Source organism: Camelus ferus, chromosome 34, assembly GCF_009834535.1.
Source record: "Camelus ferus isolate YT-003-E chromosome 34, BCGSAC_Cfer_1.0, whole genome shotgun sequence".
In the NCBI taxonomy this organism is placed as follows: Eukaryota; Metazoa; Chordata; class Mammalia; order Artiodactyla; family Camelidae; genus Camelus; species Camelus ferus.
In genome coordinates, this window is record NC_045729.1 from 2,010,632 (window position 1) to 2,141,473 (window position 130,842).

Below are 130,842 nucleotides of genomic sequence, written 5' to 3' on the forward strand. Positions count from 1 at the left end.
GACTTCCAATGACTCTGAAAATACGTGAACATGCAATATTTTAAAACAACTTTATTATGTGAACTGTTCCCTAGGCATCTTTATCTTTTTTAGCTTTCTAGATATTTTAGGGGTCCTTTATTCTTGTGTGTGTGTGTGTGTGTGTGTCTGCATGTGTGCGTGTGCGCAACACTGCACAAAGCCTTATAGAACCACTGAGAAGCAGTTTTTGATTACCCATAACAAAATATCCAAGAGAACTTTTTAGATCTCTACTCATATGCTACCAGCTTCCTATCCTTTGGTGAATTATCTTTCTTATTTCAACAAATGAAGCTGCGTAAACTGACTACAGCATAACCATCCCTGCAGGAAGCATGCATTTGCCTGGTAATGCATATTTAAATACTTTCATATTTTTCAAAGAATGTAGAGTTCTGCTATTTTTACAGAAATCAAATGATCCATTATAAGTCTCCAGTATTTTTCTTTTGAGTTGGTTGTTTTTGCTGTTTATTCCTGCACCTTGTACTGAATTCACACTCAGCTCCAGGAGCGCAGGGGCTGTATTTGTGTCACTCACACTGTGTCCCTGTCACCCAACACATATCTGGTGCCTGAGAAATATGTCTCCTCCCAGCTCTGCTGAGGTGTAACTGACACACCAGTGCGTATTTGCTGAATGAATGAATGTATTCTTCCCCCATTGATTAGAAACAACTTTTCATCAAAGTTTGAATACAGTAATACATACACAAGTTGCTAAGCTTAGAGGTGGCCCTTCACAAATACTACCTCACTGTCAGCAAGGTTAAAAAGGTGCCAAACATCGGGAGTAGGGGAGGGGAAAACAAAACCTCTGACAAATAAAAAATTGACGGGGGGTGTGCTTTCAAAATAATTTGGATTCATTGGCTTTAAAGATGTTTTCTAGCAGGAAAGCTCTTTTTTCTGAATCACCTTTTTCATTTTTTTCGGAAGACATCACTGCAAACATTATCTATAAGGCACAATCTCCTACAAATGTTATGCTGTATTTATGCAAGCTGTACCTTACCGGACTTGAAATTTAATAATTTTTGCTTTTGCATTCTTGATTCATTTTTTTTTGAATCCACGTTGGGAAATAAAACCATATGGATTTATTCAGAATTATTCCATTTATTGGAATATTCAGGATCTATGGTCAGATCTATCTGACCCAAGAGATAGTTCATCCTTGAAAGGTTAAAAAGGCAAACATTTCATGATTAATGTGACTGAAATACAATTCTTAGGTTCAGTATTAGTTCAGGCTACAGATATAACCCGTGTTGTAACTTTGTGCCTATTTAATGATCCAAAACTTGCGTCCTTCACACTTTCTTTTCTTTATTTTTACTAAGTCCACTGTTTTTTTGCTTCCTCAACTGGAAATCATAGGCTTCCTCCCCTCATGTTCAGCAGTTTCTGTTTTTCCTCTGGTTATAAACAATGAAACGAATGAACAATCTAATATTTGACCCTCAAGGTCACATATGGGATTCAGAGATTCAAAGCTAAAATGCAACATAAGCTGCATTAGGTTACCAAGGACTGAAAAGAACACAATTAATAACTGGCAAAATACTGTATCAAGAAGTGTTAAAAATCATGATAATTTTTGTGTGGGGTCCGCCAACACTTTTTAAATTGGACTTTTGTTTCCTTGATTATACTTCTGATTTCCCCCCGTTCTTCTCCCGCTAGACTAAATAATTTTTATCAGAGCCCCAGGGACAGGGACCTAAAACAATTCTATTTGGTGTAATACCCGGACACATGTTGGAGGTGAGGTATTCCTGTCCCCCCCCCCCCCTTTATTTCCTCTTATTCTTTTGGTATGAGAAACACCATCCTTTCCTTCAGGAACACTGACGTATTTCCAGCCTTTTCAGCTTAATTTGATGCATCTTTATCAAGATTCTCACCAGTTTTTTGTTTTTTGTTTTTCTGAGTGCCAACGAACTAATCTGTTTCAAAGCAACAAATGACAGCCTAATTAAAGAAAATCATATTATTGAAGGTTGCGGAGTCACCCACTCCGTTTTCATGGCAATGCTGGTTTGGAGCTGAGTCTTTTCTGAGGAAACGGTGATTTTCCCAGTCCTACCGTGAGGGATGGAATCTAGGGGGCAAAGGCACCCCTGCATTTTAAGAGTGCCCACCTAAACCACCGGAGGCTCAAGCTCAGTTTAATTGGCAAGGCCACAAAAGGGCGCGCTGCGCTTTTCTACTGATGCAAATCACCTGTTCAAGGTCGCACGCCCGATCCTTACTGGATGCAATCAGCGCGGTCGGGCAGGACTGCGGGGTCTGCGGTCGGCCGCCTCCCCGCGCCTCGGGCGGCCCACCTGGCGTCCCGCAATCTGCGCAACCGCGGGGGGAACGCGCCCTCTGGCGACCGATCCACCGCCGCAGCTGGGCTGGGCGCACACGCGGCCCGGGCGGAGGCCGGCTGCAGCCCGGCCCGGACACCGGAAGGAGGCGGCGGCGGCGGCGGCGGCGGCGGAGGCAGCGGCCGAGGCTGCGCGCGCGGGGGGAGGCGGGGGGAGGCGGGGCGCGCATATATAAGCCCCGCGCGGCGCGGAGGGCGGGCCTGGGCGAGAGCGGCTGAGTCGGCGGAGCGCCCGGCGCCGCAGACGCCGCCCGCGGGGACAGGGAGGGGAGCGGGAGGAGGCGGCGGGGGGAGGAGACGCGAGTGCGGGGTGGCGCCGGTCCACCTCCGCAGCACTCCTGGCTCCCGCCGGCTTTCGAAGGCGGGCCCGGGCTGCGGCAGCGGCAGCGGCCTCGGCGGCCTCGGCGGCCTGCGGAGGTGAAGCCGGGCTGCGGCGGCCTGGGTCGGCGCGGCGGGGGTCGGCGGGGGTGGGCGGCTCGGCCTCTCGGGGCGGCGCCCTGGGGGGGCAGGCGGCCCGTGCGTTTTCCTGCGGGTCAGCCTCCCAGAGGCACCTGCAGAAGTGGCCCCGGCCCTGTGCACGGGCGTCCGGAGGGCTGCGGGGAGGCCGGGGGTCGCTGCCCTCGGGGCGCAGGGCAGAGACGCCTCCGGCGCGGGCCCTGCGGGGACTCGGGGTCGGCGCCGGCCGCGTGGGGCCTGTGGTGCCCTTGCTTTGCGGATGCTCCTCAAGGGGAGAGGGAGGGTACCTCCTCTGTGATGCGCGGGGGTGATGCGGTGCCGAGGGCCGCTGGCCGGGGCCTGTAAGGCCTGCCGGGATGAGCCCTTAAACCGGTTGGGTGTGAGTGGTTACAGGTTAGTCTAAACAGAACGGAACACCAACTCGGGGCGCTCGCAGCCCGAGCGGGTACCTGGATGCAAATGTCCCGTAGTGACGGACTTGCCTGGTAGGCCGCAGGGCAGTCACGGGGCAGTCAGATTTCTTGTTCAAGAAGTTACTCTTGACTTAGTGAACGAGAGCTCTACACGAGTTGTGTGTGTGCGGAATTTTCTTTTAAATGTCTGCTAGTGACTGGGGTTAGGGCTGGTGGTGGGGGATGATGTGAAGAGGTTCGAATGGCTGCCTTAAGGTCCCGGCGTGGAAAGCTGCTTTTTCTGTGTGTCATCACTTGACCGTAGAAATTATCCAGCATCTCTCATGGGAAGAGAGGAGCGCAGAAGCCATTGCCTAATTAGCAGTTCTTCCTCCCTGTGTGGGAAATTGAATTTCTGGAAACATCCCCCATGTTGTAGGTTTTGCCTGCGTGAAGGCGCCAGTGCTTGGCACTAATTGCCTTCAAGGGAGTGAAATGGAAGCGCGGTGCTCCGTTGGGCTTTGAGCTCACTTCAGTGGAACAGAATTTTGAGGACGTGGTTTTAGACGTTTCAGTGAATTTAGTGCCTCTGGGCCTAGTTTACTTGTATACTGAACTTTTTTTGTTTGTTTGTTTCTTTTTCCCCTCTCTCCTTCAGCCTCATCTGTTTCAATGGTGCAACTCTCTCCATCTCCTTTTGGTTACCAGTCACCTTCAGGCCGTTCAGAGGAGGGAAAAGAGGGGACTATGAAGTCGGCCAGGCCCCAGGTGAACCACAGCCACCATGGGGAAAGCCAGAGGGCCTTGAGCCCCTTGCAGCCTGCTCTCAGTTCCGCCACCTCTCCTTCCCAAGCATATGAGACGTACATTGATAATGGACTCATATGCCTTAAACACAAAATTAGAAACATCGAGAAAAAGAAGGTAACTTTTTTTTTATTCCCTCCCAGCCGTGTATTTGCACCATCTTCAGTAAGGGTCAAGGAACTGACATTTTGCTTCCATTAGGGCTCAGGTATTCCTTCCTAAAGATTTAAGTAACCTTGAGATTTAGCTGGCTGGAAACAAGACACGTAGGTTAAATCTTGAATGTATTAAACACTTCCTGTTTGATTTGCCAGAATAACGGAATAATATTCTTCCTAGTAAAATTGTTATGCATGCTGCTGTTGAAATAGTGGAAGAGCTAGCTCCTTATCTCGGATTAACTCCTTGAGTGTAGTATTCACGTTTCTTTCCGTAGATGAGCAGCAGCCTGATTTTTAGAGCGTTTTCCTTGTGACTTTCTGCAGCGCTCGATGTTGCAGTCGGGCTGCTGCAGTGCTGAGAAGCTTTAGCAACGAAGAGCCAGCAAATGTTTCAGCTCCCGTTTTTGTGTTGCTAAGTGATCACTGAAGACTGATAGGTGAAAGCATCGTAGAAAGCCTTGTAAAGAAACTCAGGGTTATAATCAGCCTAACGTTACGGTCAATGCTGATGTAAAGATCCACATCACTCCTCATTTCCTGAGTCATGGAGCCTGTGAAAAAGTACGGCACGTTGTTTTGTTGTGTCATTCTCTTTTGCTTGTAGTATTGTGGTGAGTTACTCCCCATCTGGACCTAGGAACTCTTACCTACTGTTATGCCAAAACCTAGTTAAAGCTTAGAAAAGTTGCTTTTAATTATGGAGGAAGGTCAAGAGACTTTTAAGAGTCTGGTTGACTCTGTTTCTTTTCCTTCATGCGTTCCCCACCCCACCCCCCACCTCCCCCGAACACACACTAGGAAGGTGGTGAATCAGGGCCAGCTGCTAGTAGCTTCTCTGTAACCCTAGCTTTCACCAGTTAGCTGTCTTTTGAATGCATGCCGTTGATCACAAGTGTGATAAGGTGAGTGTGCCTGGGTCAGCACGAATTCCCTGCCACTGTGGGAAACTAGTCAAAGCAGGATGTATTCAAAGCAGCATCTATTGAGGGAGACTCATGAGTGGCTTCCCCCAGGTGGAGGAACTACACGTATGTGTATTACTCTTTAGCTTCACTGTAGTATTTCTTTAATTTTGAATACCAGTCTGGTCAGTCCTCATACTTTTGTTGCAAGCTTCTGGGAAAGCATTTTAAAGCTGTAAAGCCAATATGGAAGGAGCCTTAGCATGGCTTTTAGAATACCCATAGAGGGTCATGTCATTATTATGGGGACAGTAAATGCAGTTTATTTGTCATTTGTTTACTTAAATATAAAATTTTATATGAAAAATAGTTTTAAGTTGAGACTACTGTAATTCTAGAGAAGAAGTCTTGTATGTTTCTGTACTTCAGTTGGGAAGTCTCCTATGGGACAAATGCCTACATATTTCAACAGGTAACGGGAGGTTTAAGTTTAAGTGGGAGGTTAGAGCAGGACATCTCAGCCTCAATGCTATTGACATTTAGGGCTGGATAACTCGGGAAGCTGTGGGAAGCTGTCCTCTGCACTGTGGGATGATCAGCATCCCTGGCCTCCACCCACAAGATGCCAGTCTACTCTGTCCCTCCCCCCCACCCCCCAAGTTGTGATAACCAAAAATATCTCCAGACATCGCCATGTATCCTTGGGGGACAAAATTGCCCCTGATTGAGCACCACTGGGTTAAGGGCATATGATTGATTAGTTAAATCCCTGTGTGTTAAATAGTCTAATTATAAATAGAGGCCATTAAGAGAAAAGGGTTTTATTACTGCCTAGCTTTTATCATTCCAGACCAGTGTTGATTATGTGTAATATTTTTTTACCTGGCTGGAATGCATGTCCCGTTGCTGCCTGCCTTTAGCAAAATGGTATTCTTACAGATTGATACTTTGCTTCAAGAACTTTGTTTTCTTAAGAAATGGCCTGGTATTGAGTTTATTTTTTCAGAATTTTGTATCAGACTTACTAGATACCAGTTTGTCTTCTGTAGCTCAAACTGGAAGATTACAAGGATCGCCTGAAAAATGGAGAGCATCTGAATCCAGACCAGCTGGTAAGTGGTTTCTGATCCTTGGTCAGACCTGCTGGTTTTCTTCTCTTACTAAAACTCTAGATGAATTAGGTGAGACCAAAGTTTTGATAGGCTGAAAAAGAAGAGTGAAAAGCACCTAGATTTTTCCAAAGACTTCGTCTTCACTGATTAGCTCGTATAGCTTTGACTGCTTCTTTTGCTCTGGTGGATGGTACGGATGGGGCTGTGTTTTGTTAAATAAGAGTGAAAATGTAGACTATCACTGAGAGTCAAGATGGGTGTAAGTTAAACTTCGGCTAGAATGGACTGAAGAAGAAGAGCAGTGAATACGCTAGCGTTCTTCTGCTTGCTGGTGCATTCTAAACCCAACACCTCTCCGCTCTAAAACGTGAAAGATTATTTATTACAGCTTGCCTTGGTTTGCTCTAGTTGCTTCCTCTTAATAATGCCTTTGATGACTCCCTGCTTTTCTCTCCAGGATTGCCATGTTCCTTCTCAGGAAGCATGTTTATCTGATAGACATCTGGCCTTTAAAAAAAAAAAAATTTCACTATGAATATTTTACTGTTTATGACATTTACAAATACTGTTTACCTTGCTTGCCCTTGCCAAAACCTGCAAATTTTATCTAATGTGGTGGAGAGTTTTTGCCACATGGAAATTAAAAAAAAAAAAGGTTGTGTTGATATTTGCCTTTTTGACCTGATCAGATCTCCTGTCTAAGAGGGGACAAAATTAATCTAAAAGTTATTTGTTCTAGCTGTAGGTCTGTTGTCTTTTATCTTTTTGAACGAAGAGTTTTGGTTGTGTATCATAGCTACTGGCGTTCAAGGACTTTTCCCTTGCCATATTAGCTCTTCACTGACCTAGAATTTTTGTGATGCAGTAAATTACAGTTCTGCTGAGGCACAGATTTGAATTGTCTGAGCTCCCAGAATGATGTGCTCAGAGAGCTGGGTGAGAGGACTTGGCTGGACATCCAGCATTTCAACATGGCTTTGTTTTTATGTAGTCATGATATGTTAAATAACTTTTTTTTTTTTTGAGGGGGGAGGTAATTAGGTTAATTTAATTTTATTTATTTATTAGAGGTACTGGGCATTGAACCCAGGATCTTGTGCGTACTAAGCATGTGCTCTACCAGTTGAGCTATACCCTCCTCCCATGTTAAATAACTTCTAAAGTGATGAAACTTCTGTTTGTGTAAGTATCCTTGGAGGAAGTGTTCTGTTGTAGTAGTGTTTATGATTTTGGGGAAATAGAGCGGATGGGAGTGGGAAGGTGGGTGGTTCTCATGGCAGCTCTCTAAGACGTGTCAGGGGCATGCTGTATTTCAGAGCTCCAGTCAATCTCAATATTTCATTCCTGCCTTTGTAACTGCATGTTGCTTCTGTGGTACCGTAATGTTGTCTCTGTGGTATTAACTTCAATTTCTTGAGTAATATCCTGATGACTGCCAAATTTATCTTGCCAATAGATCAATTGTCTGAACTCTAGATCCTTAGGTCCAGTTGCCTTTGACATCTTCTGATTTCACCCTGCCCCCCAAAACCTGTTCTTCCTTTAATCTTCATTGTGTTAGTTAACAGCTTGATGAACTAGAAGGTGGAGTTGCCCAAAACCTTGGAGAATTATTTTACCCTTATACCTCGTATCTAGCCCGTCATCAAGTCTGGTTCTACCTTCGAAGTAAATTCAGAAACTGAGCACTTCCCATAAATTCTGCTTCTGTCTTCCTGGTCCAAGCCACACCATCTTTCACCTGCGTTATTGCAATGGCTTCTTCACAGGTTTTTCTATTTCCGCTTTTGTCTCCGAATCTGTTCTCAACATAGTAGCCTCAGTAACCCTATTCAGATACAAGTCAGATAATCAATCCTCCGCTCAAAAGTCCGCATTGGTTCCCATCATGGTGGCAGAATGTCCTTACTGTGGCCTATAAGGCCCTGCAAAATATGCTCCCAGTTCCTTTTGCATCTTTATTGCGTTCCATCTGCTTGTCCCACTCGCTAGCTTCATTCCAGCAACACTGGCCCTCTTGCTGGTCCTCAGACATCTCAGGCTCATTTCTACCTCTGGGCTTTTGCACGTGCTGTTCCTTCTGCCTGGGGTGCTTTTTTCCCAGATGTCTATTCTCGGTTCCCAACCTCCTTCAGCTTTTTATTTGAAGCTCATCTCAGTAAGATGTGTCCTGACAGTACCATCCCTCTATTTCCCCATGCACTCTCCTTAGCTCCTTTCCTTGCTTTAATTCCATTAATAGAAGCACTTCTCTGACATACAGTAAGGGTTGGTTTGTCTTTCCTTCCCTTACAATGTAAGTTCCATTAAAGTAGAGATTATGACTGTTCACTGCTGCTTTCCTAGTCATTAGAGTAGCTTATAGTGTATGGCAAGCATTTAAATATTTATCACATATAAATTTACTGAAAGTAAAATGATTGAAGATTAGGTTTTTGGTTGTGATTAATTATATGGTTAGTGGTACTTTTGGGAAATAACATCTCCTCATACAAAGCAATGTATGCTTAAGCTAGAAATTCAGAAAATGCAGATAAGTCAGAAGGAAAAAAAAAAAAGCAAACCTGTAATCTGACCCCACAGAGAAATGTTGTTAGTATAGTGTTTAATTGAAAAGCTCTAAGTTGAGTTTTTTAAATTAGAAATAATTCACATAGTTTAGAAATTAGGAAATATTAAAAATAGGGTTTTTTTCACTTTTTTTCCTCTGTTTAGTTCTCATCTTACAGAGGAATCTAGTAGAATCATCATTTTGTATCTATCTATATAAGACAGTTTGTCTTTATAAGCAAATAAGTTTGTCTATATAAGCAAATGCTTTTCTCCCTGCCTCCTCTGTCTCCATTTCTGTACAACTTAGTTTAATATGGATACTTTTGGGGCCTTTATTTTTGCTCCTTCCTTTTTTTTTTAAGTACTTTTTTAGGGGCCGTTTTAGGTTCACAGTAAAATTGAGCAGAAAATAGAATTCCTATATCCTCCCCGGCCCCACACATGCTCAGCCTTCTCTGTCACCATTCCTTACCAGACTGGTACGTTTGTTGCAATTGAACCCACATTGACACATCATCATCACTGAAAGGCCATGGTTTACTTTAGGCTTCAGCTCTGTGGCTTTTGACAAGTATATGCTGGCATGTATCCACTATTATGGTAACATACAGAATAGTTTCACTGCCCTAAAAATCCTCTGTGCTCCACCTGTCCATCCTTTTTTAAATATGGTGTTGGTGTTTCCATAATACTCGAAAGTTTGGTTGAAATGTTCTCTGAAACTGTCTGAGCCTGGTTCTTTTTTTGGGTGGGAGAACATTTTGGAAATGTTCTCTTATTTTTTTCTTTGGAAATTGACTTGTTTAGATTTTTTTCTTCTCTTTTTGGAGTCAACTTTTCAAAACTTTTCCTTGAAAATCACTTACATTTCTCCAGTTTTAAAAAATGGTTTGCAAAGTTTGGAGCAAAGTAATGATAAAAGTCTGTTTCTGTTTATTTCTAATTTTGTGTGGTTTTATCTCCTCAGTTTACTCTGAAGTTAGCTATGGTTTTTGTTTTTTTCTTTAAGCCAGCTTTTGGATTTAATTTTTTCTCTTATTCCTTTTATCCTTCTGCTTTCCTTCTGTTTATTTGCTTCATTTTCTGACTTTAAATTGAGTGCTTATTTCATTTGTTTCTTCCCCCCGCCCCCACCAATTTGTATTTAAGGCTGTAAATGTTCCTTCAAGCACTGCTTTAGCTGTATGCTAGAGGTTCGAGTTGATACTGTTTTCAGTATTGTTGGCTGGAAATTTTGTAATTTAGTTTGTATTTCTTTTTTAACTAAACAGATACTTGTAATACTATAAACGAAACTGTCTATGATCTGCATAGCTACTGTAACCTCTTACTGGTAACTCTTCTGTAACCCGTCAAGACTAAGCTACAGACTTCTAAGATTTCACTAAGCTTGCTAACATAAACCTAGGTTTCTCCTTTAAAATAGTAAGAAAAATGTCTTAATGAAGCCCATTTGTAACTTTAGTATCTGTTTTGATTCAGATCTGGATTTGAAATGGAGAAGCGAGATGCGAGTGCTTGAGCAGAAGGCAAGGGTACTTGATGCTTTCAGCTCCACTGAAATTTTTATTGTTAAAGAATTAGGATTTGGTACTTAATCCCTTGTTGCTAAACTCCAACACTGTGCTCTATTTAATGTATAACCGTAAATGCATTAAATGATATGAAATCTTTCCTCCTTTGTCATTGCACTGCAATTGGCCTAGTCAAGGCCAGCCACCTAAATGTTACATCAGCTTCCTAATTAATTAATCTCCTTGTCTTGTGACCTTCCTTTCCAGTTTATCAGTCTTACTCCCTCTAGTGTCATGTTCTTGAAGCAGAATTCTCAGTGTATGATTCTATCAGAAAGTTTTAAATACTGTTCAGGATCTTTAGCATAGTTGAGGCTGAGATCATGTTCTGAACTCACTCAACAGAAATATATATTAAGTACCTGCTCTGGGAGATGCTCAATGCTAGGGTTGAAATACCTAAGGGATAGGTGTGATCTTTGCCCTCATGAATCCTTCCTTGAGAAAGAAGTGCTTTACTTAAGGCCTGAAAAATGAGAAGGACTTGACCCGTAAGAGTGGGAAGGAGGAAGAAGAGTAGGCTAGGCAGATGCTAGCGTGTGTAAAGAGAGAGGAAAAAAAAGAATATTTTTACAAAGAGCGTTCCTAAGAAACTGGAAGGAAAGCCAGCGTGGGAGGAGTCATTGAAGCTGGAAGGAGAAAGGCACATTATGCAGACCTTTGTATGCCTTCTAAAGGCTTTGTGCTTTTCTCCTTAGGGCAAAGGAAGCAGTTGTTTTAAGCAGAGAATAACTACAGATTCTAATTTTAAAACCTCAACCTTCCACTGTGAGGAATGGTTTGGAGATGGTAAGCGTGGCTGTCGTCTAGGTCAGAGCTTATGGAAACTGGTACCAAGGTAGTGGTGTTGGGTTTGAGTAAAGTAGCTGGATTTGAGAGGTAAAATCAACATAGCTTGGTAGCTGTGTCGGAGTAGAGAGAAGAGCCAAGAGTGGTTTTCCAGGTTTCTGGCTTGAACAGTTGGATGGATGGTGGGACCATTTATTGGGCTCGGAAGCACTGGGAGAAAAGAATGTTTTGGGAGGATGGGATAAAGAGCTCAGTTTTGGACCATTGATTTTAATGTGCTTGTGAAACATTAAGGGGCGATGTCTAATAAGTGTTTAAGGTAAGAAAGAGTCTGGAGCATAGAGAAGTTTAGTCTACAGATAATTCACCTGTATGGTTGCTAATTGAAGCTATGAGAAAAAATGAGAGTATCTTGGGTGAGAGTATAGAAAGAATGAAGAGTTAGGATTTGGTGCTTATGTATAGTGAATTACTGTGTCTGTGATATGTGTGGTTAATTACTGTGTCTGTGATATGTATAGTGACTTTAAAGCCAGGCATCATTCTGAGTGATTTATAAATATGAAATTATTTAAATTGTACAACATCTCTGTGATGTAGGTCCTATTTTTCATAAGTGCATAAAACTGAGGTGAGGAAAGTTAGTGGAAAACTGCTGATAAATAAGCAGCTGGAAAAAAAGGAGAAAGATGAAAGTTTATTGTTATTAAAAAACAAAACAAAACAAAACAAAACAAGAGATGTTTGTAGAGCAGGAGGATGCCTTTATGTTGAGGTCTTCTGATAAGTTAACCAGAAAGAGAGCTTTAAAAGATCCGTAGGCTTAAAGGATGGAATTCACAGCACTGACCTTCCCCAGGACGGTTCTGGTGGAATGGTGGAAACAGTCCAGGCTGATGAGGGCTGAAAAGGAAATGGAGACTGTAGGGACATTTTTGAAATTTGTCTGAGACTGGAAGGAGGTGGTTGCCAGAAAGGCACTTTTTTATTTTTCTTATTTAGATTGAGGGAAGACTTGAACTCATTAAGTGCTGACTTAAGCATCAGCAGAGGGAGAAGCTCAAGACTTTAAGGAGGGAATCATAGATAAAGATTTCCTGTGAAGGCAGAATTGAATAGGGCCCAGGCACAGGTGGAAGGGTATCTACTGTGTAAGGAAATGGAGACAGAAAGGATGGATCCACATTTGGTGATGGGAAGTTGAGGTAGTTCCCATTTGATGTTGCTCTTCTGGAGGCAAAGTTAAAACCATTTGGGAGAAGATGTGAAGGGGTATTCCTTTCTAGTTTTACATCCCTCTGAGGACTGGATACTATGGTTATGTTATCTGTGCATTCTTGGTTCTGTAGTTGGAAAGCCTCTCTTACCTTTTTTATTACAAAATACATAGTGCAAATAAAATGCTGCATGTAAGTTACAATGTGTAATAAACCAAGAATCAGAATCCACTACTCGGATAGTATGTACCAACACCATTGAAGCTGCTTGCCAAAACTTTCTGTCCTGTAACCTGACCCTAAACTTTTTTTCCCTCATGCCCTTCCATTTGTTTTAATAGAACTTATTTGTTGTCCTTAATCGGTTAGGGTTGCTTTTTTGAACCTTATAATAAATGTTATCACACTGTATATTTAACAGTTCACCTTTTTCACTCATTATGCTTAGGAGTTTTACGTTGATGCAAGTAGCTGTAATTCATTTGCTTTTCTCTACTCAGTAGTAGTCTGTAAATAGATGGATGTTGGCGTTGCTTGCTATCTTTTGGTATTCTGCTTTGATCAGTCTTACGTGTTACCAAGATGCAGGTGCAAGATTTTTTCAGGGTATATCCCTATCATCAGGCTGTAGGGTGTACCCATAGTTAACTTCATAGGTAAAAATGCCAAACTGTTTTCCAAAATTACTGTACAAATTTATGCAAATACAGATAGTACACAGGAGCTCCTATTGCTCTATATCTTTATAAAGACTTAGTATTATCAGACTATTTAAAAAACAGCTTTATTGAGGTATCATAAACATACCATAATATTAACCAATTTTAAGTGTGCAATTCAATAATTATAGAAAATTTGTAGAGTTATGCAATTATCACAACAATACAGTTTTAGAACATTTTCACAACCCCTTCGAGTGCCCTTCTGTGCCCTTATTTGCTTCCTATCTCTAGAAATTTGTCTTTTCTGGATACTTCGTATGAAGTGAAGTCTTGTTTCTTTGACTTAACCATTATGTTTTTGAGGTTCATCCATGTTATAGCATGTATCAGTAATTCATTTCTTTTTTTTGCTAACTGGAATTCCTTTGTATGGTTATAACAACACATTTTGTTTATCCATTACCAGTTGCTGGATATTTGTATTGTGTTTATTTTGGGCTATAGAATGCATAATGCTGCTGTATAAATTTGCCTGCAAGTCTTTATGTGGGTGTATGTTTTCATTTCTTTCGGATAGATACCAAGAAGTGGAATATTGTACTATTTTAATTATGGAGGCTTTATAATATGTCTTTATCTGGTTGGACAAGTACCCCACATTTCTGTTTCGTATTGTCCCTTTGTTCTTCCGTATAGATTTGACTTAAGGTCCCATAAAATTCCTACCCCTTCTCTAATTACCAACTTGGTTCATGTGTAAAATATCAAAAATTTTTTTTACCCCTTTACATTTACAATATTCCTGTTAAAATACTTAGTTCATTTGTCTGTTATGGATAATTGTTTACAAGTCTTTTCTACCATAGTAAAAATTTCGAGTTTGCTTTGATCGAGTGGTCCTCACTGTGTGACTTGTGTAATGTATTTGTGTGTTTTGTGCATGAATATTGACAGAGGAGTCCTGCTGGTTCAGTGTTCTTAAAACCCACAGGCGTCTCTGACCTTAGACTACACAGATGGGGACTCAGCTTTATTATTATTGTTCAAATTTCTAGTATTAAATTGAATTTTTAAATTTAACTTTGTATAACTTCTACTAAATATCTTTCTTCTTACTTTTTTGAGTTTGTATAGTAAATGGCTAGTTCCTAAAGTCTTAAATGTCTTCTGATTTTGAGGAACTTACTTTGGCATATTTGTACTTAGAAGGTCCCAGAATTGGTGTTTTCTTGCCCTGTTTGGTAGGAAGCAGTTGAGAAATATGAAGAAGTGCTGCATAACTTAGAATTCGCCAAGGAGCTTCAGAAAACCTTTTCTGGACTGAGCCAAGATGTGAGTATGTGTTCTTTGCTTTTCCTAAAACCAATTTAACCACTTACATTGAAGAAAACATCGGTGTCTGACAATGGTGTTGGGTTATCATTCGTCTAATTCCTGCTGACACTTACTGGGGGAGATGGGGGTGAGGACAGCTGCTGAAGAACTAGGATGTCCAGGTTCCTAGAGTCTAAGCACAAATGTTACGTGAACATGAGACATTGTGAATCAAGTGTGAGTTAGCCAATTGTATTATTTCCCTGTGGAATTACAGAAATCATTGAGAAAGGGGATAAGAACTATTTTGACAGATACACTTATTAAAGATACTTCAGAATATAGGCTTGAAAATTTATATAATACAGGCTTGTGAGTTTAGCATCATTTAACATATTAAGAAACATAGACTTGGTCGACTCTTCTTAAGAGCATGGCAATTATTATTACCAGGAAAATTTATGACTCATGTTAAATTTAAATAGAGTCACGTCTGTTCTCACTGCTTGTTAGGTTTCTGTGTTGGCAGTTCGAACTTTTCTCTCCCATACATTTAATCAGTAATTAATATAAAGTCATAAGGCTTCATTAATGAAGCATTCTTCATTGTGTCAGAATCTTAGACAGATAGTCCTTTAAAGATCATATGTTAAGAACTGAGGAAATTTTTTGGTCAGCTCATTTCCAGGGTGGGGAGCATAACTCATGAGACACTTTCTTCTTGTAGAGTGAATTAAATTCTCTTCTCCATTTCTCTGGCGAAGGAAGGAAGGGAGGGAGGGAGGGAGGAAGGAAGGAAGGAAGGAGGAAGGAAGGAAGGAACCCCCCCCCCCAAACATCATTCTTTGGCTGAAAACATCTTCCGTCTTGATCCTTGTAACATAGTTCTGAGTTGCTCTCTTCTGAATGTCTGACTTAACTAACTTTTAAAAGACAGTGTGAAATCTGAAGTAGCCTGGTGTAGAGACACTACCTAATGTTTTCTGAATAACTTCTATTAATGCAAGTCTGAGATGATCCTAGCATTTTTTGTTATCCATGGCACACTGTAACTCATGTTCACTTATTCATCACTTAATTTTAATACTTTCTGTTAATTCCACAGTTATTAAATATTTCTAGGCTATTTTAGATATAATAATTCTAAGTCATTTTTTTTCTTACGTGCTTGATCTATTCCCTCCTTCCCCCCTATTGTATTAAGTTTATTTAGTTTTGGTCCATTGGTCCATTAAGCTGCTTTCATATCCTGTAGAAAGAAATTAATAATACCACAGTGAATCTTTGTCCTGAGGTTTCCCTGCATCTTAGTTGATCATGGTTTACGAACATCTTTTTTGTAGAGTTTTAAATATTTTTGCTATATCAGAGTACTTTACCTCATCTATAGGATGAGGAAAAGTCTTCTTTTAGTGTTTTTTTTTTTTTTTTTTTTTTTGTGGTTGTTGTTCTCTTAATCTTCATACCTTGGAAAATATCCAATACGATGGAAACATTATAAACAGAAAGACACCTATGAGGATTGAAGACCTTTTAGGTTACTTAGTGGAAATAGGTGGTACTTTTTACTACTGAAGCTTTATAAATAAGAAGCCACTTGTGGGGTCCGTGCGTTGCATCAGACTTTAAGGTGTTACGGTTGTGAGCTTTAGAGTAGACTCAGGGCTGCTCAGTCTGCACACATACATTTATTTGAGGGAAAACTTACATTCCACTAATTTTCCATATGCATTTTGTCGCTAACTATTGGAAGATACAGCTCCAAACTCCTATGAATTTTAATTTTGCTTTTAAAAAAAAAATGTTGTAGCTGTTTTCTTGGCATTGCATTTGTATGGCTTTTTATTTCTGTTTGGTTTTAAATTTCTTATGCTTTAGCCAGTCTGGTTGGTTGAAAATTAACCATTTTAGTTTAAATATTTTTCCCCTAGAACATGAGATTAAAAAAAACAAAACCCAAAAACTAAACTTAAGCATTTTCTTAAAATATTTAGCCTCAAAAGGCTTGATACACCTAATATGGGAAAGTAAAACGTTGGGGTTAAATGGGCATTAATGATAGGTCCTTTGCTTCTCATCATGGTGGCAGTAGAGGTCCTAGATTCAGCCTGGAGCTCAGGGTCAGATATTTGGACTGGGACAAAGCAGCTCATCGCTCAGTGACTTTAGCTGAAAAAGCCAGCGAGAGTTAAATGACATTGTCAGCTTCATGGTCAGTGGTAAATATTTGAGATTTGTCATCTAATCTCAGCTCTTTGGGATTAGACTTTTGTAGATGGTGGATTGCTAACCTGGGGTTGTGGAGCGTTGTCAGCCTTAATTAACATTTGTTTTAACAGCTACTTAAAGCGCAGAAGAAGGCCCAGAGAAGGGAGCACATGCTGAAACTCGAGGCTGAGAAGAAAAAGCTTCGCACTGTGCTTCAAGTTCAGTACGTGTTACAGAACTTGACACAGGAGCACGTGCAGAAAGACTTCAGAGGGGGCTTGAATGGTGCAGTGTATTTGCCTTTAAAAGAACTTGACTACCTCATTAAATTTTCAAAACTGACCTGTCCTGAGAGAAATGAAAGTCTGAGGTAAGTTAACAATGTATTTATTTTAGTCATTTAAGAAAATATTAATTTAATTCAACACTGGAAACGTTGGCCCGCCCAGACTCTGACAAGGTTGATAGACTCTCTGGAAGAAAAATGAATTTGAATGCCCTCATTAACCTTCTTTATTGTAACGCTGATTTTAAAAAATAATGTCTGACCATCAAGTTTTTAACCTTATATAGCTATTACCCCTAATACTAGTTATGTGTATTCTTGAAAAAATTTTCCTGTAACTATCTCAGGCCATCGCATTACCTGAGTCTTTGCCTCTCTACTACTGCTGTGCTTAAGCGGAGGTAAATAAAATTCAGCTTGGCTCGTATCATTAAACTAAAGTGAGAATTACTTGGTGTTCTTATGCTGTGAATAAATCCTGAGAAGCAAATCTGATAATTCAGAATATAAAACCAGCAAATTGAGGCAACCGAATCTTTTCTCCTATAGCTACTCCTGTGCTTTTTCCCCGTAGATGGAGCAAGTCAGCTAACGAGCAGGTCTCTGTGCTTCTGGATTGTTAGGTACACAGGCTGTTTCAGTATTGAGTCTGTTAGCCAAGCAGAGTTAGACTTCCCCCGGTACTAGAAATCAGCCTGTACCTGGAAGAAGCCTGGTACAACCCCTAGTTACCTGCATACAGCCACGTGTATGTATGTTCCCATTCTGATGGTCCATCATCATTCCCTATGTGGTTGCTTCCTTTTCCTGCTTCACTTTGGTGGATCCAGGGAGTGTAGCTTACTTAAATATGTGAAATGTAAGTGAAACGTAATTTGAAACATGAGCTGCTCTCTTGAAAGTCAAAGGCAGCTCTTAATATTTCCATCCCACTGTTCTTCCATCTAGGATAAGGAATGATACCACACTGGCAGCTTTAAACTCTCTGTGGTCTATTCCTTAATAGCTGTATTTGGTAACAAAACAAAACAAAACAAAACAGAACTTTATTTTAGTTGTTTTAAGGAAAAATGCTTACATCTGAAATCCACAAATGGGCATTGAGTCGTATTTTATAAAACTTCAATTTTTCATTTCCAAAGAGTAGAAACACAGAATGAACGTTGACTGTCTTAACTGTTGATGGATTGTATTGTGTAAGTTGTGCTGCTCCATATAAATACATATATGTGCCTCTAAAGCCGCTTTGTTCTGCTGCTGCTTTTCCTTGTCAGTGTTGAAGACCAGATGGAGCAGTCATCCTTGTACTTTTGGGACCTTTTGGAAGGTAGTGAGAAAGCAGTGGTAGGAACGACATGTGAGTCTCCTCTACTCTGGACTTATGCAGTAAATACTAAACTTTATGTCTAGGAGTTTAGTATGGTGTCAAGGGCGGAAACTGTGTCGGTCCATCAGAACTTACATGTCTGACAGTACTGTTTCCATCGGGAGAATGATGTCTTTGTTTAGTTCTGTTAAAAGCAGCTACTCTATAATTACGCTCACTAAAATGGAACCTAGGGAGAGTTTTCAAGTGGCAAGTCACTCTGATTTGGGAACAAGGGACTAGGACTTGACCGTTTTGGGGTTCAGTTCTTTATTCTGCTTGGTAGCACCTGTTCTGTTTAAGCATCTGAAATCCGCACATTGTTAATCTCAAGACTTATCTGCCAGATCTGCTTGAGAAAATAAGAACGGTTTGGCTACACAGCGTATCAAAACATTGCTGTCTATTGGTCTGGAAATGATCTGGAGAGAAAGAGTCCTTTTGGCTTCCTGAATAGGCTTTGGCCAAATGACCAAGTACAAATGGCTGGACTCGAAGTACATAGCTTTGTCTACTAGTTCAGGATAATGAAAGCTCACTGGAAGCTGGTAAACGTTTTTGTTACTACTGGTTGCTTCCTTTTTAAAAATATTTAAGTATGTATAACTATCTCAAAATTTCTAAGTCCTTTCAAGTTTAAATCACAGAAATGTATTTCTTGGCTAGAATACAAAGTGATACAAATACTTTGGAAACTAGTTTGTCAGTTTCTTATAAAATTAAGTGCACGCTTACCGTACAACCAAGCAGTTACCCATCTAGTACCTGAGAGAATTGAAAACGTATGTTCACAGAAGTACTTGTACGTGAATATTCAGATCTGCTTATTCGTAATAGGCCCAGATTAAACACAGCCCAGGTGTCCATCAGCTGATAATTGATAAACAAAATGTGATATATCCATAGAGTGGAATCTACTCAGCAATAAAAAAGGAATGAACCATCGATACTGCCGCAGCATAGGTGAACCTCAAAATAATTGTACTGAGCGAAGGAAGCCAGACAAAAAATGAGTACATATTGTATGATTCCATTTCTGTGAAATTCTAGGAAAGACATAAGTAGAATGATACAGCAGGTCAGTGGTTGCCAGGGAGTGGGTTGGGGGAGGAGATTGATTACAAAAGGGGCACAGGGGAACTTTTTTGAGTTGATGGAAACGTTCTATCTCATGGCTATGGTGGAAGTAACATGACTATACTTATGCTAAAACTGTACACTTTAAATAGGAATTTTATTGTTTGTAAGTTATACTTTAAAGTTGATTAAAAAAAAAAGATAATCTATGTCATAGTATTCCTATGAAGTAAATAATAGACCCAAATCAAGCATGAGAACTCTGCTTAATTTGGGAATTACGTTTCTAGTGGCTATTAAAAAATGAAATAGACTTTAGACTTGTTTATGGTGCAGCAACTTTAACATCATTTTAAGATTTTTCTTGATCATCAACTGGTGATGTGCTGGGAGTGAGAGTAAAATCTTAAACATGGAATTTTGTATTTTAAAAATTCTTTAGAGCTTGTCCAAGATAGAGTTTTCTAAAGATTACGTTTGAGGAACTGAGCTGTTTTACTTCTCTAAAGCCTTAATTCCTTGGGGAAGATAGAGTAGAAGTAGGAAGTAGGAAGTAGGAAGATAGAGTTGTTAGTTGTCGTGTCTTAGGGGCAGGTGGGAGAAGTGACTTCTCCCAGCTTAGGGAACAGATGCGTGTTCTTTGTAACATACTAGAGTCTTTGATTGGAGTCTCTGATTTTTAGTCACTTTTCAAGTGGTGGAAATGGAGGCCCAGAGAAACTTAAGTGACTTGCTGAGTTTTGGGATTCTGATCTTTAAAATTTATATTGATTCAGTATGACACAAAGATGGACTGCATATTTACTTTTCATGGTACGATCAGTTCTTTGAATCCTCCCAATGTAGAATATTGTAATGACATACCACAACTAGGATACAATTATGTTAGGATTTCTATTCCAAATGATTTTTTATGAACTGTGAGTTAATGTGATAACTAAGTCTTAATCACTCTTTCTTAGACAAACACATGAAAGATCTGCTGTCTAAATTGCTGAACTCAGGCTATTTTGAAAGTATCCCAGTTCCAAAAAATGCTAAGGAAAAAGAGGTATCATTGGAGGAAGAAATGCTAATAAAATCAGAGAAGAAAAAACAACTGTTGAAGACTGAATCTGTTAAAGAGTCAGGTTTGTTGTGATCTCTGAAATTCTTTATATGATTGTATCTTTAACACTTAACCATAATGAGTCAAATCACTGTAAGATGATTGCTTTATTTTAAGTTTATTTTTTACATGCATGGAAGTCTTTACTCGCCTCAGGATAAGCCTTAAGTTTTGGAAACATCTCTAGGGTTTATTACTGTGATTTGCAGAGTGAACCTTCATAGAAACATTAGGTTATACTTTGTCACAACAGAGTATGCTGTTAAAATGAGGCATTTACGGAATTTGAATGATTTTGCTAAACTCTTAGGATAAATTCCATTTAAAGCTGTTGTTTAAAATACAAGTTATGGTAGAGTCCAATGTTGTAGTAGAACAAGAATGTAAATAAGCTAAGGTTAACATCGATTTAGGAAAAAATTGCCAAAAATCAATAGAGGAAATATATTTTTCAAAATTCCACTTTTCTTGGGGAAGAAATACTTTGCATAAATGGCACTTTTGCTGTTGATGGTTGAGACTGGATTTATTTAAGAAATACCACTTCTGAGGAGGTAGTCCAGGCAGTGTTCTGGTGGCTACCAGCAAGATTTCACTGTTTCTCATGTTCATTTTGTCTCAGTTCTTAATGCCAAGTCCACTCCCCTACCTCCCTCCCAGCCTTCTGGGCGGCCTTTAAGGGCTCTATTTCAAGCTGATTTTTTTTGTTTTTTTGTTTTTTTTTTTAACCCTGTGGCACCAGAGCTGTAACTCCCACCTGAAAGAAGCTGTGTTTGTGGGTAACAGGAGATAATCCTGTTTTCAGCCAGGAATCAGTTTTTACTGGAACTTGACTTTAGAAAATTCTTACGTAAGGAGAGCCTCAGAGCACATGCTTTTGACCACCATGCAGCAGTGAGAATTACCCTTGATGTGAATGTACCTAATTGCACTGTGCTTTTTCCATTACTCTTCTGAAGTGTGTTGCTAGAATGAATTAGTGTCATCTGTCTCAAAGCTTATAGTTTACCTACTAGTATTTATTTAATATTCTTTGATCTTCCCAGAGTCCCTTATGGAACTTGCACAGCCAGAGATACAACCACAAGAGGTAAGGCACCAAAAGGGAATTTTCAGTTGATTTGGTTTTTGAGACTTCTGGATAATGTGGTTCAGAGCCGAGGCTGGGCTCCTCAAGCTGGGATCCTGGCTCTGCAGCCTGTTAGCCTAGTGACTTTGGGCAGGATGTTTAGCCCAGCTGTGCCTGTTATCCTCATCCATAAAATGGGGATAATAATAATGCCTTTTGAGGATTAAAGGAGTTAACTTAGATTCCAAATTACTTACAGTTTGGCCTGGCGCGCCACAGCTATTCAAGCGTTAGCTGCTGCTGCCGCCCTTGGCCCGTGGGTTGCAATTTAAAGATGGGTGAGATTCAGCTCTTTCCAGAATTTACCCACTTTGGTAATAGTAGAGGGTATTTGTGCGCTCTCTGAGGTGATGTTGGAATTCATGGAGGCTGAAAAGAATGGAAGAAGCTAAATCACAGTGTGGTTGGTATATAGTGGAGATAAAGAAAAGGCTGGTAATTCAGGAAACATTAAGGCCTAAGGTTAAAGAGTGTAAGTTTGTGTAGTTAAACTGTCCTCTGCCTTAGCATCTAAGGGAGTCCGGTGGGTAGAGGGGTCCTAAGGCTGGCAGAGGAGGAATAACCTTGGTAAAAGAGCCTGAATCAAGCAAAGGCGGTGCCATGATGGGCATTTCTCACCAGTCTCTGGGGAGTCAGATATAGATCGCTGCTTTTGAATTATCAAAGTTTGTATTTCTGTTAATTGAGGAAAAAGGGATAGATGCAAAAGTAGGCCACTCTTTCCGAGTAGGATAAGGGCAGACGTTTCCTGTTGGCGTGGTGGCTCAGGCCAGTGGACGCAGGAATTCTGACAGAATTCAGGATTCCCCTCAAGGTCTTCTACAAACTTTGTGACTTGAGCACATCCCCCCCCCCCCCCCCCCCCTTTGGTCTAGTTTCTTAACAGACGCTACATGACAGAAGTAGATTATTCAAGCAAACAAGATGAAGAGCAACCTTGGGAAGCAGATTATGCTAGAAAACCAAATCTCCCCAAATGCTGGGATATGCTTACTGAACCAGATGGTCAGGAGAAGAAGCAGGAATCCTTCAAGTCCTGGGAGGCTTCTGTTAAGCACCCTGAGGTATCAAAGCCTGCAGGCTCCTTAGAACAGAGGAAACAGGAGATCCCAAAACTCAGGTCCGCTCTGCAGGAAGAGCAGAGGAAGCAGGACGTCTCGAAAGCCAAGCCGACCCCTAGCCAGTGGAAGCAAGAAGCGCCTAAACCCAAGGCTGGATATAGTCAGGAGGAATCAAAGAAGCAGGAGACACCAAAGCCCTGGCCCGTTCAGCTGCAGAAAGATCAGGATCCAAAGAAGCAAACTCCGAAGTCTTGGGCGCCTTCTGTGCAGAGTGAACAGAATGTCACCAAGTCATGGACCACTCCCGTGTGTGAAGACCAGGATGCAAGACAGCCAGAGACTCCAAAATCCTGGGAAAACAATGCTGAGAGTCAGAAACACCCTTTACCACCACAGTCACAGATTTCTCCAAAGTCCTGGGGGGTAGCTACCGCAAGCCTCATACCAAATGACCAGCTGCTGCCTGGGAAGTTTAATACAGAACCCAAAGATGTGAGTTGATTTCTATCAGTCTGTTACTGTTGAATGTGCATTAGTTGTGGTAATGATACCTTTTTAGTTCTCTTTAAAAAAAAAAAAATCAATAAAACCCATGTTAATTAACGTATAAAGTATTTCACTTAACTCTTTAATGCATAATTTGTTTTCTCTAGAAAATTGGAAGCAGACCCAGTCTGCCTTTTGAGCCTAACCTGAGATGAAATTTCCGCAGTTAGAAAATACTATTTCACTGCCAAAGTTTTAATGACATAATAATGGCATCAAAATAATGGATAGTTCAGACAAGACCGTAACGTGAACAAGTGGGAAATGTAAATGCATGTGACAAGATGGGAGACTTGTTACGCCATTATATTTCACATGGGTGACTTTTTCTGACAGAAGTTACATTTTTCTGTATTTTCTTCCTTCTCTTTTACTCATCCGTGGTCACTCAAGTTAGCCTGTCCTCTTAGAAGAAGGTACAAATGGTCAGGAGAAAAAACAGGAATTTTTTTTTTTGAGTTATAGTCAGTTTACAATGTTGTGTCAATTTCCTGTGTAGAGCACAATTTTTCAGTCATAAATGAACGTATGTATATTCATTTTCGCATCCTTTTTCACCAGGAGCAACCATAAGATCTTGTATACATTTCCCTGTGCTATACAGTATAATCTTGTTTATCTATTGGAATCTTTTAAGTCCTGTTTCAGAAGAAGCAGTAGTTGGGAAGGATCTGAATTAGTTCTCTGCTTCTATTTCAAAAGAAGAATTTTCTGGGGAAGAAAACTATAGTTATTAAATGCTCTGTGATTAGATTTTGGAGTATGAGATTTAGTTTGAATATAAGGCCTCACTCTGTTGATGATAAATAACCTATGTCAGGAAGATAAGAAGGCTTATAATGAAGACTCCTTGGATACAATGCTAATGTTGTCCTTTATTCAAGTGTAAGTTATTTAGCACTATTTCAGCACAAACTTGTTACCACCTTGTTTCCTAAGAAATGTGAACTTGCCTCCCAGTGTTCTCCATTTCTATCTTCATCTAAATGTTTATTTAAACATTAAAAAATACCAGCAAACAATGATCTTTGTTTCTACACATTATTTACATAAATATTATTTAAGTAGATAGCTATTTAAGGTTATCACATAAACAAAAAATCTCCTTTTATTCTCCTTTTTTTCCTCTTTTCTTCAAGTGATAATATAATTTTAGCTTGTTCCTAACCCTGCAGAAGACTGATAGCCTCATTTCATCAACCAGATATCACATGACAGTAATTGTAATATGACAACTATTTTCAGAAACTTATATTCAAAAGCCCAATTGAATCCTTCAATAAAGCTATTTAAAAAACCCCCAATTTAAAATTCCACTAGGTAGAGCAATGCCAAGCCATTACTTTACCAGAATATTGGTACCATGCTATTTGTTGAATAGTGTTTCAAATCAAGGGTGTTCATTTGCAAAGATCAAAACTCATTTAATTTGCTTTATGGCACAGACATCAGTATGTTGAAGTTGCAGGGTCTCTCAGTGGCTGAGAGGACCCTTCTCTGTGTAAGGCAGTCTTTGTGTATCTGCATTGCAATCTCCGCTGTCTAGAACATGACTAAGTACAGTCAAGGGCAAAATGGACTTCAAAGCCAAAAGACAGATAACGTGAAATGAATCACCGAAGCTTGTACTTTTCCCCTACAAGAGCCTTTCATATCGTCACTTAGGGCCTTTGATGACACTGTGGACCAGGTTAGCTGTGTGACTTGCAGTGAATTAAGTGGAGAAGAGGAGCTTGTAGGGCCAGGCTTGCTGATATCTGTAAGAAATAACTATAAACTCGGTGGGGAGGGTATAGCTCTGGTGGTGGAGCGTGTGCTTAGCATGCAGGAGGTCCTGGGTTCAATCCCCAGTACCTCCATTAAAATAAATGAATAAATAAATAAATAAATCCAATTACCTCCCCCCTCAGGAAAAAAAAAGAACTTCGAACTCTAGGTCTAATTGAGGATGTGCAGCAGGCTCAAGAAACTTAGCAAGAGGGCTCACTCACCACCTTATAAACCTCAGTAGCTCCCCCCAAAGTATACTTTACAACAAAATATGATGGCATAGTTCCTCAATTGTAGGACATATATGTGTATATTTTTACATCTTAATGTTTCTGAAAGCAGATGCATCTTAAAAATGGGATGTATGTTTGATTGGCAGTAGTGATTTTTTTCCCTGGAAGAAAATAAATCACTGATGTGTCTTACAGTCAGTGGCATCTTAGAGAGGACATGTGGTAACTGATGCCATCATGAGAGAACTTCCCATCAAGGAAGTTCTGCTGTTCTGGGTCTTCCCTTTAAAAAAGATGTTTTAGAAAGATTTCCCGTTAGAGTTGGTCTGAAAGGGGGGAAAGTGTTTAAAGTTTGCTTAAATTACTTAGAAAACACATTTATCTGGAAATTCTTTACCTGAGATAAATCTACAAATGACCATTGTTGTGTGCTTTGATTTATTACGATGCAGTGATGAGCTAAGTTTCCTGAATCAGGCTGTTGGATTTGAATTTTCACGCTTGCACATTATGGGTTTATCTTGTAGGTGCCTAAGCCCATGCATCAGCCTGTAGGTTCTTCCTCTGCCCTTCCCAAGGATCCAGTACTGAGGAAAGAAAAACTGCAGGATCTGATGACCCAGATTCAAGGAACTTGTAACTTTATGCAAGTATGAGTCATTCTTAAATGATCTTAAATGATGTTCACGGGGCTGCTAGCTTCTGATCTGAAGCACTGTGCTGAAGTCGTTGATAAGAGCATAAAATCTGGTGTCCAGAATGAGTGTGAATCCTGGCGCTGCCACTTCCCAGCTCTGAGAATTTAGGCCAGTTACTTAGCTCTCTACCTCAGTTATTTTTTTTTTTTTTGAACAGTGAGGATAATAGTTCCTATTCCTATTTGTTGTGAGTAATAAAATGAATTAAACGTGTAAGAAGCCGAAAGTGCACAAATGGTATTACTGCTGTATGTAGATAATCAGTAGTTTCCACTCCGATTGTCAGACCCTACCCTGTGCTTGGCGTTAGTGTTCTGGTCGGTGCCCTTGTGTCTAGACAATCATAGGACATTCATGGCCTTTAAGGAGTTTATGTTTCAATTGTGTAAGATTGTAAACTTGTGTTAAGTCAGTAGTTAAATGCAAAATTGTCACACAGACTCTTACAGAATTTCAGAGTAGTATCATATTACTGAGGGATGACGTAGGGAAATTAAAGATTTTTGTGTAGTGAAAAGATCCTGAATTGTAGACTTAGACCTGTGTCTAAATCCTCCTCTACTATTTACCAGTTGTATCATCTGTGGCAAGTCAATTAGTCTCCAACCTTCTACGTACTTTGTAAAATGAGGGAGTTGCTTGCTGCTTCAGATTATTTGAAGATAAATAAAAGACCTAAATAAAGTGATCACCACAGGTGTGTAGACTGAGTACTCAAAATGTCAGGAACATTTCTGGGAGGATCAAGGTAGGCAGGTGGGAGGAGAGAATGGCTTCTTGTCGTGAAAGTGTTAAACAGTATGAGCTCAGTGGTTGAGATAAAATTATTAGACCCTCTCTTTGTTTGGGAATAATAAAAATGAGGGTTCAGTCTACACTAGGATTAATGTTTGTGTTTAAGACCTCAGTCTGGAGTTTTCTTTTCCCAACTTGGCCTGAGAATTACTATTACAGTTTAAACACTTGACAGAGTCTTAAGGTTTGACGGTTGCTTTAGATTTTATTTTTAACTCTTAATTTCTTCTCCCTTAAAGACTAAGTTATTAACATCTTGAGATAGTTGTTAGCTAGATTCCTATTGCCGGTAAGCAAGGGGCAACATCATGAATAATTTAATAGTAATAGCTTTGCCAGCACACAGTAATCTTTGTTTCTATTCCTTATTTAAAATCTTGTCTTTAGGAATCTATTCTGGATTTTGACAAACCTTCAAGTGCAATTCCATCGTCACAGCCGCCTTCAGCTACCCCAGGTAGCCCAGTAGGTATGTCGTCCTTCTTAAGACTTGGAACAAACAGCTGTAGGTCTAACAATTATTTCTTTTACAAGCAATTTTACTCTAAGTATCTTAAGGGTTAAATTATGTCTGTGTTTTAATTCTAAACGTGTCCATATGTTATCAGCATTATGTATGGGTAAATTACCATTATTAGGATGTTAGCATACTTAACTGACCTGTTTGCATTTTAGAGAAAATCTCCAGATTGGTGAATGGAAAAGCACAGTAGCTACTTTTTTTTTTTTTCCTTCTTCTTGGAGTGAATTCTGTCTAGAACTTGTCTGACTCCTTTTGACTCTGTAAATCTAGTGCTGAGGTTTTTGGATCCTATGTATGAGTAAAATGACCTCAGTGGTATTTAGTGCACTGATTAACACAGTAACTAATGATGGAGATTTGAATCTAGTCTGATCCTTCAAACTTTAAGCTTTTTGCTCTATGCTGCTTTATCTCAGGGGAGGAAAGATGTAATCAAAGCCATAGTTGAGCTGTAGTGAACAGTATACACCAACTGGAAGACTGGTACAGTAATTCCTGGGTGAGGTAAGGAGAAGGAAGAGAGAGCAGTTAACAAAAGTGATAGATGCTAATAAGAAGAGACCAAACTGAAACTGTGTAATTGAAAAGTCTGTTAATATACATGATCAAAGAGGAAAAAAAAAAAAAACTGAAGAGATGCATGACCTCTGCTAAGGTTTATTTTGAAACTTGTAACTTAAAGTGTATCAGCTAATTATTACTCATGATAGCTCAGATTTTGTCTTCCAGATTACCCGATCACCAGTTATTTTTTTAAAGCCATAGTTCTCTACTTCTGGAAGCCTTGAAATGCTGCTTTCGCCCATTTAACCTTAAACGTCATTGTGTGTCACGGATGAAACTAGTACCCTGTCCTTCTGTAATCTGTCTTCTTAGAGTTCTAGTGGAAAGTTCATGATGGACTTGAGACCTAGTCTTCCCAGGTTGTGCTATGTTTTATAAAGTATAAACTTTAGTTTCTGCCCAGTTGATATGCATAAACTTTTCTCCCTCAGTAGTTCACTTGTTGACTTCACTCTCTGCAGCATCTACAGAACAAAATCTATCCAATCAAAGTGATTTTCTTCAAGAGCCATTACAGGTAACTTCCCCAGACTAATCTTTCGTTTACTCTTTTTGCTATTCAGGGAAGAAACGCTTTGTCAAGAATGATCAGACTCGCTGGTGCTAACACACCTAACTAAACTACTGAAAATGGTCTAGGGGTATCTGATTGTTTAAAATTAAGTACAACTGGTCATCAAAAGAGTCCCAAATGACCACGGGGAATTTAGAGAAGTTAACGGATTTTGATAAGGAAAGAGCAAATCTGAAGAATTCAGGCTTTGTCTGGGAATCTTACTTGCTATTGTGCTAAGTCACTCCGTATATTGGCATAGTAAAGGGTCTAAAGAAAGAAACTAATTTTGCTTAACTCATGGTTAGCTGGTCCTAGATGCACACATACAATTAGCTAACATTCTGATGAACTAATTTTCACAGAACACACTTAAGAGGTATAAAGGTCATTGATACAAAGATCATCTCTAAATGCCACATTGCATCTCCATCAACAGGAGGTTCAGGGTTTGCTAGTTTTCTGGTCATTACCTTAAAAGAAAAAATTTCTCAGGATTCCCCTGAAAACCTTATGGCAGTTTTCTAGATGTCAGCTGCTTTGACAGGATGTTAAATATTTTGACCAGGTGTTTCAACAGTTGTTGCCTTCCCTTCCAAAACTTCTGAGTAAATACCATTTGTTTACAGTGGTTTATATTTAGTTTGATAAGCATGTGGCTCAGTTTTCAAAACGTGTTCGTTGAACAGGGTCCCTCACCTTCCTCGCTGCTTTGACTGAGGAGTTCCATTTTGTGTGTTCCAGCTGTGAGGTTCCACATGAGGCTTTCAGTTGACAAGTTAAAATTTTTTTGATAAACCACTAATCTAGTTTGGTAGTTCTCGGGGGCAGGCCTATGGAATGGCTGCATCAGAATCACTTGGGCACTTGAATAAAAGTACCTACAACTGACCCTTGAACAACACAGGCTGGAACTGCTCTGGTCCACTTACATGTGGATTTTTTCCCACTAAATATAGCCAGTACTACACGATCTGAGGTCGGTTTAATCTGAAGTTGTGGAGCTGTGGGTACGGAGGGCCGACTGAGGGACCTGAGCATCTGTGCATTTTGGTGTCCATGCCGGGTCCTGGGCCAGTCCCCTGCGGATACTGAGGACAACTCTGTTGTTAGGTATCACCTGAGACCTGCTGGATCAGAATTTCCAGGGGTGTTGTTTAGTCCTCTGCACTTTTAATCTGCTCCCCGGGTGGATCTGCACATCCATTTTTCAGAACCCCTGGCCTCCAACATGTTTACTCACCAACACTTAGAACAAACTCTAGCTGATTTACTTAAAGAGCAAAAATTTGGAAGCAAGAACTGCCATAATTAATGGAAAGAATGCTTATTTTTTTATGATGACCTTTTAACTAAAATTCAAGTCTCTTAAGGCTTAACTGTCAAGTGGCCTAGGTTGCCTTAACTTCATGTCTGTGAGTCTTTCTGTGGTGACAGAGTTAGTCACGTCCCCACAGCAGCTGGTCCACTTATGTGGGGCAGTTGTCTCGTTGTAATGAGAAGGCCAGAGGAAAGGCCTACTTTTAGAAACACTCCAGTTTTATAATAGTTCTAATAATTTGGTCAGATCTAAATTTTACCTTTTTTTTTTTTTTTTAGGTGTATAAAATATTCTAAAGGATCTCAAATTTTTTTTCATGAGACCTTTTAAAAGTTTGTCCCCATCTCCTTCCCAAGAAGTGGCATATCATGATGGACACTTCTGGAAGGTCCCTGAAACATAACTGCTCTGCTGTTTGGTCACCATTAATTAGTTTCCAGTTTATCCATTTTATTACTTGGGCTTCTGAGAACCGCAGTGCAGCATTTAGATAAAAGGAGTGGATTCATTGACACTTCAGACCTTGCGACTGCTCGCATTTTATGGCTCTCTTACTGAATCCCTGTTGTACCATAGAGTTCCTTCCTGGCTACTCTGAGTTTTTTTTATTGGTTACAGTTGTTACAGCTTTAGTTCCTACTGTGCTTTCTCCCAGTTTTTATTTTATACATACTATTAGCTTTAATTTTTTTCAGAGGTTCTCTTTTTGGCAGGGGAGGTAATTAGGTTATTCATTCATTTATTTAATGGCGGTACTGGGATTGAACCCAGAACCTCGTGCATGCTAAGCACATGCTCTGCCACTGAGCTACATCCTCCCCGCCTAGCTCTAAGTTTTTGTTAGAATGTTGGTGCCGTTGTGATTGATGTAGAGCTTAGCTTTTCTGCTTCTGCCTACATCTTTAAGACACTGAGGGCACTTAGAGTAAAAGCATAGCTGTCATGGTCCCTGGCAGACCTGTGCCTAGAGCGTTCATGTGCCCTGGGCTCCTCTCCCATTGAACTGCTGACGAGAGCCTGATGGAAAGTCTAGCCCCAGGTTTCCAGGGCCAAGCATCTTGGTAAGTGAGAATGAGATTAGATGTGTAGCTCTGGAGATCAGACCTGGAAAGGCGAAGTCGCTGACTGCTTGGGTTTGAATCTCAGCTCTACCACTAAATTTTAGTGTCATTGTGGGTAAATTACTTAATTTTCTTTGCCTCTGCCTGGTTATCAATGAAATGGGAATAGTTGTACCTACTGCACAGGGTCATTGTTAGGATTAAACATATGAATATGTGTGAAGTGTTTAGCATAGCGTTTGATACTAGTGGTCAGGAGTAACATACTAGGAAGCCCAGGGCCCAAGAGATACAAAGTGAACCAGATGTGCCTTTTACAATGTTTTATATCTTCCTGTGTCTAGGCTGCTTCTTCTCCAGTTACTTGTAGCTCAAATGCTTGCTTGGTTACTACCGATCAGGCTTCTTCGGGATCTGAAACAGAGTTTATGACCTCAGAGGCTCCTGAGGTAATAAGAGACCAATTGTCCTAATTTCTTTTCTGCTTGATGAATGGCAGCTTCGGCGTTTCTTGTGAATTACAGGCATGATCGGTTTACTGATTTAATGCTGATACTTGACTAATGTGTTGCTTTCTATAGCTCTTGTAGTCCTGGAACTTACACAGGTAACTCCATTGTGACTTTGCCATGTAAATAAGACTCAGTAGTGAATGGCTTTTTCAGATACACTCAATATGTCTAAATTGCTAATGGCAAAAAAGATGAAAACTTCTAGGTAGGATTAAGTATCTCACTATATTTATACCAAAGGACTCCTTAGGAGAAAAGTCTTTTCATCTTATAACTGAAGATTCGATAACTTGATAGTGTTTATATTAGCACTGACTCAGTTGGAATGAGTTATGTTCTCTTTTGGCTAATTCTGCCAAAAGAATTTTGACAGTATTATGTTTCTATTTCTGGTTCTAAAGTGGTAGTTATTGCTGAGTTTGAGCAAATCCTTGAGATAGATATAGCATGATGGGGTGCTTTTTTTGGATTAATTTAGCAACTCTTATTTTTTATTACTATTTTTTGGGATAACTATGATACAAGAATATGTATCCATTGTACAGTATAAGAAAATAAAGATAAGCATTTCGCTTTTCTGATGTTGACTTGGTCCAAATGGAAATTACTTGGCTCCATATTTTCTGAGAGGAGGTGTTTGCTACCAAGTAAACCACAGCTGTCTGCTTTGTAATCTCATTTGGATTGTTGTTGTTTTTTTTTTTTTTCCATATCTTTTTAAGGATCTGGCTTTATAATCTGTCATATTAAGGACTTGCTTATTATCTTAGATAAGCATTATTTCAATTAGCTCAGGTTTGGTTTTCTTTTTTTTTTTTAGGTAACTGGCTTAGGAATCCATTAGCAAGACTTTAAAATAGAGAAAAATTAACACTGACTAAGTAACTAACCCAAGGTTTTCCTTAAACCTAATTCTTCTGTATAAATTTGGAAGGATATTAGATCCGGAACCGGCAAATGCCACCACAGGGTTTGAAAAGGGCTAGATGCTGAAAAAGCTCAGCTCCTCGTCCGTGAGACTGATTAATGGCGAGGCTCACTTAGTCAGCAGGCTGTGCAAAGCGCATGCTGGTGTGCACCCTCAGCAGCTGAGATTTGAAATTGTAAGCAAAAGCTGTTCTTTTGCATTCCTGTGTCCAAATGTCATCCTATGGAACTTGCTGACTGGCGCCGGTCGGGGGTTTAGTGTAAGGGAACTGCTTGTTTCGTGGCAGCTGATTGGCTGATACTGCATTTCTCCTCCCCAGGCAGCGGTTCCCCCAAGCAAGCAGCCGCCTTCTCTAGCTTCTCCAAATCCTCCCATGTCAAAGGGCTCTGAACAGGGCTTCCAGTCACCTCCAGCAAGTAGTAGTTCAGTAACCATTAACACAGCGCCCTTTCAAGCCATGCAGACAGTGAGTATGGAATGTCGACGATCACCGTTCATTATTCCTGTTAAAAAGCCATTGTTTCTCTTACATCTAATACTGGGTACTATGTGAAAAAATTCGCCTTTCCTGTTACTCTTATTTGGGCTGGTAGAATTTGCATTTGTCCAGTGGAAATACTGTTGGTGATGGAAAAATACTAAATCCAAAGCCTCAAGACTTTTGAATGGGTATTTTATCAGAGCTTTTTCTCCTCTGAAAATTAGTAGTAAACAAAGCTGAGAATCCATGTTAAAGAAAGGAAAATGTGGGTGAAAAACATAATTTTTTATAAATCGCTTAATAATACTAACCACTACTAATCTCACAGTAGTAGCGATGGTCCGTGGCAGCAATAATGTGAAGTGCAGGACACACACCTGGGTGTTCTGTCACTGTTGAAGCTTTCATTTGGTTTCTTCATGGTCTCATGCTGGCTTTTAGAGAATTGTTCAGATGTGTGTGGTATTTTGAATCACATATTCCTCTACAAATTGTATTTTAAAACTTTTTAAAAACATAACATACAAACCTAGTTGTGACATTTATTCTCTAAACCCAGAATACTGTAAAAAAACAGTTCTTTAGAAAAAAGCAAAAAAGTTTTAGCCAGTAAGCACTTTTCCTGTTGGTGCCTAACGTCCCACTGCAGGGACTTTGGGGCGATGGGGGTGGGGAGGGGCCAGTGGAGAGGCCGTGGAGAGCAGGCATGGTGCAGGGAGATGGGCTGGTGGATATAGACCCCTGAATTCGCTAATCTTGTCACTTCCTGCCTGGCCACCTGGAACAGCGTAGTGTCCTTGTTCCCTGTCTCTCCCCGTCAATCCTTCCTACCCAGTGTTGCCGCATTGGTTTTACTAACTTTTTCTTATTCCTAATTAAAAGCAAACAGTGTCCTATTACAGAAGGAAATAGAAAGCCCTTTGCCTGACACTCGGTAGCTTTCTGAAGTCTGGTATGACTTGCCAGACTGGTCCTCTGGGTCTGCGTTGGGCATTCTTGTCGCAGTACGTGTTTTGCTCACGCCAGTCTGTCTTCTCTGCCTGTTTGAATCCCGTCAAGTGCAGATTGGTTCTCATTTGTTTGCTCACTCATTTATTCAAGAAACAGGGATTTATGAAGCCAGGCACTGTTCTCAGGGGTTGTAGCAACGGAGAATAAACAAGTCTTTGTGCTTAAGAAGCTGACATTTTGTTATGGGGGTGGGACGGCTAGAGAGAAGATTATTCCTGTATATATTAAATCAGGTGCTGCGTGTTGTGTGGAAAAATGGAGCAAGGTAAGCGGTCTAGAGAGTAATGGAAGTGCTGTTTTATAGCTGATGACCAGTCTGGACAGATCATTGCCTGCCACGTGGTTGAAATTCAGAAATGGCAGAGTTTTTCATTCATCTTTTCTGAAAAAGTACCCCCTTCCTCTGTATCGCTCTCATTCTCAGGAATGATATAATGGTAATGTAAGAGCTGGAGGGTTTACCTTTTGTACGCGTTACATTCCATTGTATGTATGTACCACATTCTGTTGATCCGTTCACCTGCTGATGGACGCTTGGGCTGTTTCCACCTTTTGGCCGTTATGAATAATGCTGTGAACACTGGTGTACAGATATCTCTGTGAGTGTCTGTGTACTCAGTGGTCTCTGCTCTCAGTTCCTTTGGGTGTATGCCTAGAAGTGGGGTTGCTGATGGTCATTCTATTATTTAACTTTTTGAAGAACGACCATACTATTTTCTTCAATGGCTGCACCATTTTACATTCCCATCAGCAGTGCGCAAGGGTTGCAATTTCACCACAACCTCACCGACACTCAGATTTTCTGTTTGTTTTTTTTTTTAATACAGCCGTCCTAATGGGTATGAAGTGGTATCTCATTGTGGTTTTGATTTATATTTCTCTAATGCCTCATGATGTGAAGCATCTTTTTGTGTGCTCATTGGCCGTTTATCTTCTTTGGAGAAATGGCTGTTCCAGTTGACTCTTTGCCGATCAAATAGAAGTTTTTGAATGTTTCAGATTTCTACTGAATGTCACTCTTGATCCTTGTCTGTGAAACCTCCCGGATGACTCGGTGTGTCCTGTTGTTTAAGGTATTTAATGTTAACGCTCCTCTGCCTCCACGGAAAGAACAAGAAATCAAAGAACCCCCGTATTCATCTGGCTACAATCAGAGCTTTACTACAGCCAGTACACAGACACCACCCCAGTGCCAACTGCCAGCTATACACGTAGAGCAAACTGTCCTTTCTCAAGAGACTGGTAAGATCTTTGCACGTGCTGCTTTGAAGACCTAGATGGCGGCTAACTGAATGGGAAGCAAGTCTGTAGTGACGCTTGAAAGGCTCTTTCCTGACTAGCCAGCGTTACCGCTTCACACGTTACAAGTGTTGAGAAGCACTTAACGCCTTTTCCTCTGTTGGGTTAAGTTCACCTATCACTTCTAGCTGTTGTAGAGGTAGACCTTCGATGGTGGTTTAACCTCGAAGTAGACTCTTATTTTTAAGTCTAGTTGCTTTGATTACCTTTGACGGTGACAGAGGCACCCAGGGCACTGTCCAGATGCTTTTATGAAGGGTTTGGAACCATTCTGTTCACTGTGTTAGCACCGACGGCTGGCTGCCTGGCCTCTTCTCTTTTCTTCCCTCATTTGATAAAGCACTGATTAATGGGAAGATGTAGCTCAGTTTCCTTAGAGATGGGGGACCCTTTTGATCTTACGTGCTAGTCTAATACGTACGTGGAACAATAGGCAACTTTGTAATTATCTCCCAATTTAAGAAGCACCTGGAAATTTTTAGTGTTGGGATTTCAGGCCCCTGTTGAGTTTTCTAAAACCTAAGTCTGAGCAAATAAATTGAACATTCTGGGTACTTGGTTAATCACAAGAGGTAGTAAGTGTAAATGCCTGGACCCAGTCACAGATGGCCCCATTCTGTTCTTACCTGTCCTGTGGAAACATGCGGCAGGTGATTTACATAAAGGGTATTTTTGTCATATGCCTTTTCAGTGACAGTATTAATAAAAATTCATTTTCTTTTGCTCCTTGATCTGGAATATTTAGCCTGTTTTTTCTTTAATTTTGGTGAAATATGCATAACATAAAATTCACCATCTTAACCATTTTTAAGTGAGCAGGTTTATGGCATTAAGTATACCCAGACTGTTGTGCAGCCATCAGCACCGTCCATCTCTGGGCCTGTTTCCTGTTCCCCGTTTAACGCTGACTCCCCACCCCCGCCCCCAAGCCCTGGCACCCCCTCTGCTCCATGAATTTGACTGCTCTAGATAACAACCTTGTAGTAAGTGGAGTCATACAGTGCTTGCCCTTTTGTAACTGACCTGGTCCGTTCCGCATACTGTTCGCAAGGTTCATCCGTGTTGTGTTGTAGCATGTGTCAGAATTTTCTTCCTTTTTAAGGCTGAGTAACATTTTATTACTTAAGTAGCTAGAGATGTATCTATCTCTGTATACACATACGTATATACAACACCTGTTTTTTAAAAAGGGAGAAAATTGTATTAAAGGTTTTGATGACTTTTAAATATAAAGAATATTCAGTTTTTATGACCATTTAACTCTTGGACTCTAAAACTGTTTCCTTAAGCAGCAAGTTATCCTGATGGAACTATTCAAGTAAGCAATGGTAGCCTTGCCTTTTACCCAGCACAGACGAATGTGTTACCCAGACCCTCTCAACCATTTGTCAGTAGCCGGGGATCTGTTAGAGGATGTTCTCGTGGTGGGAGATTACTAACCAATTCGTATCGGTCCCCTGGTGGTTATAAAGGTATGCTCTGAATAACATTTAATTATACTCAATTATTTTGTCTATTTATTTACGTGACTCAAACTATTTTTACTTCACCTTGTTCCTTTCTGTATTTGCCGTTTGTAATGTCTAGTAGAGAATTTCCTCTTTCTGTAAAATACAGTATTTCTAATACATCCAGTGTCTGTAACCGAGGAACTTTTTGTGTGAAAAGCAGATTGATCGTGTGACTGCAGTGAAAGGTTGAGCATTTTATAATTTTTTGTTCCGGGGTGAATTTTTGGTTTCTTATTTGAATAATTTCTTTTGTTAATTGACTTGACGGGCTTAAAACCTGTCATAGTTAGACAGTGCCCGCTTCACCTCTGTTTCTCAGAGTGTACCGCAGATAAAAACACGGACTTGGAGACTATGATAGTGATAGTCCCCAGTTAGACGTGGTTCCAAGCATCCTGGTCGCTGCTTGCTTGGTATTAGCAGAAGTGCTCTGGACGGAGGCCTTGCCCATCCTTTCCCAGCCGCACCTGCACCCCAGCAATAGTAAATTTCTACAGTTGGCTTATTTGAAGCCTGTGATACTTTCTAAATGAGTATTTTACTGTGGAAACAATATTATAGCGTTCGCTTAGAGAAGGCATGAATCTAATGATGGCATTATAGGATCAGCTTAACTTTTAAAGTGGCGTAGAACAGGTTATGTAAACGTTTAGAGTAATTTTGCCCATAATTTTATGTAAGTTGTTTATTTATTAGGTTTTGATACTTATAGAGGACCTCCTTCGATTTCCAACGGAAACTATAGCCAGCTGCAGTTCCAGGCTAGAGAGTATCCCGGAACACCGTATACCCAAAGGGTAAGAGTAAGTGTGATAATTGAGCAGCGGCACAGCTGTTGATGTTAAGCCGATGATTAAATTACAGCAGAGTCGTAATTTGCTTTGTAAAGACACTCTTAGTTTTAGAACCACTTGTAAGTACCCTGAAGAGTGGAGTTGGAAGCTTGCCTGATAACCCAAGGAGGATGAATGACAACTGCCTGTCACAGGGAACTTGGGAGCTCTGAAGGACTTTGTTAAGTTTGCGTTAACTCGTTTACTCCTAGGGGTTCAGAAACAAGCTAAATAACTTGTCCAAGGTCCCTCAGCAGACAGATGGTAGAGCGAAGAGTCAATTGCATGTTTCTTATCTCCAGAGCCCGTGGTCTCCGCTTATAGTGCCTTCCGTTGAACTTTCCTAGATGTCACATATAGGAAAATCCTTTCTGATAAGTTCAGTTTTGGGGGTTTATTCTTGACTTGAATAGCTCAGCAGGTTTTCTTTACTATCTGCGGTTAAAGACTGACAGGAGGATGTCAGACTTCCCACCTACACTTTGGGAACGTCCTGTCAGTGATGGTATCAATATATACTATCAGCATGTTCAGTTGTGAAGCTTTACCAGTCTTTAAGTATATATATATATATATGAATATGTATGAATATGTGTATGGTGTTTTACTGAGTTCTGTTGGTAATGTGTAAATCACCTACACTCGAAGAGCTTCCCGTCCCGTGAGGTGGGGCAGCTGTCCGTGCGGGGGCAGTATTGCAGAACACAGCCTGGAGAACACAGCAGGCCCCCTCAGTGCCCTGGGTCTGACCCCCGGCCTCACCACTCCCTGCCCGTGCTGCGTGCCCCTCCCTGGGCGTGTTACTGACACTTTCCAAACTCGAGTTCCTTATCCGTTAGAGGAAGACTTACCTGTGTGAACCACTCATCTTACCCTAAGGTGTTGAGGATTACTCTGTGGGATACTCTGCGGATTAAATGGACCGAAGTACCTACGTGCTTAGCTCCGCAGTGCCAGGCATGCAGCGCTGTTAGCGCCCGATCGTCGGGCGTGGTGTGCGGAGGGAGCGCGCTGATCAATACAGACTTCAGTAGTGGAACTGTCCGTTCATATTACCAGTATTCTAGTACTTTTGTGTGCTGCTTTAAATTTCTTTCTGAGAAAACATAAGCTATTAGTGACAGTGGAGCTGTTGGGAGGAGGACTAGGAGCCTGCGGTGGGAGACTTTTTATTATTATTTTTATTGTATGCTTTCTTGTTTTGTTTAAATTTTTATTACATGTATTAATCTAATTACACCATGAATTATTCTTTTCATGAGTTGTGCGGAGGCTGACTTTCACCATACTTGGGAGTCAAATTGAAATGTTGCCTCTTAAACATTTTTTTCTTAAAGATTCCAGGCAGTAAGACATTCATATGTTATAATTCGTACCAATTTCCCTGTCAAAACAGAACAGAACCCTAGCATAATTTGTAATTATCTTCACAGTTTGGTTTATAAATAGAGCAAGATTGAAATAGTCTGTGTTCTGGCTTTATTTTCTCCTTTTATATTGAGATGAGGGGCAGAGGGCACGGCCATATTTCTGAATTTCCCTCATTACCTAGCATTGTATCTTTTACATAGTGTTCTTTAAGTGCTGTATTATTTTTGCAAATATTAACATATCTAATTTGTCAGCTTAATTAACAAATGAAGCAAGTATTGGCCATTGTGGGCCTTGCTTTATTTGTTTATCTTGGTGTTGAGAGACATCTGAGCCCCTTCTGGCTGCTGGAGAAGGCCAGATAAAGGGCTAAGAGGACCTTAATCTCACAAAGTTATCTGCCAGTGATCCACCGTAATAACTAATTATCATCTTGCATTTTTGGTGCTCAGGTAAATATTCTGTATTCATTTTAGGATAATTTCCAGCAGTGTTACAAGCGAGGAGGGACATCTGGTGGTCCTCGGGCAAATTCAAGAGGTAAGGATAATTAACTGAGGAGTTCTTCAGCCTCTTTCAAGTTCTCTGCAAAGTACATCGTTTTTAGCATTTATCTTTTGAGGTTTTCAGCTTAAGTGTAGTACTGAACACCTAAGGGAGATATTAGCAAGGCTGTGGAGATCAGTGGTCAGTTTAATCAAAAGTGCGTGTGTGTGCATGTTTTAAATTTGCTTGACACCACAGCACAACTTAACCTTAGACGTGCACTCCCTGTGCTGACCTGAAAGAGTTTTGTGTGATGCTTCAGGGTGTGGATCTGCAATGATGGGCACTTGTAGATACTCCAGTGTTACTACGTTGATAGATAGGAATAAACAACAGTTAAGACACAGTGCCTTGAAATAAAAACAGGATACTTTTAATACTTCTTAAAATGTGAAGGTACTATTAAAAGATTCACTGTAACTGAGAAAGTCAAGAATGACTGAGGATTAACTTTGTCACAAGCAAAGAGCATCTTTTCCTTATAAGGAAAGTAGTCATGTTACTTCTGCCTTCTATCTGAGCAGTGTTTTTGAACAATACCGAAAACGTTAAAATTTTGTGACATCACATTAACTTAGAAATAAAGAACAAGCATTTAGCATGGGGCTTGGTGCCGTAACAAAACGTTTGAGCAGCTAGTGGCTAGTAGTTCTAAAAGTTCGTTCTTTTATATAATCTGTTTTCTCGAGTCCTTCTGCATTAGATGCTGGGAGTAGATTTGTCACCGAGGAATTAAGAATTCAGAATTACGGGAGAAAGATAAAGCAGTAAAAAAGAGTGTTCACACCTGGGTTTTAGACTTTGCTGACTGTAATTCATGTTAAGTTATCCAACCTTCTGGGAGCCTCATTTTCTTAATATTAAAAAAAAATGAGGCTACTGGACAAAATCATCTCATTCCCTCCTGGCTTTAGAGTAATAGTATGAAAGCCAGTTGCCAGAGAAACCTAGGAAAGTATACTGTAGCTATACTTTATTGCTTTTAAAAAAAAATTTACTATGAAATGTATTTTTATCTTGTTTCAGTAGCCGACTAATGTTAAATATTGTGTTCAAAGCTAACTGCTTCATTATGAGAAACTCACTGTTGCTAATAAAACAGCAGGGTGGAGTGATTCTTCTCAGGTGAGCAGCCCCGAAAGAGACAACGAAACCTTTAACAGTGGTGACTCTGGACAAGGAGACTCCCGCAGCATGACGCCTGTGGACGTGCCGGCGACAAACCCCGCAGCCACCATACTGCCGGTGCACGTGTATCCGCTGCCTCAGCAGATGCGGGTGGCCTTCTCGGCGGCCAGAACCTCTAACCTCGCCCCTGGAACTTTAGACCAACCCATCGTGTTCGATCTTCTTCTGAACAACTTGGGAGAAACTTTTGACCTTCAGCTCGGTAGATTTAATTGCCCGGTGAATGGCACTTACGTTTTCATCTTTCACATGCTAAAGCTGGCCGTGAATGTGCCCCTGTACGTCAACCTCATGAAGAACGAAGAGGTCTTGGTATCTGCCTATGCCAACGATGGTGCTCCAGACCACGAAACTGCTAGCAATCACGCCATTCTCCAGCTCTTCCAGGGAGACCAGATATGGTTGCGTTTGCACAGGGGAGCGATTTACGGAAGTAGCTGGAAATACTCTACGTTTTCAGGCTATCTTCTTTACCAAGATTGAGAGTCAGTACAGAGTCGACACTAAAAGGGTCTGGTGTTCTAATTAGTGGGAAGCAAGGAAGAGTGGCCCTCGCCCTTGTGACTGGCTGGCTTAGGAGGATGGTTTCATTCCTAGAGGAAGGAGGAGGTCCTTACGTCTTTGTTTTCCTCCCCAAGGTGAAAAATTTCAAGCTGAATGACAATTAGCACTAATCTGGCACTTTATAAGTTGTGATGTAGCCTCGCTAGTCAAGCTGTGAATGTATATTGTTTGCACTTAACCCTTAACTGTATTAACGTTCAGCTTACTAACCTAACTGCCTCAAGTTCAGGCGAGTTACAATGCCTTGTTGTGCCTCAATAAAAAAGTTACCTGCACCTTCAGTGTTCTTATTTGATTAAACATGCGGTTGAGAGGTAAAATGCTTAATTTTTAGTATTCATCACTGATAACTCTTGAATGGGAATTTATTCTTGGGTTCATACTATTATCTTAAAATAAGCCTTTTGTATATAGCAGCTCCTTTTGAGAGTGACTTTTCTCTGTCATGTATCATTCATCAAAAGGTTTGATCTGTTTGCCGCTGGCCAAATACTCTCCTTGAAGCTGTTCTGCAGCAGGGCGTGTTACCCTGTAGTTAGCTCTCTTCAGGTACCGACCATGTGAATAATAATACGAGGTACAGTGGGAGGGACACGGATCGTACTGCCGGTTCACCATCAGTTAGTTTGAGTAGCAAAATACATGGTCGTCAAAAAGCTTAGGTCCGTGGTCAGGCCACGCTGTGTTTGCTAATTTTGCTGCTTCTAGTAACTGATCTTGGGCAAGAAGTTACTATACTGCTCAGATTTTTTTCTTTAATAAAAGACCATTTCCTCAGATGTAAAATGGGCAACTTCATAGGGCAATTGTGAAATTTAACTAAGAAATTATCTAAAAGACTTAACACAGTGCCTGGCACATTAGCATTTACTAAACGGTAAATGCACTAATTGTTTTTTTCTCATTCCGAAAATGTCAGGGTTCTGTGTGTGTGTGTATATTGTCTTACATGCAGTGAAGCGGGCGCTACCAGAGTTTAGTTTCTATTCTAGACATACATCCTCACACGCCTCAATTTAAGCTTGTTTAGGTTTCTCACTAATAAGAATTTAATAAATATTTTGTTTCTCAAATACTTAATAGCTTTTAAAAGTGAACATTTTGGTTGCCATATCGGCAGTCATTTTAAGGGTTGGAGAAGGGCATTCTTACGCTGCAACCAACGAAGTCACCTGCTGAGGAAGAAAGTTCTTGTTTTGGTCCTCCACACACTCTGAGGTGTTAAATAATCTCAGGAAGATGGTATAAGAGCATTAAATTATTATGGTTAACATTTTTAAGCTAGGTGTGGGCTCAGCAGGTAAACCTTGAAGCCGTGTGTGACTCTGTAGTGTTAGATGTTAGTATAATGTTATCTGGATAGAGGATATAATGTGATTCACTATTTCACAGAAATTTTTCAACTCATGGTAGTTATTTTGAGGGTTAGGGATGTTAGTATTCCAGTTAAGTAAATTAGTTCATGGCTTTTATGTCCAGAACACAAGCTAAAAAGTATACAGACAAGCAGAAATGTGACTAAACAATTGAGGGGAAAACTTGATGTTTGAGAACAGTTGTTGAGAAATTCCACAAGGCCTGGCCCTTTTTTTAGCCACAATGTTTTCTGCTGCATTAGGGTCTTCAGTTTAGTCTTATCCTGCACCCAATCAACACTTATTTAAAATATTGTGAGCAACTCTTTGTATTTTTTAAGGTAAGTGTCCAACAAGACGAGACTCATTAACCAAGGTATTGCCTCTTGATAATACTCGCGTTTTAGGAGAGTAGTTTAAATGAAATGCTGTTTTCCTAAGTGTAAAGACAATGAACTAGAAGTTAACTGTTCTCAGACTTACGAGAAAAAATGGACAAGAGCTTTCATCCTGAAGCAATGTAACTTTTGAACACACAGTTCTTCTGGAAGCTTTTAGTGCAAGTCCAGATGTCTTTACAGAAAGGTGTACGTATGCACAGATTTGATACCTTTGCAAGAGATGCAGGGGGATCCACCGATGTGTCAGGCTCTTTAGAGGATCTTGTCAGTGACAGGGCCCTCCGTAAATTACTGTGCATCTCCGGATATACAGCTGCTTGGTTGTGTCACTGGAGGTGGAGATGGGGGAGAGAAAGTTTTCCTGTCTACTAAATAATCCTAGTCTTCTTTCACTCTGAATCTTTTAGTCTTTTGTTAAATGAATTCTCCCTTAGGAATTGGGATCTGCTGACTGCTACCTCCTCTAAAATTATTTAGTGAGTAAAAAAGCATGTAGTTAAAACAGGAGATGTTTTTTAAGAGGTTCGCTCGCTTACCTCCTGTACCAAGTATCCGTCAGTCATCCCATTTTTAAATTTAAACTTTCTAAACTCCATAATAGCTATACCTTTACGGTGCTATGACATCACCCACTGTGTTTTTATACTTTAATCTTTCCTGTTTGCAAAGTTTAATTCCTTATCTTTAACGACATGTTCTGTTGTGATCCTTGTGGTAACCAGGATGAAATGATGGTTGGCATAAGGACATTAAAGTTTTTCCATACGAGTTCTACTCTGTTCCCCTGCCAAACACTTTATTTTGATGGAAAAAAAAGTGATTTGTTCTCCACTTGCTGCTGGATCTCAGGAGTATTTTTAATCGCCACCTTAATGGTTAGCCCAATATCTCGCCTTCATTTTTCAGCCTCTGGGCAAGTGTTGACAGCTGACACAGCCCACCCGCTACCAGTGCAAGATGCTGAATACCAGATGATAAAACATATTATTGCCCATTATGAGTATTAAGAGGCCTTAGGCTCACTAATTCTAGGTTTCTCAAGCATTATTCCTTTATTCATTTTATTTCAAGGGGCCTTATACGTTGAAATAAATGATTAGGCTTTCATGTGGGTTATCTGGTTTGCGCCTGGGTCAAGGGCTACAAGATGAATACTCAGACACGACAGGTATTACGAATTTTATCCATTTCATCTGCTGAGAGCAAAAATTGAGTTCTTTCTCTGATTTCTATAACACCTCTTTTTTTTTCCTGCTCTTTATCTGGAACTCTTACTATTCAGAAGCTAAACCCCTTCGGACTAGTTATTTGATCTGAAGCTTTCTCTTGTTTCTAAGTTTCACTTTCTGGAAGATCTCCTTAATTTGATCTTCCTAGCATTTTTACAGAATTTCAAATTTCTGCTACATTTAAAATTTATACGTACACTTCTCTTGAGTGTTCCTTACATATGTATTCTGTTCATGTTTCGTGAGTGCATTATTGTCTAATTCTAAGAGTTGCCTTTTAAAAGTCTTCTTCCCTCTGTAGTCCATTTCTTACATTTTGTTCTAGTCTCTTATCTGTGTTGATATATTTGCTCAGAATCTTGTGATTTGGGGTTGACTGTTCATATTTAAGAATGAAGAATGTGGCATCTAAAAATGGCTGGGCACTTTGAAAGCAGATGTGGCACTTGCTGACTTCGGGCTCTGTAGCAGCATGAGTTTTGTGGGGAGAACACCTGGAAGAGCTCTTTCCAAGTGGGACACAAAGCCCAGAAGCCATAAAGGATGGATACACTTGATGCATAGAAATTATCCCCCTAAAACTCCTGTCAGGGGAAATAATGTCAAAAGAAAAACGACTGCCTGCAGTGGGAGGAAACCAAGAAAAGGATGGCCAAAAAAAAAAAAAAAGACAGCTGTGAAGGGGCAGTTCATACATACATACAAAAAACTGATCAGTAAGCATATGTGAAGGTTTACAGTGCAGATTTTGGCAAGCATGTGGGAAGACGGGCACTCATACTGTAGACGGGAGTAAAATTGGTCCTTTTTGGAGACAGAATGTAGACGCTTTTGACACAGAAATTTCACTGCCAGGAATTTAGACATTTCTGGAATTATGCCAAGATACCTGCACGGAGATACTGTGTGTAGCATTAATTGCAACAGCAAAAACTGGGGAAATAACCTAGATGCTGATCAGTAGGAAATTGGTAATATAAGTGAGAAGAGAAGATAGAGCAGAGTGTGTAGTATCATTTGTGTAAAAATTTCTAAAAGCATGTACATGTGATTACCTGAACCATTTTTCCCCCTGGTAGCATGTACAAGAGATTTAGTAGTATTGGCTTTAAGGAAAGAGGGTTGCAGTAGGTAATTTTTATCCTGTATATGATCGTAGAATTTGAAATGTACATATCACTTTTTTGTTAAAAAATTTAAAGTAAAGGAGAAAATGGTAAGTTGCGCTGGTACTTACCTGGCCATATCTTGGATAGAGCTTGAGGGTCTGTTTTAATTATCATTAAGCCTTTCAGTAACATTTGCATTTCATCTCGTAACTCACAGAGCACTCTCATCTATGGAATCCGACTTGATCTTCACGATGGTCCTGGTGAGGTAGATACGGTTTTAGGGGATCAGAAAATTGAGACTCTTGGAGACTGACTTCCTAAAGCCACTAACAGAAGTGCCCAAGCCAGGCTTGGCTCTTCTGAGTCCAATTACAGTGTAGCATTCTCCACCATGACTTCTGCCCTCTAGTTTTCAGGTGTGGTCACCTTCACCATATTTTCCGTCTCTGTTTTGTTCACACAGGTGTTTTGCAGGTGCCACTCAGCTTTTCTAGGGCAAACTCAACACTCAGAGCAGGACAAACTGGATTCAGCTGAGGCTGTCCTAAGTTACAATTTCTCGTACGCCCTGAATTTGAACGGGGTGACTCCTTTTCCAATGTGAAACGTGGAAAGCCCGAGGAAATGAAGAAACAGAACATTCTGAGGAAAAGCTGATTTGAAAATGAATGTTTCATCTTTACTCCTAGTTAATACCACAGCCTTTCATTTCTATGCCTCTCCACCACCACCACTATTTTAGTCTCTTGAGATGGAAGTTTCTGGCTTCTGTTTAGAAATCCCCCAACCCCCTATTTAGCTTATATATACTGATTTTTTTTTTAAAGAAAAATTCCTCTTTAACTGAGAGATCTGCCACATTTCTTTTCGAAAAGTCTACTCAGGGCTTTTGATTACATGTGATAGTTGAGAGGAGATTACCACTGACGTTATTATAGCCACAAAATACTGAAGATTTTATGCTTACAAGATGTATGTATATACTTCTGCATGTATTTCAAGTGCTATGGAGAAGAGACACTTCTGAAGCAGAGGCAGTTCATCTACACACTTCACAGTGTTCACTTACAGATTGTTCAGGATGGTTGAAGAGCTATGTTATTAAACTTAGAGATAGGGATTTTCCTTCACTGGGTTTTAACTCCCGCTTTGCCTTCATCGTATGGACTAGATTCAAGCTGGCTATCGTGGAGCAGCAGATGAGCTGCTGCCAGCAGATGGGGAAGACAGCTGTGTGCCGTTCCATTTAGACGACTAAAGTGTGAAATCTCAAAAAAGGCCACTTGGAGTAAAAATGACTTTCTGTCATTTGAGCGGTAACCACGCCAGTTACTCTCTCTGCTGTATTTCTAGGGTAATGTCACCCACTTCTGCGGTGCCAACTAGCCTACATGCACCGCTGACTCAGAGTCCTCCAAGCCCCGGCCAGGGCTTCCTCCTCCTCACCCAGCTCTCCTGTGAGAACCAGATGTGAATTTCCGATGGTCACTCTAGCTCTGTTACCCATGAGCACCTCTAGTTCAACATGCCCCAAAGCGAACTCATCTTCCCCCCAAAGTCTTATACTCCTTCCGTGTCCCATAGGTCGTCAAAGCTACATACTCTAGAATCATTTTTTTTTACATATAAACGTTTTTTATTGAGGTATAGTCTTTTTACAATGCTGTGTCAAATTCCAATGTAGAGCACAATTTTTCAGTTATACATGAACATACATACATTCATTGTCACAATCTCTTTTGCTGTGAGCCACCACAAGATCCTGTATATATTTCCCTGTGCTACACAGTACAATCTTGTTTATCTATTCTACATTTTGAAATCCCAGTTCCTTCCCACCCCCCATCCCCCTGGTAACCACAAGTTTGTATTCTATGTCTATGAGTCTGTTTCTGTTTTGTATTTTTGTTTTTTGTTTTTGTTTTAGATTCCACATGTAAGCGATCTCATATGGTATTTTTCTTTCTCTTTCTGGTTACTTCACTTAGAATGACATTCTCCAGGAGCATCCATGTTGCTGCAAATGGCGTTATGTTGTCGGTTTTTTATGGCTGAGTAGTATTCCATTGTATAAATGTACCACATTTTCTTTATCCAGTCATCTGTTGATGGACATTTAGGCTGTTTCCATGTCTTGGCTATTGTAAATAATGTTGCTATGAACATTGGGTGTAGGTGTCATTTTGAAGTAGGGTCCCTTCTGGATACATGCCCAGGAGCTGAATTCGTGGGTCATATGGTGAGTCTATTCCTAGTCTTTTGAGGAATCTCCATACTGTTTTCCACAGTGGCTGCACCAAACTGCATTCCCACCAGCAGTGTAGGAGGGTTCCCTTTTCTCCACAGCCTCTCCAGCATTTGTCATTTGTGGACTTTTGAACGATGGCCATTCTGACTGGTGTGAGGTGATACCTCATTGTACTTTTGATTTGCATTTCTCTGATAATTAGTGATACTGAGCATTTTTTTCATGTACCTATTGATCATTTGTATGTCTTCCTTGGAGAACTGCTTGTTTAGGTCTTCTGCCCATTTTTGGATTGGGTTGTTCTCTAGAATCATTTTTGACGTCTCTTTGTGACCTTGTATATCTGATCAGTGACAAATTTCTGTTAAGTCAACCTGTGGAATGTCTCATATCTGTCCTACCTTCTGTATTCCTATTGTGGTTATCCTGTTTCAGACCCCTTATCTCTCACATGCTTTCACGTAATCATTCAACCAATACTTATGGATTGCTTATGATGTACCAGGCATAGTGTGAGACTGGGTCTCACTGTGTCTCATTTATCAAAGTTTGGATAAGGTCCCTTCTTTCTCCTAAGTAGAATACAGTGATGACAGTTAATATTGAGCATATGCCATGGGCACTGTGCTGATCTCATTTAATCTTCACAATAGCTTTTGGAAGCAGAGGAGGAAATGGACAGATAGGTGAGGCATATGCAAACCATGATAATACAAGACAATATAACTCACTCAAATTCTCCCTCATACAAGGTGAAGGTGTTAATATAGATGCCCTCTCGTATTGTACACAGTAATAAAAAAAAGGGGGGACTCAAACAATGAGCCATATATAAGTTAAAGATACAGTTAAGGGAGAGCTACTTTAAAACACTTGCAAAGAAATCTGAGAGCAGAATTAGAGATGCCCATGTTTTTTCCTGTTGTCTCAGACAACACTAATTTGACATCACTATCTTTTAGTGACTTGTGTTCACCGAGTCTTTTCAAAACATACAAATTTTTCATGCAAACATCATCCCTTTTTAAATTATGTATTTTGTTAGTTAATTTTTTTTAATTTTAAGATAGTTGTAGATTCTCACGTAGTGGTACGAAATAATACAGATGGATCCCATGTACCCTTTATCCAATTTACTTCAATGGTTAACATCTTGCAAAACTAGGGTACAATACCACAACCAGGATATTGAGATGCCATCAAGATAGAGAATATTTCCACCGTATAAGAGTCCCTCATGTGCCCTTTCATAGTAATACCCATTTTCCTCTTGTCCCCATCCCCACTTTAACTCCTGGCAACCACCTCTCTGTTCTTTTTATAATTTATTATTTTAAGAATGTTACATTTTAAAAATTATATAAATGGTATCAGACAGTAAGTGACATTTGGGGACTGGCTTTTTTTTTTTTTCACTTGGCATAATTCTCATCCAGGATTTATCCAGGTTGTTTCATGTATTTCCTTCTATTGCTCAGTAGCGTTCCACGGCATAGATGTGCCTGTTTGTTTAACCACTGTTTCCCAGGGAGGCTGCACCATTTTAAACTCCCGCCAACAACATATGAGTGATCCAGGTTCTCTGCATCCTCACCAGCATTTGGTGATGTTGCTATTTTAAAATTTTCTTCTCTCATTTTACATTACTGGAATGACTGCGTCAGGTCTGTCCCTGCTCTAAACCATCTTTAGTGCTACCAGGGTTCAGTTTAGACATGTGTCTTGAAGGATTTGGGTGCATCCAGGTAGAAACATCTAGTTGAAGAAAAGAGATCTTGGTTAGAAGCAGTGGTGTAAGTTGTCCCACTTGAGTGGATGGTTAAAGTTACATAAGGGATTGAAATGACTAAAGCAGAATGGGTGGAAGGGAAAGAGAAGAGTTCTGAGAAGTGCCACTATTTAAGAGTTGAGTGATCAAAGCGTTAGAAATACGTTCTTTTAAGAGGAAACAAGGAAAGGTTATATATGTAAACAGTGTCAGATACCAGAGAGGTTTTAAGATGAGAATTAAAGCTGTCTCGTGCAGATACCAAGTGCATATGTTTTAGATATCAACTGAGGTATCAGTATTCATTTTTGTTGGCAGTTTCGGGGGGGGGGAATTAAGGCAGACGCCTGTGAATAGCTGACTGAAGCATGAATAGGAGGTCAGAAAGTAGAGACAAGGAAGGAGTGAAAAAAATGAACAATAGTCAGAGAGCATTACTGAACAGAGATTGTTTTTAACTGGAGGAAATGTTTTTAAGCTGAGGTTGAAACAGTAGAGAGAAAGAGGTTGAAAATGTATGAAAAAGTTTTACAAATTGTCAACAATGTGTGTAATAACACTCAAAATTTATTTTAATGAAAAATATGTGGAATAGAGAGAGATTAATGGAGCTAGGTCCCAGAGGGGATGGAAGAAGATTGGGTTCAGACTGGAAGCAAGGAGATGAAGAGGGGTGAACAGAGATTAATTTGTGTTTGCATGAGTCAAGGCTAATGGTTTTGTTCATCTTTGCAGGACTCTGTGAAAAGGGAGGGAGTTTGAGAAGGGTCTTGAGGGTTGGAACAGTTGCTGAGGGAATGGAAGATGGTGCTGATCAAAGGAAAGGAATAGGATGGTTGAGCCTGAGAAAGAATAAACATTTGTAGCGGTATCAATTTGAGCAGTGGGTCAAGGGTAGACTTGAGAAGTTAAATTGGGAGTTTAAGAGCAAAGAAGGATGCGTAGTCAGGAATGGATAGACTAAGGAGACTGAAAAGTGATTGATTTGGAAAACAGGTATAGCATTATTGAGGGAGAGAGAGAGATGAAAGAGTAGGTTCTATTTTGAGAAGAAGATTTTGGAGTTAAGATTTCAGGGGTCAGAGTTTAGATTACTGGGAGGGCCAAGAGAGTGGGTTAAGGAAATAATGTGGAGGTGAAAGGCACTATGTTTTATAGAAACTCGGAGCGTTAAGGAGTTTGTATTGTATCTTGAAATTGATGGTAAATCATCAAGGAAGGGACATGACAGTATTAACCAGTAGGAAGCATTACTCTGATGGAAGCGTAGAGTGGGCAAAACTGGAAGCCACCAGAGAGACGTTGCTAGGCACTTCTGCACCCAGCTGAAGGCCGTGGTCCCATTTACACCCTCTGCAAAGGGGAGAGCTTTCAGGCAGCTAAGTTTTCCTACACATATTTTCTACCGTCTTGAATGAACCCATTGGTCTCAATTATCTGCTCCTGGAAAGATGACGACCCTTCAGATGTATTTTGCCCAGTCATCTTCTTTACAAACATAATTAGAACTCTCTTTTCTGAGTTAGCCTCAGGGAAAAGTAGCTCCTTCATATTTTCATGCCGTTGAAATTGTGGCGCCAGATATGGCCACAGTGGGTGAAAACAGTATAACTTTTTCTGCCTTTCACTACTTTTCTGAGAAGATGCGGAAAATTTTCAGAAACCCCCAGGCATGTGGTTTCTCTGATCTCCGCATTTCCACAGGTACTTTGTAAGTATATTTTACCCGTTTACATTTGCGTCTTCTATCACATCGTAACCTGCACCGAATTCATTTTGTTATAACGTGGTACCTAGATATCTCAGTACTTGGCTCAAAACTACATGTTTAAGAAACGTTCAGCGAATGAGTGTGAGTGAGTGAGTGAGTGAATGAGTGCATGTTGGCTCCCACAGACCGAGAGAACCCTGCCCTCCTATGGTTTAGATAATCCCGAGGTCCCCACAAGTCTGCCCTGGAACAGGTTCAGTTGTGACGCTCAAACAGTTCTCAGACTAACAGAAAGTGCCACTCCATCTGTATATGTTTAATTTGGAAGCAGCTGTAAAGAGACCCCCAGGCAGCTTGTTTCCCCATCTGGGAAGAGGCGCGAGGCTTTTCGTCCGTACGGCAGCATGGCGGCCGCCTGCCGGAGCTCGTGAGCGCGGCTTCCCTCCGGGGAGGCGGCCGGGACCGCTTTCCGCACAGCAGCATGGTGGCCGCCAGAGGGCGCGGCCATCGCGTCGCGCCCGGGGGAAGAGGCCGCCGTAAAGGAGGCGCCGCTTCCTCTTCTGACTTCTCCCGCCTCCCACCGGCTGTCGTAAAAGGGTGAATGGAGAGCGAGTTGTGGGGGGTAGGAAGGGAGGACAGGGGGCGCGGAGTCAGAGTGGCGCAGCAAGTGGCTGCAGGTGGCGACGGTGGCGGGGGGTGGGGAGTGAGGTGGTGCGGGGATCGCAGAGGAGGAGGCTGAGGGCGTCCAAAGGAAAACTCAAGCTGCAGTCTGGCCTACTGGTCCGGGGGCCGCGGAGCCCCCGCCCGGGGAGATGGACCTCAACCGGATCATCCAGGCGCTGAAGGGCACCATCGACCCGAAGCTGCGGATCGCCGCTGAGAACGAGCTCAACCAGGTGAGGCGCGGGCCCGCGGCGCCCCGCCGCCGCCGGAGCGGCGCCCCCCGCCGGCCGGCGCGGCGCCCCCTGGTCTGCGCCCCCGGCCGCCGCCCCCACGCGGGCTCCGGACCCCGCCGCGCCTCCCGGCCTGTCCCGCCCGCGCCCGCGCCCGCGCCGCGGGGTCTGGGGGAGCCGCGCGCCCCGGGATCTTTCCTCGGCGGCTCGCTCACGCACCTGTTGGCCACCTTTGCATCCTTTCCTGTCGAATTCCTCCTCCCGTGCAGTTTGTTCAGCCCGCTTGGTTCGCAGAAAGCAGCTCTGGCGAGCTTTGCTGGTGTTTTCAGGGCGTGATTTCTCTTAAGTACGCCGGCTTGGTGGGAAAATTCACTTAAAATTCAAATCTGAGTTCAGCTTTTGTGCCGACCCAGCCCTTTTTAGGTGTTGCTGTGGGAAACCCTGCCCATCGCCTGCTTCTGTGGGGCTGGCAGGACCGTGTACACACTGATTGGCAGAGTTTTGCTGGGGCGCTGGGAAATGCTGTCGGGAGAGAGCTCTGGGCAGAACAGGCAATTTTCACAGCGGTTCTGCTTTACAAAGACACGCCGAGTAGTGAGTGTCTGTAGGGATTTCTCATAAACGGTAAAAGGTGGAGGACTTTCTTTACCCCCCCCCCCCATCCTCTGTCCTTACTAACTAGCCTCGACCTTGTTCCCGCGATACCACTCACGTTTCCAAATTTAATGATCCCAAACTCAAGCTTCTGTTTTCCTCCGCACCTGTAAGAATGAATCGTAGACCTTTCACAAAAGAAAGTACGATAGAGTGACGGCTGTTTGAGGTTGCAGTAGTCCTTAAAATGTAAAGGAATATTCCTAAATTAGTGGTTCTCCAAGTGCTGACCGGGGCGAGCAGCGTCAACCTCATTTGGGAACGTGTTGGAAATGCAAATTATGAGGCTTCCCTCTAGACTTAAAGAATTAGAAACTGTGGGGATGGGGCCCAGTTATGTTTTAATTAGTTAGCCAGGTGATTCTGTGCTTCTTAAAGTGTGAGAAAACTGTCCTAAGTATACGTTCCCGTAGAAATCCATTTAGGTTTTCCCTGGTTGGAGTTGACTGTAAAGTGCAGATCTGCGTTGTGAACCTTTGAAAGGGATTATTTTAATGGGCAAAGTAAGTGTGAATCCAGGATTCCCAAGAGATGAAAGGGAGGGGGGGAAAACATTGACTCTGGAGAGCAGGTTGAGTTGAAGGGCAGCCCAAAGGGAATGTATTGCTGCTGCAAAAAGAAAGGGACTCTTAGAACAGGGGAGAGTTAAAGTCAGTACCTGCCCCAGGCTTTGCAGAGTAAAAGTACTGTATGTTGCTTGGCTGGAAAAGCAGTAATCCAGGCGTTGGTTCCGAGGAACAAAGCAAGAGCTGAACTTGCAGTCCGGTAGTATGAACAGGGGAGGTGGCCTGCTTGTGACCCCCTTCTCATCACAGCGAGGCCGCATGTTATTTTGATAGTGCCCACAGGGATCATGTCATTGCTGTCGTGTTGTACCACCCTGCCTCTGTTAGCCTGCCCTTGCTTTGTTTCTGATTCATCAGCAAATAAGCGCAGTTGACTTCATGGGAGTGGGAAAGGTAGGTGGGAAAGCCTGCAGAACGAGAAGAGACAGTTAGGACCCAATTCCACCCTTTTCTTTGTGGCATTTCAATCCAAATCCATTTCAGCCTCACTCTGCTCTACCCCATATCCGCCCAGCTCTTCGCAGAGCACGAATCCCTCAGCAACTTCTAAACGTAGCTTATTGCTAAGTCACTCATTTAGCATTTATATTCTGTATAATACTTTGGATTGTAATATGCTCTACGTATTTTTCTAAATTGCTTGTAAGTACAAGACCAAAGTATGTCACATAACCTTTAATAATGTTTATATATATGTTTTATATATAGGTTATATATATATAGGTTTTATATATATGTTTAATTTTTTTTTTTAATTTTTAGGTTTTTTTGGTGGGGGGAGGTAATTAGGTTTATTTAGTTATACTTTTTGAGGGAGGTATTGGGGATTGAACCCAGGACCTCATGCATGCAAGGCACGCACTCTACCACTGAGCTATACCCTCCCCCCTGTATGTTTTATATATATAGGTTTTATGTATATGTTTTATATATAGGTTATATATATATAAAGGTTACATGGTTATATAATAAAATAAGTTTTGTATGCTGTAACATCCTTCTTTGTTGGATAAACAGGTGGGTAATCTTACCATTAGTGATGAGGGTCCAGTTAATTTATTTTAGTTTAGGTCCCCCCTCAGCAGATACCCTCTGAGTAGGAAGAGGGGGCAGTTTCTACAGTGTCCTGGTTGATTTGTCAATTGCCATTTAGAAGAGTAGGCAGCTTCAAAACGTAACAGCCTGTGTTCCAAAGGATACATTTTTTTTCTTTCAGAATTGTTTTTATTTTTTATTTTTATTTTTTAATCTATTTCTATATATAGCGGCTAACATTTGTCCAAAGGATAAATTCTTATTTGGAACTATATTTTTTCTGTAGCCAGCATCTTTCTGTTTCCAGTGACTGGCTCCTTGACTGCTATATGAGATACTGTTTCTCAGGGAAAATGCATTTTCAGTTTTATCGGAGGATGTTAAGAATGCACCCTGTGTACATTTGTCATTGTCTTTAAGCTTTGAAGTCCCTTTAACAATAGCATGGGGAAGTAGGAATGGGTAGATGTCTCTTTCCAGTAAGTCATCCAGAAAAGTGTCTTCTTTGAATAAATCAAATCATTCTCCATCCACATGGCCTCAGTAGGGGAATCAAGATATTTACTTTCATTGCCAAGCTTTGAAATCTGTGCTTTTCTAGCCCTTTAAGAGTGTTTGCTTATATGATATATTTATCAAGTTATTTGCAGGCACTAGTGTAAGACTCTGCTCTCATAGAGCTTGCCTTCTAGTGGAAGACAAGTAAATAATATAATTTTGTAAGTGCTGTGGAGGGTAAAGCCCTAGAGAGAGTGTTGAGATATATCAGTAGGTGGTCTTTTTCTGAAGAATGACACTGAGCAGAGGCTTAGATGTTGTGACAAAGTGAACCAGATGAAGAACTGGGAGAGGAGCAGAGGGAAGATCAAGTTCAGTAAAGGCCCTCAACTTGGCACATTGGAGGATAAGAAGAGTGAATGTCAAGGGAGCAGCGAGGCCGAGAATGAGAAAACATAGGGTCTTTGCTTTAAAGAAGTTCTGATAAAGTGCAGAATTTAGCTATGCAAGGAAACTCTTTATTTTCAGAATACTTCACTAAGTAAGTATCTTCAAGAATTTGAGAGATGTCTTTTTCTTCTTCTTTTCTTAGGAACTTAAAGCCCAAGGTGGAAAAGGAAATTGGATAAATATTCATAAGGAAAATAGTGTGAGAATATATCTGAATTTACCACTGAATGTTTTAGCTGGTCAGATTAACATTGATCGAACCAAGACTGAAAGGAGGAGACAAAAAGTTGTATAAGTTCTTTGAAATGGCAACCAGTTGTGAAGAGAGAGTTCCAAAATGTGTACACTGGCAACAATGTTGAAATAAAAGGAGTCCCTACTCTAACGGCTTTCAAATAAGTAGTATTATTCTAAGTGTAAAGGTTATTTTGTATTTAGGTGAATAAGTAACTAAGCTATGTAGATTAGAACTAAACTGTATAGATGTCTTAATGTTTGATTCACTAGAGGATTTTCCAGTATCTCAAGTTATAAACATGAGTTATTTATAATAATGTAAATGTGGAAGGTATAGAAGATTGGGCTAAATCTATGTTAATTTCTTTCTTTTTTTCAACTGAAGTATAGTCAGTTGACAATGTTGTGTCAATTTCTGCTGTAGAACATAATGTTTCAGTCATACATACACATTATGTATTTGTTTTCAGATTCTTTTTCATTATAGGTTATTACAAGATATTAAATATAGTTCCCTCTTTTATATATATATATATATAATTTTTTTTTTAAATTGAAGTACAGTGAATTCCTGTTCTATACTAATTTTGGCTCCTGTAAACTGCTGTTAAAAGAAATCCATATTTTAAAAAACTACTTTAAAATTCTGGTGGTTTCAATTATGGATAAAGAATTTACTTCATACACAACAAATTTAAGATTTTGAGGTTTATACAGGGTGAAAGGAAGAACAGTCATAAAATAATTCACCATTTTACTCAGGATATAGAAAGATTTGGGAAGCATAATTTCTTGGATGGAAAGGATCAATATTTTAAAGATGCCCATTTTTCCAATTTTTTTGGTCAACCATTTATCTTAATAAATGCTGTTGTAAATAAATGAACAGGAAAGGTGGTAAATTAAAACACGGAGTGGTATGCAGAAACCTCGCGGTGTACCAGAACGGATGCCACCGTAGGGCCTGGCTCCTGGGAGGAGGGAGGCAGAACAGATGCTGCATCGTTGTCTGGCTTTGGCCGCACTGAGAGTTTGAGTCTTTTCTGGAAATATCAGCAGGCAAGGCTAAGTGTAAGCTCTGGGAATGTGGCAGGCCTGTAATATGGTCCAGGTACTAGACATCTAAATATGGTCAGAAAGAATGGGCTGCGCCCTCTCCTTCTTTTTTTTTTTTTTTTTTTTTTGCTTCTAAAGTCATCATGGCCAAACTCAGGATTAGGTCAAAGTAGAACTTGTCTGTAGGGAGAAACAACCCAGCAGCAGGCAATTCATCAGCATGGGCTCACTTGGGCATCGTTAAGTTTAAAAGATGCTCTGGCATCAGAGGGCGGCTGGTGATGACAGCTCTCCACACCGTCTTGTGAGGCACGCTGTCCAGTCTGGACTGATGCCGCTCTGTAGCACACGAACAGCTATTGTCCATTTTCCTGTGTTGGATTTCCTGTTTTCTGTTTGTCAAAAATACCATAAACAAAATTGAAGGCCACATAAGCTGGAAAGAAACAGTTGCTATGTATAAGTCAAATAAATAGTTGAGATTTTAAATTCATAAATAGCTCCCAGAATTTATTAAGAATAAAACAAATACTCCGTTTACAGAAGGGTAAGAGAAATAAAGAAAGTGTAGAAGAAAACAGCCAACAAACAGGAAAAAAATTCAAGCTAGAAGAAATGTAATATAAAATATGAATAAAGTTTAAAAGTTTCAAAGGAACGATAGTGCTAGCCGCTATACTGGATAGAGGGACACACTCACATACTGCTGTTGGAAGTGTAAATTGCTACACCCTTTCTGGGAAGCATTTTGACGACATACATCCAAAAAAACAAAACAAAACAAAACAAAACCCCACCATACAAATGTTCATACTCCTTTATTCATGAGTTTAGTCTAAATACATTTTTTTGACATGAAGTGTTTTGGTAATCTTTATTTTGCTGAGAGTTTCTCTCACTTTAAACGTTTTTATTTTATTTGCACAGTAATGTGTTCAGTAACAGGTGCTAATAGTTATTCATTTATATTGCCCTATTTTTTATAAAATATTTCTTTGTAATTTCAGTCTTACAAGATTATCAATTTTGCCCCCAGTTTACTTCGGATTATAGTCTCTGATCATGTGGAATTTCCAGTACGCCAGGCAGGTGAGTTGGTTTTCTATCTTTTGTAAATTTATTTATGAGTAAAAGAACTAGAATTTTATTTTAACTCTAAATATCTGCTTTCTTTGAAAACATTGGACGCACACATGAAGTATTTCTAACAGCTTAAAAACCCTCTTTTTTCCAGGAAATTTAGAGCCTTTAAATCTTCCCCAGCCTTTTCTTTCCTCCCCTCCCTTCCAGCTACAATTCCTTACCTCTGTAACTCTGTCACCTTTCCCCTTAGCTTTCCCAATTTTAATGGCTTTCTCTCCCTAATTGTTTATGATTCCTGGTGGCCTTGCCTTTGGGCCCACAGACTGAGACCATGAACTTGTTTATGTGAGTTCCGCTCCATTCATGCCTCAGATCACGGAGGTAATGTACCACACAGGTGTTCCTAACCACGTGACTGGGGAGCAGGACTGTAGTTATAAACATGAAACTTACTTTTGAGTCTTAGGGTAGTTCCCTGATGTTGTGTATTGTTCTTCTTTTGCTTTTTTTTTATAAGCTCATCATTAAAACCCAGAAGGTGAAAAAATGGAGAAAGCTTTGGAGCATCTTGAGTCCTAAAAAGAGAATAATTTCAGGATAAAGGGGGTAAAATGACACTAGCTAATTTAAAAATATATAATTAAAGAGACTTTAAAAAAATTATGTGACAAGTATTCATAAATAATTTTGACAATACTAGAGAATACAAAGAAAAAAGGAAAAAAAATTACCTGGCATTTATCACTCAGAAATGACCATCATTAACAATAGAGGAATTAGTCTTTCCATGTGTTCAGGTAGAAAAATAGATGAACAATTTTATAGAAATTTTATACTCAACACACTGATAAAAGTGTGTAGTTTTACTTGAATAGAATACAACGTAAGAAATCATTGAGCTTTGGAAAAATATTTATAGCAATGTGTATGTTTCCTAAATGATTCCTTTGTGGTTAAAATAAGGAAAACCCATGGAAAAACATTAATGTTGGAATTATTTTTTACTTTAATAAGATTTATAAGACTTCTGTGTAAGTTTTTTGAAACCACAACTCTCAATTTAATCTTTGCTTTATAAAATAGTGCTGTTTTGAAACTGCATTTTGCTAAAGTGAGCCTGCTTTAATAACCTAAGTGTTTATAGGGCTGTTGTGAAATTCCTGTAAAGCTTTGTGGACATAGTATTTTTTAAAGATTTTACAGCAATTTTTAAATTAATACATCTTCTTTATATGACATGTAAACGTTATAGAAAACCAAAATTTGTACTGTTAGATTGCTCTTAATCTCACCCCCAGAGATAGCTGCTGTCAACTTTGGTTCATGGTTCCCTAATTCTTTTTTTTTTTTTTTTTTTCTGTAGATATACTGGTTTTAAAAAGTAACAAAAGTCTGTTTGTGTTATAATTTCTTTTTTTTTTTTTTTCATTTAACCATGTGCCTTTGGGGGATTTTTCTGTCAGTGTACGTACATATACTTCATTCTTTGAAACAATTATTCGGTATTTCTTTGTATGAGAACTACCAATGTTTATTTAAGCAATCTGATATTGATGGACATTTCTTTTATTGTCCCTTTATTTGTTCTTTTCTTTTTTTTTTGAAGTTTATTTATTTTTAATGGAGGGACTGAGGATTGAACCCAAGATCTCATGCTTGCTAAGCACACACTCCACCACTGAGCTGTACCCTCCCCCGGTTCATCAGTTGTAACGCTTTCTTTGGTTGTTCTTGATAAAGGCAATACAAAAATGAACATCCTTGAACATCTCTCTCTAGATACTTGTGGGACTATTTTCATAGAGTAAACTATAACAAATGGAAATGCTAGGTCAGTGATATTAACCATATTAACATTTAGAATTTTGAATCTTATCACCAAGGAACATTTGCTTGCTTTTTCTATTAACAGTACATTAGAATGCTGTGTTCTCCATGTCCTCACCAACCCTATACAACTTTGAAAGTTAATACTTTTGGTAATTAAGTTTTGATATAAAATGTAAATAGCGCTTAAAGGCAATTTTTTTCTTCGTAATTTATGTAGATTTCAAATCTGTTAGCCGTAGGACAGAGTGTGTTTGGCAGTTGATCATTTCCTAATTTATTAGGACCTGCGTGTTTTAGAGCATCCATTTTATCATACAGTCTGAGATACACTGTGCAGAGTTCTACATTATAACTACCCTAAATTCAGATGCCATTTATACATTTTCTATTTAATCTATTATTAAAATACAAAGATGCCCCAGGAATCTGACATTATAAGTGAGTATTTACATTCACTGTTCCGCTGGGATGGTTAGAAAGCTTCACATTCCCTGTCAAAACCCTGTAGCAGTATGTCAGCTTGTTTCTTTCAGAAGTCTTTTGGTAAATGATGAAGATGATTAAAAAGAATAGGAACGAAATCATTGACTATGTATTTTGATAGAAATAAACAGATACGAAATTTCCCGAGATTTTTCCAGGAATATTTGAAGACTGATGTCTTTTCCCTATTATTTATATTTAGAAGTGGTAAATATTTCAAAAGGGTTAGATAAAAATTTCAAAATGATAGTATAGTAGCCAGTGAAAGAAAAACAAAACAGGCAGTCTGCATGAAGGACAGTAGAAATTCACCTGTTAACAGTTCAGTATTAGGCATTACGAACAGCATTTGTTTTAAGATCTCAAAGTACATTTAGTAGAGTTTCATTTAGACTCTTCATTCATTCATTGTGTTTAGTCTAACAATACATACTTGAGTTCCTAGACCATTTTTCTGTCCTGTAAACTCTGGAGCTGGATTTAATGAAACATTTTCTGCTTAGACTTGCTTCTGCATTAGCTAAAGAGAAACTTTAAGTTCTCATCCCTTTTCCCTTCGTCACTTGGCTATTTATAACTAAAAGTTTCCATTTTTGCTGGGTATCCTCTTTGGCATTGAAGGGTTTAGTCTTTCATGCTCTGTAAAGCTGCATGAAAGCTGTCTTTTCGATACTGCTACAATCAGCATTTTTTCCTCTAACTTAGCTGCCATTTACTTGAAGAATATGGTGACACAGTACTGGCCGGACCGGGAACCTCCACCGGGAGAAGCAATATTTCCATTCAACATTCATGAAAACGATCGCCAGCAAATACGTGATAATATTGTGGAAGGAATAATTCGATCTCCAGATCTAGTGAGGTACACTATACTGTATCTATGTGATAAGTCGGAAGCACAAAATATATGGTTACGGGAGGTTGGATTTAATCATTAGCCTCAAGTTTGTTTTTTTAAATGAGATGAAGTAAGGAAGGTAGGCACTCAAAGAAAATAGTTTTAGCTATTTGTTTTTGCATTTGTAATTCTTTGCCTCAAAATGTTTTGGAAAAGATTTAGTTGCTATTGGTTGTCACAAAAAGTTAAAGCAAAAATCATAACTTAACTAAAATTGTTGTGTAAACCCCCGCTACGTAAATAACCTACGTTCTTGGTTACGATCTCCTGACTTTTTACTATCTGCTTTTCATTTCCCTGATACAGGGAAGTTGACTTCTGGGAGTTTTTAATCTACCACTTTTTGTAACACTTTACCTATCGTTTTATTCATTTTTATGAGCTGAGCGTTTTTTCCTTTGAAGAGGACAGGATAGAGTAAGTATAAACTAGAAGAGCTGTCCCTGGTTTTTCAAATTTAGATTGGACACTGTGGAGCAGCACTGTCCAATGTAACTTTCTGCAGTGACAGCAATCTTCTAAATCAGCACTGTCCAGCATGTAGCCACGTGGCATAGATGGCTACTGAGTACTTGAGATGTGGCGATTGTGACTGAGGAGCTGAATTTTTACTTTAACTTTGGTTAAATTCCAGTGTGCACCTGCCCCTATCGGACGGCACAGCTGGAGAGTCATAAAAATTCTGCAGTCTTAAAATAGGAGAAACACATTTTTTTTCAACATGAGCAAGTGATCAGGTTTCTTTTGAAAGTGGAGGAGGGGAGTAGACGAAACTAAGGTAGGGGAACGAAATTGTTTAACTTCAAGAGACTGGGTATAAGTTTATCCCTGAGTGTACAGTGTCCATGTGACATAAGCAGTAGAAAGGGAAGGGTGTGAGGGGAACAGAGAGGAAGGAGGACAAACATTGAACTGTTTGTGCAGCTGTTTTGCAAAGAGGAGAGAATAGGTGTACTGATGAAAGAAAATCGTCATTATTCTCTTTGCCCAAATGCCAGTCTGCCACTGGCTTCCCTCTGGTACCATCACGTATCCATTTCTTGTCAAAATCTTTACATTTTCGGATCCCTCTGAATCTTGCAAGCAAAGCAATGTCTTTTGATAGTCGTCCCTTGCTTAGCTTGGGATGGGAAAGGATTAAGAGGGTCAACCTGAAGATGAGTTAAAAAAATGAAAAGCTTCAGTTTTATTGAATACAAATAAGACCTATGTGTTGTTTAGGCACAGCTGCTGGTGGCACAAGATCTCTATCTTTATCTTTATTATGAGGCAATTCTTTGTGGCTTTGTTCCTTTTATGTCCTGAAGGCTTAACTGTAACCACTCTTGAAGAAATAGTCTCGAAGCTTATTTAAGAGTATTGCAAAGGATCTTTTGCAAATAGATTTGGTAACATAGGAAAAGGCATTATTTTTTTTCCTCTTTTTTTCTTTATGGGGTGGGGAATTGGGTTTATTTATTTGTATTTGGAGGAGGTACTGGGGATTAAACCCAGGACCTCATGCGTGCTAAGCGTGCACTCTGCCGCTTGAGCTATACCCTCCCCCACCCCCCAACCCCACCAGGCATTATTTTTAAGTTTGTTTCATTTCAGTGAATTTAAGTTATTGGTTGTTTAATTGACACATACTTTTTTTTTTTTTTTTTTTTTTTGGCACTGTGGAATCCTAATTTAGCAGGATTCACTTTCTAACCACTGGCAGGTGACCATGTCAGGACACACTGATAGTTTATAGAAGAGGCATTTTTTTTCCCTCACTTAATTTTTCTCTCCCAATATAGTTGGGATCCAGTTGAGGAAATTATTACGGACCTAGGTGTTATGAGATCATATCTTTTATCACTTAACTTTGTGGTTTTATTAAAGGCATTTCTTTCTCTTTTCTTTTTTTTTTTTCCTGCTGTAGTCTTTCCTGTTGCTTTTTTCTTTATTTCTTTGGAAATAGCTCTTAGCTTTCCTCTTCAGGAATTGCCAATTAATGCTTGTTCCTTATACCTCGAAGTACAAAAATTAGGATCTCAGGAAGCTTTGATAGGTGCAAAATAACTGTGTGGCTGGGAACTGAGCGGTTCAAGCCTTTGGTTCACAGAGGCACTTCCTGGTGTTTTGTATGCCTCCATTTTACTTTTTTTTGACCATTTTTAGGCTAAGTCTGTCCAGTTGAAATTGCTAAAATACTTTTTTGGTTTTCTGTCCTCCTTAGCATGTGATAACCAAAATACAAAATACAGCAAGTTGGAAAATTTTATAGTGCTGGGGTGGATTCATTGTCTTTTTTTTTTTTTTTTAATTTTATGAATTTATGTTTAAATTCATTTTTTTTGACAAACAAAGCTTTATTTAGGATAAGACCATTTGAGAGGTTTCATTTATTTTAGGCAATTACCCATTTTGTTTGTTTTCAGTAAGTTTGAGCTATTGAGGAGGTTTTTCTTATAGGACTGCTCCTTTCCCCCAACCCCAGATAAATAACTATATAATGTAGGTAAATAGGAATCAGAGTGCTTTTGTGTAAAATATTGGAGGTCTCTGAAACCTGGTATTTATAACTACTTAGATTTTGGACTTTTTTCCCCCACTTTATAGAGTCCAGTTAACAATGTGTCTCCGTGCCATCATTAAATACGATTTCCCTGGTCACTGGCCAGCGGTAGTGGACAAGATAGACTATTACTTGCAGTCACAGAGCAGTGGAAGCTGGCTTGGCAGTTTATTATGTCTGTATCAACTGGTGAAGACATATGAGTAAGTTGATTTCTACTGGCTGAAGATACCAGCCTCGTGTTACTTAGAAAAAAATTACATTGCATTGAGGGATCTGTTATGGGTGTTACAAAATCAGATTAGTCTGGGAAATGTTGGGTTAAACTTAGTTAAACATGTTTATTTACTACAGTTTTTCAGAGAATCTTGAATCTGCTAATGTACGTTACGAATCTCTAAGGCACTGACATGATCTGCAGTGTTTCTCAAACTTATTAGTTTATTAGTTTCAGAGGACCATTTATTAACACCTTGCCTCGGAAACTCTGTTGTAGAGGTACCTTAACATTTGTCTTCAAGTGAGCACATTATTAAGTAAACTTGCCGTTTGGGCGCAAGATAGAAAATGTTCGCGTTTCTTTGCTAGTGACTTTCTCTTCCATGTAAGTTGCTTGGGGGGTGTGGGACTAGCGTCACATTTAATAACATTGTTTTTTAGTTTCTAAGGGTACTCCTTCTCCTGCATGCAAAGTCCTGTAGCATTCTTCTAAAAATAATTTTTAGAGACTGTTACAGACTTATTAAAGTGATCTGAGAGCTCATAACTTTGTAAACTATTTTAAAATGTAGGATAGTAGATGAAGAAATTTTTTTTCCTGCGTTAATTACATAGTAGGAATGTCTATTTAAACTGGTATATCAACTTGTATTTTATAGGAAGGATTGCGGTGTGATGAAGATTAATTTAAGTTCTAGAGAAATTCGTGTAGGAAAATTGCAAAACTGCCTTGGATTCTTTTAAACTAGTCTAAGTCTTTGTAGAAAGATTTTAGGTATTCTGCTTAAAACATGGATATGCTCTTTCAAAGTTTCTTTCAACTGTATTCTCACAGTCCAAACAGAAAATGTAAGCCAGTGTTTAGAATGTTATCATTTTAGTATAAAAAAATAGATTTTTCAGTCATTGTTTAAGCTGTTTTGTGGGGCAGAAATTATTTTTCTCTCTTTTTGTCTTTGCTCACATAGATATAAGAAAGCAGAGGAAAGAGAACCTCTTATAGCAGCAATGCAAATATTTCTGCCTCGTATTCAGCAACAAATCATGCAGCTTCTTCCTGATTCCTCACATTATTCTGTATTACTACAGAAACAGATTCTGAAAATCTTCTATGCACTTGTTCAGGTAAGTTTCTATAGCAAAAGACAAACAGGGTGGCTTGTATCTCTGCCTGACACATAGAAAGTATTCAGAGGTAAGTGTCAGTCATTGTTAAAAATCACATGTTATATAATCTCACATATATTTCTTCTAAAAACTCCTTATGAGAGATCAGGCTAACAGAAGTCAGCTTAACTGTCAGGTTACTGAAGTGGCAGGGCTGAGATTCAGTGTCCACAGGCCGCTCCACTGTCTGAAGCCTGGTATGGAAGAAACGGGGTAGTTAACTGCCCTAAAACCTGATGATTTGACTAATGTTTCCACAGCACTCTGCCTGTAGATTAGGTACGATTAAGGAGAGGAGGATGGAAAAGAAGGGAGTTCCTTTTTTAATTGGGTAATTAATTATACTGATGGTAGTTTCTTTGCATTTGATCCACTTTAAAGCTGAAAACTAAGATTCAGTGCCTCATTTACCTTTATTTAAAATACTTCTTATTATCTGAAAGCTATAAAGGACATTAATATGGGAATCTAAAAAATAATTAGAGAAGATACAGATGGAATTTTTAAACATACAAATCTTTAAAATTTAATCCTTGAAAGGCTTGGGTAAATTATTTAGCTCGGGGTGAAGAAAGAATAATTGTTGTCAGTTTAAACTCTTTGATGATGAATTAAAGCCCCATTTCTTGCTTTCCAGTTAAATTCTTCATGGCAAGAGGGTAGTTTTGTCAAGCTAGGGAGCCACAATTGTCTGGTTTTGTTCTTGGCTTCCGTCTGTCCTAAGTACCTTTGTACTTTGTACTTTCAGAATATTTCACTTTAATAAAGATTTATATTTTTAGCCTCATCTTTTAAACTTTTAGTAGTGACAGTCCAAGGAAGACTTTATTTTTTTCAGTTCAGCCTTTTTTGGGAGATGGGGAAGCAGGAAGGAAGCACATCCAAGAAAAGATGTGTTTTTGTTTTTCTGTTCAGACGTCCTCCTCAGGAGAATCACTTTGACGCAAACATTTTTTATTCAGTGAGATATTTTGCCATTGGATGTAGTAATGCCTCATTTATTCGGAGGCCAGACTTTCTCTTCCATTGTGAGAAGCATAGCCAGGAATCAGGAAGTTAAACAGAGGCTGATGAAACAGTCTTCCTAAAGCCTCTACCTTGATTTGCTAAGGGGGCAAAATCTAAAATTTTTTGTTTTCTCAACATGTATTAAAAGCCTGAAAAAAACAGTGAAAAAACCCTCAACATTTTAGACCATTTTGGTAATTACATGCTACTGTAGTAATACTCTTCAGCTGGGAATCCTGGAAGCAGAAATTGAGAAGGTTTTAAGAGGCACAGATACAGTGATAATGTAAGTAAAAGTGATTGACAATTTGGGAAGAGGCAGAAAAATGTATGTTTTGAAAAGTATGCTGTAATTGACTTTGTCTAGGCATTTATTAGATATTTATTGTGTACAGGGCACTTGAACGTGCCATACATACTTCAGAACTGTTTTGTCGAAAAAGAAACTGATTGTCACTTTCTCCTAGCCCTGAGTCTGCTCCTCCTCTGTTCCCCAGCTTAAGGCTGACTGACCCCCCACCGCCCTTAGAACAAAGTGTGAACTTCTTTGCGTGGGCTATAGACTCCTTCGTCTCCCGCCTCTTCTTATGCCATACTTAGCTTTGTACCTTACACATCAGTCATGCAGGAAAGCCTTGATGGTCCCGTGTTTCAGCCTGAGACTCTCCTTCCCCTTTATGCCCTGGTCGCTGTGTGCTTTCTCTAGGACTTGGCTTGCATAACACTTCGTCCGGGAAGTTGTCTCTGATATTACCAGGCTGTATTAGGTGGTCCTCCTGGGTGCCTTTATCAACACGGTGCTGCTTTTATTTGTACTGTTCATCACACCATATTGTAATTCCTTGTTTAAATGTGTGTTTCCCCAGCTAGAGTGTAGGCTTTGTGAAGACAGGGACTATGTCTCTTACTTCCATTAGGTCCTCAGCATGTAGCAGGTTTTGGAATGCAGGGATGCAGAGGCACTGTGCCTCATCTCCCGTAGCTCACGGTGTAGTGTGGGGTGGAATCCGCACTGTGTGATGCAGTGGACCGTGATATCGTGCCACAGTGTAGAGGAAAGTGCTGGGAAGAAATGTTTCTTGAGTGTTTCATGAAGTAGAGATTTTCATTAAAGGCATTAAAAGGAGTTCCCACCACAAAAAAAGATAATGATGAAAAGAGAAATTAAGGAGACAGTCCCATTTACAATTGCATCCAAAGAATAAAATATATAGGAATAAACTTAACCAAGGAGGTGAAAGACACATACTCTGAAAACTGTAAAACACTGATGAAGGGATTTGAAAGCAATACAAAGAAATGGAAAGATAACCCATGTTCTTGGATTGGAAGAGTTAATATTGTTAAAATGTCCATATTGCCCAAAGCAGTCTGTAGATTTAATGCAATCCCTATCAAAATACAAATGACATTTTTCACAGAACTAGAACAAATAATCCTAAAATTTACATGGAACCACAAAAGACCCTGAATTGCCAAAGCAGTCTAGAGAAAAAAGAACAAAGCTGCAGGCATCATCATGCTCCCTGACTTCAGACTATACTACAAAGCTTTAGTAATTAAAACAGTATGGTACTGGCACAAAAGCAGGCACATAGATCAATGGAACACGATAGAGAGTCCAGAAATAAACCCACACACTTATGGTCAATTAATCTTTGACAAAGGAAGCAAGAATATACAATGGAGAAAAGACAGTCTCTTTGATAAGTGGTGCTGGGAAAACTGGATAGCTGCATGTGAACAAATGAGATGAGAGCATTTCCTCACACCATATACAAAAATAAACTCAAAATGGATTAAAGACCTCAATGTAAGACCAGAAACCATAAAACTCCTAGGAAAATAAGCAGAACACTCTGTGACATAGATCATAGCAGTATTTTTTTGGATCTGTCTCCTTAAGACAAGGAAATAAAAGCAAAAATAAACAAATGGGATTTAATTAACCTTAAGAGCTTTTAGACAAACAAGGGAACCATTGGCAAAACAAAAAAGGAACCTACTAAATGGGAGAAAATATTTGCGAATGATATAACAGATAAGAGGTTAATATGCAAAGTATATAAACAGCTCATACAAGTCAATATCTAAAAAACAAACAACCCAATTAAAAAATGGGCAGAAGATGTGAATAGACATTTTTCCAAAAGACGATGTACAGATCGCCAACAGGCACGTGAAAAAATGCTCAACATCACTAATTATCAGAGAAATGCAAATCAAAACCGCAATGAGATATCACCACACACCTGCCAGGGATGGCTATCATCAAAAAGTCTACAAACAATAAATGTTGGTGAGGATGCAGAGAAAAGGGAACTGTTATACACTGTTGGTGGAAAAGTAAGTTGGTGCAACCACTATGGAAAACAGTACGGAGATTTCTCAAAAACCTAAAAATAGAACTGCCATATGATCCAGCAATTACACTGCTGGGTATATTCTGGAAAAACAAAAATACTAAATTGAAAAGATACATGCACCCCAGTGTTAATAACAGTGTTATTTACAATAACCAAGACCTGGAGGCAACCTAAGTGCCTGTCAATAGATGAATGAAGAAAGAAGATGTAGTATATATATACAACGGAATATTACTCAGTCATAAAAAATGAAAACCTGCCATTTGCAGCAGTAGATGAACCTAGAGTGTATTATGCTTAGTGAAGTAAGTCAGACAGAGAAAGACAAATACTCTGTATTATTACTTATATGTGGAATCTAAAAAAATAAAACGAACATATATAACAAAACAGAAATAGATTAATGGATATAGAGAACAAACTAGTGGTTAACAATTGGGAGAAGGAAGAGGGGAAGGTCAAGATAGGGGTATGGGATTAAAAGATACTACTATGTATGAAATAAATAAGTAAAAGATATATTGTACAGCACAGGGAAATTAGCTATTTTGTAATAACTTTAAATGGAATATAACTTGTAAAAATATTAAATCGCTATGTTGTACACCTGAAACTGATAGAATATTGTAAATGAACTATATCTTGAAAAAAGATAATTATATGAGGTAATATGTTACCTTATCATAATAATTTCATAATGTGTATCAAATCATCATGTATACATTAACCTTACATAATGGTATATAGCAATTATATCTCAATAAAGCTGGCAAAATGAAAAGTTTGACACGCAAAGGGGTAAATGATAAAAAAAAATTGCTTATCTAGAGTCTCCTGCTGAATAAATGATTCCTTACTGTATTATTATTATTACTTTTACTTAAAAAAATCAGCCCAGAGAAATAATTTGTGGCATGTATGTCTAGGTTTTAAACATTTAATTTATATACATAGGCTTATAGACCTATTTTAAGTTAGAGTTTAGGCTGAACCATCTGATATTACTATTTTCATGGTCAAATGTTAGCCATTTCATATATTTCAACTTTTCAATGTAGGTAAATTTACTGAGTTTTTGGAGGGGAGAAATTATTGTCTGATATTGTTATTCTTTTATTTTCAGTATGCATTGCCTCTTCAGCTGGTCAATAACCAGACCATGACAGCGTGGATGGAGATCTTCCGAACTATTATTGACAGGACTGTTCCTCCTGTAAGAAAGGGCTTCTGTTCCTAACAATGGGGAAAACTTGGGTTTGGGACATTTGTGGTAGACTGATGTATTATCCCAGCCTGCTACTTGGGGAAAAAAAAATTATGACTGTAATAAAGATAATTAATCAAATATATTCATTTTTAGAAAGTTCATATAAGCAAACTTAATAAAATAATTACTATATTTAATCCTAGTAAAAATGATAAGCATTTTTAAAACTTAGTATTTATTCCTCTTGTCTTTTTTCTCTGTGTTTATATACAACCATGTTTTTTTCTTTATACAAGAAATATTACAAAATCTTTATAGGAAGAAGTGATTTAAAAAGGTATGCTGACATAATCTTATTAAAATGATTTTAAAGGGTTTGCAGAAAAAGGAGCATTAATGAAATTTGTCAAGAGGAACAACCATATTTTGTTTGTAAAAATGGTAGAGATAGGTACTATCTAGGAATTGATTTTCCCCTTAAAATCTAAGTATTTTTAATGACTACAAATGCTTTTTATATTCTGTCATTTTTGTTGACTACTTCATTTGTTGGATATTTAAGTTGTTTTAAGTTTTGTATATTTTAGCTATAAGGATGTAGTTAAATTTTTATGCACATGATTATTTTCTTTGGATAACCTCCTAGCAGTGTGTGTAAGGCTTTGACAGGTCTTTAATTAATTAATTAATTGGTGTAGTTGATTTCCAATATTTTATTAGTTTCAGATGTCCTGCATAGTGATTCAGTGTTCTTATAGATTATACCCTATTTACAGTTATTACAAAGTAATGGGTATAATTTCCTGTGCAAGGCTTTGACAGATCTCGCAGACTGCTCTCCAGAAACAGTGCCCTGGCTTACACCTTAATAAGCAGTGACTGAGAATGTCTTATGTTAAATTCTAAGTTGGCCAGTTTGATAGGTAAAAGATAGTGTCTCATTTTTATCTGCAATAACAGTGATACTGTATTTCATCTATCAAATTAACTCAATAACTAATCGAATTAACTAAATGAAAATACATCAGATATTTAAAATTGAAGCTTGTCTCCAAACGTGCAGTCTTCTTTCCTTTGTCCATATCTTGGGACAAACTATGTTGAAGTTCACTTCATGCACATAAACGCACAGAATTTAGCAGTTCCTGGATTTTGACAAACACACGCTTGTGTTCCTGTGACCCCAGTCACGATATAGATCTTTTCTATCATCCCAGAGAGTTTCCTCAAAGGATATGGTGTTTTGTATTTTGTTCTCTACTTACTTGGCCCTTTTGAAGATAGGAGATAAGTGTGAACAACGGCATTGGTTAGTTGAAATTTGCCTGCTCATTTAACTGCCGCCTAGCATCTGCAAAGTAAGAATTTGCATATGTGCGGCAGTCTGAAATTCACATGTAATCTTACCTAATTTATATCAGCATCTATTCCACCTTTGTTAGTCACAAAAACCTCTTTCATCGTGTGAGAATTTTATCTGGGTGCTTTTGTCTTCCTAGGAGACTCTGCAAATTGATGAGGACGACAGACCTGAGCTGGTCTGGTGGAAGTGTAAGAAGTGGGCGCTACACATTGTAGCTCGTCTCTTTGAGCGGTAATTCTGTTTATTAGATTTACAATCTGTGGTTAGTATCTAAGTGTTGGATATAAGAAAATCAAGTAGGTCCCTTGATGTTCTGCTGTATATGATTATTTTTCTTTAGAGCCACAGAGGTCAAAAAGTCACCCTCTGTTTTAAAGCAGGCTTCACTGTGATCATAATGAAGTAGACAGTCTTCTCTGGATCATTCTATTCTTCTGTAAAAAGAATGGAGAAATGACATTTCTGCCTGAAATTTTAAGTATGGTCCAGAGTCTTGAGTACAGCTTATCATGATTTCAATTTGGGGCTTGTGGAAAAAAGGGAAAGTGTTAGTTTTCTGTGCCCAAAGAATGCATCTTTCAACAAGTATTTAAACCTGTGAGCATGCTTTGCTTTTAAAATTCACAGTATTTAAACATTTTCTCTTTGTATTTTAAGATATGGAAGCCCAGGAAATGTCACAAAAGAATACTTTGAATTTTCTGAATTCTTTTTGAAAACTTACGCGGTGGGAATTCAGCAGGTAATAAACTTATAACTTTTTAAGTAGAAGGATGGTTACTACTGAAAGTAGTTAAGTCATTTCTGTCCATTTAAAAGTAGGTTGCAAGCATATTAATTAATTCATTACATATTTATAAGGGATGAGGTGGCAGCTCTGGGGGTCTTACAGAGTGTCGTCAGGGTTAGAACCACATGTCCCAGGGCATACTTGGCACTGTTGCTGTGGGAGACAGTCTAGGAATGGAGTCTCTCTCTGCAACCCTTGTGAACTCCTGTGAATTCCATCTTTCATCCAGGACTGAGATGCAAATGCCATAGTAATGCAAGCAAAGTGTCCAAGTGAAACACAACTGCAGTCGACCTCGTTCAGGTTCAGGGTGCTTACCACAAGAACCGCCCTTCCAGACCCCTTCCTAGACCCGGGCTCAGACCTCTCAAGTTTATTGGTACTTGTGTAGCAGTCAGCAGTGCTAGACTGGGTTCTTCTGTGATCTCTCTGCCTCGTATGAGTTTCTTATCCTCTGTTTCTTTGAACCTCACCTCTTTGTTCTAAGCTTTTGTATCAGAAGACTTAGATAAATGAACTTATTTACAAAACAGAAGCAGACTCACATACGTAGAAAACAAACTTACGGTTACCAGTGGGGGAAGGGAGTGGGAAGGGACAAACTGGGAGTTCGAGATTTGTAGATACTGACTAATATATATAAAATAGATAAACAACAAGTTTATACTGTATAGCACAGGGAACTATATTCAATATCTTGTTGTACCTTATGGTGAAGAAGAATATGAGAATGAATTCCATAAACCTGAATTTTATGTAACTTGAACTGACTTCATGTTTAGAATTTATAAATTCTGTTCATGTTTTGAAAGAACCCTTCTTATTTATTCAGCAGTTCAGTTAGAAGCTTGCTGTAGTGACGGGCTCTGGAGACCAGGAACTGGAGGAGTTGGACTTTGTTATGCTGCCTCTGACTGAGGGTCCTTGGGCCAGTCACAGCTGCTTTGGGCATGGTTCCTTCCTTATAAACAACTTAAAAAAAATCAATTTAAAAAAAAATAACTCCTCAGTTTATATTATTTTTACAAAGACTTTCCATGGTCTGAGATTATAAAATAAAATTTTTCCACTTTTTTTTTTAAGTTTTTCTATGGTTTCATTTTTTATTGTTGTTGAAATATTCCCCCATGTGGGGAATATTATTTTGGTACGAAGTTTAGTTAGGGAGCCAACTGAATTTTTTTCAGAGGGTTAATCAGTTGTCCCAGTATTATTTTTTGGATAACTTACTCTCTTCCAGTTGAAATGCACCTTGATCAAATATTAAAATCTGTTTACAGTGTCTCCTGCTTGTATGGGTGTTTTCAGTATTCATTCAGTCAAGTCTGTTATAATTTCTTTTGACAGGAGTCTTAATTTATTTGATGAGCTCGTATGTGGAAGAGAGTGTAGACTTATTTTGAGTCGTTCTGCCAGTTAGAAGTAGGATAGATGGCTGGAAATCACAGTGAGACATTCTTCAGTTCAATATAACAAGGACCTACCTAAGAATTAAAACAGCCCGTGTGCCTTCCTACAAAATACTCATTTCTCGAAAAATCTGTTCATTTTGATCTCAGTGGATTCTGGGTTTATGTCGTGCCTAAAATGCCCCTCCCCTTAGCCTTAAAATTATTTATGTTCTCCTGTGTTTTCTGTCCCTGTTTTCCTATAGGTACTGCTAAAGATTTTAGACCAATTTAGGCAGAAAGAGTATGTAGCTCCCCGTGTGCTTCAGCAAGCATTTAACTATCTCAACCAAGGGATTGTTCACTCTGTGACCTGGAAGCAGATGAAGCCACACATACAGGTTAGTGTCAGGGAACAGCTCTCCAAAATTCTTCTCTCATTAAATTAACTTTTCTAGACAAAGTAAATGTCATTAATCCCTTGTTTAATTTTTGATGTGTTTTTGTTTCCATTAATAATTTCAGAGGAGCGCGGTCTTATATGTGATCAGGGCTCGAAAGTAAGTATCTGAGAGGAGGGAGGCCTTCAAGTTTTATGAGTTGGAAGACTTGGATTTAGCTGATCTTACTTGAAATCTCATTTACCCTCAGCTTCTCCTCTGTTAAGTCAGATAATATTTTTCTACCCTTCTTATCCAAGGTGGCTAGGATCACATGAGGCATTTTGTGTGATAGCATTTGGGAAACAGTCTCCAGGACTCTACCGAGCTAGTGTTTCCAGGAACTGAAGCCTGATACGTGACTGCTTTCTTCTGCAGTTATGAGCAAACAAGGCTGTTATTTCTCATTTTGGATCATTAAGTTCTACAACAGAGGCTAAAGGTTTCCATTTTCATGTCAATTGTTTACTTAAAGGTAGAACTCAGCATGGTTGTTTAATTAAAGAATAATTGAGAATGAAAAATTATGGACCATTAATAAATTAATTCTTATTTAAATACCTAAAATTTTGGGTAAGTCAAAGATGTTAGGAACTGAATTTTTTTCCTTTCAGACTATGAATTCTTAAATTCTCTGTCTCTAAGATGATTAAAAGGTAAAACAGATTCTTCTGGCTTTGTCTTTTGTGTCCAGGATAGAATTTGTTTAGTGTTCTCTTACTGTAGGTCTCACAGACACTGTATCTTTTGCATTGTTCTCTGTGATATCGTAATAATATCTGTCTAATCCCCTTGCTTGAATAGTGACTCTGCTTCTTTGTAATTAATAAAGATACAGATTTCGTCTTATCTACTGTGTTCCTGTAAAGTAAGGATGAGTTGTGATAGCATTTTTTTCCCCTGCTCGATGCCTTCTGCCTTATTTTTACATCGCTGTGACGTAGAAATAAGAAAGCTCCTGATTATTAGGGCTGAATTTTTTTCTCTTAGAATTACTTACTTTGGAAGAAGTGATAGGAGATGATTTTGCTTTTACATACATAACGGTCAGAACACAGAAGGGCTTAGTAGAGCGTTAGCGGTAATGTACATAGAGGTGATTAAATGTGATTCCCCCCCCCACCCCATGAAACCTGCATTTGTATGGTAGGAAATTACGTTTTTGAAAATGGAAAAAGGAGAATAAAATTTTAATATTGTTGAAGCATCAACATTTAGGATCAAAATGGAAATGTAAAAATGTTCACAATAAGTAATAATATTAGTAAAGATAACCTTGGCTTGATGTTTATTTCTCTTCCTTGAAGAATCACGGTATGTTTAAGTGTTTTCCATGTTGATAGTAAAACTCTATTATTCCTGCTGTTGCTTCAAAGAATAGCGTCTCCATCCAACTCTTTCCCTATACCTTCAATCAATTGTTATTTTAAAGTAATTTTATGTTTAATGCTACACCCACGCCCCCACCCCCCGCCGTCCAGGCTCTCACTTTCCCGCTTTCACTCTGGCCAGCGCAGGCCTAACAGGAGGATGAATGTGACGGTTCGGAAAACTAACTTCATGAAGGCCTTCTTATTGCTGTTCCCCAAATGCCGATGCTCGACACCCACTTGTTGTTTTGCTTTTTTTCTCTCCTTAGAATATCTCTGAAGATGTGATATTTTCTGTGATGTGCTACAAAGATGAGGACGAAGAGCTGTGGCAGGAGGACCCGTACGAGTATATAAGGATGAAATTTGGTAATCGAGATGATTTTATTCCTCATCAGTTCCTGGATACATAAAGTAACAACTGAATTTCTATTTTTGAGCAGATTTCCTTTGTTAAGTTCCTGAAGTTCTGCTTTGCGTGGTAAACTCTGAAGCTCCTGAGAGCTCGATGTCCCGTTGGACCAGCAGACTTGAGGCCTTTGTTGTGGGAGGTGAATCGCTGCTCCGTGCATCCCTCTCGTGGGTGCGGAAGCAGTCCTGGCGAGTCTGTAACTTTCCGCGGTGATGCTCGTCTGTAGGGACCATTCCTTTCCGAGCCTTTTGGGTGCCCATTTGTGGATTGGATTGTTCTCAGTCTGGGAGATCCTTTGGATTTCCGCATATTTTAGGGGCACCTCACTTTAGTTTGCCTCCTTATCCTAGGGGCTGAGTATTCCACAGGGGACTGAAATTACCTATGGTGACCCCACTTGTGTGGCCCAGTTCTATGGGGGTCCGTTAGCCGTGGATCTTCCTGGAAGCTGTTGAATTGCGTGGGTCGTTCAAGTTCATTCCCTTTTATCCCCAGTTTGAATTTCATCACTTCATGGAACTTAGCACAGCAAGATGCTATTTGTGTAACTCTGTTTCTTCCATACCAAGGAAGCTATGTGAGGGCAGAGACTTCAACTTGCTTGCTTTATTTTGCATTCTCCATCCCTTCCACGTCCCTACGTTCCTCTGCAAGTTTGTGGCTCTAGCTTGCCTTCCATGAATACTGAAATCAATAGTTGACAAGACTAGCTCTGTCCAGGGCACGCCGAAGTGCCTTCCCTTTGTCAGGCCATGTGTCTCTAGTTCCTTGAGTTAAGCCAACTGGTAGAGATGCTAGATTATTGGGTTATGTTGTTTTCACAATGCTTGGTGTTTGGTATTATTTGATTCAGTAAGGGAGGAAGTGCCTCTTCCCTTGGTGACAAAGCACAGGAAAAGCAAGTGAATGAGAAACAGTGTTTACCACTGCCGTATCCTCCATTCTACCGTTTCTTTTTGAAAGTCACTAAACATATGCCTGACTTATTAACTCCCCTTCCTCATGCTTTTGTTTTCCTGGTTTGCTTTGATAGAGCGGAATGACTAGCCACTCTTCTATCTTCTTTAAGGCATTCTTTCAGTGTTTAGCTTTCCTGTGGTACCTGTGAGTTTTGATAATGTGCAGTGTATTTGTGCAACTTCCAGAAAGTTACCATTATTTCACTTATTCTTCATATCAAATAAGAAAGTATCTCAGTTTTTAGAAAATGCAGTAGTTAATAGCTGTAGGTGTCGATTGATAGAATTTACATTTTATTGTGTAAAGGAGACTGGATAATTCAAGGCTCACTGAAGTACCTTTTTTCCTTAATCATTTCCTTCTGTGGACTAGAATGCAGTGACTATTATTTGATATGTGGATTTTACTTTTAGACAATTATTGGGGAGAACCATTATGGTATTACTTTTCTTTTTATATTTTTGTCATGTGCAGTTATTTATAAGAACAAAATGCTCCTTCTAAATGTATTGACTGATATTAATAATGATGTTTTTAGATTTGGTAAAAACTGAAGGAGCTCAGGCTTTGATATTAAGACAGCCTAGATATGAATGCTAGCTTGGTCACTTACTCGCTGTGTGACAGTGGGCAAGTTACTTAACCTCTCTGAGATGCTATAACATCGTTTGTGTGTATGTGTGTTTTCAGCTATAACATCGTTTGTGTGTATGTGTGTGTATGTGTATAATCTTTTTCTTTCTCTTACTATCGTAAGTTCCATGAGAAACTTTTTTATTTCATATTTGTGTTCCCAGAGCCTAGAACAGTGCCTGGCATATAGTAAGCACTAAATAAATTTTTGTGGACTTTTTTTTTATAAAGTACTTTTCCTGTCCTCGGTGAAACAGTTATGCCTCGTATGCATTGTTTTATTTTACATGATTGTTTAAAAGGACAACCTGTAGAGTCTGCTAAATATTGTGCATGAGGGCACAGACGATAAAGCTTCAGCTTTTTTATGCTGTGAACCGGTGTTACCTGTGGACTGTTTTATTTCTTGGTTTTGGAATAGTGATCAATCAGGTTTAAAATCTATAGTAAGTAATTGTATTTTTACTAACATGGTTTAAACCCTTACAATCTTAGATATTTTCGAAGATTATGCTTCTCCCACCACAGCAGCTCAGACTCTGTTGTACACGGCTGCAAAGAAAAGAAAAGAGGTGTGTAGTTATTCTTTTTAAATAGAAACTGAAAGGTGGCCTGGGTTGATTTGACACCCTTAATTGAAAAATTATCATAGTGGTTATAATCTATTACTTTAGAAATATTTTTTCTGTCCTCCTAAGGGAAAAGGGATATTTGGTTTTCTTAATTATAATTGCTTGATAAAAAACAATAAAATGTCCTCATTTTTGAACATTTGTGCATCATATTTAATACAGCAGCAAGACAGTGAAGTCTCATGGAGATTAAAATGCATTCTTCTGATTCTCTAGGTGTTACCAAAAATGATGGCATTCTGTTACCAAATCCTGACAGACCCGAACTTTGACCCTAGGAAGAAAGATGGAGCCCTGCATGTGATTGGTTCCCTCGCTGATATTTTATTGAAGGTTAAGCTACTCAGATTTAATTTTACTTAATAATACTGTGAAGCACAGGCAAATGAGAGAATATGAAAGTTAATAGATTGTTTAAAACTGGTGACTTTCTGCATGATTGGGTTGACTGTAAATAGTTTTCTTTCCGTCATCTGTTTGTTTAATTTGAAAAAATAACTTCTTTATTTGTCAGTTGTTCAGTATGAAACTGTTGCTGTGTAAAAAAAAGAGATATGAAATTATTTTAGTGTTGTTTCTAGAAGGACCAATCAGTATCAAATTATGTCCACGGTACTATTTCTGTGTTGTTTTAGAATATAAAATATGTAGGTCAAATAATGCTACAAAGTTGTAAGTAGAAGTATACAAAGTGTAACTTACAATAAGCATACTTTATTAGGAAGTGATTTTTACATATGAAAAAGGGATCAATAAGTGAAACTGAACTTCTGTTTCCTAACAGAAGAGTTTATTCAAGGACCAAATGGAGCTGTTGCTGCAGAACCATGTGTTTCCATTGTTGCTGTCTAACCTGGGATACCTTCGAGCTAGAGTAAGCTTCCCGTGTTTCCGTTATGTATCTCTAAATTTTCATTTGTAAGCCAATTATTGAACTAAATATTTTTGGATACATTGACCTTTGACCACCTATTGAGGCAAAATGAAGTTGATTTGCATGTTTCTCTTATAATCAAGCAAACTGAATAAAGAACAAACTAGTAAACAAAGGGATTTATGGACCTTAATTCCAGCTCTTTCTCACCCTCGCCTTACTGGCTGCAGTGAGAGGCTGATGTTACGGAAATGGTACGGTGTTAATTCATAAGATGATTAATTTCCAGTGTCCAAAACAGCAGGGCAATTCTAGTTTGGCTAAAAAGTTGATTACGATTTCCAAGAGAGGAGTTAGAGATGCCTTAGTAAAATGGAGAAAGTAATAATCCGTGTACATTTATTTGTGTTCTAAGTGTATGTTATTTCTAGAAACAATGTATTTTATAGAGAAATAAAAATAGACCTTTAATTCAAGAGCCTAGTACTTATTTTTATAACTACATCAACACAATAAAATATCTTGCTAAAAGCAACATATGTTAACAATGCTTTGTACACTCTAAAACATTTATAAACAAAAGATAATAGTCACTAGAGAAATATTTGGACGAATGTAGATTAGAGATGTTGAGAGCATGCAAATGTTTTTATAAGGAGGCTGCCACCTTTCACAGACTCTGAATTGTAATTCTCTATCAAGTCTTTAGTAATTCAATTTAATTAGTGTTGATTGTGTTTTATGCACACAGAATTAAAAGAGTGATAATATGATTCTGTGGTTTAATATATATGTTTGATAATCTATATAAGGTTTATAATTTTTCGTATCTTATGTGAGTGAAAAAATAAAGTTTATTAAGCCAGTTAGCATAAGGAAAACTAATGTTTCATTCATTTGCTCTGAAGAACAGTAAATGAATGTCCACATTAGTTGGTATCGCTTTTGCATATAAATAATAAATTAGATATACTCATAATAATTATTAAAAGCATTAACAGGGTTTCTTTTTTTCAGAGACACTTAAATTTGGCTCTGTTTTCTTTTTTCCTCTGAATGATGTTACTGCATATAGGCAATTTAAAAGTAATAAAACTGTCTTTCTTCTAAGAAGACTGGGAAATCCGGAAGTTAGCAACTAAGGCTAACATGCTATTCTCCAGAAACAAAGAAATAAACAAATGGTGCTTGGTAGAATTAATGATATTTTATGTAGCGAGAAGTTCTTCTGTGTGTGACAGCATTATATCATGCCACAGTCCTAATAGTTCCCTTTTTCTTATAACACAGTCCTGCTGGGTACTTCATGCGTTCAGTTCTTTGAAATTTCATAATGAGCTCAACCTAAGAAATGCGGTTGACCTGGCGAAGAAGAGCCTGATTGAAGATAAGGAGATGCCCGTCAAGGTTGAAGCTGCCCTTGCTCTTCAGTCATTAATTTCTAACCAGGCACAAGGTAAAGCCAAAAAGTTAAAATTCAAAATAAAAATACACCGTTTAGAAGGTGTATTTTGTTTGCTTTTTGGACATGGCCTTCCTAAATACTTCTGTGCACTTCCCTAACAAAGATGAATCCCTAAGTCTTAAGGCTCAGGGTTTGGAGTTTTGAGCTTTTGCCCCCTCAGAGTTTTATAGGAGTTTATTCTTGTCATTTTGAGGAGTTTCTATGGACTGTGGTTTCCAGAAAAATTTTAGATTAGGAAACAAGTTGATAACTGTTGGACTCTAGGCAGACTTGCAATCCAGAGACCTGGGGGTCTAGTTTTGATTGTGCCACTAACTTGCCATGTAAACCTGGGCAAGGCACATGATCTGTCAAGGCTTAGATTTCCGTGTATCTAAATTTAAGGGGTTTGGACTAGATGGCTTCAAGATTTCCTTTCATCTCAAGGATTCTATGATTCTGCTAGTTCCAAAAGTACTAAGGAGTATTTCTAGTGAGTGATAACACAGATACCTTGTTTAGAAGAATTCTCTTTTCTAAGTTCAAATAAACCTTTGCCCTTTACTTCTGTTCAGCAACGTTTAAATGGAAGGACTGATTATTATATAAGCATATGTTGGGAGGAAGGTGGTTAGAGATGGGGTGGGGCAGGGAATGGGCACCGTTAGTGTTGGTCATAGTCTTTATTATGTACGTGGCTTTTAATACTTGTATTCTGATGTCACATTCATGTTGACTAGTCATGCTGATGACAGAGCATATGTATAATTAAAATTTGTCAGTGGGGCTATTGGGACTTTGGGCAGGACAGTTCTTTCCTGTGCGGGACTAACCATCCCTGGAACCTACTACGCTGTGTAACTTTCCCTTGTGACCAAGTGAATTTCCTTCGCCACTTGTGAATGCTAACTTTTTACTGAGTTTGTTTTTTATTGCATTAGCCAAGGAATATATGAAACCACACGTGAGGCCTATCATGCAGGAGCTGTTGCACATTGTTAGAGAGACAGAGAATGACGATGTCACTAATGTCATCCAGAAGATGATATGTGAATACAGTCAAGAGGTCGCCTCCATTGCTGTTGACATGACTCAGCACTTGGTGAGACTGGGCAAAGCTGCATGTCAGTTTGGTGTAAAATCCATGAATAACATAAATAAATTAAACTCCAAAATTTGGACTTCAGTTATAAGTAACTGAAATGCTACTATAAAAATATTTGCTCTAATAATTCTGACAGTTAATAATTTCTATACTTAATTAGGCTTAAATCTACTAACATTTAGGATCACCTTTTTCATCTGTAATATTCTGAGATTTCCTAATGATGTGTCTTGAAGTGAGCCTCCTAAATTTTCACTTTCTGGACTTCGATTCTAGAAACTTATTTCCTTTAGTTTGGGGCAACTTCTTGTACCACTTCTTTGATGAATTTCTCCTACCATCCATTCAGTTCTATAGTTCTGATGTGGAATACTGGGCCAGGACTAAGTCTCTGATTTCCTCACCTTTTCTCCCCAGTCTTCCATGTCCGCTCTTTTGTTTCATTTTCTAGGCGATTCCTTCATGTTGTCTCCTAAACCTTCTCTTGAACTTTTCGTTTTAGTATTATTTTTTTAGTTTTCCTAGATTTTGGATTTCTTAATTTGATGACAACCAGAATTTAAATATTTGCTATCTGCTTGTCATAGCTAATATATATTCCACTTTTGTGCCTAGATAGGGAATAAATGGCTGTATCCAGAACATGAGAGGTTCTAGCACTGATTCACTTGGCAAAGGACATATGGTACAGTTTGTGCAGTGCTGGCCTCTAGATGTGTGACCTGCCCTTTTGCTGACTTACCGCAGTGGAGGGCGGGTATGGCAGTACCAATTGTGGAATGTGCTTGCTGTTTTCACAGGCTGAGATATTTGGCAAAGTTCTTCAAAGTGACGAGTATGAGGAAGTCGAAGACAAAACAGTGATGGCTATGGGAATTCTACACACCATTGACACCATCCTGACCGTTGTAGAAGATCATAAAGAGGTGAGATTTCTTTGTGTTTTATTAATGTCATTATAGTAATGTTAACTGAAATTCATGTGGTCATTGGGCATGAATTTTAAAGTCTTGACCTTTAAATTGCCATTTATGTTGCTAGATTTTAAAAATTACCCTCAGATTTTAAAGGACAGTGTTAAAATGATTGGGGGGAAATATTGCATGTGGTTGTAAAGTAAATAGTTATCTCTTTGTGCTAAGCTGAGTTCGGTTCATCACGTCTGCTGTGTGCCAGGCTAGGATTTTGGGGAATATCAACTGGAATAAGACATGAGCCCTGCTATTTGAAATCCATAGTCCGGTCTTCTTGGTAGAGAGAGGTGGCCATTCAGGCACAGTGGCAAATTTTAAGTAATGGAATGATATTCTGATGTAACGAATATCTGAGAATGGAAAGGAAGAAGAGCTTCAAGCATCATTTTTCCTAAACTGAATCCCAGAACAATATTGGGATAAGAATTTGTGCGGACATTTGTCATGTATTCTCGTATTCATCAGCTGATAGAATCTTGCTCTGTCACCATGAGGTGGACAGAGCAGGCAGAGGTAGTGTCCCTTTGTGGAAAACAAGGCTCAGGTAGTAACAAGAGTCTGACTCATGTTCACAGAGCCAGTAGGTTATAGACTTGGGGTTGCAGTCGGATTACCCTGGTATGTATCAGTTAACCCCTCCCTAAAGCCCTCTGCTCTCCTCCTCCGGCCTTACATAGCCTCTGCTTAAACTGGGTTTGAGTTCATTGCTCCTGTGAGCACAGTTGACTCGTTTGGCAGCTCCCGTTTTATACAGTGGGTCTTAAAAGGCAGGTGCTGGTTCTTTAAATAGCATTGTTAAACCCAGTGGCTGTCGACTTGTCTGTGTTTATCACATACCAATGGATGCCTACTGGCTTCTTAAAACTGGTTTGATATTCTTCTCCTGGGCAGGTTTCCCATCACCTTAAAGTCTTAATGTGAATGTTTATTTCCATATTCATTATTGTATTTTTGTGTCCTTGTTGAAACGGCATGGGCCTCTCAGTAACGATGAGATTTCCAAGTTAAATTACATGTACATTTAAGGGTTATTTTGTTATCTTGTATGTAGGACTTGTATTTTAAATATGAAGAGACTTAGAAATCGCTGAGTAGAATTTTTCCAAGTATGGGTGTGTGGAGGATGGGCAGCAGGGTTAGTTTGGAAATGAAACAGCATTTTGTCTTTTTGTATTAATTCTTTTACTCTTGATATTAATTTTGAATTTCAAATAAAGTTAAAGGTGATATTGTGATTACCAGGGGAGGCATGGGTTAAATTGAGACACACTAATCAAATCTAGCTTCCTTATCTACAGATGAAAAAAACTGAAAGCCTTCAGCTAAATGGCTTTACCAAGGTCCCAGGTAACTAGACGCAAAAAAACTAGAAGACTGGAATCTTGACCTCCTGACTGCCAGTCTTCTGAGTTTGAACTTTGACTTACTAAAAGCAAACTTTGAAAACACCGTTTCCTTTAAAGGAAAATTTATACATATATGAATCCATGTACACATGCATAATGTATGAAGAGTGAAATTAGAAATCTAACAGATGCCTAGCATATTCAGTTTTGCTTAATGATTTTAAACATATTGACAAATTTTTAAACTGGGAAATTTTTGATCATTTGAACTTTTAAGACAATAGTGTAAGCTGCATGCTGAAAGAATATGCTTGAAAGTTGAAATAGGATACTTGGATGAGAAGTGTAACCCATCATGGATTTTAATTTTTACTTATTTAAGAAATACTTAGTATAAGCATATGTTGAAAAATTCAAAAGGTGTAAAAAGGATTCAGTGAAAGTTCACCTTCTCACTCAGCTCCTCCGTCTTCTAAATCCCTTTTCAAGAGATGGCTCTTTTACCAGGTGTTTTTTTTCCTTCCAGAGATTTTTATATTATATCCTAGCAAAAAATGAGTGTGTGTATTTTTCCTTTAGGAGAAAGATACACAGTTTTTATCTGCCATTTTTCGAATAATATATCTTGGTGATCTTTCCATATTAGTCAATAAAGTTGCAGATTTTTATTTTATTTATTTATTTTTTCTCTTTATTTTATTTTGTTTATTTATTTATTTATGTTTAACATTTTTTATTGAGTTATAGTCATTTTACAATGTTGTGTCAAATTCCAGCATAGAGCACAATTTTTCAGTTATACATGAACATACATGTATTCATTGTCACATTCTTTTTTTGCTGTGAGCTACCACAAGATCTTGTATATATTTCCCTGTGCTATATAGTATAATCTTGTTTATCTATTCTATAAAGTTACAGATTTTTAATAGTTACATAATATCCCTATGTATGATGTGTCAGATTTATTTAATTAATGGATTAATATCCCTCATTAATGGATATAATTTAATTGCCTCTTGTTAAATGGACATTTGGTTGTTGCTAATCACAAACATTGCTGCAGTGAATGGCCTTTTACACGCCATCTTGCACACATAATAATATGTTTGGAGGGCAGATTCCTTGAAGTGAAATTGCTGGGTCAAAGGACATATGTATGAATGAGTAAGCTGAAGAATAGTAAATATTGCTAACTTATCCTTCATGGTATGTGCCAGTCTACATTCTCCAAATTATGTACAATAGTGTCTCTCTTCCCAACCCCATTCTTTTTGATCATTTCCGGTCTGATAGTTGAAAAGTGGTAATCTTGTGCTTAGAATTTGTACTCTAATCATCTGTTCGAATGAACATCTTGTTATAAGCTTAAGGTCTGTTTATATTTGTTTTTCATAACTGTTGCCTTTTTTTGTTGTTGATTTAACTTCATGTAAGGGGGATTTGCTCTTTGTGATATCATTTGAAAGTATTTCACTCAATTTTTCATTTGTCTTTGACTTTCATCTGCCCTATATAGAAAATTTTACTTTGTGAAATCAAATGGCTTAATTACTTACTTCTGATTTCTAGGCTTTGAGTTATTTTCCCTTTTCAGGATTATACACAAATTCTTACTATTTCTTGTAGGCCAGGTTTTTTGTTTTTGTGTTTTTGGCTTACGTCTTCACACTGCAATTTTTGACGTATTAGGAATTTATTTTGGTATAAATAGCAGATAAGGAATTAACTTAATGTGTAATTTTATTATAGATTTAACTCCCACTTCCATCATTAGTCTGTTTTTCAGAATTTCCTGGTTATTCTCGCATGTTTAATTTTTCACATGAAGTTTAGAATTAACTTCTCAATGTCTCCTCTCAAAAAGAGCCCTGTTGCTATTTTTATTGGAATAATATTAAATTTATAGGTTAAATTAGGATTATCATGATGAATTTTAAACTAAATGTTTAAAATTCGTCTCTAGGTGACTCAGCAGCTGGAGAGTATCTGTCTGCGGATCATTGATCTTGTTTTACAGAAACACGTAATCGGTAAGTTCAAAGGGAGAATAAAGGTAAATTGAGAATATTTTAAAATTTGATGAAAAATACATTTTTTTAGCTCTTCGAATTCAACAAGATGGACAATTAAGAGAAACAGAAGCTTACACTCTCTTTAATTTTTAGATAAACTTTCTAATATTAGCTGTCTATATTTTCGTTTAGAGGTGATCTTAACATAGCCAATTAAGAATTTTTGGTCTTGGAATTTTTAAAGGACCGGATTTAAAGTTTCTGAGAAAACTGGGATGAGGTTCAGGTGAGGTTACTTTAATCTGAGACTGAAAAATGTGAAATGTAGGCATATGTCAATATCAGAACAGAAGTGGGAATGAACGTTGTTCTGCTGTGTGCATTATGGTGCCTGACTTCTGAGTGGGATCAGTTGCTAATGCTGGATGTTATAAACCGACTGGAGTTTTCCATAGTATCCAAGCATTTTGATGATGTCAGCCCCGGTCACGTGGGCATGAGGGAGACGCAGCCTGTAGAGTGTGTACACAGAAAGATGGAACAAAAGCACGTTATGCCTGAGAGCAGTTGTCTTCAAACTCCTTATCCGTCACACCATTAGTAAAAAATTGGACATGTACTTGTAATATATATGAATAACATTTGAATACTTATTTATAGGCAATATACATGTCACTATACTTCATTTGCATACATTAAAGTAGAAATGTAAAAGCATGAAATTAAAAGTGTATGTGTGTATACGAAGTGTTCCAACACATTCTCCTCCCATCTCAGTGGAGTATGCGGCACCCTGCCTAGAATATACACTCCTTACTTTTGCAATTGTTGCTGTAAAGCAGGAGTTCTCAAACTTTGGTATCTAGTTAGAATGAAGATTCCTGGACCATAACTCCAGAGATTCTGATACGCTCAAAAAGAATATATTCACTTATGTCCTGGTTGATGGAAGAGATTATAATTGGAAATTCTCCAGACAAAAAGTTTTAAAGACTTCACATGTGAAGTTTTTTGTTGACTTATAAATATTATATTACTGTCAAGTGTACAACATAGTAATTCGATATTTTTATAGAATATACTCCATGCAAAATTATTAGAAAATATTGACTATATCCCCAGTGCTGCTTGTAGTTTATTTATTTCAGGTGAAGGGGATTAAGAGGTATAAATTACCAAGTATAAAATAAATATATTACAAATCTATAATCTCCATTTACATTTAAAGTAAAGTAATCTTGAGGAGAGAAACTGTGAAGTCAAGCAAAGGGAAATAGGCTACACCAACCTTCTTTACTCTGCCTGTACCAGATATTTAATTGGAGCAATTACAACATGAGGATGTTAAGAAAAGGAAAGAGGCCTATTTCTTGGATGCGCTGGGCAGAGGAGAAAGCCATGGTTTCAACTGCGTGTCTCCTCTAACCTCCTCTCCCATACTCCAACGTGATGGAAGATCTCTCTTATGTTTTTAGCTGTGATGCATGTAATTTTAAGGGCCCTTTTTGAGCCAATATTTGGCCATACAAGATCTCAGATTAAACTCCTGTTAATCCAGGACCCCCACCACAGCAGTCTGACCACGTGTATGTCCACGGTCCGGTCTCTTTCCATTGTCCCCCTTTTCCCTCCCTCCTCTGCCTGTTTTCATTGCTTCATTTTCTCATGAAGTTGACTTATTATTAGAAGCCAGGCTTAGCTCTCACTGACTTAGCTGCTTTATCTTATGCAGGAAGTCAAAGGTAGTAAAACCTTCCTACCCTAATAGTCTTCTTGGTTAAGAATAACTGAAATAATTCCTGGTCAGTTTAAGCTTAAATGGAACTTAGCAGAAGAATATTTGGTAGCTCAGCAAATCAGTGGGAAGGCTGAGGTTGGCCAGAGCCAGCCAGGATTCTGCCATGAAAGTGTTCTGCTTAGACACAAGGCTGGTGACGCCTTTCTCCATGCTGAGTCCTGGGCTGCTGCCCACTATAGTCCAGACCCCAACACAGACAGCCAAGACCAAAACCAAAAAACAAAATAAAAAACCTGGAGCAGCTTCGTGCCTTCTAGTTTCTCCTCCAAGATTCAGAGTCTTGGTCTTGAGCATCTGGGTGGCCAGGTCATGCACACGATGCTGTAGCTGTCAAGATTCCTCACCTTAGGAAAGGCGTTTGCTTTCCTTTCCTCATCTTCCAAGGTGAGGTAATAATGAAGAGGACTTTCAGAAATTTCATATCCAGACGACTGGTGTTTTTTCAAGTGATTGCCTTGTAGAGCAATTTCCCAATATCTGGGGTTTCCATTTTATTTTGCTTTTGGTAAAGCAAATAAATATCTGTATTACTAGCTTTTGAATATATTAAAAGTTATAAATAAATACTGTTACAGAAAAAAAATTTTGTTCAAGCTTCCAGGGTAAATATTAGTTCCTTTTCATAAGAGGGGAAAAAAAAAAAACCTTTGAAGTTAGACTTTTTTTGCTCAGTGACATGGTAGAAATTATTTGAAATTTTTGTATTGAGGTTTGTGTTTTTTGATTGTATATTTAGATATAATTTCCTTTTGACTGAGGGTAATAATAATAAATATATGTACAAATACAAGTCCCCTTGGACTCTTCTCCTTTATAGTGAGTATACATGTCTTGAGATAAATTTAAAAATACTGTCTAAATTTTACAAGCTTTGTAAATTGACAAAATACTGTCTAGCATATAGTCCGTAGAAGTATGTGAGACAGGCAGATACTTTTGCCTAGGTTAACTAAGCTCTCTGAAAAATACTTGTATTTTGTAATTTTGTATTTGTAAATTTAAACTCCTGTGCATAAGAGATGCACTATAATCTGTTCCTTATACCCATTTCTAGTACAGTTTTATAAGTATAAAATATTTTCTATATTATAACATAAAAATATGGTTTTTCAGTATTATAAGTAACTTGAGTGAAAACAGTCCTTTGCCTCATTGAGTAGGGGGCAGATCTTGGTAAGAAATGGAAGGTGGCAAATAGATGTAGCTGAAGATGTGAATGCTAAGAAACGGATGCTGAAAATTTCGTTAGATATAAGAGGAATATGCGTGAGCGAGCAGCTGAGATCCTCCTCTGTGTGGTCTTTGTGTTTAGCTCTTGCTGTTTCCTACCATTCTAACCAGAGATTTTCTTTTGCCTAGAATTCTATGAAGAAATTCTTTCACTGGCATATAGTCTAACCTGCCGTGTTATTTCCCCTCAAATGTGGCAGCTTCTAGGTATATTATATGAGGTTTTTCAACAGGATTGTTTTGAATACTTTACAGGTACGATTTCAATCATGTAATGTTTTTGCTCTTCTGTGTCTGCATAGATACTATTTTCTTTGACACTTCACACAAAGACATATATAATTCCAGTGCCAATCAGAAAACAGTTGTTCTTTCCCTGTGGAGAAAAGGGTGGTGCTAGCATCGGAGTGTTTTCCAGCCCTTAGGAATAGAGGCAGAAGGAGGGAGACTGTTTCCTTTTGTACCTTAAATTATCTTATATTACTTTGCAGTCAGAACGTATGTCCATACCTTAATTCAGTTAATATTTTCTGAATACTGACTGTATTCCAAGCACTGCCGTAAGTTTAGCAAAATAGCAGTGAACAGAATAGACAGCCCTTGTCCTTCTGACACATCCATTCTAGTAAGAGGGAGGTAGGGGGTGGGATACACACAGGCAAGCAAGCAAATACAGTGTGTCAGACGGCGATGAGTGCTCTGGGGAGGAAAGAACACTCAGAACAATCAGCATAATAAATGATGAGCATTTTAATCTTTCTGTCTCACGCTTTTCTCACCTATAAATAGGGCAGATTTATCACTGTCGTTTCCGGCATTTTGTAGTTGCAAGGGAAGGTGATAATGTGGGGGTGCTACAGAAGTGTGGTTTCAGGGGGATAGTTTATTTCTACCTCGGTTGCTCAAGTCTCATTGGAATTTTGAAATTGTTTTCCAGACATGATGCCTCTTCTGCATAATTATGTGACAATAGATACAAATACTTTACTATCAAATCCAAAGCATTTAGAAATACTTTTTACAATGTGTAGAAAGGTAAGCATGTCCTAATCATTTGTCATAGTGGTTCTCACTAATGTTTACTTGCTAATGTTTTGTTTTACTTCAGACACTCCTTCAGTTTGTTTCTTACGCATTTAGTTCTGTATTGCCTTCATCAACATACATTTGTCATTTTGTATTTTCAAGTGGAGTTTGGAATTATAATTTGAACATTTCGTATGGTACGTTGTACTTAAGAATGCTTGCCACTTTTATAGCTGTGTACTTTATAATGCTTAGGGTAAATAATTTTCTTCTTTCAACAATGCATACCTGCTACTTAATTAAAGAAAAGTGCTATGGAAACACCACAGTTTGTCAATTTATTGTCATTTATTGTTAATTTATTGATTTTTCTTTTAATTGAATATGTATGTTGGAAGCCACTAGATATAGGTAATTTGAACATAAACAAGAGCAAAAATCAGAATAGTTGGAAAAACAGCATTGTTTAGCTCAATACAGAATAATTTGTAAGCCACATAATGGCTACTGTTATATTTGTGCACAAGCATGATTGTCTGCTATGTAATCTTTGTCACAGGTTAGATTTGGCCTTCTTGGTTATATCTTAGAATCATTGATGACTAATATTTTCCCCCTCTTTTAGGTAAATTATGTATTATTCATAATAAATATAAGTCTGTTGCATGGAGCTGGCAGATTCTAGAAAGCTCAAATAGCCAGAAATCTAAGTTTCGCTTTGGAGCTGGGAGTACAGTGGCTAGTGTACACCTGTCTCCCTCATGAGCAGAGACGAGCACCAGAATCTGTTAAGAGTGCAGAACTGATAGTTTATGTGATTAGATTTCAGTTCAGTTACAGAGAGCCTGGGAGATTTGGGGAAGTCACTAAGTTTCCCCACATATAAACTGCAGGAAAAGAATCATGATTTTTGAAGACTTATTTAGCTCGGTAATAACCCAGCGTGTTAAGTCATGGTCACATGGCTGCCTTCAGTTTTTTCCTAAGTTACAGGGACAGCTGCTGGGGAGGGAACGGGGAGGAGAAAGCAGCGAGCAGGAAGCGTAACAGTCGTACAGAGTCCTGCAGTAACTCACAGCTGCTCTGTGTTACAGCACGCAGAGTAAAAGTGATATTCACAGTGATGTCCTTCTACCTAAAGTATATTTCTTATTTCTGTTTTTGTTTAATTGAAGTATAGTCAGTTACAGTGTGTCAGTTTATGGTGTACAGCACAATGTCCCAGTCATGCACAGATGTACATATATTCGATTTCATATTATTTTTCATTAAAGGTTATTACAAGGTACTGAATATAGTTCCCTGTGCTCTACAGGAGAAATTTCTTTTTTATCTCCTGATTTTAATAATAGCTAACACTTACCAAACTCTTACTGTATATCAGGTATTTCCTAAGCACTTTATACACATTAACTTTTTCAATCTTTTTGGCAGTATGAGGATGGTATCACCTGGGGGAGACAGGTATTTTGCGTTGTGCCTAACGTTAAGTAAATTGACCCAAGTCATACAGCTATTATGTGCTGGAGCCAGATTTGAACCCAAGCAGTCTGGCTCCAGAGCCCATTTTTAAAACTACTGAAATATACTTAGTTTCTGTTTCAACCAAACCAGCAAAGAAGCCAAGTAAATTCGATTTGGGGAAGAGGGGCTGATTTTTTTCTTTCTGTGTCATTTAATCCCATGACGAGTCTATTGTTACATTCCTTTTACAGATGGAGACAGTAAGTTACAGAGGTTAAGTAGCTTTTCTAAAATCACAGCTCATAAGTGGCAGAGCTGGGATTCAAACCAAGGCATTCTGGGTCCAGAGCCTAGTCACGCTTAGACTCTAGATCTAGAAACACTGCCCTGGAGGTAGAATTTTAAGTTTATGTAAATTGGGTTGATTCTTGGCTTTGCTCACTACCTGCTTATGTTTCACCTCACTGATCCATCTCTCTTCCAGTTTCTACAGTTTTATAGCTGTCTCTTTCCTTTTCTCTGTCTTTGTGAATGTATGCCTCTAGAAATATCTTTACCTTCATTTTAATGGCCTTTTGAGGAGGAACAAAATTCAATGGAAATGTTCAATATGTCATCTTTACCTGGAATATCTTTTCAATTCAGTTTTCTTAAATTGTATTTGCTTAGAAAACAATTCATGTAAGTTTTCAGATATATTAAGGAATACAGTATTCTTCATAGTATTCTCATTCTTACTCTTTCTTTTATCTATAGTTATGTCTCTTCATTCCTCGTATTTTACAGCAGGAATGTAGATTAGGTAAGGAAGATAGATGGACTTTATTTTGAACTTTCTTCTTTGGGTTGGCAAGGTGAATGCAAGCAAAGCTATGATTGTAATGGCTGATTTTTTAAGGGATATTTATGTCACATGGACTTGATTAAATTCTTTGCATTGCCATTCACTGCTGAGTGAAACTGTAATTACTGTAGGTACTATGTGGAGATGCAGGAGAAGATGCAGAATGCCATGCCGCCAAACTTCTTGAAGTAATCATTCTTCAGTGCAAAGGAAGGGGAATTGATCAGGTAATTTATGTATGGAAAGCATCCCACGTGATGTTTACATTTAAAATTTACATGCCGGATTGACACTTTATTTATATTATGATGGAAAATTATAAAGAGAGTCTCTTGTTTGTGCTTACTGGTACAAATTCAATGACAAAAATGCCCATGCAATTTGGAAATCATATCTTACATTCTAGATATACAGAAAAATGTGTATCAAGCTACAAAGCAAATCATGAAGGAGATAAATGTGCAAATTCTACTCAGTTGAATTCCCAAAGACTTGCATTTTCCCTTTGTTTTTGTGTATGCTATTGAAATATTCCCAGATACCTTTTTAAACCAGAAATGAAGGTATTGTGCAAAAAGAAAAGTTTTTTCTCTACTTATATAGAAAGTATTATATATTTTTAACAAGATTAACTCAATTTTTGATACAATTGTGGTATGATACTCAATTTCGGAGAAAAAAGTGTTGAAGTGTTTAAGTATAACCGTGGAGCTGTCTTTTTTTTGTTGTTGTTCTGCAATATTTGCTCTATGTAATTTTAAATAACAGCTTTACTGGGATATAATTTATATACCATGCAGTTCACCTATTTAAAGTGTATACTTCAATGGTATTTAATGTAGTCACAGAATTGTGCAACTGTTATCACAATCAGTTTTAGGACATTTCAGCAATACCCCCAAAAAACTCTGTACTCATAGGAGTCATTCCTCGTTTCCCCTTAACACACCCCCAGCCCTAGGCAACCATCATTCTACTTGCTTTCCCTATATAGATTTGCCTATTTTAGACATTTCATATAATGGAATCATATGTAGTCCTTGGTGAATGACTTGTCTACTTAACATAATGTTTTAAAGGTTCATCCATGTTGTACCATGTGTCAGTACTTTATTTTTTCCATTGGTAAAAATTGGTATCCATCACATGGATATATCACATTTATTTTAACCATTCATCGGATGTTGGACATTTGTACTATTTCCACATTTTGGCTATTATGAACAAATGAACATTTGTATGCAAGTTTTTGTACAATTATGTTTTCATTTCTCTTGATATATATCTAGAAGTGGTAATTCTGTGTTTAACCATTTGAGGAACTGCCAAACTTTTCCAAAGCAGCTGCATCATTTCACATTCCTACTGGCAGTGAATGAGGGTTCCAGTCTCTCCATATCCTCACCGACACTTGTTTTGTCTTTTTGTTACAGTCATCCTAACAGGTTGTGAAATGGTCTCTCATGGTTTTGGTTTGCATTTTCCTGATGGCTAATGATGTTGAGCATCTTTTCATGTGGCCGTTTGTATATATATATTTTGAGAAATGTTTATTTGTTTATTGAGATCCTTTGCCCATTCTTAATTGGGTTGTTTGTCTATTTATTATTGATTTATAGGCATTGTGCTGAATCTGTAAATCACTTTAGGAAATATTGTCACTTTGAGAATGTTTAGTCTTTCAGTCCCTGAACATGAGATGTCTTTCCTTTTATTTAGGTCATCTTTAATTTTTTTCAAAAATGTTTTTTAGTTTTCAGAGTCTAAGTTTTGTAGTTCTTTTTGTTAAAATGTTCCTAAGTATTTTATTCTTCTTAATGCTATTGTAAGTGGCATTGTTTCCTTTATTTTATTTTGAAGTTGTTTATTGCTTGTGTTTAGAAATACACTTTTGGGGGGGTATATTTATCTTGTTTCCTGCAACATTGCTGAACGTGTTTACTAGTTTTAATAGCATTTCAGAGGATTTCTTAGGATTTTCTGTATACAAGTTCATCTCATCTGCAAGTAGAGTTTCACCTTTCCAATCTGGGTGCTTTTTATTTTATTTTTCTTGCCTAATTGCCTTGGCTAGAACCTTCAGTGCAATGTTGAGTAGATGTGATGAGAGGAGACGTCTTGGCAGGGGGAAAGCATTCTTTTCACCATTAAGTCTGATGTTAGCTGTGGATTTTTCATAGATGTCTTTTGTCAGGTTGAGTGTATTCCTGTCTATTCCTGGTTTTTTAAGTGTCTTGAAGGTGTTGTGTATTGTTATATGCTTTTTCTGCATCTATTGAGGTGATCAAGTATCTTTGATCCTTTATTCTATGGATATGGTGTAGTGCATTAATTGATTTTTCAGATGTTAAACCAACCTTGCATTCCTGGTATAAATCCTACTTGGTCATGGAATATGACCCTCCTTTTTATGTATTTCCAGATTCAGTTAGGTGGTATTTTTTTAAAGTATTTTTGTGTCTATATTTATAAGAGATATTGATCTATAATTTTTTTCTTGTGATATCTTTGTCTGGTTTTGGAATCTGTTATGCTGGCCTCATGGAATGAGTTGGGAAGTGCTCCATCCTCTTCTGTTTTTTGGAAGAGTTTGTGAAAATTGGTGTTTTTTAAATGTTAGAACTTAGCAGTGAAGCCATCTTTGCCTGAGCTTTTCTTGGCAGGTAATTTTTAAATCACCAATTCAGTCTCTTTGTTATAAGTCAACTTGTATTTCTATTTCTTTTCAAGTCAGTTTAGTAGTTTGCATCTTTCTAGGAATTTGTCCATTTCATCTAAGTTAACTAATTGTTGGCATGCAGTTCGTAATATTTCCTTATATTTCTTTTTGTTTCTGTAGGTTGGTAATAATGACCCTGTTTTGTTCCTGATTTTAGTAATTAGCATCTTTTCTTTCTCTCTCTCCCTTTTTCTCTTTTGTCATTTGGGATAAAGATTTGTCAATTTTGTTGATCTTTTTAAAGAACCAAGTTATGATTTTGTTCTCTGTTTTTCTGTTTGCTATTTCATTCATTTTTGTTCTAGTCTTCAAAATTTATTCCCTTAAATTGCTTTGAACTTAGCTTGCTCTTCGTTTTCCAGTGTCTTAAGGTGGAAGATTAGGTTATTTGATTTGAGACCTTTCTTCTTTTTTAATATAGATATCGATAGCTATAAATTTCCCTCTAAGCACTTCTTTAGCTATGTTCGTAAGTTTTGATACGTGTTCATATTCATCTCAAAATATATTCTTATTTCCCTTGTGATTTATTCTGGACCCATTGGTTACTTAGGAGTGTGTTGTTTTATTTCCATATGTTTGTGAATTTCCTAAAATTCTTTGTTAATGATTTCTAACTTTTTACTCCATCGTGAATGGAGAACATACTTTGTGTGATTTCATTCCTTTTAAGTTTATTGAGGCTTGTTTTATGGCCCCACGTATAGTGTGTCCTGGAGATTGTTCCATGTGTACTTGAGAATAATATATATTCTGGGCCAGATGTTCTGTAGAGGTTTGTTAGATCTAGTTGGTCCATAATGTTGATTAAATCTTTTATTTATTTATTTTTTTTGCTGATCTTCTACCTAATTGTTCTATTATTGAAAATGAAGTATTGAAGTCTCTGTTATTGAATTGTTTAGTTCTCCACTTATTTTTGTAAGTTTCTGTTTCATGTATTTTGGGTTTGTGTTAGGTGCACATATGTTAATAATGGTTTTATCTTCCTGGTAAATTGACTCTTTTATTGATAAAAATGTCTCTCTTTATCTCTAGTAACAGTTTTTTTTTTTGTTTTGAGGTAGTTTTGTTCTAATATTAGTGTATCCATTTCAACTTTCTTATGGTTGCTCTTTCATGAAATATCTTTTTCCATCCTTTTACTTTCAGTCTGTTTGTATCTTTGAATTGAACCATTCACATTTACTGTTATTGCTGTTACACATAGATTCAATCTGTTATTTTAATTTTATTTGTGTCTCTCATGGTCCCCCCCCCCCATTCTTTCTTTACTGCTTTCTTTTGGATTAAGTAAATATTTTCTTTCTTTCTTCTTCTTCTCCTCCTCCCTCCCCTCCCCTTCTCCTTTTTTTAAAAAATTTAGTTATAGTCAGTTTACAATGTTGTGTCAATGTCCGCTGTAGAGCTCAATTTTTCAGTCACACATGAAAATACATATATTCATTTTCACATTCTTTTTTCACCATGAGCTACCACAAGATCTTGTATATATTTCCCTGTGCTATACAGTAGAAACTTGTTTATCTATGCTATATATAACTGTCAGTATCTACAAATTTCAAGCTCCCAGTCTGTCCCTTCCCACTCCCCTCCCCGCTGGCAACGACAAGTTTGTATTCTATGTCTATGAGTCTGTTTCTGTTTTAAGGATTAAGTAAATATTTTATAATGAAATTCCTTTAATGCCTTTTTTCTTCCACTATTTTAAACGTTTTTCTTAGTGGTCGCTGTAGGGCTTACTATATACATGTTACCTTATCAGAGTTTTCCTCAGATTTAGATTGACTTAATTTTAGTGACATACGGATACATTACTCCCACTCTATTCCTTTTCCCCACTTTTTGTACTATTATTGTTATATATGTTACATCTATATGTTGTTACAAACCCAACAATACACTGTTTATAATTATTGCTATTTGTAATTCTATTTTAAAGAAGCTAAGAAAAGAAAGACAAAAAAAAAAAGAAAGAAAGAAAGAAAGAAAGACAACCAAGTGTATATTTATAGAGTTTGTTGTATTAGCCTTCTTATTTGCCATTTCTCAGTTCTCTTTATTTATTGCTATGGACTGCAGTTACCACCTGGTGTCATTTCCTTATTCCAGTAGAATCTTGCTTCTACCTCCTTTGTATTGTCAATGTTGAATATATTACATTTCTATATTTTGTAGTCTCAACAATACAATTATAACATGTTATTTTATGTGATTACTTAAAATTATTTATTTATTTTTTGGGGGGAGGGAGGTAATTAGGTTTATTTATTTATTTATTTATCTTTAGAGGAGGTGCTGGGGATTGAACCCAGGACCTTATGCATGCTAAGCATGAGCTCTACCACTTGAGCTCTACCCTCCTCACCCTGTGATTGCTTTTCAAAACAATTAAGAAAGTCAAAGAAATACCATTTTTACTGTTTTTTATAATTACCTAATTACTTTTACTGGAGTGTGTGTGTGTGTGTGTGTGTGTGTGTGTCTATGTCTATGAATTACCCTCTGGGTCACTTGCTTTCAGCCTGAAGAACTTTGTTTAGTATTTCTTGTAGGTCTACTGGCAGTGAATTCTCTGTTTTTGTCTTCTGAGAATGTTTATTTCACTTTTATTTCTGAAAGACTGTTTTGCTGAATTGGTTGAACACTTCTTTATCCAGTCATCTGTTGATGGAAATTTAGGTTGCTTCCCTATCTAGTTGTTGTAAATAGTGCTGCTGTGAACACCGGAGTGCGTGGGTCTTTTCAAATGACTGTTTTCTCCAGATACATGCCCAGGAGTGGGATTGCTGTATCATATGGTAACTCTGTTTTAGTTGTTTAAGGAACCTCCATACTGTCCTCCATAGTGGCTGCACCAATTTACATTCCCACCAACAGTGTAGGAGGACTCCTTTTTCTTAACACCCTCTCCAGCATTTATTATTTGTTGAATGATGGCCATTCTGACAGGTGTGAGGTGATATCTCATTGTAGTTTTGATTTGCATTTCTCTAATAGTTAGTGATGTTGAGCATCTTTTAATGTGTCTGTTGGTCATTTGTATATCTGGGGAAATGTTTATTTAAGTGTTCTGTCCATTTTTAAAATTTTATTTCTTAATTTTTTTGGTAATGAGCTGTGTGAGCTGTTTATATATTTTGGAAATTAATCCCTTGTTGGTCTTATAATTTGCAAATATTTTCTCATTCCATAGGTTGTCTTTTCATTTTGTTTGTGATTTCCTTTGGTGTGCAAAAGCCTTTAAGTTTAATTATTTTTTTGCTTATTGTTGCTTTTATTCCCATTAATCGAGGAGATAGATTGAGAAAATATTGCTGCAATTTCTGTCTAAGTGTTCCGCCTGTGTTTTCCTCAAGGAGTTTTAGAGTATCTGGTCTTACATTTGGTCTTTAATCCATTTTGAATTTATTTTTGTATATGGTGTTAGAGAATGTTCTAATTTTGTTCTCATACGTGTAGCTATCCAGTTTTCCCAGCACCACTTACTGAATGTCTTTTTTCAATTGTGTATTCTTACCTCCTTCGTTGTAGACTAGTTGACCATAACGTGCACAGGGTTTTTTTAGGCATGGGTGTATCCTGTTTCATTGATCTATGTGTCTGTTTTTGTGCCAGTACCATACTATTTTGATTATTGTAGCTTTGTGCCTGCAATCTGTTTTTGTATGGCCTGGGAACTAAGAATGGTTTTCACATTTTTGAAGTTTTTTTTTTTTTTTTTTTTTTTCAAGAAGAATATGTAACAGGGACTCTATATGACCTGCAAAGTTGAAAATGTCTATGAAAAGTTGACCAAACCTTGCTGAAAGCAATTGAACAGAGAACCTATTGAGCAGAGAAATGACATAATCAGAGAGAGGGGTTTAGAGTGATACATCTGCTAGCAGTGTCTTTAAAGAGGCCTTCTGCATACACTGAGATGTAAAGATGAGCAAGAAGGTTTAAAGATATTGGTTCTGCTTTAGGTTAGTAGCGTTTGGAGTGGGAATATAGAACAAGTTTCATAGTGGGAGTCATTGCAGACATTGTATAGAAAACACCAGGAAAAAAACAAGATGTTAGACGAGGAGGGCAGGGAAAGGCCCACCAGCACAGGTTTTCCTTGCAAAATATGAAGATGGTCTCTTTCACAGATCCAGAAAGTGTAGGTACCAGTAGATGAGAATAGAGTGATATTACTTAAATGATGACATTCTAATGGTGTTAGTAGGTGTACATAAAAAAGACTATTCAATGGTCCAGTAAGTCTGGGAAAAATTGGATAAGACAATTTATTTCATTATTGACTGACTTCTTAGTGCCTTTATCTGGAAATGTATCTAAAGGAGTGTTAGAATTCTGTGTTTTCCAAATTAATTTAACTATGGAATCTTTATTAATAGAGTTAATTAAATCGATTTAATTATTAATTATATCGACTTAATTAAATCTTTCCAATTTGATTTATCAAAGACAAATGTCACCCTAGTCATTTTAACTTAAACATGGACGTGACTGAGTCTGCGTTTGGATTATGCCATCATTTGAGTGTGGACTCTTGTAGGACAATCTTCAGCTAAATGTCATCTTCACTTAAAAGGGAAGGAGATGCTTTGGCGCTCCTCTAGGACCTCTTTTTGGCCATTTAATCTCTCTGAGTTTTTAGGAGAATATAAATTTGTTTAATAACTCTAAAAGTGATTTAAACAAGCAAAACTCTTTATTGTCATGAAGAGTGTTTTATGTATTGATCACACTTTAGCAACAGTTGGCTTCCTGTAAAAGTTACTTGGTTTCTCTTTTTCTTTTCCCCTCTAGTGCATTCCTCTCTTTGTGCAACTTGTTTTGGAGAGATTAACCCGAGGGGTCAAGACCAGTGAGCTTCGTACCATGTGTCTTCAAGTTGCAATCGCTGCCTTGTACTACAAGCCTGACTTGCTGCTACACACTTTAGAACGAATTCAGTTGCCTCACAACCCTGGACCTGTAACTGTACAATTTATAAATCAGTGGATGAATGATACAGATTGTTTTCTTGGGTATGTGTCTTTTGGATTTTACACTGCATTTCTCTTTCTGGAAAGTTGACTTTTTAACATGTACACATAAATGCATATAGAAAGATAATTTTCATATCTTAAGAATTGTTTTCCATGTTATTGTTAACATAATATTAAATTTTTAGAGAATTAAGAATGTGTTCCAGCACTATAATCTAGTGGAAAGAACTCAGGCTCTGAGAACTCGGTATAGCCCTTCCCCACTTGGTTTTGACTTACGTGTACTGTTACATCTCTAGGCAACAAGAATTAAGTGCCCATCTGGGTTCCATGGCTATTAGGTGTTTGTGGGTAACAACATTCTAAATGGAGCTGTGTTTATAAGGAAAGTCCCAGTCTGGTAAAGATTGTGCTGTCCCAGGACATTGGACTCTTTGCGGATCTCACAGGATCCTGTTCTCAAATGTGAGGTTGAAGGACTGTAGGTTGTAGCCCAGGTCCTGCCCTGGCGAAGAATTTGGCTTCATGTAAAGCACTCTCCTAGCTTTCCACCATAGGAAAAGTGAGGTCTCCAGTAGTAGTTATATGCCCACCTCAAGTGGCCCAACACATATAAGTCACCCTGTTGTACTAGAATTTGAGCTAGATTGCTGATTAATTTGTTTAAAACATTAGAAATAACTAGTGTCCTTTTTAAGTTTTGTAAGATATCATTTAGAAAATTTTGCTGAGGGGAAAAGAATTCCAGCAGGAGTAGCTGGGGTGCTGCTGAGTGGTGGGGAGATGATGGAGGCCTGAATTAGGAAGGTAGATAAGGAATGGGGGGGAACATAGTTACAAACTGCTGTGTGTCTTCTAATTTTTCTAGGAGACTGGAGTTTGTCACTGATTCAGATTCCTTATTAAAGCTTTAAAAAGAAGAACATACTTTGAAAACCAATTGTGCTTAAAGTTACCTCTGACAAAGATTTAGGGAGTAGAGATTTAGTCATTCACAGTTACACAGTTGGTATGCTGATCGCTATTAGCACCTGTAAGCAATTTTCCAAAAATAGAAAGTCTGTGTCAGCTATTGCATAGATCGGGCATGGCTGGGCTGTGCTCCCTGAGAATCTTTAGAGCCCCACTCGATAATCATCTTTCCGGTGTGCGCTGCTAGTTAGGGGCTACATGGATGAGAAAGTCCTCGGGTCAAGTGTGGTTCCTGCTGTAGTATACCGCTTTGGCATTACTAATTCGAATCAGTCAAGCAATGGAAATGATGAAGGATAACAGAAGCTAGTAATATATTCATCTTTGAGTCTGTTGTATGTTACTCTCAGTTTTAATCATTGCCAATGAATTTTTGTTCATGCTTGCAATCTTAAGGGTGTTAATACAGTAATCTTTTCATTCTTAATATTTTTAGTTTTAAACAATTTAGAAGAAACAGATAGTAGAAAAATGTGTGTGATATGTATTGGTCAAATTTTTTTTTCCTTCAGAATTAGATTTTTCTTATCCTGTTTTAGAGCAGAGAGTATTTAATGGATTTACTTACAGCTATTAAGTTCAGCTTATTAGGTGCTGAGGTTTTGAAAGAGCTGTTGGCATATGGGGTTAGTGTACAGTTATATGTGCCAAGAAGCCTTAGAGACCAGTCCAATGAAGACATAGTCTAAGGAACTCCTCATTTTTTCCATTGGATAGGAATTTTGTGTTGTCAAATACAGATATTCCTGCTTTAGTAAAACTTGTAATGCTAAGGTTCAGATATAGCATTTATATTAACCATAACCTGATTAATCAAGATTCACCATATTAACTGTAGATTCACCATATTAATTGTAGACTCCCATTGGTCTTTGATGATAACTGGTTTACAAAACTTGATTTACAAAGGATTTTGTATAGTACAAAATGGGGGATACCCCTGTATGATTTCAGTGAATGAACCTCATGGTACATGTTGGACATTCCTTTTTGTAAGGTCTGCAGAATTTGTCCTCATTTTTCACGTGCACATTTTTTTTCTTCCTTTGTAATTTGTAGGCATCATGACCGGAAGATGTGTATAATAGGACTGAGTATCCTTTTGGAATTGCAAAATCGACCTCCTGCAGTGGATGCTGTGGTGGGACAGATTGTACCCTCAATTCTTTTCCTTTTCCTTGGCCTAAAGCAGGTCTGTGCTACCAGACAACTGGTAAACCGGGAAGACCGCTCAAAAGCAGAGAAAACTGATGTGGAAGAAAACGGTAAAGTGTTGTAATTACAATGAATGCTAGAACTGATTTTGATTTGGGCATGCGTTTTCCTTGAATTTCAGTCTATTTCAATCATTAAACAGATTTACCTTCTTGGCCTGTTACATGGCTAATAGGTATTTTAGGTTTGATTGGCTCAATTATAATAGTCCTCCCTTACCACAGTTTTGGTTTCACAATTTTGGTTACCTGTAGTCAACCAAGGTCTGAAAATATTAAATAGAAAATTCTAGAAGTAAACAATTCATAACTTTATTTATTGAAGTATAGTTGATTTACAATATTATGTTAGTTTCAGGTGTACAACACAGTGATTCAATATTTGTATAGATTATATACTCCATTGAACGTTATTATAACATGTCAGCTGTATTCTCTGTGCTGTACAATATACCCTTGTAATTTATTTATTTTATACTTAGTAGTTTGTACTTTTTAATTCCTACACTATCTTGGCCCTCCCCACTTCCCTTTCCCAACTAGTAACCACTAGTTTGTTCTCTATATCTGTATGTTTCTGTTTTGTTATATTCATTTGTTGCTTTTATTTTTTTGGATTCCACATATAAGTGTGACATACAGTAATTGTCTTTCTCTGTCTGACTTATTTCACTAAGATAATATCCTCCAGGTTTATCTATGTTGTTGCAAATGGCAAGATTTCATTCTTTTTTATGGCTGAGTAGTATTCCATTGTATATATTACCTCATCTTCCTTATTTGTTCATTTGTTAATGAACACTTGAGTTGCTTTCTTATCTTGGCTATTGAAAACAATGCTGCTGGGAACATTGGGGTGCATGTATCTCTTTGAATTAGTGTTTTCATTTTCTTTGAATATGTACCCAGGAATGGAATTGCTGGATCATATTTTTAGTTTTTTGAGGAACTTCTATGTTGTTTTCCACAGTGGCTGCACCAATTTACATTTCTGGCAGCAGTGCACCAGTGTTCCCTTTTTTCCACATCCTCACCAGCATTCATTATTTGTTCATAGCCATTCATACAGAGAGGGGCGAGATGATATCTCACTGTGGTTTTGATTTGCATTTTTCTGATGACTAGCGATGTTGAACATCTTTTCATGTGCCTGTTGGCCATCTTGTTTATATACTTTGGAAATTAACCCCTTATCAGTTATATCATTTGCAAATATTTTCTCTTATTTAGTAGGTTGTCTTTTAGTAGGTTGTTGCTGGCTTCCTTTGCTGTGCAAAAGCTTTTCAGTTTAGCTAGGCCCCATTTGTTTATTTTTGCTTTTGTTTCTTTTCCCTCAGGCAATATAGGCCTCCCAAAATATTGCTACAATTTATGTCGAAGAGTTTTCTGCCTATCTTTTCTTCTAGGAATTCTATGGTTTCCGGTCTTACATTTTGGTCTTTAATGCATCTTGAGTTTATTTTTGTATGTGGTGTGAGAAAATGTTCTCATCTCATTTGTTTACATGTAGCTGTCCAGTTTTCTCAGCACAACTTATTGAAGAGATTATCTCCCCCCCCCCCACTGTATATTCTTGCCTCTTTTGTCATCAGTGAATTGACCATAAATACATGGGTTTATTTCTGAGCTCTCTGTTCTGTTCCATTGATCTGTATGGTTTTTTGTTTTTCGTGGTTTTTTTTTTTTTTTTTTGGTGCCAGTACTGTACTGTTTAGATTATTGTAGTTTTGCAGCATACTCTGAAGTCAAGGAGTGTGATGCCTCCAGCTTTGTTCTTTCTTCTCAAGATTGCTTTGGCAATTCAGGTTCTTTTTCAGTTCCATATAAATTTTAGGATGGTTTATTCTAGTTCTGTGAAAAATGTCATAGGTATTTTGATAAGGTTTGCATTAAATCTGTAGATTGCTTTGGGTAGTATGGATATTTTAACAATATTAATTCTTCTAATCCTTGAATATGGGATATCTTTCCATTACTTTGTATCATCTTCAGTTTCCTTCATCAGTGTTTTACAGTTTTCAGAGTATAAGTCATTCACCTCCTTGGTTAAGTTTATTCCTAGGTATTTTATTCTTTTTGATGATATTTTAAATGGGATTGTTTTCTTGCTTTCTCTTTCTGCAACTTTTCTGAATTCATTTGTTAATTCTAATAGCTTTTTGATGGAGACTTTAGGGTTTTCTGTGTATAGTATCATGTCATCTGCAAATGGTGACAGTTTTACCTCTTTTCTTTCAATGTGGTTGCCTTTAATTTCTTTTTCTTGTCTGATTGCTGTGACTAGGACTTATGACAACAGAATTATGTTGAATAGAAGTGGTAAGAATGGGCATCCTTGTCTTGTTTCTGAATTTAGAGGAGAAGCTTTTGGCTTTCACCATTGCATATGATATTAGCTGTGGGTTTGTCATAAATGGGCCTTTATTATGTTGAGATATATTCCCTCTATACTCACTTTGATGAGAGTTTTTATCATGATGTATGTAAAATTTTCTCAAATGCCTTTTCTGTATCTATTGAGATGATCATGTGATTTTTATCCCTCTTTTTTTTTTTTTAATGTGATGTATCACATTGAATAATTTGTGGATATTGAACCATCTCTGCATCCCTAGAATAAATGCCACTGGATTGTGGTGTACAATCATTTTTTATATAGTGTTGAATTTGATTTGCTTATATTTTGTTGAGGTTTTTGCATCTGTATTCATCAGAAATATTGGCGTGTAGTTTTCTTTTTTTAATAATGTCTTCGTCTGCTTTTGGTGGCCTTGTAGAATGAATTCGGGAGTGTTCCCTCCTCTTCAGTTTTTTTGGGATGGTTTGAGAAGGACAGGTATTATTTCTTATTTATACATTTGACAGAGGTCCTATGTTAAATCATTCAGTCCGGGACTTTTGTTTCCTGAGAGTTTTTTGATTATGAATTCAGTTTCACTACTTGGGATCTGTCTGTTCAGATTGTTTCTTTCTTCCTGATTCAGTTTTGGAAAATTGTATGTTTCTAGAAATGTTTCCATTCCTTCTAGGTTGTCCAGTTTATTGGCATATACCTGTTCATAGTATTCGCTCATGATTTTGTGTGTGTGTGTTTCTGTGATATCAGTTGTAATTTCTCTTCTTTCACTTTTTGTTTTATTTGAGACTTCTCTTTTTTTCTTAATGAGCCTGGCTAATGGCTTATCAATTTTGTTTATTTTTTAAAAAACTAGCTCTTGGCTTTATTGATCTTTTTTTTTGGTCTACTTCATTTATTTCCTCTCTGAACTTTATTACTTCCTTTCTTATGCTGACTTTGGGCTTTGTTTTTCTTGTCTAATTTCTTTAGATTGTAGGTAAGATTGTTTGAGATTTTTTTCTTGTTTCTTGAGGAAGGCCTGTATCACTGTTAACTTCTTTCTTGGAACTGCTTTTTCTGTGTCCCATAGATTTTGGAAAGTAGTGTTTTTACTTTTATTTGTCTTGAGGTATTCTCTGATTTACTCTTTGATTTCTTCATTGAACCATTGGTTTTTTAATGGCTTGTTCTGTAGTCTCTATGTGTTTATGTTTTTCCCATTTTTCTACCTTTAATTGACTTCTAGTTTCTTACTGTTGTGGTCAGATAAAGTGCTTAATATAATTTCTGTCCTTAAATTTGTTGAAGCTTGTTTTGTGACCTAGAATTTGTTCTATTTTAGAGACTGTTACATGTGCGCTTGAAAAGAATGTGTATTTTGCTGTTTGGGGATGGAATGTCTTGTAGATATCTACTAAGTCCAGCTGGTCATTTAAAACTACTCGTTCCTTATTGATTTTCTATCTGGATAATCTGTCCATTGGTGTAAGTGGGCTGTTAAAGTCCCCTACTATTATTGTGTTGTTGTCAGTTTCTCCCTTTGTGTCTGTTAATATTTGTTTTGTATAGTTAGGTGCATATATGTTAAAAAATGTTATATATCCTCTTCTTGTATTGAAGCCTTTATCATTATGTAATGCCCTTCTTTGTCTTTTGGTATAGCCTTTGTTTTAAAGTCTATGTTATCTGATATAAATATTGCTACCCCTGCTTTCTTGTCACTTCCATGGTATGAAATATCCTTTCCCATCCTCTTACTTTCATTCTGTGTGTGTGCTTAGTTCTGAAGTGAGTCTCGTGTAATTGTGTGTTTTGCTAAGTATTTGCCAACAATCACAGGATCTTTTTTTTTTTCAGTATGTTGTATTCGAATTCTTTGATTTGCTCTCTTTTGGCTTCTATTATGACTTGAAGGAAAATTTTCTAGTTATAATCCCCAGACTTTCTTGTTGACTTTCCTACTGAAGTATAAGTAGGATTATTAACCAGCGAAGGTATCTCTTGCTGTCTTTTTAATTATATCTTTATACCTTTATATACTTATACAAATTTTTTTTTCTTGTATGTGGTCAAAACTATGGTTTCTTGCTTTATCCCTAAAAGTATCTTGCAGTTTAATCCAAGTGCTTCAGTATGGTGTGTTTTATAGAACTAGTTTTAAGATTAATATTGCCTGGTTTGAGTTTACTCAAGGATTTTCCTCTTAGGTTGATTTTGTTCTGCATTTATTATCTTCTGGTTGTTTACAATACTGAATTAACTGCTTGGAAGAGACCAGCCCTGAAAATAGAAACAGAAACCATGGTGATATACAATTCAGCTTTTTTTTTTTTCAACCCACATATAGCTAATTATCTTTCCTTTATATTTCTATATTTTTCTGTTTCTGTTACCAGAAATGACCTCATCATTTGAGTACTTCTGAGCAGTTCATAATCATCTTAGTTAATTGCTAAGAGACCCAATTTTCAATAGGAAGTCATTGTTATTTAAAACACATACACTGACTACACTATCATTTTATGTCTTTTTTGACAAAAAAATTATTTTGGGAATTCATTGCCAAATAGTGTTTTACGTTAATGAATATGATGCAGCTGTAGTGAAACAGTATTATATTCAGCTGGACCACATATTTAGGGATACTTAGAAATTGTTTTCAGTGAAGAGGATAAAGTCATTTTCAATTTAGCAAACTATAGTAAAGAGAAGATTTATTTTTATAATTTTACATAAAATTATTTGGTAGTTTTTCCATTTCCAGAATGAAATTTTATATTGTTTTGTTTTCTTTATGGAATTTATCTTTTATCCTTATGTGGTTTGATTCCTTTTAAATAAATAATGGATTCACAGAGGAGATTTCAAGCGATGAAGAGGAGACGAATGTAACTGCTCAAGCAATGCAGTCAAATAATGGAAGAGGTGAAGATGAGGAGGAAGATGATGATGACTGGGATGAAGAGGTGTTGGAAGAAACTGCCCTTGAGGGATTCAGCACTCCACTGGACCTTGACAATAGTGTGGATGAATATCAGTTTTTTACACAAGCTCTCCTAAGTATGTTGGTACTTGCTGAATCTTTTAGATTTTTTTCCCAAACTCTTTCTTCATTTCCTCCTATTAGAAGTTATTTTGGGAAAAAAAAAAAAAAAAAAAAAAGAAGAAGTTGTTTTGGGGTCTGCCTCAAATTGGTTTAGATTCCTTTTAAAATTTTTATTTATTTTTATTATAGAAATCCCCAAACACATAATGAAACATCCATCACCCAATCCCAGCAACCTTTGTTATTAAAAAGTGACAGGGTGAGACTGCAGGTTATGCTCACAAAAGTCTGATTTCAGGCAAGAGTATCTGCATATGTTGTTCATCTCCTAGCTATAAAGAGACAAGGATTTTTTTTTACAGAAAAGAATGAAGTATCTCGCATATGTTGCTTAAAAATTGTGGCCATAAACTTATTAGCAATTCACAATCCCCATGTGAAGGAGCAGAGTCCATAAGAGTAAATTTTTTAGTATAGCAACAATTTACCAACTTTGTACAGCAGAGGACAGTATAAATACAGTTAAAGCACTCATAAAAGATTTCAAGAAAACATTTTTCACATACATATCAGAGGCTTAAGATCCACAGATTACAATGGCCTTCTACAAATGAATAAGACCAATAGCCCAGTATAAAAATGTGAATATACAAATGAAAACTCACAGAATTAAAAAATAAACCAATGAAAGTATTTACAAAATTATTACAAAGAAATTATAACTTAAAAAAATCCCAATATATATATAGATCATTTGTTTTATAGTGACATTGTATTTCATGGTATTCCTATAATTTAGCTTATTTCCACTGATGGACACATATTTCCAGTTTTTAGGGTTTTTTTTTTTTTGCTATTAAAGTGAACATCTTTGTGTAAAAATATTGTTACTAAAAAGGCAATGCTAGTGTAATATATTGACATTATTTTGTGTTTTGGGAATTTAGGGATAATAGGGCCCTGGAGGGGGAGGATGACATCTGATGGAAAGCGTTTATGTGAAAGACTTCAAGAAAGCAGCAGAGAATTGGACGTGGAGAAGGCGTGATTAAAGGTGTTAGGGATTTGCAGCGGTTGACCAGGAGGCTGATAGAACTAGTGATGGAAACGGGGAGGGCTGGGAGGTAAAATACTAAATTTGGCTTTAGTTAAGTGCCGAGTTTGAGGTGAACTATTCAATGGAAAAGTGGCAGGCTCAGGGAACAGTTTTTCCTAAAGGTACAAATTTGAGTTTTTGGTGCGGAAGTGGTGCCGAAGTTGCAGGTAGCATGAGAATTCCTGGGGAAAATGGTAACAAGCGAATAAGGTGTTTCCCAAGATCTGGATTTTAGGGAGCATTCATAGTTAGTAAAACGTTAGGGAGAAGAGGAGATGACGAAGGACCCAGAGAACTCGGCAAAGCAGAGACTCGGGGTGTCCCAGCCTGCCTTTGTAGCCCCGCGTGGGTTCACTACTGAAGTGGGTACTCAGGAGTGGTCTTTTGTTGGAATAACTTTCATTACCTGTTATCTGTGAGCATGTCATTGCAATCTGATTCTGTCACTAGTTATTCTCTGAAATAATAATTGTCACTGGACTCCCTAATCTTTCCTTCTCCCTCTCCACACCCCCAAAACACAATAGCTGTGCAGAATCGAGATGCTGCCTGGTACCAACTGCTGATGGCGCCGCTCAGTGAGGATCAGAGGAGGGCGCTGCAGGAGGTGTACACCCTGGCCGAGCACCGGAGGACGGTGGCAGGTCAGCCAGCATGATTTCCAGACCAGACTGCGTGTGTCACAATGCCAGTGGGCAGCCTTTATTTTAAGATCCTGGTATCTAAATACTTAGAGGCCACCCTTTGAAGATAATAAGGAATTATTATTGTATGATCTTGTTTTTGGATGGTCTTTTTAGTCACTCATGATATCTTAGCTCAGGAGAACACTATTAATTAATATGTGTCTTTTAGTGGTGTTCTTAATCCCATCCTTATCCTATATGGGAGCCAAAGGTAAAGATGTAAATCTTGCTGAGGGAGAGTTAATCAGCTCGATCACCCAACCTAAACATCTAAAACACAGATGGAGCAAAGATGAGTTCTTAAAAGGAGCTTGTATTCCTGGAAATGAAATACTCTCTGTTTCTGTTAATTGGGCTTTAGGTATTGGTGATTCTTGTATTTTTGAGCTGGAGAAATTATTTTATGCAAAGGTTATTATGGTCTCCCCTTGAAAATTAATGGAAAAGATTTTGTGATGACAAAAATATTTTAGTGGGAAACATCATGGAATAGGAATCTAGAGTTTAGAACCCAGGTTCTTCTGCATAGGCTTAGACTTTTCAGTCCTGCCCGGATTCCATGTCCGCCCTCCTGATGTGAGAAGTCAGTGCCCCCTTTCAGCAGTGGTCACTATAGCTTTGAGCCTTGTTTTCATTTTTCTCAGTTTTAGCAAACAGTTTTTCCAAGATAGAAAATATAACTACAGTCATCCCTAGGTATGTGCCGGGGGAGATTGGTTCATGAACTCCTCTCGGATATCAAAATCCAAGAATGCTTAAGTCCCATGTTAAAATGGTGTAGTGCCGTCGGCCCTCCGCATCCTTCCTGCACCCGCGGATATCCGCATCCTTCCTGCATCCGCGGATATCCGCATCCTTCCTGCATCCGCGGATATCCGTATCCTTCCTGCATCCGCAGATATCCGCATCCGTGGATTCCCGCGTCCGCGGGGACATGAGATCCACGGTGCTTACTGATGCGGGTTTGTAAAAGGCCCATGTTCAATTGGGCAGAATAATGAATACCACGAATCACATTCCTTCACAGTGCTAACTCTAAAGAATCTGACTCCTTGGAGGTTATTTCCAACTCTGTCACCTTAAATACTTTTCTCTTTCCCCCCCATTTCTCGTGGCCAATGCTAGAGGCAAAGAAGAAGATTGAACAACAGGGAGGCTTTACCTTTGAAAACAAAGGAGTCCTCTCGGCATTTAACTTTGGGACTATGCCCAGTGACAACTGAAAGACGACCATCAGCGGACCACATGCCATCGCTACGTTGTATGTCAGCCCCGAGGGGAGGCTCAAGGTGAGGCAGCGAGGGCCTGCTTTTTGCCCCACCTACCGCTGCCTGGCATCCGGCAGCACCTTCGTCCGCCCCTGCTTCCCCTTGGACCTTTCTCACCATGAAATACGTATTTTAAGCAGCTACTGTAAGGTATGAAATTAAAAACAAAATCATTGGACTGAAAAGGACAGACCGTATGTTCCTAAGGATGAACGACCACGGTGGTTTTAGAGGATTGGGTGGACTCGCACGTCTCAGGTTTTGCCATGCAGAATCAATGGATTTATGCGGATAACAGTGCCTTCTGTTGTACATGAATTATCTGAAAAAAAAATTTTTTTGGAGTGCATTGCAATTTTTTTTAAAGCATAAAGCATATTTCTAGATATAATGTAAACCTTGGCTGTATGTTGACCTCTGCATTTTACTATGTGAATTTACTGTTAGGCAGTTAGCTACGAGTCAGTCTGGTTTCAAAATCATCACTGCTCCCCTTCCACCCCCCTGCTGCTGGGGGCTTTCTTCAGGGGTTGTACGGTATGCACTGGCTATGGTTTTCCATGAGATGTTTTTTCCTAACGATGTGGCTTTCCTAAGAAGTGTCTTATTCTCTCTCTTCCATCATATTTCTCAATCCTGAATAGGGGTGGTATTTCTTTTGGAATCAACTTATATATGAGTATCAATTTCATTCATAACCTGATAAGTTCAGGACTCAAAAAATTTCTCGCAGCAAGTGGCAGGGACTCTAGTCACTGGAACTAACAGTAAGTCTGAGTATATTCTGAATCATGTACTTAATTATGCAATGAATTGATAATTACACTAAAGCACATTGAACTTTGAAGAGAAAGGGGCTACGTAAGCTCGCTGTCTTTCTGGATGGGGGCTTGCATTTTCAATAACTTAGCATTCCAGCTGTGTTGGACCTGGGTCCAAAACATTTTCTAACAACATTTTTTTTTTAATCTAGTAAGAAGACCCAAATGAATCTAACTTCTTGCTTTCTCACACATCTGAATGTTCTCCTTTCTGATTTGTTCTAGTTTTTATTATGGCTCAGTTTGACCTCATATTTCTCAAGGGTTGGGGATATTGGTCAGCTGCACTCTTAGATAATAGTGATGCAATGTGGCCAACGGGAAATACTGCCGATGGAGGTTACAGCTGTTTTTCTGAACTGATTCTACACCAGAACATGGGTCCGAGTGTTTTCATTCAGTCAAGTGAAAGTGTATTTTCAGGACTTAATATATTACTGGATGTGATATAGTTGTCCATTTTCGTGAAGTGTTTGCAGCTTATATATTCCATCAGTGACTGGAGGAATTCTCTCCAGGTGCTTTCTATATTACCATCCCTTGTTAATATGAACTCTTTTTAGAATTTTAGGTTATTTAAGTAGTTTTTACAGACTAGCCCAAGAAGCCATGAGTTTCAGAGTTAAATGGTCCCCCACTTTCCTCTGTCCCTCTCTTCCCAAGGCATTGATGCTGAACGTACCAGCTGGTGGTTAGAAGAGAAAGATGGCATTGGGGGAAATTTTAGACATTTTAAGCTTTGGAGCTCTTCTTATTCTCATGTCTCAAATGGTTCGATTTTAACATGAGTAGGACGCCTTCACACTGGATTGTAAAAGGCATGTGATTTTATTTTTGTGCTGTATTGTCCTCTACAGTATTAAAGGGAAAGAAGCATTCATGCGTATCATCCTATCTTGTTTTCGAAGCCAGGGTGGTTGTGTAATTTTGTTACCAGCAGTGCTAACCTGAATGTGATCTGATTACCTTGGAAATGCAGGAACTCACATGAATGTACTGTAAAATAAAATGCGGGCTGACTCCCAGGATCCTGAGCTCCTCTGTGCGAAATGCTTTATGAAGTCGAGGTGCTTCGGGCAGGTGGTAGAACCCTCCCTGTGTGTTTTCCTGCCTCCTGGGGACCTGGAGCCCGGTGGCTGCGGGTCTGGGAGGGTAGCAGGGGCTCATCAGGAGTTGCTACGGGCGGGGGGTGGTTGGCGGCTGGAGCCCATCCCGTAAACCAGGGTGTCCAAGTGAGAGCTGCTGGCGCTCCGAAAAAGCAAAGGTCATCCAGCCACATCAGGACCCTGAAGGAAAGGAAAAGATGCCAGAAACGGAGCCACTTTTTGAGGGGCTGCTGTCAAATTAGGAGCAGTCAGGCCTGAGTGCAGTGGTAAATGCTGGCTTTGTGTGTGTGTATGAATCTTTTTTTTTTCTTTTTCACTGTTGTTGTTATTTGGGGGGGGGGTGATTAGGTTTATTCATTTATTTATATTTAGAGGAGGTACTGGGGATTGAACCCAGGACCTCGTGCATGCTAAGCATGTGCTCTACCACTGAGCTCTACCCTCCTCCCAAATGCTGGCTTTCTGATTCTCAAATAGTTACCTAGCATGACAGTAAGCTCCTTCTTCCCACCTCTAATTTATGTGAAGACCACACTGAACCAGCAATGCGTTAATCAGTGGAAAGAAAACAAATCACGTCATTTATTTAAATAGTGAATTGCAGTCCAGTTTTCTATTCATCAGGGGAGACTGAAAACTAATAAATTCAAGGAGGAAATCAAGGGGAAGTTGGCCATGTGATCAGAGACCACCAGTGCTTGTGTGTGTGTATGTGTGTGTACATGGGTGCACATACATGTTTCACGTGTAAAAGAAAATCAGATAAGCCTTAAATGGTAATCCTGCCTATCCCTGTTTCACCCTCTCTGTTGAGATTTGTGTACAAGTGCTGACTCTGAGAGGGCTGGAAACTTCACAGGCAGTCTGCTAGTAAGGCCACAAAATCAATGGGCAAAGGGTTGGAATATGTTTTTAGGAAGAAGCACAAACACGGGCACAACCGTGGCTGATCCTGTAGCCGGGAGAGAGGCGTGCATGCAACAGAAGGTGAGTGGCTGGGCAGCAGGAGAGTCCGGGAGAGGGAGGAGAGGGATGTGTTGTGACAAAGAGGGTGTGGGAAGCTCTGCCGTCAAGGGAGGATGTGAGCGAATTCACCTGCTCCCTGCAGGGCATGTGAGGGGAAGTTCACCCAACTTGGAGATCACCCAACTTGAAAAATATTTCACAAGTACACGGATGCCTTACGAGAGCTAGGACTTGGAGGCCTCCCAAAGGTTTGGAATATGCCTCGGGCTAAGAGCCCCTCAGCCAGGAGTGACCTTCTGGAGGTCTCTCCGGCTACACCTTGACCTTCCTCCCCGACCTCTACTCTTGTGCCCACCTCTCTGCCCTCACATAGACACACAATAGGCAGCATGTTTTTTTTTTTTCCAAAATGCAAATCTTGATTATATCAGTGACCTGAGAGATAGAGATCTCTCTGCGGCTTTTAGGATATAGATAAAATCATGAATGTGGCCCCAAATCCCCGAGTGACTTGCCCTCCCGCGACTCTCGTATCCGCTCCTCTCTGCCTTCTGCCTCCTGGTCACTGGCTGCTTCTCCCTCCAGCATCTCTGATGCTGTTTTCTCTTCTTCCCCTCTGTCCTTTACCTGATAAAGTCCTCTTCATATTCACTCTGGAACATAAATATTATTTCCTTCCTGCTCTAACAACCCTTTAGTCAACTTTGAACCGTGTATCCCACTTGAAATCAAATAATGTGCAGTATGGGCTGCTTGAGCCAAATCTCTGTCCTACTTACCACTGAAACCCTAGCGCCTGGCCCAGCGTTTTGCCTCCAGTGAGTTTATCTCTGGTAGACAATGTGTTCCAAGTCCCTCCACCCCCAAAGAAGACTCCAATAGCTGACTGGAGAATTCAGCGGGACTTAAGTACCCCACCTAAAATTGAATTATTTACTGCTTAGTTTCACAGAATCATTTTAAAAAGGTCAATAATTTGATTCACCCCTTTAATCTAGTAATGTTTAAATATTTGATCAATATTTGGTGGAGTTGGGGAGAAAATGATTTTTTTAACTAATAAAAGTCCTGTACTACTGTTTTCAAAATAAGAAACGTGTATGCATTTATTACCTAGTTTTCCAAACCAGATAACCCAATAGTGGTCTTTCCCAATAGCCAAAACTACAGATTCCATTTCCTGATTTTTCGTTCCCTGCAGCTGCTGATGGTCAGACAAGCCTCAGCTAGGTGGTGCCAGGCTTGGGGGCATTTTCACACAAAACAGAGCGTTCGCCCATCAGTAGATACCAGCGAGAAGCGTTTGCATCTTCATGAGGGTTTTGTCTACTTTGGTGGTGCGAAGAAAGAAGACCAATTTTCATTTCACTCATTAAGTGAGTTGTATGTGGAAACCTGTGTTGCCTGGCACCATGTTTCCCGTGTGTCCCAGTGAGGTGTCAGCACTGCTTGCGGCAGGTGCTCCCATCCACTGCCCACTGGCCACCCCTCCATGACCTCGCCTTTCAGCCCCGGTTTGAGGAACGTGGTGCAGCCTCAACCGGCTCGCAGCAGCCAGCTGGGGCCCTTCTCCTTCCTGCTCTTTCGTGTCCTATCACCTTGTGTCCATCTTCACCAGCGGTGTCTTTGGTTGGCTGCTCTGCTGCGGGTGGTGGTAAGCAGCACAGGGAACGCCCACCACCCCGCCCAGACAGCTCTAAGTCCTAGTCTCCAGAACTCATGCGTGTGTGACATTACACGGCAACGGGGCATTGCAATCGCAGCCGGAATTCAGTTCAGTCATCGGCTGGCCTTTAAGAGGGAATGTATCCTGGGTTATCCAGGTGTGCCCGAGGTAATCACAAGTTCCTTAAAAACAGAAGAGGGAGGCTGATATGCAGGTGCGAGTGATGAGACCTGAGAAGGCCTGAACCCATTGTCACTGGCTTTGAAGTTGGAAGGAAGGGGACATGTGGCAATGGATCAGTGGCCCCTAGAAGCTGGAAATGGCAAGGAACTGGGTTCTTCTAGAGCCTCCAGAAGGAGGGCAGCCCCGCCAACACCTTGACTTTCGCCCAGATGAGACCCAACTGGGACTCATGACCTCTGCAACTGTAAGATAATAAATCTGTATGTTTTGAGCCATTCAGTTTGGGGTAATTTGTTATAGCAGCAACAGAAAACAAATCTACAAGCCCTGGTTGGGGGCAGGTGCAGGAAAAGTCTCAAGGTCGAAGAATGTAGTCTTGATTGATACTGTGGGCTGGACATTTTAATTTCTAAATGAAGATCATATTTTGTGGTATGAAGTGATCGTAGAGCCTTTTATTACCTAAGCGTGACCAGACGGTCATTGGACCTGTGGGACATTGTCATTTAAAAACAGGGAAAAACTTCCTCCAGTGGATAAAACTTAAAGGTCTAGTGGAAGGTAAAAAGAAATACCCATTTTGATTATATTCCATAGGCTGTGTTGTTTAACATACCTTTTAGTATAATATCGAAGCTCATGTAAAATGCATTTCAAATTTAATATATTCATTCAGCAAATGTCTCTTGGTTCCTGACATTTTCTGAGCCTCCTTTGTGAGCATCTTTTCAGTTCTGTGAGAAACTAAGATTTTGCAATAAATTCCTTTTCCACTTTTAACCAGCCCTGGTTCTTGTTGCTTGCAACTAGGAAGAGTAACTGATGCAGGAAACAGAAGAATCACTTTGGGTCTAGTTGTGTGACTCCAGATGGGTTATTCGTCTTTGCTCGGGGTGGCCAGCCTCCAAGATGGCGCCCGGTGAGCTTTGATGCCCCTTGGGTCGTTCCCTCTCAGATTGGTGTGTGGTTGGACGGTGACACCAACAGCATATAGAAGTGATGGTAAGTCACTTCCAAGCCACTTTCGAGGTTAGGTTATAAAAATCTGTGGCTTACAGCTTGGGTGTGTTTTCTCTCCCCCCAGCCCCTCTCCACATGCTTTGGTGGAAGCTATGTTGTGAACAGCCCTACAGTGAGGCCCCCATGGGGAGGAACCGAAGCCTCCTGCCAGTACGCATGTGAGTGAATCAGGAAGTAGATACTTCAAACTTTCAAGTCTTTCAGAGCCTGCAGGCTGGGCTGCCAGCTTGACTCCAGCCTCATGAGGAGACCTGAAATCCTAGTCACCCAACCACGCCACTCCTGGATTCCTGACCCTCAGGAGCTATGAGATAGTAAACAATGGCTGTTTTTAGCTGCTGAGTTTGGTGACAATTTGTTATGCTGCTGTAGGTAGCTAATACACACTTCACAAAAACTCTCCTACATTTTGCACTATGAATAAAGATAATACACCCTGAATTGCTAGGAAAATACACCTTGAAATGCCAGAAAAACTGTCAGATGTTTCCCATAGGGAGAGAACGCTGGAGAGAGAATGCTAACATCTGGTATGAGGCAGAACAGGTGATCTGCAAGAGTCCTCCCCATCCCAAGATCCTGCAATAGATTGAAACTGAATAGTGACTATGAAAACTGAATTTCCATGAAATAGTCCAGATTTTCTACTTTCAGACTAAGCTATACCTAAAAGCAGATAGGGCAAAATCTGCAGCTTAGATTCAGTTTACTTCTTGTTTACAGATGTTAGGCATTTGTTTTCAGGTGTTGTTTATTTTTATTTTTAGTCAGCTTTATTTTTTAATATGCAAACCTTTCTACACATGAAAAGGCATGATCTAATTTATAGGCTATATTTTAATTGGCATAAAACACTATTTGCAACCATGGCTGAATTAATTTTTGACATATTCAGGCATCATCTTGAGTTACACTGACTCCGTGGGTCAGCTCTGCTAACTCGTGCAATCAGAACAGTTCATCAGTTGATCAGTGTGATGGGCATGACGAGCTTGCATTGCCGTAAAGCTATTTCTCAGTCTGTTTCAAAAAGATTCGCAACCCCGGTCATGCGTCTCTGCCCTTGGGCTCTATTTTTACCATCTCATGTTTATATTCAACTTGCAAATCTGATTTTCAGAGATGTCTGAGTTTAGAATTGACTGTGGGGTTTAAATAGAAGAACAGAATTGCTCTTGTAGTGTAAAAACACAGGCGGTTGCCTCCCTGGATCTTTTGTTGAGCTGTCACTTGGCGATGGTTATTTGGTGACATTGTTATTTTATTCTGCCATGTGGAGATTCACTAAATTAGGGTAATGGGTTATGCTGTCAATCAAATTTGACAAAACCTCTATGAGATTTTGTAATGCAATGAAATCAACATGGTCCAGTTGTACTGACCATGATGAGCAGTATACCTTAATAATTGAAGGGCTATATCTTTTTTAAATGCTGTAAAGTGTATTTATTTACGATGGATCTAGGTTCCCACTGCATTGGGAAGTGTGGTCCTCAGGGTAACTGTTTTTGGGTTTTTTGTATATATATTTTTTGATTGACGTATAGTCAATTTACAATGTTGTGCCAACTTCTGGTGTACAGCACAGTGCTTCAGTCATACATGAACATACATATATTTGTTTTCATATTCTTTCACCATAAGTTACTATAAGATATTGAATATAGTTCCCAGCATTATACAGCATTAATCTGTTGTTTATCTATTCTATATATATCAGTTAGTATCTGCAAATCTCTAACTCCCATTTTATCCTCCCCACCCCTCCCCAGTAACCACAAGTTTGTTCTCTGTGTCTGAAAGTCTGTTTCTGTTTTGCAAATAAGTTTTGTTGTTTTTTTAGATTCCACATATAAGTGATATCATATGGTATTTTTCTTTCTCTTTCGGGCTTATTTCACTTAGAATGACAATCTCCAGGTCCATCCATGTTGCTGCAAATGGCATTATTTTATTAAGTAGTATTCCATTGTATAAATATACCACAACTTCTTGATCCAGTCATCTGTCAATGGACATTTAGGTTGTTTCCATGTTTTGGCTATCATAAATAGTGCTGCTATGAATATTGGGGTGCATATATCTTTTTGAATTAAAGTTCCCTCTGGATATGTGCCCAGGAGTAGGATTGCTGGATCATATAATAAGTCTATTTTTAATCTTTTGGGGAATCTCTATACTGTTTTCCGTAATGCTGCACCAAACTACATTCCCACCAACAGTGTGGAAGGGTTCCCTTTTCTCCACACCCTCTCCAGCATTTATCATTTTGAATGATGGCCATTCTGGCTGGTGTGACATGATACCTCATTGTAGTTTTGATTTGCATTTCTCTGATAATTAGTGATATTGAGCATTTTTTCATGTGCCTATCGGCCATTCGTATGTCTTCATTGGAAAATTGCTTGCTTAGCTCTTCTGCCCACTTTTGGATTGGGTTGTTTGTTTGCTTTCTTATTAAATTGTATGAGCTGTTTATATATTCTGGGAATTAAGCCCTTGTCAGACTAATCTTTTGCAAATATTTTCTCCCACTCCATAGGTTGTCATTTTGTTTTGCTTATGGTTTCCTCTGCTGTGCAAAAGCTTTTAAGTTTAATTAGGTTCCATTTGTTTATATTTGTTTTTATTTCTATTGCCTGGGTAGACTGCCCTAGGAGAACATTGCTGAGATTTATGTCAGATAATGTTTTGCCTATGTTTTCTTCCAAAAGGTTTATAGTGTCTTGTCTTATGTTTAACCCTTTAAGCCATTTTGAGTTTATTTTTGTGTATGGTGTGAGGGAGTCGTCTAACTTCACTGATTTACATGCTGCTGTCCAGTTGTCCCTACACCATTTGCTGAAGAGACTGTTTTACTCCATTGTATGTTCTTGCCCCCTTTGTCAAAGATTAATGGACCAAAATTTTGTGGATTTATTTCTGGGCTCTCTATTCTGTTCCATTGATCCATATGTCTGTTTTTGTATCAATACCATGCTGTTTTGATTGCTGTAGCTCTATAGTATTGTCTGAAGTCTGGGAGGGTTAGTCCTCCAGCTTCGTTCTTTTTCTTCAGTAATGCTTTGGCAATTCTGGGCCTTTTGTGAGTCCATATAAATTTTAGGATTATTTGTTCTAGTTATGTGAAGAATGTTCTCAGGGTAACTTTTTAACTTCTGACACTCTCAAGGCAAAGTTTAAGTATGGCATTTAAAAACATTTGATTATATACATGTATATGGGCATATATATAATGATGTGTGTGTATGTATATAAATGTCATTGGAATGACATTTATGGAGAACAGAGTGTGTTGAGGAAGAAAATCTTTTCCTCTATTCTCTTAGTTTCAATAACTGGGGTCTTGAGAATTAAACTAAGAAAAGATAATTAGTGGGAGAAAAGATATACAATTTTTATTAATACTCACATGCGTGAAAGTTCACAGAAGTGAAACTCAAAAAACTGGCTAGAAATTTTGAATAACTTCTAAAAGTCGACAACTAAGAGTATGGGAGTGAGCTGGACTACGGCCCTCCTCTGCTTTGTCCACACACACTGGCGCAGCAGGGGAGACGCCATCAAGGTGGTCACCTTCTGCCTGGGGCCACTTTTGGTCTCTATAACCAATACCAGCCAGAGGAAGGGGCGACTTCCTGTCCCCAGAGTTTTATTTACTTAATTTTTAGTTTTTATCTTTTTTTGGTTGTTTTTTTTTGGGGGGGGGGGAGTAATTAGATTTATTTATTTATTCATTAATTTTAGTGGTGGTACTGGGGATTGAACCCAGGACCTCATACATGCCAGGCACACACTCCACCACTGAGCTATACCACCTCACTGTTCCCAGAGTTTTAACAGCGATTTTTTTGCCCACACAAATTTTGAGATCACGTTCCTCTGTATAGGTATGAAGATTAATCTACTAAAATAAGGGTCAATAGTGGCAAATGATGAGCCACAAGGAGGTAATTCTGATAAGTTTGCAGCAAATGGGGAAGCCCCTTCACTGGTGTAGTGTTCAGTGATATCCTTTCCCCCTACTTAGAGAAACAAACAGAATTTATAGTCGATTTTCATTTTTCTCACTTGTTTCCCTCATGTCCACTGAACGACGTCTTTAATCAAGCAGCTGCCACACTGCCAGCCAGCTTCCAGGCTGAGCTACTCCAGACGCAGCCGGCGCCACCTCGCCGGGGTCTGCGGAGAAGCTTTAGACCCGTCAGGACACAGCGGCTGCCTTGTGAGTCATCTGGCCGCTGGCTCGTGCTCCCGCCACCTGCCGGTTAGAAGGCGGGCTGCTCTTTCCCCGCAGCCACTGGAACCGCACTCCTGTTCCAGGGGTGTCTCGGGAACCACGTGACCGAGAAACCAGGTGATGCTGACAGCCAGCGTTTGCCATCAACCTGGACCTCAAATGGCCTTGGCAAAACCTATTTGTAGAAAATTATTTTCAGATGAAGAAATAGAAAATGTAAACATTTTACAAAATGAAGAAGGAGCCAGTTTTACGTCGTGACTTTGAAGGGGAAATAATAAAGATTTTATTAAAGAAAAACAAGTTTCTATGCATTCTAAATGCTGCATTAGCACTCTGATGTTCTTTTCTCTCTAACTTAATGACACAGCTTCGCATTATCCTTCATGTCTAATACCAAAAATTGAAATGCAATGCTCTAGGGTCTTAGTGTCATTGCTTTAGCTCAAGATGTAAACAGCAAATGGCACTATATTTCTAGCGTCGCTATAATGAAGTGAAGAGAGCTGAACAGTTGGAATAGACATGGGAGATATTCAGGGATCTGGGGCCTGGAGGCAGAACCTTAAAGAGCTGCTGGAGTTCTGAACATGCTCAAAATACTCAGAGTCACTGTACAAAGCAGCTCTCTTCCTGCCAGCTTGTGTCTGGGAAGTTTTTTTGAGAGCTACTGTCCAGAAGAACACGGATTTCCCCTCAAACAAATCCTACGTGGAAAAGAACCCCCCAGTTAACCAGCCTGCCCACCTCGGAGACTTCCTCTCACATGGGGTGGACGTGCAAAAAGCCAATCAGACGTGCAAAGCCTCTTTTATGTAAAGACAGTCATTAAATACTCAGGTATTCAGATGGGTTAACATCTCAAAAAAAAAAAGTGCCCAACATGTGCCCAGTTTTAATGAGGATTATTCTTATTTCCTCTTGTTAACTAATGTGCCTTTGCCAAGGCACCGAACCCCAATGGGGACCAGAGCAAAAACTCAGGCTGGCAGGTGTTGGATGGGATGTCTTCCTGATTCACATAGTCAGAGAGAACAGAGAACCCTTGGGAATGTTCCCTATCCCTGAGCGTCCTGATGAGTGGTGCCATCCAGGTGTCGTTCTGTTTCTCTCTCCCCGCTCCCTCCCATTAGCCACTGTGCCCACTGTGTAAAGAAAGGCACACTGATCTTGAATTCAACCATGATCTCCTATCCTGGAGGGTGACAGCCTCCCAGAGTGACAGACAACATACAGTTCAAAATATTGGCGCTGTCAGGTCAGCGTATAGTTAACAGGGACCAGATTTATCTTCCACTTGAAATAACCTCCCAAAAGGCAAAATCCACAAAACAACAGTTTTTGGAACACTGGACATTGGGCAGTGAAGGGCAGTGGTGTCTGAGAGTTGGGAAACAGGCAATATGAGCCTTCTGTTGCCCCAGCCTACTGCCTAAAAGAGTTTCTAAGCTGTGGTGCAGGGAGGGGTAAGACTCCCCAAGTTGGGGAGATACAGCTGAGCATCCAGGGAGACCAAGGCAGCTGGAGTTGACAGGCAGAGCACCAGAGAGGAGAGAGCTGCACAGAGAGAAAACCCTGGGTTGGACAGAGGGTTCCCCTTGAGTGTTTAGCACGCATGTAAGGAAAAGAAAGAGAAATCTCTTTCCTTCGAGGTTTGAGAAAGTACCATCAGAAGATTTAGAGGTTCTAATGAACCCAAACCAGAACCCAGTGACTAGTTCTCGTGCAGGACTGGAGTCCACGTCTGTTCCCACCAGCCAGACTGGAAAAACTCATATTCCCTGGGACCTGGGGTAAAACACAGGGAGATCTTGCCACAGGAGAGAGGAATAATTAGCCTGGACTAGGCAGACCTCATTCCAGACCTAATAACGAATCATAAAAGTAAGTGACTTGAAATTGATTTCTCCTTTTGGGTCTTAACTACATGGCAGCAACAGGCATACAAGAATTTCCATCGCCCAGCGTGGGTACATTCATACTCTGGCATCTGATCCAGATCACCAAGTTTGCGAAGAGGCAAGAAAACACTCCCGTGATGAGAGACTAATCGGTCAAAGGAAACCAGCCCAGAACTGACCCTAAAGTTCAAATCAGCAGAGGAGGGTATTCAAACACTTATGGTCCATCAAAAGCTCATACAGAATGTTCCTAGTAACTTTATTCATAATAGGTAAAACCGGAAGCAATCCAGATGTCCATCAATAGGAATGTGGCTAATGCAGACTCCTGAGCAACAGGAAAGAACCATTTTCTAAGGGGCGCAACAGCACGAATGAATCTCAAGGATGTTTTGCCCTGTGAAGAAAGCCAAGAATTAAAAGGTACCAGGGGGGAGGGGGGTGGGAAGGGACAGACTAGGAGTTCGAAATTTGTAGATACTGACAGGCGTATGTAGAATAGACAAACAAGATTATACTGCATAGCACAGGGAAATGTATACAAGATCTTGTGGTAGCTCACGGTGAAAAAGTATGCAACAATGAATATATGTATGTTCATGTATAACTGAAAAATAACCCCCCCCCCAAAAAAACCAAGTAATCTTTTAATGTTTCAACTACCTGATCTTTGTTGTAAAAGTCATATATATATCCTGGCTCCTCCCCTATCTCTTCAGAGCAGTTTCTCAGAGCGATCTGAGAGGCTGTCATCCTGGGCTGAGTCCTCCCGCCAAATAAAACATAACTCTCAAAGAAAAAAAAAAAGTACATACAATAGAATGATTCCACTTATTTGAAAGTTTCAAATTAAAGGAAAATCTGTGATGATAGAAATCAGACGACTGGTTGCTTCTGTGATGGGGGATAACCGGGAAGGAAGACAGGGACCGTTTCAGGGTGATGAAATGTTCCCTGCCTGACGGTGGTATGAGTTATGGGAGTGCATGCTCTGCAAAAATGAATCGAACTGCATAAACTGCATTTCACACGGTAAAAATTCTTGTTAAAAATTTCAATAATCCAATAGAAAAGCAGGCACTTCATTTTTAAAGGCACATAAAATGGCCAATAAGTGAAAATATGCTTAGTGTCATTGAGATTCAGGGAAAAATAAGTTAGAACCACAGTGAGATGCCATTTCGTGCCTGTGAAATTGGTGCTATTCAGACGTTCGATAGTTTTTGACACCATTTGATCACATCTCTGCTGATGCCAAATATATTGGTACAACCACCTCGGGAACCATTTTGGTTTGCCTCGTAATGTTGAAGACATGCATTTCCTGGGCCCTGAAATGCCACTCGTAGGAAGATTTCTGAAAAAAAGTCTTTAGCATCGGAGACTTGCAAATTTTGTTCGTGACAGTACTGTCTGTGATACCAAAAAGCTTGAAACCTGGATGTTTAGTTGTAGGACTATAGATAAATACTGGGCTAGCCACACATTTCTTGAGTCCCACATTCCCACAGAAGTGGAATTTTATTTAACACATTTCCGTTACATGAATAACGTAGGTGAACTGCAGTGGTGCAGTGCTGAGCAAGGGAAACAAGTCTCTGAAGAAAACCTGCAGTGTGATTCCACCAGACAGGTTTCAAAAACAGGCAGAACTGAACCATGTGCCGTTTAGAGGTATAAACACATAATGGAACAGTAAAGACAAGACAGGGAATAATTAGTGCAACTCTAGACCATGATGTTTGAGAAGGAAATAGGATATTAACAACCACGTGCCCAGTGGCCTTGCAGCCACGCCAGGAGAACGTGTCCAGGGCCTCACACAGGGAAGGAGGTGGAAGGTCCAAGAAGGCTGTGCACCAGGAGAGGGTTGAAGGGTCTGGGAATGAGGAAAAAGAGCTTAGGGCAAAGGATGTGTGGCTTCTCATCGACCGTGGCAGGTGACAAACACAGGAGCTTTCCTTCTGTGCTGACTTGCCTGAAGCCAAATCAGAAAGGACACAGGAGGGATCTTTGAAAGAAATGGTTACATCTAATCCTCATGCCGAATTACCACGGAAACAGCCCCTGGGGCCGCGTCCACCTGTTGGGAGCTGGCGTCATCCTTGCCCTCACGTGATCTCAGCTCACTGCTCCCGTCAGCGGGACCAGCCCCGATTTCTCTTTCCTGCCACCTGTTTCTTATTCTGTCTCCACGTCTGCTGGGGGCAGCCCCACTGTTAGCGCACCTGTGGGCCCAGGCGAGGCTCCCTGGCAACTGCCCTGGAGGATGCTCATTCTGGAGCTGGTAGAAACATTCCCCAACACAACACTGGTCCACACTCCTGAAAAACAAGGTGCAGATTCTTCTACTCTAAGAATTATGGGTCGATAAGAAATAACAAGTTGTTAATATAAGGTCTATTAGCAATTTAACTATTCTAATCTAATCATCAAGCAGATGAGGAAAGATTTCACTTCAAAAGTGTACAGCATGAATTATTTACAATTTCCTGGTTGAAATAGTTGGACACCCTGCAGTAGGGCATTGGGTAAATAGTTACAATACAGGCTTATAAATAAGCCCCATATGGTCATTAAAAAATGTATATAATTTTAGTGACATGGGAAGATGTTCACAATTAGTTTTTAAGTAAATAAGCAGATTTCCAAGTAGTATTCAGACCGTGCTCTCATGGGTTCTGGGGCCAGGCTGCAAGGTCGAGTTTGCGGTTCTGGTGTTTCCTAGCTACGTACTCCATGCAAGTTAAGAAAATTGTGCCTCAATTCCACCATGTGTGAAATAAATATTAGAAACTACCATTTGAGGTAATTTGAGGTTTAAGTAACAAATGCATCTAACATAATTAGACATATTAAATGCTCAATAAATATTAGTACTTATCACTATAATTACTTTAGTAAAAATGTGTATGTACACAGAAAAAGTCAGGAAAGACACGTAATAAAATATTAACAGCACTTCTTTTTGTTTTTGCTTTTGTGCTTTGTTTTGTGTTTTTTGTTTGGTTGTTTTTTATTTGCAGGGGGGAGGTGACTAGGTCTACTTGTTAATTATTTTTTTAAATGGCGATGCTGGGGATTGAACCCAGGACCTCGTGCATGCTAAGCATGTGCTCTACAGCCGAGCTATATCCTCCCCTCACCGCAATTCTTTCTGGTTTCGAGACCACAGATATTTTATTTTGGGGTGGTTTATCTGTATTCCCTAATATTTTTCCAATGAGCATTTGCTAGTTTGGTATCATCTATATTTCTAAGTATATTTTTGAAAAGATGTTTCTAAAATCTCTTCAGAGCTGCAAAACCTTGGTTTTACTTTTACAGTAGAATTGTTTCCATTTCAAGGAATGAGGCTGAGACCACACTCACCTTCTCCATCTATTCTGAAATGAAGGCCATTAGTTCTGTAGTTGGGACATCTTACCCTTGTTTGTCTACCTGTTGCAGTCCCATACATCCTTAAAATTATATGCATAATATTGGGTACGTATGCCTTTTTCTAGGGAGACAGTCCATGGTTTCAATGAAAAAGTTAAAGATCAGCTCATTTAGAAACGCCTTCAAATCTAAAAGTGAGAATGACGCACAAAGCAGACACTTGGATTGACAGCTTGTTGTTACACGGATCTCGGCGCCTCAGACCACATGGCGCACGTGGAACAGACCAGCCACCCCCTGGGAGAGCTCGAAGGAACACAAAGTAAAAGTGGGGACCAATCCTCATTTGTAATCAGGGATGGTAGGCTGATTTTGATTTAAGATTTCCACACCACCACTTCATGTAATCGGGAACAGAGTGGAATAGCATAAGGTCTAAACTGGTTTAGAACAGTGTTTCTCAAACAGACACACTGGATCATTCGTGGGCAGGTCAGTAAACTAAGCTAAAGATTGAGGTTCACAAACTGAAGTCAGACATCCCTCCGTGAAGCACACAAGCATCATTTGCTCAGTGTCCTGTTCCTGGTCCCCAAGAAGCTCCCCAAGCATTTTCCTGCAGAGGAGCTGTATCCTCGTCTTGGCCAGATGCTCGCAGTCATATAAATTTAACAATGGCTTTGCATAGGAAGGAGTTGAGGGAGGGTGATGCAGGATTTTAATATTTAATTTGGTTTTTAACTTCCTTCTATGAGGAGTCAATTTACCTCACCAACATTTATTCATTCACTTATTTTTTCAAGCGTAGTTTTGAGCAAACGCTGAGTGCAGTCACCCTGGACTCTCAGGCATTAGGATGATTAAAAGAAGAGGTTGAGAAGAGAGACATAAATGACTAGCCATCACGCAGTGCTAAAACCAAGGCACATTTACAGAGAGCTATGTAGCGTAAGAAAATAATTCTGTCAAGAGTGGAGGAGGGATATGGTTCAGGGAGTGCTTCAACGATGAAGTCACATTTGGAGCTAACTCTTAGAAAGGGTGAAGCAGAGTCCGCCAGTGGAGAGAGCACAGGTGACATTTCAAGCAGAGAAGAGAGCAGGAATGGGGAATCAGCCATCAATAAGCAGCAGATAATAATTTTCTGGGAAATGTATTGGTAATAATCCTCAGAAGATAACAGCCCTTTGCAGTTCTGGTTTAATGAGCTGGCACTAGATCACTCAAGGTTGGAATCCACACTCCATCACCTGCTACTTGTCTGTCCAGGGACAAGTTGATCTTATGCTTTCTAAACCTCAGCTTGCCATCCTAAAATGAGCAGAACATCTCCTGTCTCCCGCCTCATGTCATCTTTGAATTTAATGGGAGAACACACACGAAGTAGATGCTCTGTAAATCTTGACGGCTTTCTCGCTCCTCCTTTCCACTTCAGAGAAAGAGGGTGGCACCATAAACATTTCACCTGCTTCATTGAGTGTTTGAAGAAATCATTTTGTTAATTTCAAGTTCACCTGGATATTGCTTTAAATTACATTTATTACATGGTGCAATGAATCGACTATGAATTTAAATAAAAACGAGTTAAATTATATGCATACCTCTAGACTGACATCAAGTCACAAATTAAAAGAAATTCTCTACTGACCTACACTGCAAAACCTTGAACACAGACAAATATTTCCCTTGGGAGCAAAGAGCTGAAAGCTAGTACACATGTGAGTCCACTGACGCACGATGCTGAGAGGAGCTAGGAAATGAGCAAGGCACGCAAAGGGAGTGTGATGTCACCCTGGTGTCACGACCCAGCTCCGACTCACAGCTGAAGGCAACGATTATGAGCTGAGAAGCTGTGAGGCCCAGATCTGCTCTGTCCACACACAAGCTCCTTGAGCACTTAACTCATCACCACCTGCAAGGCTTCCTGAAGGTTAAACAGAGAATCAGTGATGAGGTCCTGGAGGGAAGCCGGGCGCTCGGGCTGGGATGGACACTTCGCACCGCACACGTGGGGATGCAGACACGGAGAACACCAGACCTGCCGGTGCTCCAGAATGGGTCAATCATGAAACGGACAAGCATGGCTCAGGTTTTAATGATGCCCGGAAGCCCTGCTTCTTACCCCATCGTCCAGTTAGGCACCACCGGGAAGCCTCACCAGCCGCCGAACGTGCCAGCCCAATGAGCCCTGCTGTAAAGAACACGTCATCCCTTGGAGATGAAAATTGAAGAAGAAAATAAAGTGTCAGAGCTGCTGACACTGATGCCAGTTTGAAAACCAATCACCACGTGAGTGAGAAGGAGGAGGAGCTATTCATCTGGCCTCTTGAGCCACACTTGACATTCAGATACGAGCACCAAGCATTTATTGAACACCTGCCCCATGTCCCAGCTTGGCTGGGAACTGCTGAGGACATCAGGGCTCTGAAAAACAAGGTGCTTGTCATTAACTCATGTAAGCCTACACCAGGCTCACATGAGCAAAGATCGCCACGTTCAAGCATTGGGTGTGTTATTCCGGTCAGCACACTTTCCCCAAGTTCCTCCTGTTTGTCAGGCACTGTGCCAATGGGAGGGCACAGCTCGCTTCAGGGAGTTCAAAGGGGCCAAGGCGAGATGAAGTATGATACCAGGAAACCGCACTTGCCATTAAGAGAAGTCATAATTGCCACAGGAAGGCAGAAGAATGGGGGTCATTTGGGCTGGAGGATCTGGGAAGTTTTCCTGGAAGAGCTGGCCTGGGAACTGAGAATCAAGGACAGATGAGGAGGGTTTCAGAAAGCAGAAGTGAAGGAAACACGCATTCGAGCCCAGAAAGAAAAAGGTGCATTCCTGGCAGAGGAAATGACAGGCGCAAAGGAACAAGGATCTACAGCAACATAGGGAGTTTCCAGAGGGGGACGGACAAAGGGACAAGACATGGGGTAAGTAAAAGTGGGGGGCGGGGCACGGGAGGCAAAGGTAGAAGAGAAATTGGGGCTAGAATATGAAAAGCCTTGAATGCCACACGACAGGTGGACTTAACTGTATCCTAAAGACATGATAAACTGGGAGGCTGGGAAATACGGAAAGGACTTGGCCGACTCACAGTCAAAGGAAAAATGCATTCAAACCGCAAACCGCAGGCGGCTGCCATCCATCACAAGGGGGTGGACCGAGCTGGGCAAACTCCAGATGCCATCGGCACTTTCAGGAGACCCCTCCACGCAGCACCAGGCTTGCCCTGAGGGCGGGGACAAGGCCACTTCTCCACCAAGCAGTCTATGCTGGCACGAAACGTGAGTGTGACCGTGGGGAGAGTGAGCCAACAAATGAGTCAGCTCTTCCCTGCCCGCCTGAGTTGGAATCAAATTCCCTCCCTGCTGGGGTTCTTGTTTATATCACAGCAAACTGCTAGTTTTTGTAGTTATTTTTGTGTTCTTTTTGCTTTCCTGTGAGATGGTAAACAGCTCGTGGGGAGGGACCAGTCTGTGTCTGTTCCCGGACCTCCTGGTACCTAGACAGCGTTTGGCACCCGGTGGGCACTTGAACGGCGGCTGAGCATCTAACTGGTGTAGCAGATGAAATACTCGGGTGAAGTCACAGGAATCCTTTTATTCCTGCACGATCTTTAATTTTTTAAAAATATAATTTATCCTTACGTTTTGTGCGAAGTGCATCTTTTTTACCTCCCTCTCATTCTCCTTGGGAACCCGAGCTGAGGTCTTCTTTTAAAAACAGGTCTTTTGTTTTTCACTTCTCAGGGTGATTTTTCTCACCAAACAATTTTCTTGACGTCATCCACCTCTCCCATCTTGTGAAGCCAAATGGCTTCTCTAACATCCTTGCCTAAATGAGTATCTGCTCTCAGTCTCCATCACTTCCTTTATCTCATTCCCATGGATTTTTTTTCATTTAGCACAAAAGCCTGCCGAATTTTTTTCAAGATTATTTTACTAATAGCATTTCCCTTTCTCCTTCGAATCCAACTGAAACTCCATCAGCTTGTGATCACTCTACCCAAGGTTATCTGCAGTTCTATGCATCCCTTCTTTGCAAGCGTTGAACTCAGATAGTCACCTGCCCTGCTCACTTGTTCTTTCTTCTAATAATTGACCCCAAGATACTCTAAACCCGGATTTTCAACTGGTCTTTAAAACAAGTCACTTGTCAGAAGTATGACGGTGACATTTAAAGTGATGCGACATGCTGCCCGTGACCCACTGTCAGAAATTCCATAGAGTTTACAGCAGAAGCATTTTAGTTCTTTGCTTCATAAAAGGAGGTTTAAAAACTATGTATCCTCTCTCAACTTTTAGGTTAATATTTAAATGTGCATCATAATTTTACACAGAAAGGATTTCAGTTCATTGCATACAACATTTAAAAATAAAACTTAAGTATCACTGTGTTAAATGTACCCCATGGAATCTCAACAGCACAGCGATATGGAACTCCATCATCTCCCAGTTCTACAAACGTGAAGAAGCTCTTCCTTAATAGCTGGAGTATCTTGCATCCTTCTTTTTCTCTTGAAATATTTCTGTCTCATTTCCCTGCACAGCATTGTAGCTTGCTTTACTATATATTTATGCTGGAAAAGAAATCCCTTATCAATTGCTTCATCTCTCAACATCAATAAATACGCACGTAAGTTAAAAAATTAAAAAATCTGCCTATTGTTGGAACAAAACAGCGGGCGGCGTCAACAATATCCCCAATGTTTTCCTCACGTGTCTGAATTTAGGAGGCACTGTGTCTTGCAATGACTCCGTTCTTTGAACTCTTTTCAGAACGCCAGAATTCACGTAGTGGTTTATCATGAAAAATGGTTTTAATGTGGTAGCAACTGACAACTCAATTCCTTTGAAGAAGGACAGAAAGTGATTTGTACCTCTGTCATGAGAGTCATTCATATGCCCAGTTTCTGGGAAATACTCCATAAGATTTCATATTGATCAATAGCGTTTTTACTGGTATCTGTTACTCCCTCATGTAGAGACACATGATTAATCCAACGAACTTAGAAAGGACAGCAGAATGGAAATATGTTTGCCCAAATAATACTTTAAAACATAAAACATTTCAAATAAATACTTTAAATATATTTATTACATTTTATATATTATACAAGAATTATGTTTTAAAAATTTTCATCGAAACATGGAGATTTAACTCATTCAATTTATAAAAGATATCTGCCAGCTGAACTGACAAGCCAGTCTTCATTATCAAACCAACTGCAAATTGAATGTGCTTTCTGTCACAAAGTCCAGCTTTGTGTTTTTAATTCAGCTAAACCTATGATACCATTTCAAGGAGAACAGACTCCCTTTTGAATTTAGAACATCCCAATAGGCCCAAATACCCTATTTCTAATGCCATGTTTTACCCTTTTGAGAAAGAGACTGAGAGAAATAGATGAGGGTTGCTTTGGTTTTGTGGGGCTTCGATTAAAGAAGGTTTTGTTGATCCCAATACTTCAAATCATCCTTTTGCTTGTGCCTCAGGTTTTTTACACCAGAGTCTTAAGTAAGAGATTAGTATGATTCTTGGGTGAATGAACATGATGACTTACGTACGTAAAGAAGAAAAGCTTATTGTGAACTTTGCAGAGGTAATGAAGATGATGATGGTGCCATGACCACAGGCACATTTTCAGGCAGATCAATTTTAGGAGAGTGTGCAGATGGGAAATTAAGGCTCTGGGAACTGATTCTCTAAAAAATGTCATGGCCATGTGCCTCTGGGGAAATCTTCGTCCCACCTGAGATGTACAGGTACCCATTCTAGCTGGCCGAGGGTGGACTGCCTATGGTTATTGCGATGGACACAAGGGGGCCAGACAATTCCAACTCAACAGACCATTAAAGAGGGTTGTAGAACCAGGATTTCAATACCTTATAAGCCAATAGCTTTTTTGTTCCCACAGAATAACTGGACTTCTTATAAAATAATTTAGAAAATAATTTCTAGGTCACGTAGTTTTTTACTCTAACTTGAAGAACGCGACACTAACTTTTTTTATGATCCTCTCAGAGCGTTCACAGTTCTGCATCATAAATACTCTGGGATGGAAAGGCAAGGTGAAGAAAAGGTAAAGTACAAATTCAGGACAAAGAATAGTGAGTCAGCATGATCACAGGCACCTCAGATGATGTTTGCTTCTTATAACTCTTTGGGGTATCGATTTTCTGCAGTAAAAGAATATGAGCCTTACTCATATTTCTCATGATAATGTTGTTTAATAATTTTTA

At 39.0% G+C, this 130,842-nt stretch overlaps 2 protein-coding genes, 2 long non-coding RNA genes and 2 other non-coding genes across 16 annotated transcripts; 2 read left to right on the forward strand and 4 right to left on the reverse strand.

The window, feature by feature from the left end:
- Positions 1-2,606: 2,606 nt before the first annotated feature.
- Positions 2,607-41,152, forward strand: CAPRIN2 (caprin family member 2). 11 transcript variants are annotated; one of them, XM_032473245.1, is made up of 19 exons: positions 2,607-2,812; positions 3,902-4,167; positions 6,163-6,225; positions 14,266-14,352; positions 16,674-16,912; positions 18,103-18,185; positions 20,234-20,401; positions 21,426-21,469; positions 22,384-23,061; positions 25,646-25,768; positions 26,999-27,080; positions 28,160-28,215; positions 30,978-31,082; positions 32,393-32,539; positions 34,639-34,807; positions 36,154-36,336; positions 37,072-37,172; positions 39,056-39,119; positions 40,184-40,405. In XM_032473245.1, exons 2-19 carry the CDS (start codon positions 3,916-3,918, stop codon positions 40,252-40,254), a joined length of 2,715 nt encoding a protein of 904 aa, XP_032329136.1. In that variant the 5' UTR covers positions 2,607-2,812; positions 3,902-3,915; the 3' UTR covers positions 40,255-40,405. The 11 variants fall into 11 exon arrangements, with proteins under 11 accessions (XP_032329136.1, XP_032329137.1, XP_032329132.1 ...); XM_032473241.1 differs by having other exon boundaries at positions 2,613-2,812; positions 40,228-41,152; XM_032473235.1 differs by having other exon boundaries at positions 2,669-2,812; positions 36,157-36,336; positions 40,228-41,152.
- LOC116661341 lies at positions 30,526-33,956 on the reverse strand. The gene is made up of 3 exons (XR_004317223.1): positions 33,878-33,956; positions 33,172-33,176; positions 30,526-30,536 (listed from the first exon to the last, which is right to left on the reverse strand). It is a non-coding gene; the product is annotated as an uncharacterized LOC116661341 (long non-coding RNA).
- Positions 41,153-42,016: 864 nt separating the features above from the next.
- LOC116661340 lies at positions 42,017-53,453 on the reverse strand. The gene is made up of 4 exons (XR_004317222.1): positions 52,907-53,453; positions 51,814-52,355; positions 45,100-45,231; positions 42,017-42,962 (listed from the first exon to the last, which is right to left on the reverse strand). It is a non-coding gene; the product is annotated as an uncharacterized LOC116661340 (long non-coding RNA).
- IPO8 (importin 8) lies at positions 51,157-111,177 on the forward strand. Its single transcript, XM_032473247.1, has 25 exons — positions 51,157-51,597; positions 57,098-57,179; positions 60,192-60,348; positions 62,971-63,129; positions 64,114-64,270; positions 68,810-68,899; positions 70,393-70,487; positions 70,914-70,998; positions 72,701-72,835; positions 74,514-74,613; positions 76,745-76,821; positions 77,098-77,214; positions 77,666-77,755; positions 79,046-79,211; positions 80,141-80,301; positions 81,105-81,230; positions 84,591-84,657; positions 87,797-87,922; positions 88,605-88,702; positions 91,133-91,228; positions 98,521-98,741; positions 100,734-100,939; positions 106,083-106,286; positions 107,896-108,012; positions 109,180-111,177. The coding sequence occupies exons 1-25, from the start codon at positions 51,514-51,516 to the stop codon at positions 109,275-109,277; spliced, it is 3,114 nt and encodes a 1,037-aa protein (XP_032329138.1). The 5' UTR covers positions 51,157-51,513; the 3' UTR covers positions 109,278-111,177.
- TRNAA-UGC lies at positions 53,627-53,698 on the reverse strand. Its single transcript has one exon. It is a non-coding gene; the product is annotated as a tRNA-Ala (tRNA).
- Positions 111,178-118,831: 7,654 nt separating the features above from the next.
- On the reverse strand, positions 118,832-118,903 carry TRNAA-GGC. The gene has a single exon. It is a non-coding gene; the product is annotated as a tRNA-Ala (tRNA).
- Between the last annotated feature and the right edge of the window lie 11,939 nt (positions 118,904-130,842).

Excerpts from the sequence above, each read along its gene's own strand:
- IPO8 (XM_032473247.1), top strand. The coding sequence starts at position 51,514 with ATGGACCTCAACCGGATCATCCAGGCGCTGAAGGGCACCATCGACCCG. Across the intron at positions 84,658-87,796 it reads TTTACAGAAACACGTAATCG|AATTCTATGAAGAAATTCTT; the intron begins GTAAGTTCAAAG and ends TCTTTTGCCTAG. Across the intron at positions 87,923-88,604 it reads TTGTTTTGAATACTTTACAG|ACATGATGCCTCTTCTGCAT; the intron begins GTACGATTTCAA and ends ATTGTTTTCCAG.
- CAPRIN2 (XM_032473241.1), top strand. The coding sequence starts at position 3,916 with ATGGTGCAACTCTCTCCATCTCCTTTTGGTTACCAGTCACCTTCAGGC. Across the intron at positions 4,168-6,162 it reads GAAACATCGAGAAAAAGAAG|CTCAAACTGGAAGATTACAA; the intron begins GTAACTTTTTTT and ends TGTCTTCTGTAG. Across the intron at positions 6,226-14,265 it reads ATCTGAATCCAGACCAGCTG|GAAGCAGTTGAGAAATATGA; the intron begins GTAAGTGGTTTC and ends CCTGTTTGGTAG.